General features: G+C 40.7%; 5 protein-coding genes and 1 non-coding gene across 10 annotated transcripts; 3 read left to right on the top strand and 3 right to left on the bottom strand.

Moving 5' to 3' along the window:
• Positions 1-9,984: 9,984 nt before the first annotated feature.
• Positions 9,985-24,553, bottom strand: LOC101170043 (proto-oncogene c-Rel). Its single transcript, XM_004076931.4, has 11 exons — positions 24,248-24,553; positions 23,920-23,958; positions 22,520-22,659; positions 22,295-22,443; positions 20,998-21,089; positions 13,752-13,892; positions 13,173-13,277; positions 12,856-13,074; positions 12,704-12,769; positions 12,021-12,086; positions 9,985-11,942 (listed from the first exon to the last, which is right to left on the bottom strand). Exons 1-11 carry the CDS (start codon positions 24,252-24,254, stop codon positions 11,095-11,097), a joined length of 1,872 nt encoding a protein of 623 aa, XP_004076979.1. The 5' UTR covers positions 24,255-24,553; the 3' UTR covers positions 9,985-11,094.
• A 2,203-nt stretch (positions 24,554-26,756) lies between these two features.
• papolg (poly(A) polymerase gamma) lies at positions 26,757-49,546 on the bottom strand. 3 transcript variants are annotated; one of them, XM_011484091.3, is made up of 24 exons: positions 49,447-49,546; positions 48,270-48,434; positions 45,024-45,090; positions 44,835-44,916; positions 43,829-43,938; positions 43,691-43,744; positions 43,034-43,145; positions 42,864-42,953; positions 42,650-42,788; positions 37,768-37,840; positions 36,714-36,834; positions 35,913-35,997; positions 35,270-35,323; positions 35,080-35,199; positions 34,897-35,006; positions 33,294-33,415; positions 33,067-33,224; positions 32,879-32,976; positions 32,595-32,797; positions 32,447-32,530; positions 32,317-32,376; positions 32,141-32,244; positions 31,950-32,050; positions 26,757-28,642 (listed from the first exon to the last, which is right to left on the bottom strand). In XM_011484091.3, the coding sequence occupies exons 1-24, from the start codon at positions 49,485-49,487 to the stop codon at positions 28,467-28,469; spliced, it is 2,529 nt and encodes an 842-aa protein (XP_011482393.1). In that variant the 5' UTR covers positions 49,488-49,546; the 3' UTR covers positions 26,757-28,466. The 3 variants fall into 3 exon arrangements, with proteins under 3 accessions (XP_011482393.1, XP_011482394.1, XP_004077012.1); XM_011484092.3 differs by having other exon boundaries at positions 32,906-32,976; XM_004076964.4 differs by having other exon boundaries at positions 49,113-49,464.
• Positions 49,547-52,067: 2,521 nt separating this feature from the next.
• On the top strand, positions 52,068-63,721 carry haao (3-hydroxyanthranilate 3,4-dioxygenase). The gene is made up of 10 exons (XM_023962998.1): positions 52,068-52,242; positions 52,454-52,532; positions 55,145-55,228; positions 55,375-55,481; positions 57,452-57,541; positions 57,621-57,664; positions 57,750-57,895; positions 62,636-62,704; positions 63,213-63,295; positions 63,425-63,721. Exons 1-10 carry the CDS (start codon positions 52,154-52,156, stop codon positions 63,495-63,497), a joined length of 864 nt encoding a protein of 287 aa, XP_023818766.1. The 5' UTR covers positions 52,068-52,153; the 3' UTR covers positions 63,498-63,721.
• A 34-nt stretch (positions 63,722-63,755) lies between these two features.
• On the bottom strand, positions 63,756-65,718 carry LOC101157000 (transmembrane protein 229B). Its single transcript, XM_004076962.4, has 2 exons — positions 65,495-65,718; positions 63,756-64,527 (listed from the first exon to the last, which is right to left on the bottom strand). The coding sequence occupies exons 1-2, from the start codon at positions 65,541-65,543 to the stop codon at positions 64,055-64,057; spliced, it is 522 nt and encodes a 173-aa protein (XP_004077010.1). The 5' UTR covers positions 65,544-65,718; the 3' UTR covers positions 63,756-64,054.
• A 5,101-nt stretch (positions 65,719-70,819) lies between these two features.
• On the top strand, positions 70,820-84,520 carry LOC101156521 (hydroxycarboxylic acid receptor 2). 3 transcript variants are annotated; one of them, XM_011484090.3, is made up of 3 exons: positions 70,820-70,927; positions 73,227-74,149; positions 83,911-84,520. In XM_011484090.3, the coding sequence occupies exons 2-3, from the start codon at positions 73,287-73,289 to the stop codon at positions 83,990-83,992; spliced, it is 945 nt and encodes a 314-aa protein (XP_011482392.1). In that variant the 5' UTR covers positions 70,820-70,927; positions 73,227-73,286; the 3' UTR covers positions 83,993-84,520. The 3 variants fall into 3 exon arrangements, with proteins under 3 accessions (XP_011482392.1, XP_020564954.1, XP_004077008.1); XM_020709295.2 differs by lacking the exon at positions 73,227-74,149 and having other exon boundaries at positions 70,835-70,927; positions 83,017-84,520; XM_004076960.4 differs by lacking the exons at positions 70,820-70,927; positions 73,227-74,149 and adding an exon at positions 78,657-78,762 and having other exon boundaries at positions 83,017-84,520.
• Positions 84,521-88,147: 3,627 nt separating this feature from the next.
• Positions 88,148-88,241, top strand: trnai-uau. The gene is made up of 2 exons: positions 88,148-88,185; positions 88,206-88,241. It is a non-coding gene; the product is annotated as a tRNA-Ile (tRNA).
• Positions 88,242-110,765: the final 22,524 nt, after the last annotated feature.

Genomic DNA, 110,765 nt, shown 5'->3' with positions numbered 1-110,765 from the left:
TGAAACTGGCAGCCAATATGGAGCTGAACACAGATCCGCTCTGAAAATCAACTTATAATTGCTCTTTAACAGATCAGAAAAATAGTTTTCAATTCAAATTCATTTAAATATTGCTTCCCCTTCTGGTGACCTCTGTCTGGTGGCGCTTGGTCCGCAGGGCCAACATGAAATGCAACCTCCCTGCACGGCCCTCTGGAAATCCTGGCTTCCTGCTGTGTTTTTTGGCGGATTGGCCTGAAAGTGCTGTAGGTACTTTCTGATGCACTGGGGGTGGTTGTGTGTTTGTGCGTGTGTGTACGTGTGTAACACAGAGAGGGAGACAGCATTGCATAAAATCTGCGTATCAAACAGGGAAGTTTGAGGCATTTACAAAAGTGGAACTGACAACAAAATATTGTTGGAACGTACAGAAGCAGCTTTATGGCTTTGACATCACTAGTTAGTGATGAAAAAAAAAGTCAAACAAAACAGGAAGTTGTTTTAAAAATAAATACATCCAGACCAGGAAAGGCTTGTTGGTTTGTAGAATAAGGGCTACAGGACTACTTTTTTGGTAAATAAATATAAACAAACAAGCAACAAAACACAGGTTTAATTGACATTTTGTAAAATCTGCAGCTTTACCTCAAGAATATTCTATTTAGTGCTAGCTAAATTAATATTTGCTAACCAGATAATCTTGCAAATTATTTACTATTTATGCTTGGAAATGTTTTCATTTCCCTATTTAACATTTTAAATGCCACCAACCCGACATGTATGACTACCACTCAAGTCAGGAAACACGCAGCATAAGGCTGGAAGTGGCTTAAAATGTCGTTTTAAATGAAAGATTTGTGTTTTATAAAAAAATTAATTTTCACAGTGAAACATTGATTCATCACGTTCAATAAGTGATTTTCTTCTAAAAGGTTTCTTTTTTTTCCAACCAACCCTTAGCAGAAAGTAGTCTATTTAAGTGTACTACAAGTGTACTTAGTCTACAAGGGAGGCAGTGTACTTGAAGTGTACTTTTTAAAATATGTTTCGACTTTCTCTGAAAAAGTACTCAGTTAAGATACTTCCTATATGTACAAGGTCTGTAGTATACTTGCTATACTTATACTTGAGTATATAAAAAAAACTTCAAGTGTAATATTTTTTGCTAAGGGAAATTCTTCAGTGTAAAATTCAACATTTTACTGATAAAAGTTACATTTTTGTTCAGTTTAAGTTACTAAAATGAGAGAGAAAAAGTTCTATTATCCAACAGGATTGGTTTTAAATGATGAATAAATTGAATGAAGCATGTGAAAGCAGTCAGCAGTGACATCTCCAGATCACTCCAGACATCCAAGGTAAATAGAACGCAGCTTAACTTGGTTTCCACACTAGGATAGCTGAAGCCCATGACATGATAAGTGATCGGTCTGCTTTGTATTGTCAGAGAAATGTGGTGAGTAACCGGCTGCATTATTAGGTTTCAGTGGATGCACAACGTTCATCATCTAACTTTGAGGCATGTTTTAGTTAACAGTTTGAGAAACTGCCTGACTTCTGAAAGTAAGAAAATGACTTTCATTCTGCTGGAAGTCAGGTCTGTTTAGGAAGAAACAGAAAGTTTTTCTCCACAGACTTTTATTCACGCTTTACTTCTGAATAACACGCAGCTCTGAGGCCGGTCAGACAGAACCCAGCGAGGGCTTCGGAGGGATTTTCCCAGCTCTCAAACATGAGTTAGGTCTTGCAGAAGGAGCCATTTTTGCAGTGCATAAAGTGTAAAACCTGTAATTAAAATGTGCTGGAGGAAGCTTGCAAATTGCAGGAGAAGATCAGAACCTTTTTTTTTCTTTCTTATTTTATTGGGAGGTTTTGGTTCAGTGGAAAAAGAGCAACTGTGAGTCACACAATCAGAGGGAATTGTGTTGACAATGATTCTGAGCCGCCTTGAGTAGACCGAAAATTGGTCAAATGTCACAATTATACCCCCTGTGCTGTCTTGTGAGGTCCAGATGACCCCACTCCCAACGTTGGGAGTGGGGTCATCTGGACCCCACAAGACAGCACAAGGGATATTATGAGCAGGTAGTCACATGATGCACCTTTTGACAAATATGCGTAAAAATGAGTATTGCTTCAGGTGCTTGTACAGAGTTTAGTGATCTCCAATAACTTATTAGTAATTTGGAGGTTTCTATGACGACAGAGCCGCTGCGTGACGTCTCCTCCTCTGCTACAGGGACGATCAGGTGGAGAGTGACAGAACAGACGAGGAGGAGGTGGAGGCGGCGGGGTGAGAGGGAGGGCTTACAGCCGCAGAGGAGGAGCTTTACTGGAAACAGGTGGTTAAGCAGGTTCAGCTCGCCTTTTTCCAGGACATGGGTAGGAAACATCAAATGAAACTGACACAGTGGCAGTGAGCATGAAGGCACGCTCCGGCACGTGCAAAACACAGACGTGCAGCACTTTCATTCTGAAGAAGCTCTAGTCGGGTCCTGCAGGAGTGAGAGCAGTGATGCACAAAGTGACTCGACGCTGATCCTCCACGCCAGGAAAGCTTGAATGTTGTCCTTGGTTTCAGAGGCAGTTGGAGGATTTATTCATTCATTCGACACTAAAGTATCTTTAAAAAACTCATTTAGTAATATTTGTGTGCATCCATTGGATTCAATAAAAACAACACATTGAAACTTTGGGGAACTTTAACAGCTTTTTCTTCTTTTTTTATGATTTCCCACCATTTGTGAGTCACCTTTGCTGTTAACCCTTGTGTTGTCCAATGGGGTCAAGATGACCATTGACGTGCTTTTCCTACCATGACAAAGGTGGATAAAGGTGGACAGGATTTCATGTGATCCATGGACACCAGTGAGATTCAAAAATCATTGAAGAAAAAAGGTTCAGAGCACTGTCTAGTGGGTCTAGATGACCCATCTCCCAACGTTAAAGTGCCTAGGATAGCACAAAGGTTAAATGGGGATGGAATTTTATTTGGCTTTTAAAACACAGAATCCAAAGTCAATTATGCAAAAGGATGAGATAAACAATTACTTGACTATATAGGAAGACTTGCATTCAAACACAATTTTGATCAAAGTGGGTCTTTAAAAAAACAACAAAGACCTGAGACTTCTCTGCTTCAGTCCAATAGATTTCTTTGGGGGGTAATATTTAAAATTTTTTTGTTTTATTATCAGTATTGTTGTCAGGAAGCGTGTGTGACAGTGACATGAGGACCATTCAAAAATTAAATAAATAAAAAACATCACCACACCTGACCCGATTAAACAAACCAACACACACCGGAAGGTTGGTGCAGGCGTCAGAATCTCCTCATTAAGTATTACAGCTAAATGACAGCAACGTTATAAGGACAAGTGCAGCTGTGAAGCCATCAAAGCGAAAGCAAAAACTGCTGTAACCTGTGCAGTGAGGTTAAATCAGGGTTCACTGTGGTTCTTCACACTGAGGCAGGAAGGAAGCTACACGCAGCATTTCTCCCCAATCTGCTGCTACTAGAGAAACAAACAGCGTAGTACATCCTTGCTTCTTGGGTAATGACGCCCGAGGACAACATTGATGGGAATTCTCAGATCGCTTTTAGGAAACTAGATTGCAATCAAATATTGTGTTGGGAAGAGTTCACTTTTCTCAAACAGTGCAGGTGCCTGAACATCACAGAAGACAGATCTCTGAGAAAAGCAGCAGCTTCAAACGCGTCTGTACTGTAAGGAAGAGTCGCTGCACTGAGGAAAACGCGGTCCTTGAACCCCTGTGAATTCCCCCCAACATTCGAGGAAAGTCTGTCAAAATCAGAAAGTTGCATCCGTGCACATAGACAGAGGTGAGCTGTGAGAGACAAATATATATATAAAAAAAGCTTTAATAGAAAATGAGTCAGCGAGAGCTTCATCATGTAGAGAAACACGACGCCTCAAAGGTTTTGGCCTCTGCGCCTCATCCTAGACTGATGTTGCCCAACAGCAGCGGCAGGATTTCCTTTATTATGCAAGGGAAGACTTCTCATTTTGATCATGTGAAAAGGTTGACATTTTAAAGGAAAACTGAAAACACACCAGTCATTACACAGACGTTTCACATTTATTAACCAAATCATTGATTTAAAGTCACAGAGTGGAGCTTCTGACATCAGCTGAAGCAATTTCTGTTGATTTTACAACAAACTGTAAAAACCTCAGACTCCTATCTAGTAAAAGTGTCTCATTTGTGGTCAGATGAACAACTTACACGCAATGAAGAAACACAATAACTTCAATGGAAATATTTCAGTCAGACAGAATGACATTTAAAAAAAATGTATTTAACAAAATATTTATTTGTTTTGTTGTTTGTTTTATATTAAAAATATATTTGTATAAAATGTATTTTTCTTAGGTGTAACAGTGTTTGAGTCAATGTTTCTTACATTAAGAGCAGTAAGTTAAAAACAAATAAAAACACTTTGCACAAGTCTTTTAATCTCTGAGGAAAAGCAAAGGGAAAAACATTTATAATGAATCTTAATTCCACACTTAACCCACTCTGATGAAAATATTGTGCTTGTGGTCTATTTAAAATGTTCTTTGGGCATTTTTCTGTTGATGACATATGGTGACATATAGATGAAGAAAATTCAGATTAAAATGGCATTTCTGAGTATTTCTTTATTCATACCGTTCTAAATCAGGAGCAGATGAAAAAAAAGGCAGATTGTTTTTGTGATGTAGAAAATACTCTGGCTGAGCCACAAGCCCCCTGCTCTGCTCCATTCTGATGCATCCTGCAGACAGAGACACCCATCAACGTCTTTGTTTTCCTCGTCTGAGCTGGAATCTGGATCAGAACTGTACGACTGGATGGCTCCAATGTTGCTCGTCGTTTTTGTTGTGCTGGTAATGTTAGGTTGGGGGTGTGAGGGCTATAAGCTAGCAGGAGAGAGTGTAAACAGAGAGCTCTCAGTAATGGGGAGGGGAAGGGGGCAAGGTTACTCCGCCTCAACAGCCCTGCCCACAATTTAGAGGTGAATTTCTAATGAACTACTGCTGCTTTGCTGTAATTATGCCCTGGAAAACATCAGTTTTTTTTTTTTATTTGGGATAAAAAATGGGTTAACGATAGTTTAAAGTCCAATGGGAACGCTTTTACAATAGATCAAAAGATGATTTTTACCTCAAAGAAAAATTAAGCATTTTCTCTCAAAAACAAAATGGTGCAGCCATTAACTGCCTTTGCAGAGAATACAGACCCTGTTCAAAATTCACTGCTGCCCTTAAAAATATGACGGGAGATTCCAGAACACAATGGATTCGATTCCTAATTTCCTTCTTGGAGTTGCAGCATATTGAGTTTCTTCAAGGGTTTCAAATCATCCAAGATGTGTCAAACATTCCTGAAGGTCAGAAGTGAGAAGTTCCTGAAACACTGTGAACCCCGGCTTCAGCTCAGCCATAACCTTATTTTTCATCAGTATTTTACATTTCTTTAAAAAAAAAGGGGTTACAAAGATACAGACTTCTTTAGACTTCAAACCACAAACATAATAATAGTAAACTGTACATTTTCAAAATAAAATAAATCTATCAATTGCAAATTTCCAAAGGTGCATACAGTAGGGGGTCCGTAACGGAATCATTCAACAGTTGTGACGTCTGACTATATATGATGTAAGAAGGAATTCTTTCTAAGTAGCGTAAAAATCTTGTCTACAACTCTTCACGCAAAAACCACCAAGTAGTGTAAAGGCGCATTGATCCACATCCTAAAGGTTGGAGGAAACGGCAGTGAGGTTCACAAATCATGGAAGAAAAAAGGTTCAGTACACTGTCTAGTGGGTCTAGATGACCCAACTCCCAACGTTAAAGTGCCTAGGATAGCACAAGGGTTAAGAACTCTTTCTCGGCCTTCAGAAAGCATCCGATTTTCTGCTCTGTGCTTCAGATTCAGATTCAGATGTGACATTGCACCAAATACAGCAGGATTTACGGAAGGTTTCAGACCTTTGTGGAACATCTGAAAATACTCTCCACAGATGTTCTGAGGCTCAACCCTGCTGTGATTTTGGGGGGGAGGAGCTTAAAACTGCAGTGCAGCCGCAGACAGACGGATTTGAGCTTCGCAAAAAATACAGAAGAAGCTGCTTCCTGGTAGCTCTTTGACGTTCACACCAGTACTCAGGAATTAAGTTTTGACAACAGGAAACCACACAGGCTGTCGACGACCGGCCTTTTTTTTTAAACTGCCCAAACAACTATCAGTCCTGGGATCTACAAGTCATTTCCTTTAATAGTGCCGAACCTCTTAGAGGAAGAAATAGTCATGTCAGAAATAGTCTGTCAAAATTCTTAGATTAGACACCAAACTCCCTCATGGACGTTGAGAAGACAGAGAAGGTAGTATTAGAAGTTTGCACCATTGCACACACGTCATTCTCTTTTTGTTTTAACTACATAAGCAAACTTTTTTTTATTCCATGCATGCCAGTTGATAAACAGATCGGCATTTCTGCCATAAAAGACCAAACTCTCAGTTTCAAACATGTCATAGTCTAATGATGGGACCAAAGAGGATGATCAGAAAACTATTTTGAAGTGGAGCTTGTGATTGATTGATTGATTGATTGATTGATTGATTCGAATAAATCTAAACATTTAAACTCTGTATATATGTATGATGAATGCACATCTTTCTATAACCTAAATAAACATTTGTATTGGATTTAAAGCAGCTACATTGAGATTCACGGTGTTCCACAGGGTTCTCTGTTTGGCAATGTGTCATTTTGTGTTGCTTTTTTTTTAATGAAGCCAGTTGAGCTCAGTCTGGTCTGCCTGCAGCGTAGGTGTCAGACTCCAGCTGCTGAGAGCTGGCGGGATGCTGTTTCTGGTTCTTTCAGCTTCCTCGTAGATTTGATCCAGGTAACCGGCAGCAGGCAGAGGAACAGCAGCAGGACACCAGAGTCGCCTCACAAACTCAAGGCCTGGATAACCCGCAACAGCTAATCCTGGTTCTGGAGATCCACCCCTGTCTAGTTACCCCGGTAACCCTGCTGAACTTACTGCTAAATACCAGAATCAGGGGTGTCAAGGTAAACAGAATTTCCAACCAAACGAGATAGATTCAGAATGGGTGGGTGTCTCAAAGAAAGCCATAGATCTCCAAAATCAGGGCGGGGCAGCTTTGACTAAGGCTCCTGTGTTTAGGAACCAAACCTAAAAATGTTGGTCAGCACATAAAGGTTTGTGGGATGGCCTCCTTTCACTTGTAACTAATATTAGGAAGACAGTCAGTAACTTTATATGCACGTTTTGGTTTTAGTTCCCTCTGTTTTCTTTTGTTTGGATTTTGGTTTAGTTCTAGAGTTTAGTATTGACTGTTTGTTCTGTTCCTCCTGGTTCTTCGTTCTACTCTCTCAGTTGAGCCTCACACTCATGAAGCTCTGCCCTCCGTCGATGTAAAGGATCTGGGGCTGTGGTTTCTATCTTCTTCTTCCCTCCTGTTGTAACCATTTTGGAACTCAGTTCACCTCTGACTTACCATTGGCCTTGAGCAACCCCGCCCCCCTTTCCTTTCCCTGTTGCTAACAGCTCTTGGGTAAGACACTCAACCCTGCTAGCCCTTCACAACCCCAACTTAGACGTCACTGGTGCAACAAAAATGGCGAGCAATATTGGAGCCTTGGGTCAATGAACACACTCGTGCGCTCAGACGCTCCTGCCGTCACACGGAATGGAAATGGAAAAAAGGACAGGCTTCACTAGAGATTTTCAAAAACGCCTTGACTTAATATCAGACCAGAGCCAGTTCAGGTCAAATGTGTCTGAGAACATCAGCAAGCCGAAGATCCTTCTCAACTCTTTAACGACTGTTTCATGTCTTGGGATTTCTAGATTTCAAGAAAACAGTTTCTTATTAACTAAGTCAGTGCTGTCAGCTTTTTACCCTCTCCTTGACCCTTGACCCCTCTGTTTTAACGTCACGACATGCTATTTTAGATTATTTTGAAACCTCTCTCAGATTCATGAGATAGTTTAGCACCCGAGTTCAGCTATGAGTTCAGCTATGTCATTCACATTTGAGTTTATGTTCAGCACAAAAGTGCTGAACATAAAGAGAACTGAAAGAGACGCACGGATCTTGGTGAAAAGAGATTTATTTGTAAAGAGTTTGTGATGACTTCACCGGAGATTAGGCAAGACGTGGTTGAGCAGGTAAGTCTCTTTGCTTTTGAGCGGCGGATGTGGAAGTCGTAGCTTGGCTTTGTAATGACTTAGGCTGGAATCTTGGCTCGGCTGGTGTCGTGTTTTGGCAGGAGTCGTGACTCGGCAGGAGTAAAGAACCCAGGTCAGCAGTGGTGTATGGATCATGCAGGCAGATCGAAAACTTGGATGAATAGCTAGTTACAAAACAAGATACTTTTGTCGTAGGTAAGACAACGATTGACCAGGTGTTGCACCGTTGAGGGCAACGAACTGGCGATGAATTCTAGAAAGCAGCCACCTTAAATATTGGTGCAGGGGATGAGGTGATAGCTGACAGCTGGGTTCAATCTGTGAATGAAGGATAGAATGGAGGGGGGAGGAGAGGACCCCCTTTGATACCATGATACTTTGGTTTCCTTTCATCAGTGCTCTACAATAATAAATTGACTGATATCCAGCTGTACAGTTTTGATCCAGATTCCAGCTCAGACGAGGAAAACAAAGACGTTCGTGGATCTATTGGTCTACAGGGGGATGGATCAGAAAAGAGCGGAGCAGGGAGCGTATTTTCTACGTCACAAATGGAATCTTTCTAAATCTGCATTTTTGTCATCTACTCCTTATTCACAACCATTTGAATAAAGAAATACTCAGAAACATCTGTTACAGGATCAGAGAGAAACGCGTTAATCAACAACTACATTTAAAACAGAGAGAAGAGGAAAGGGGAACTGTAGAGAAAGCGGGGAAGTTTGTTCTGAAATGAAAGAAGCCTAAAGCAGCTTCAGTGGTTCAGGTCACTCAGAGAATGAGAGGAGATAAAGAGCGGAGGAGCAGGGCCCTGCAGGAGCGGCAGATTGTTTTCACTGACATCTGTTCCTGTGGGCTTGAATGAAAGCATTTCTCTTTCTGCCCAATGTAACTGTGTTCTACTGTCTCAGACCAATGTATGAACCAATTCACCGATTTGCAACTTTGCATGACCATAAAAAAAGACCTTTATCCCGTTTGAACTTACAGACCTGAATCAGAATTTAAATCCTGATTGTTACTTCTGGAAAATCAAACTTTAGTCAATATTTTTGTTTTGCTGACAGTTCATTCAGGCTCCTCCCTTTCAGGTTTCTCATAAACCTTCTGTTTTTTTTTTTTTAATGTGTTGTTTGGGAAACCTTAAGAAACCTTTAGATTTGCTGTGGTGGTCTTGGTGTCCTGAGGATTTCCCCAAACGAACTTCTCATTTTGTCCCCCATGTATGTCCACCGCAATCTTTTTCCTCTTCTCTCACTTCAATATTTTTGATTAATAAAAGTAATGCAAGTAATTAAATATTATGTCATTTTTCAGATTGATGGTAATGCCTACGTGTTAACGCCTATGGAGTTTTAAACATGTTTTTATGGCATTTTTCTGAGCATGGAGGACATGTATAAAGAACATTAGGACTAAAATTGCATTTATTTATTTAACCCTTGTGCTATCCTAGGCACTTTAACATTGGGAGTTGGGTCATCTAGACCCACTAGACAGTGCTCTGAACCTTTTTTCTTCAATGCTTTGTGATCTTCACTGGTGTCCATGGATTACATGAAATCTTTCCACCTTTACCCACCTTTGTCATGGTAGGAAGAACACGTCAATGTAAGGGTGGGGTCATAGGATAGCACAAGGGTTAAATTCAAATTGGGCCTTCTAGAACAGCAAAACTAGATGTTACAGCTCGACTGCCAACGTGCCCCTGAGCTGGAATACCTGCCAAACGACTGATGTTGCAGAGTTTGCATAAATGATGACAGATAGACAAGAAGAGCTTTAGAAACAGTTTTTTTTTTTTTTATTGAAGATTGATTCATAAAAAGTTTGTAAAAACTTGTAAATTAGAAAATTGTACAAAAGGTGCATCAAAACAGACACTTTCAGTTCAGGCCTGAGTAAGGCATCAAGGAAGAAAACAAAAATCAGTAGAAAGTAGCAACGTTGTCTTACTAAAGTCCGTCATCAGAAGTGGGTCACTATTCATCTATGCACAAACGATTTCATAAGAACAGAACTGAAAAAAAACAATAATTGAACGCGAGTTAAGAAAGCTGTCAAAAATAGCAGACGAGATCACTGGTATGACATAGTCATTACGAAGGACAGACGCCCCAGCATCCGTCCTTCCCACTTCCTCAATGGAAATTTCCGTACTTTGGCAGTTTTTGAGAGTTTAAGCATGGATGCTGCCTTCACTCCAACTGCAGCTAACATGTTTGTACAGAGTGCACTTAACAACAAATGCACTAATAAAAAACACACACTTTACCTGACATCTTTAGCAGGTTCACAAAAACAAAGACCTTTGATGCAATGAACAACACAAAAATCAAATAAATCAACATTTATTTGTAAAAAAAAATAAAAATCCTCGCTCTTGAGAAACCTTTCCTCCTCGCACCACCTACACAAAACATTTACCTCAAAATCTGTAAGTACATTCAGGCGACTGTACCTCTGAAGCCTTTAGCTTGAGGTCTGGTCTCGGTTGTTCCAGAGCTGAATTGGACCTGCTGAGTCAACTCGACCAAACTAACCGCTTAACTGCAGCAGAGGCGGCAGCAGGCAACAAACCACCAATAGAAACATTTTTTGTCTCTAGATACAATTTGCTTTGGTAAAAATTCCTGAGAAACATCAAAAACCTCCCGACGTGACTCGGATTAGGCGAAGCGGATGCTCTCCTCTGCAAGTTCCTCCTTAAATTCAGAAAAATAAAGCTTGAACCACCTTAACACAGTGTGGGCTGTGGGTCCATCTGACTGCCAACAGCAGGTCCACGCGCCAATGGTTGCCTGGGGCAACAGTGCTGGCATGGACCAAGGCACATTTTTTGCTTTGGAGGGTTAAACTGATTTGACTCGATTCCCAAAAGTCCCATCTAGTCATTTTGCCGAGCGGCTTTGAACCAATCTCCTAAAGTGCGGTAGTGGCCTTGAGAGGCCACGCCATTGTTTGCGTAGGGATTCTGCAGGTTTTTGACATCGTCTCGCCTCCTTGGATCCATGATGGCGCCATTGCTGGTGGCGCGGGGGAGCAGGTTGATGTAGGTGTTCTCCTGATTCTCCCTGGGATTCTGCATTGTGGGGCAGTTGACGTCTTGTCCGACTGCGATTTGGGGCTCCTGCTTCAGCTGGAAGCCCGTCTGCGACATCCCCCCAACCAGGCCCTTCAGGAAATCATCCCCCTCCATGCCTTGGAGGAACGGAAAACCGCCTGAAGGTCCCGACCCGTTGAAGTTGCTCTGAGCTGCGCTGAAGTTGGGCCACATAACCGGCAGACCCTGGTTTTGGTTGCTCATGTGGTTTTGTGGCGGAGTCTCAGACGAGAGCTCCTCCCTCAGAAGCTGCTGCTGCTGCTGGTACAGCAGTTGGGACTCGGACTGGCTCATCGCCGACTGCTGGGGGGCTGTGTCTAAGCACTGCAGGTCCCCCACCGACAACTGAGGGAGGGTGCTGCCCTCGCAGCCGCCGTGCTCCAGTCTTTGGCGGTAACCAGACTCGCAGTTTGGTGGCTGCTGACCTCTGTTGGCATGGAGACCCATGGACGATGAGGGATTTATGGTGACCGTGTCTACCGACGGTCTCGGGCTGGGATTCATCCATGGGTTGCCCATTTGGATGTTGGAGGGCATCATCTTAGTTGAAGGGGTTTGCTGATACGGCTGGTTGAACATGTTGGGCTGCTGCTGCATTGGAACTGCACTCTGCCTGTACATGCCGCCTGCATCTAAAAACGACAGATCAGAGTTTGGCAGTGCTCTCTAGACCTTTCATTAACATCCAAACCATTAGAGAAACTAGTTACCTTTATGCATAACACTCTGCGGCACGGCCTTTGGTCTCTTCATCACCAGATCAGCAAAAGGATCTCCTACAGGGAGGAAAGACTGTTAGTGACATACACACTGGGCATGGTGGAGCACTTTGTGTTACAATGAATAAAGATAGATTGCTGTGAAGTGCGTTCCAGAACCCGCATTCTTGAACGCACTTTTAGCATACACTGTTCACGCTGGACAACCCACAGCTGGAAGAGGCTTGGTGAAAAACGTTGAAGTGGTGCAAATCTCATGAGTCTTGCTCCAGACGTTTTCTTTCACAGCTCTACTCCGATGAATGAAAGACTTTGTGCTGCATAACTCCGGCAGGGCAAAAACCAGATTCATTCATTTTCCCCTCCATGATTAGTTTTCAAACGGTTGGCACTTCTGTTCAGTTAAAGAAACGCAACCAAATGAGAGCTCCTGATTGGTTGAAGTTTGACTTTCAAAGGGCGTTCAATGGCCGTGTGTTTTGCACATGGAGCCCAAAAACTTACGTAGCGATGCGTGAACGCAGGAGTTGTAACATGGAAGCCTGAAACGCCTGTTTACATGGACTTTTCATTGGAAGGGGCCGCTTGAACTCATGTTTCTGAACCCGGTGTGAATGTAGCTTTAGGATGGGCCCAAAGCAGATGGGGTAAACATACTGCGACCTCGCTCTTACCTGTCAACCCTGATATCTTCATCAAGTACTCTCGTTTGCGTTTCTTCTCGTTGTAGCCATAGGGGTCTATAGGGAACACAGAAGACTGTCTTCAGTCACTGGGAGGTTACCATCTCATTTTTTAACCACAAAGAGGGGGGTTCCTCCTTTACCTTTGTTGTCAGGCAGATATCTGAAGTCCATGGGTTCACTGACTTCCTGATCAGAGGGTCTGCGCAGCTGCATCTGCACTGTGACCGACTCGGTTATGGAGGTGTTGTGGTACGGCGGCGTCTTGAAGACGATGGCCACCTGCCGATGGACGTCAGCCTGGGAGAAGGAGCCTCTGGCCTCCCAGCCATCGCTAGAGAAGAAACGCACCTCTATGTCGTCTGCAAGACAGGGAGGATAGGATATTAGGGGCATGAAAGAATTAATATTTGGAAGTTAACAAGATCCAAAAAGCATGCAGGGAAATGTTGCTTTGTACCTTTCTGTACTTTGTCACACAGCAGGAAGATCTCATCCCCTCCTTTAACACTTCCACTGTTCTGGTTGACCCGGCAAATCCTCAGCTCCGCCGTGTTTGGGGCGCCTGAAGAACGGAAAAAAAAAACGTCAGAGCTCATCCTGCAGCAGAGATGCAATCTGGATGTGCCTTTTCTCCATTTTAATGTTGACATGCTTCACATTAAACGAAACTGCTTTTCCAAAAAAAACAAAAAAAAAACATCACATGTGTGATGCGTGCTGTCAGAAGAGGATGTGCCCCATGGCAACAGTGTTGTTTGAAGGCTGGTGAGTGCTTTATAAAGCACTTCCTCTTTCTGCCTGTGAAACTGTGCGAGTATTACTAGTGAACCCAGACGTACGCGTCTTGCAAAACAGATCTTTTGGTACGGACTGTGCCTTCTAACACAACCAGACGTGCTGGTTCTGAGTCCAGCACTTTATTATTACGACCATCCGAGTTGGGAAATCAAAGGACCATTATTTTGAAAGCCGTCAGCGTTGCCCTGCTTGCAGCGGTACTATCATTCAGACAGAGGACAGGGCTCCGGTTACTCACGGTTGTCGTAGATGGGGTTTGTGACGATGGGGTTGAGAGGCTGGGTGTATTGGCCGCTGTCATCCTGCAGGTACACCTGGATGCAGAGGCGCACCACGTTCAGGTCGTACTCCTCGGTCTGCAGCAGCTGCTCCCGCGGCACTGAGGGGCAACACAAGCATGAGCGGATCAGCCAAACGGTTGTAAATGTTCCTAAGCCTTCTTCAGGCTGGAGACCGCTTTGATGTCAGACAACATTTTCATGGACCGGTCTGTACAAAGGCCGAAAGGTTTCAGTTTGTTTTAACTTTTGAGGGAAAAGTTTATCTTCATCTGTAAAACATCTGCAGCTGCTTCAAACTATTTGTATGATAGATTTCATGTAGGAACTATTACAATGTGATTTTTTCCTTAATGCACAACTGTCAAAGTGGAAGCTAGAAAAAAGAAGCCAACTTCAATCTCATCGGATTTTTTTTGCAGCTAAAAGCACAAAAAACACAGAAAAAGTGATTAAAACTGGTGTTTTAAAAAAAATCATAAATGTGAATCCACTGTTTGAGCAACTTTATTAGCAACAATCAATCTATCAATCAGTCAGTAAACAGCTGGTTGTTGAATATTACGCATTATTATGTTGTGTGGGAACTACTGTCATGATAAATAGTCATATTTGGAGTATAGACTCATGCATATTTCTTTTATCTTGAAGTCAAAAGCACTTCGTCGGTTTCCTTTCTGGATCTTTTCCTGTGTAAAGAAACTTTTCCAAATTTGTCTGTTCTTTGCTCTCTTTACTAGCTCGGGGGTTTCAATGTGGTGGTTAGCCGTTTAGGAGAGTAGCGGATGGATTTACGATACGTGACCGAGCGACTTGACTGACGTCCGTTCATGTGGTGGAGAAGATCCAGTTGTTATTTTTCAAAATAAAAGCTCCTTCAGAATCAGATAACTATAAAAAAAAATGTAGGTCGTGTTTTTAGTCATGTTTTCCCCCCCTGTGTCCCGGTATCGCTTGTCCCACGGATCAGTACCAGTTCACAGCCTGGCGGTTGGGAGCCATTGTTCTAGGCTGTTCTAGTGTTTGTTTGGTAGAACAGAATTTGGAAATAAACTATAGTTGACATCACATCTACTGCGTCCACCATGTGCATGAGGTCAGTGTGTGCTGACTGATCAGTAGGCAAAACCTCATCTTTGGATTCATTAAACAGAACACAACTGCACGCAAGCACATGCATATCTACATGCGAGCGTCACACCTCCCACCCTCACGTTTGAGTCTGGAACACGCACACACACCCTTGCAGGGACGGTTCTCACTGAGAGACGCCCACGCCCCGACAGACACCAGGCTTTCACATCTGCCTACTTTCTCTTCCTCCACCTCTCAGTCTCTGCCTCATGCGCTCACAGCTAGGCGACCCCGCCTACGCCGTGTCGCCATGGTGACGCGGCACCGTATCACCTCAGAGTGGAAAGAGTCGTCTGTGTGACATGGAAGCAAAAGACGAGGCTCCCTGCACGAGTGACCACGGTGTGTGCTGACGTCTGTGAAAGTGGTGGGACATGAAAGTGTCTGTGTGTGTGCTTTTTGTCTTTTGGAGGGTATTTTACAGCAATAACTTGTAACGGTTCAACGCACACAAACCCATGTACACATCCGCCACAGAAACAAGGACTAAATCAAAGAAATCTGCAGCTAGAATGCCACACCTGGGGTAAAAGAATCCTCATCCCAGCGGACATGTTCAACACCAGGAGTGATTTGGATCTGGTTTCAGGTCTGTCCCTGCAGGTCTGTACGGCTGATGAGGTAGAAAGCGGCTGGCATGTCTGCATCTGTATCTGAACTTCCCCAAATGGCACCATTTGCCGTTTTCACCAGCGGTGCAGCGGTCGACGCCAGGCTCCATAACACTCCAGCAAAAAAATATTAGAATTGTGTTGTGTTGTGTTGTGTTGCACGGGAGGCCTCAGCAGATCGAAGAGTGTGAAAGTGAACTGATGGGTTCTCCTCCACATGTTTGCACACAGCAACACAACATGACGGCCCTCCCCGGTGACCCACATGACAGCACACACCAGCAAAGCAAGAACGAAGGCGCCAACGATTCCAAATTCTGCCAAGTCAGCAGTTTATCTGAGGGAGGGGGGAACTGGGGAGGGGTGTGGAACCCCCACAGTAAACTCTGGTGGAACATGCTCGCTGCTGGACGCTCAGGTGCAGGAAGGTGGGCTGCTGTGGGAGCACGAACCGAAACCAGGGCAAGGGGTGAAGCTGGCAGGTTCAGTGATGGGCATGCCAGCGGCGCAGCGGCAGCGAGTGAGCGAGCGGCGAGGATGGGGGACGGGGTAGTGACTGAGGGGGCCCAAGTCTGAGAGTGAGAACGAAGAGGAGGCAGGTGCAAAGCCTCACCACCAAAAGATTCTCCATGACTCACGCTCTGGCTGGGTTTCAGGGCGCGGCGGCTGATTCTCTGTGAGCCTCCAGGGGGCGTTACTGAGTTTAGACATCTGTTCTGTAAAGACCCACTCCGATTAGAATGATGTTTTGGATGTTTTTAACATGTTTCTGATGATATAGAACATATTTAAGGAAAATTAAGCTAAAGAATGTGTTTGTTACGTAAAAAATACACAAGCTCCCCGCTTCACTTGAACAGATAACTCTCAGTGACGGGTGATGGGAAGAGGGGCGGGCTTGCCAGTGGTTTTGTCCACAACTCAAAGGTGAATTTCTATTGAACTTCTGCTGCTCTGTAGAAACTATGTCCTAGAAGACGAGACAGTGTGTTTTTTTTCCCTTTTCATTTGAGCTAAAAACGGCATCATCCTAATTAAAAGAGCGCTGGGAACGCAAAGACGACCTGAGTGGGTCTTTACAGCCAAAGTCCTAAACCTTCTTGTACCGTTTGTTACGTTCCGTTCTTTAACGGCTAATCCAGACGGGAACAAAGACAGATGACTGCTCAGCATCCGTCCAGTTTGTAACTTCACTTGATGTCATCAGACTTTCAACATTTCCTCTGGTTTTCATCAACAACCCACAACATGGTTGTCGTACGACAACATGGTTGAAGTAGAGTGTGTTTGGTAACACAGATGTTCCCAACCGACCGACCCCCACTCCCAATGTCAACGTGCCTCCAAGGCACGTTAACATTGGGAGTGGGGTCATCTAGACCCACTAGACAGTGCGCTGAACCTTTTTTCTTCAATGATTTGTGATCTTCACTGGTGTCCATGGATTACATGAAATCCTTCCACCTTTGTCATGGTAGGTAAAACACGTCAATGTAGGGGTGGGGTCATCTGGACCCCACAAGACAGCACAAGGGTAAAAGAGGGAATCTTTGTTTTCTAGCATAGTTAATTGACAAACTCTGTCACACATGAACTGCAGCTCAGAAACTTTCATGGCCTGGACTAAACGTCTGTCAGGATTCATACATGGTGGCTCCACCCTCTGGATTTGCTCCAGTTTGTCTCAATGAAACATTAAAAACACATTCAAAGACCCACTTCGATCATCTTTTGATCTATTGTAAAAGCGTTCCCAGTGGGCTTTTCTTTACTATTAGGCCGGTTTTAGAATACTTTTAAAAAACATTGTGTTGTTTTCTAGGACATGGTTTCTGAAGAGGGGCAGGAGTTCTTTAGAAAAACACATCTCTGCACCCCCCACCCCCCCCCGGTCGCCCCTGTGGCCTGTGGGCGACCTGTGGCCCCGCCCAGTGAGTTTTCTACGTCACAGATTGTGTTCCCTTTTTCCAAACGACGTCGTTTCATCTGCTCCTGATTCACGACAATTTGAATAAAGAAATACTTTGAAATGCAGTTGTAGGCTTGATTTTGTTTATATATGATCCCTTTCGTCAGAAAAATAGCATAAGAACACGTTAAAAACACTAGAAACACAATTTTTTCATCAGAGTGGGTCTTCAGGACAGTTTGCTCTCATCATAAAACATGGTCTGATTTAAATTTATATACATTTTAGTGAAATAAATTGGATTTTAACAATTTAAAACAGCTTCCTCTGAAAAAGGTAGAAACTTTTAATTTGTTTCAATATACTTTTAGTGTGTTTACACGAGTAATATTTCAATAAATTGGTAGCTGCCAAGTTTGCTTCAGGTCATGTCTCTCGTAGCCAAAAAGGTTCATGTTTCCAGCAAAAAGAGAAGCAACGCCTAATGGTTCTCATCAAAACCTCAACCACCTGGAAAACCTGGAAAAAACCTGGACTGCAGAGGTGAAGGTCTGCTTCCCAATGCTGAGGAGCAGGAGGGCACAAAGGTGGAGGCTTCCTTTTGAGAGAACGCGGCTGCGCAGGTGAGTTCAGCGTGCAGACACCTGCGTGCGCAGCTGCAGGCGGAGGAGGCCAGCAGGTTGGTGTGTCTGTGCGTGGTTGTGTGTGAAGCTGGTGGAGCAAACGAGTGGAAGGTGAAGCAGTCATCACCCACCCCCACAGGAAGCAGCTGAGTGTCATCACACTACAGCGCGCTGCATGCAGCAGCGGCGCTCCAACCTCCGGCCGGCTGACCACTGCGCTCGCTCTGTGGTCACACCAGGCGCCGCTGCGTTCCATACGACCCACAACACGCAGGAGGCAGCTGCACACCTGAGACCGAACAGGTGAGACAAATGCTTCCCCCCTCCGCGCTGGTCGCACCTTCAAGCTTCAACCCAATACCAAATCCTGGAACATCTCCACGTGTCCGTTAGAAACACCAGAAGCGTGCACGGACGCTCCTCCACTGTTACACAGCGACGCAGAGCTCCTCTTATCACCTCAGAGAGGCGGGGAACCCCCACCTCCTGGCTTCAGCCCTCCCTCTTTCATGAATCCTGCAGTCCCGGCTGTCACGTGGCCTTCTCTGCACGCCGCTCAAGAATGGGGAAGTAGTTCGGCGCCCGTTGGTACACGAGAGCTGCAGCGGCCCGTGTGCGTGTGTGGACGGCAGAGCGACCCCCCCCCCCCCCCCCCCCAAAAGGAAACGGCTCTACTCTAGATAGCGTGGCGGCAAGAGGAGCGGATTTTCTTCTCGATGGGAGGAAAATCTGCTGCGCTGCCTGAGAAGTGGGTCAACCACGGCTTCAAAACAGTTCTGGTGAATTGTTTTGAAGCTGCGTTTGCAGTAAGAGCATCATGATGGTTTGTGTTAGCGTTCAGACATGTTGGCATGATGTTAAACAGGACACATTACTTAAAAGTGCAACTGCACTGTTTGCCCTTATTTCCTAAATATTACGAAGAAAGAAACAAATAAATACTAAATTTTTATATCTCTCAAGTGAACTAAAGGAGAAGGCAACAAATGCTTGGTAGTGATTTTCAACTTTGTTGTGTTTTGCGTTTTTTTTTATTGGGGTGTCTGGATTTAAAAGGATTGAAAGGTTTATTTTTCTATTTTTATTTATTTTCCCTAATCACTAAATTATTATTATTTTTTTTTTACATTTCTTCTCTTAGTTCGTAAGACTTACTTTGTTTGATGTCATGTATATTTGTGTTATATCATGTTTAAAAAATGAAAAATAAAACTTAGGTTAAAAAAAAAAAAAATCCAGTGCCCAAGACATGTTTTCAGAAATCTCAGCAAAAAACTAGTGTGCATCCATGCAAACTATTGACTGTATATAAGAGGTGGACTGAGTGAGAAGCCAAAATCCCATAGACTTCTATAGAGGAATAAACAGCTGTTACTCAGTCAGTCTATTGGTCAGAAGAACTATTCTTGCTCTGATACTTATCAAGAATTGAGTCTATTATCAAGAAATCTTGATAATCCTTACATATTTTTTTCTTTATTGCAAGTTATTGAAGTTATAAACTGACCAATCAGATGCCTCATTAAAACTATGTGGTCTCACATCAAAAATTCAAAATGTTTGATTGACACACTGCCCATTTTCAAATGGAAGGGTTGTGGCCCTTCAACAAGGTCACTCCTGATTCTGGTTCCCGTAGAAACGTTGCCTCAGACTGACTGGAGAGTTTTCTATGGGCAACGTCACACTCGCTCAGTCCAGTTCTCTAATACGGTCGATAATATAATATATATAGACCACAACGCACTACGTTTGAATTCATTAAATGTCTTTTTGTGAAATGTTTAAATTGATTAGGTTTTCGTTTTGACAAAATGAGTGACGTCATATTTGCCACACAAAAAAAAGAAAGAATCGCATTCAAATCTATGGCGATGATAGTCCTGCACTCTACAGTCATTGAGGGGTTAGTTAGGGAGCGTTGAGGGAATTCAGACAAAACCTTTGTGTTCTGAACTGAGATTTAAGGGAGAGATAAGAAGTAATTGAGCCGACCCGTTCGCTGCCTTTCATCTGGAGCTGGAAACCTCCGCTTTAGATCCAAATCGTCATGTTCTTCCTACACAACAAATGTCCAAACCCATCAAGAAGAACTGCTGCAAAGCTGCCTGTCTCGGTGGACGACCACCACAGCGGTTCCTCTGGTGCTTTGCCTCAGTGAGGGGCTTTTTCCCCACCACTCTCTTCACAGGAAAGAAAACCACAGGCTAGCCTACTTTAAGTGCAGCGCTTCTACACAACAAACGAGCTGTCAACCCCAAACTCTTGCTTTTATATATGGAGAACTTTTATAGTGAAAGGTTAGAATAGAGGTTAGGTGTCACACACCCTGATAGTTAGCACATTTAGGCCCAAGCTGGCCTAGTTTTGGTCAGGATTTAACTAGTCCAGATGTGGGCGTGATGGAGATGTCTGATTTGGACATTGATAAGTGTGTGGGGGCCAGGGGTGGCCCAAAGGTCCAAAAATCAGTAGAATGTCACGGATTTTGTCTTCGGGATCAACTTTGTGCCAGGTCATCGTTTATTACAACCATTTAGGTCCCTGTATAAAGAATGCAAGTACACAGCTATGGTAATTATACATCACTGTACTGAAATATTTAAACGTTTTAAAGTACTTTTATTTTGTAATTTTATGAGTTTTATCCTGTTTGGAGGACTACAAAGGGAAACGAGCTCAAAGAGCAATATCATGGTTCCCTTGTGATCGCTGCTGTTCAGTAAATCCATCGTCATGCTCACAAAATCAAATATGGAGCACATCTAAGTGTTCTCGTCTCATTAATAATAATACTGTAGCAGGCAGATGAGGAAAGTCAGGAGTTGGAATCTAAAAAAAAAAATTGTAGCTAAAAAACCACCACCAGTGTGTTCGACCAATGACGGCGCAGCACCAAAGCGTGGAAAAAGCAGGTGGGAGGACTAACCGTTAAAGGGGTTGATCCCTCTGGTGATCCTCTGATTGATGGCGTCTCTCACTTCCCGCCTCCTCACACACTGGATGCCCAGATTCTGGAATCTGTGTCAACACAAGCGCCAGAGAAAGTGACTTTACTGCTGTGTCCCGGCGGATGAAGACTGCAGCACACGGGGGCCACGTGATGAAGATGAAAACAAGGACACCAGGCGTTCAAGATCACCTAGTCTGTTACCAACTGGTTCTCAATGAGGGATTTGGAGATCCATAGGGGGACAGATATTTGTGTTTACAGAAGACAAAACATGACGGAGTACGGTGCAGGAGTCTGTGAAAGATTTGTAAACTTTACAACAAAAGATAATGACTCATTCATAATCCGGCGCACGCTGCAGCGCTCACACACAAATGTTGTTTTCTCCAACACAAAGCAAACACGAGTGATGTCACTCGGGGAATTCCCATGTTGCTGTCCTCATCACAGACTCGCTTTGACAAATGCTCTTTGTGTGTGAGAGACCTCATCGCTGCAGAGGTCCTCTGCACTCGCCGCATTCCAAAACCTCGCAAAGGAAAGTCGCTCAGAAATCTGATCGTCAACCCTAACAGCTAATATTTTCTCCGACGATAAGTCTCTCTGGAGAGTCAGACGCCAAGAAATTCATTGTAAAGAAGATATCTTATATCTGGAGTATAAGTCGCACTTTTGGCGGATGTTTATTTGACAAAATATGGTAACAAGAACAGACATTTCATTTTGAAAGACAAATCATAATAAAGGAATAGATAGTAATAGACTGAATACCTACACGCTTCACTAGCATTACCATATTTAGCTTCACGTGACACAGAAGGAATCCTTTATGTTAGTGCAACATATGAACAATTATTTCAATACTCTTAGCATAAACAACAAGCTAACAAGTCAACTAAGCTCTTCATATCACTTTAAAAATCACTAAATCCGTAGAAATTCTTCATCTCTGTTGTTTGGAACAACTCTGTCGAAGGCTGCGCTTCTTCTTCTGTGTTGCTGTCGGTAGCAAATACTGATTCATACACCTACAGCGCCCTCTAGCGGTAGTTAGTGGGAAAATAACAAACATGTAAACTTGAAAAAAACAAAAAATCACATGTAAGTCGCACCTGCGTATAAGTCTACCCCTAGCCAAACTATCCAAAAAAAGAGAAAAGAAAATGGTGACTTATACTCTAAAAAGTACGGCACTTACTCTAACACTTGCATACAGATACTGGAGCTTTGACTCCTCCCATCTACTTGATTAGCGCCAACAGGGAGAACTCACGCTATCACTTTGCGGTCCGGTCCAAACTCTGCCTCGTAGAAACCGTCTCTGCAGTCTCGCCCCACCAGGTCGTGCGGATGTGGTCGGTAAGGCTCGTTTTTCGTAACCAGGTAAACCCGCACCATTCCTTTACCTCTGTAATTCAGGATCTGGGGGAGAAGGTTCACAAACATTAACACTAGAACGTTCAAATGGGTCTCGAGGAAGCAAGAGAAGCTGACCCACCTGCAGGCTGGGGTAGGTCCTGTTGTTGTCAGTGCTCCTCTCGCCGGGGATGCTCCCGGCGGAGCGACCCTCGCACTTGTACCTGAAGCGCATTCCCCTCTGCTTGGGCTGCTCGAAGATCCGGATGGCCGGCAAAGCCACTGTGGAAAGAGGCGGATGTGCGAATGAGAAAAGGTTGAAAAGCAGAAGGAAGCTTCAAGAAATACTGAAAGAGAAATGCGACCAAAGCTTTTACGACATTTGAGTCATGCTGGGGTCGCACCATGTACTGCTTTGTGACCTTTTGCTTAAGATCCTTCAGACAAGATCTTATTTGTCCAATGTTAAAGTAAAAATGAAGTGTTTTCTTTATGAAAATGACACTTCAGTTCTGGACCAAGACAGTTGAAGCTGATTAAAATCACGACACTAATCCATTGTCACAACTTCCCTTCTCTGCTGGTCTGACAGACGCCAATCAAAAGCTAAGCAGCATCACTAGGTGAAGCTGGGTGGAACTGAAGAGGGGGATCTCGACAACCCTGCCTGTAACGCGGGTCTGATGTCACCCAACCTGACTCATCCCCTGCATGACGAGCTCTCGGACTCATCAGGTGAACGGGTTTCTTTCAGAGCTCCCTTTGACGCCAAAAATGAAAGTTAATTTCCATCCTGGGATTCTAGCGTCAATAATAGCTGGACATGGAAAGCAGAAGCGGGCTGTGAGCTCCTGCTCGCCGATGTATACAAGCTCAATGGAAATTGGACATTTGCATTTTGAAAATACAAAAACAAAATTTTACATAAAAGGATTCTAGGAAAACAGTGAAAAGTAAACTTTTATGTTTAAGTAAAAACCACAGGATTGGAGCAAATAAACAGTTGTGGGTTTTGAGTTGAACAGAAAGCGTGATGGCGTTCTGCGTCGACCCCTCTGCAGGAAACTAAAGCAGACGCACATGACGGTTGTGTGAGAGAGGAACTAAAACTCCTCTGAGAGGCATTTCTCTCTGCAAGTGTGCAGAAGCCATCTCGGCCGATCCGCCGGCAGCTGAACCAGGGATGTCTGAGAACCCCTGCAGAGACTATTCTAACGTGGAGGGAAAAAAATGGGCTGGATGGACTTTGGACCTCCTTAAATCTGCAGGTCCTTCAGCTGAAGATGCCTCAAACACATGACGAAGACTTTCCCCCCCAACATCTAAATATGGATTACCAATGGTAAAGATAAGGAGCTGCTCGACACCGTTCAGTGGAGCTTCTAAAAAAAAAAAAAAGAGCTGAGTAAAACTAAAAAGAGGAAGTGAAATGGCTCAGTGAAGGGCAGTTATTTCTTCTTTTTCTTGAACGGTGACTTTTGACGGCACAAAACAGCAAGAAGCACACAGGAGCAGCAGCAGAACAGATAGAGGTGGACTCACTGAGTTGTGGATCATCCCCAAGTATTGAGGGCAAAAGAGCTGAGGAGGAAAACATTACAGGATTAGAAATCTGAATAATGCGTAGGAAAATATACCGTCAACAACAACTTTTCTAGTATATATGTCGCCCAGACTTTAAGAAACAAACCTCCAATCTGTAAATCATTGCAATAAGAAGGAAGTTGACAGAAACAAAGCACATCTCTGACACAACACGGATGTATAAATATGCCTCCAGTCTAACCTTCATCACACTTGAGGTTTTGTTTCTTTATGATTGTCTTGAATTGTTTAAAACGAAGATGAACATGAATAAAAAGTAACTTACGATCCATGATGCCGTCCCGGTGGCAGCTCTTTCCGTCTTGACGAGGTGAATGAGTGCTTGATCCGAGCGCAGGGAAGAGTATGTGAAATCTGCCCGGGGAATTCCCCCACGCCTGAACTGACCAATCAGCAGGCTCGGCAAGATGGCGACTGACTAGCACTCCTCCTCCTCCTTTCCCTCTACGAGGCCACACCCAGCAGCTCCGGTCCACCTACGACTGTCCTTGCACCGTGCTGTGCTTCGCCGTCATTCACCGGCTACGAGCCCGGTTATATTCGGTCAACGTGATCGTTATTGTTCCCTTTCTATGTGCCTGCTTTGAATTTGAGCGGGGTTTGGTTGAGGGATATGCTGCCTTCTGATTGGCTGATATTCACGGCTGCGTGCCTGATCAGGTGCAAATAACGTGGTTACGTCACACTTTGGTTTTAAAACGTATGAACATCAGTAATACTTTTTTAAATTCTACCGTGAATTTAGGAACAAATTAGAATTTTTTGTGAACATCAAATTTAATTAAGGAAAACAACTCACAATTTTACTGTATTGAAGGTAGAAATATTTCAGTTTTATAAATACATAAATAAGATTAACACACCCAAGGCAAGTAACACAGGAACAATGTGTGCTTTTTTGTTTGATAATTAATATCCCCCTCTAAGAAAACTTCGTAAATATTTTATTTATTTTTTGTATTCTCTTTTATATATTTTAAGATCATTAATTTTCTTATCAGCAAGCTCTATTTTTGATATGTTTCTGCTATGTTTATTACTTACTATAACATTAGTTATTGCGGCTGATGTTCTAGTTGATCCCTGATGTTGTTTTGTACCTTAGTATTATGTTCAATAAAGCTGACATCACTGTAATAAAAAATTAATAAAACGCATCAGTGTTATAAAGTGGGGCCGTTTTTAGTGTGGTTTTACATTTCAGCAATTAGACGGACCCTTTTAGCAAAGGACAACAGTACTTAAAACAGTTTGAAGTTGTGTTTGCTTCAATAAACTAATAATTTATGATTACTAATCTCTACCTGAAGTAACATTTTATTTTTTTAAATTTACATTACCAAGAAAAGGTTCATTCCACTAACAAAAACACAGATTGAAAGACTTTCCTTAGTATCTCTTTTACAGTTTTCCACTTAATTTTGTTGTAAACAATATTTAAAAACAAAAACTGAGGTAATAAATTAGATGCTTTTACCTGTTTTAGGGGTGTAGATTTAAATGCACAAATTTTCAGCACACAATAAGGCCAAAATATATTTGATTAATTAAATTTCTGATGCCATGGGCAGACATTTGGGACTGTTTATAATAGATGCTTAAAGGTCACAGTTTCAAAAATATTTTGTCCAAGAACAATATTTGTCAAAGGAAGCCCTACAGCACGTGTCAAACCCAAAGCCTGGGGGCCAAATGTGGCCCTCCATGTCATTTTATGTGGCCCGCAAGAGCATAAAAGGTTTTAATTTCTTAAAATGGAAATAAGAAATTGGTGTGTATTTATTCATATCTAGGGGTAATCGGATTTGGCTACTATCCATTAGGACTTAAACTCTGTCCATATAACCTAACCTGACAGAATCAAATTTAAAAGGATTTATGCTAAAGGAACAAGCAAACACATGGTTTCTTTGCAACTGGAATTGTCACTTTAAAAAGTTATAATAAATAAATAATTAGTTAGTTATATAACATTAAGGAGCAGTTACATTTAATTTTTCCATTTACATTTAGTTACCTGTATAAGTTACATCTGTCCCTTTGAGGACAACCACTATGCTGATGTGGCCCTTGGTGAAAATGACTGACACCCCTGCTCTACAGTATCAGTTTTTTGTTGCTGAAGGGCGCCCTCTACTGACGAAAAGTTATTAGACATCTCTTAAAAGACGAACATTAAGTGTTTAACAAGTTCTTGTGTTTTTCTGGTGGAGAATATATATATATAAAAAAACATTAAGCTTAAAATTGCAGTTTGAGTATTTTTTTATTCAAATTGTTGTGAATCAGCAGCAGATGAAAATATGCTGTTTATTTGTGATGTAGAAAAGACGTCCACAAGCTCCCTGCTCCGCTCTGATGCATCAGAATGGATCCATGAACATCAGTTTTTCTCCCCTGAGCTGGAATCTGGGTCAAAACTATACGGCGGGATAGCTTTTTTTGCTGTTAAGTTATGGGTGTGAGGGGCGGCAAGCCAGCGGGAGAGTTTAAACTGAGAGCTCTCAGCAACGGGAAGGGGGTACGGGGTTGCTACATGCCAACAGTCCCTGCCCACAATTCAGAGGCAAATTTCGAATGACCTGCTGCCACTCTGCAGAAACAGTCATGGCAAATTACAGGTTTTTATTTACTATTTTGACTAAAAACAGCATACTCATAATTAAATGGGGACACTTCCAATAGATCAGAAGATGACTGGAGTTTACTATAAAGTTTAATAAAGTGAAAATACCCCCCCCCCCCCCCCAATAAAAAACAAAACAGGCATGGTGTAGTTTTTAGGGGTTTAATAGGTGTGTGAATTGATTTAAAGGAAGTGAAACACATACAAAAATACCCTTTCAATACATTTTAGAAACAAACATCTAAACAACCTGTTTTGTTAAATGTTTCTGAAGAGCAAAACATGTTGGAACAGAATGGAGCAGATCGATTTCAAAAGACCTACCTGCTATGAATGCGATAAAAAAAAAAAAAAAAAAAAAAATCACATGGTACAAATATGCAAATATAAATAAAGTGATAAGAAAACCCCTAATTCTGAAGAGTATGCATTTTGAAAAAGAAATGGCCCTCTTTACGTTTAGTTTGGGATGCAGAAGAAAAACAAGAGAAAATCTAAAGAGGCCTGCACCCCCAACTCACTGCCTGCTCCACTGAGGGGGGGCTTCACTCACACTAAGAAGTATGCATGTATCTCCTGTGCAGACACCCAGCTTCAGCGTGGAGAGGCGGGGCCAAAGGCAGACAAGGAGGAGGCATCCCCCCCCACCCACCAGAGAGTCGTCCGCCCAGAAGATGCCTTTTAAGAACCTCCACAGGAGGCGCAGAGCACCCGAAACCAAGTGAGATCTCCCTCCGAGGCGCCAACGCATCCAGCGAGCTCGCACACACAAACGCACAACTCCTCTCATTCGACACCGCAGACTCTCAAACAGACCCGCTGCCCCGGAAGGGAGATGAGTGAGGGTGGACAGGTGTGTGTGGCGGGGGAGAAGGTAAGGTGTGTGATCCTGCAGGTCGCGGTCAGACTTTAGTGATGGCGGCTCCAACATGCCATGAAGGAAACCACCAGCTGCTCAATCTGACATATTCTGGTACACGTCATTCTGCTATGATTCTTCACATTAAACATCAATCATTCTTTAAAAAAAAAGGAACAGCACTCCCAGAAAACACAGATGTTGCTGTTGACATGAGGATGTTTTTTTGTCATTTTTAACCGGCACCTGAGAAGCTCCAATCATCTACTCACTGCAAACCCACGGCTGACCTGGAGTCCTCCTTGGGGAGGTCTGCTCCCTCCCACTGCTTCCACACAATCCAGCGTCTTCACAAGTCTCCAGGGCTGGACGCATTTTTGTTGTTTTTTGTTGTTTTTTCTTTTTTTTTTTAAACAAGTAGTCGAGAGAGGAAAATTTTTTTTTTTACAATTTTTTTAAACTATTTTTTCATTTTTAGATAAAACTACAATATAATGATCAAAAGACTTCTCAGAGATCTTTTGCTCTTCTTAAGACAAAAAGTTATGCACATCAACATTTACTGTACAGATTTCTGCTGAGGACCAAAGGAAACCAAGAAAAGAAACCGGCTTACTCCAGACGGGAGAGCAGCAAGCATCAGGAACTGATCTTTTTAAACGCAAGGACTGAAAAAAGGAGGAAAATGAAAGGAACAGCTCGTTTTCCGTGTGTTTACACAGAGGGAGAGGAGGCTGTTGCTGCTTTAGTTCTCTGCCTCGTCTCCAGAGCTCGAGGGTTCAACGCCCAAAAGCTGAGAGCATGGCAGCACTGAACAAACCCGCGATCAAACCTGGAATCTGAAGGATCTGAGCTGAGGTGCCGGTCCTGCGGTGTCAGGAGGCAGACCGAACCGACCCGGAAACGCTCCCAACCGTGTGTCCTCCTCTTCCTCCTGCTGCCGTTTGGCCAGCGAAGCCCCGCCTCCACGTGAGAAAGAATCCTGTCCGTTTGGTTTCTTCAAGCTATGTGGATTCTGGCTTTCTCTGTTTCCTTCAGCCGCTTGGCCTGCTCCTCCAGAGAGGGTGAGTGGGGTCTTTTTGATCCCGCCCCGTTTAGGGGGTCCACGACTCGACTCACTAAAGTGGGGATGGAGCTGCCGACGGGGGGCGCCACGCTTTTGGGAGCAACATGTTCTGCAGCAGCAGCAGACATAAAAATGAGGGGGGGAAAAAATTCCATTTAGTACGTTGGTTTAAAAATATAAAAATAAAGAGTATTGTTTGGATCTGTTTATTCTTGAGGTTTGATTTTCTAAAATCTGTTTTTGGTTTGTACAGTGGTTCATTTTTTAGACATAACTGCTTATAAAACAACTTTTCACAATTAACAGCGTTTTTAAGGGGGACTATAAACACTATAATGACGAATTCTTAAATTAAAATTAAAGAGAAAAGCAGTTTTTTTCACAATAAAATAATCAGGAAATGCATCAAAAGTTTGTTTAACCCTTCACCAAAACAGTCCTCGCTCTTTGATTTACCAGAACTCGTCATCCGTTTATGTGATTAACGTAAATCCTACAATTGATTAACATAACTTCATATCAGCTTTGCAGCTTTTTTCCACGACAGCATCAGCTGGATATCGTTGATGGGATATACAGACTGCCGACTGCTATAGCTCCATGTTTGCTTACCGTAATTTCCGGACTATAAGCCGCTACTTTTGTCACAAACTTTCGACCCTGCAGTTTATTCAATGATGTGGGTAATTTATGCTTCTATTTAACGGCCACCAGGGGCGCTCCAGCAGTCTCAGAGTGGAGACTGCCTGCATAATTCTACGTCCAGCAACAAGCGCGATTGCTTTAATACACACTCAAGCAGCATGGACCTAGCTTCAGCTCTTAGACACCTCAGTCATGGTGCAATAAAAGAAACACCCATGCTCAGCCGCGTCCCACAATCCTTTGGTGCCATTAGACCCAACGTGCACGTGACCGCCACTACAATATTTCGCGGCTTTCAGGGTAAAAGCAATCGTTAAAAGCAGTGTGAAAAAAATCCACCATCACCAATGGGTTTGGAAAAGCCAGTCTGCTGCGTGCCAGAAGTTTCCTTCACTGTTGTGGAAGGAAACTTCTCGGCACAGCGCGCCGCGCAGAGCCTGGTAGGCCGTGCATAGGCGCGTGCCGCGCACGCTTATAAGTCACTGCTGCTCTCTTTTACTGGTATGTTTTTTTAACCAGCCCTGTTATTTCCACATTGCTGCTGTGTTACTGCCGGAAGGAGGGGAGAGCTGCTCTCGCGTTCCGCTGCAGCTCCCTGCTCCTTCTTAAACACACACGCGGTTTCAACACATCCTCAATCTACAACACAGTGTGGCGAACCGGGGGTTAGCCCCGCCTTAAACCCCTAAGACTCATGGGAAGGGGGGAATCTGAGTGTGAATTTCCACAGCATAACTGAGGGAGCTGTTAGCTGAAGTGAGGTCCATGCTGTTTGGCAGATGTGGGTGTGTTCAAATAAATAGGCTAAACTACAATGTCCTCCTCCCTCTGAGACTAACGTGGTCTCTCAGTAATTGGGTCAAAATAATCAGTGACGTGCCAACTGAGTTGCCATAGCACGCGGCTTGTGTACATAAATAGTGAATAATCCTCATTAAATTGGGTGGGTGCGGCTTGTAAATAGGTGCGCTCTATAGCCCGGAAATTACGGTACTTGTATTTGTGTTTTTCATTTGTGTTATTCTCTCTTTGTTGGCCTGTTTTTGAAAGACATGGACTTTTCTCCCCACTCGTAGTGAATGCGATGGCATTTCCACCAAGTCTGGGTCTGCGGGTGCATCGTTTACATCACTGGTCTCCAGTCTTTTTCAGGCCACCGACCGGTTTAATGTCAGACAATATTTTCACGGACCGGTGCAAACTGGGCCGAAGTTTGCGTTTATTATTTTTAAGCTTCCGGTTTCTGAAAATACAATTTTTCAAATTAAAATGTTGCAAGAAATTTAGTTTTTAAAAATCTGAAAACATTAGTCAACTGTTTTACTTTTTACAGATGACAAAGATTCAATGAAACAAAGCTTCCGATTTGTAAAAAAGTTGAAAAAAAGCAACATTACAGACATTTGTTTTTAAATAGATGACCATTATAACATTGAGAACTCAACTCTGTCAGATCATCTTTCAGAGCAAAAAGATTGATCATATTTTGCTGTTACATAAATCATGATTTATTGTGTATTTTGTGCCAAAGTTTCTGCCTAGATCACTCTTGCTGTAGGAAAATTCAGAATTGTTCAGTTTTCACAAATCTGCAACTTTATTTGATTGATTCTTTATTCTATGTAAAATGTTTGCGGCTGGTTTAAACTTAGACTTTGGGATGAAGAATTTCCAAAGTGGTTGCAAACCACCGGACGCCAACTTAAACCGCAAAAGCAAAATAAAATGACAACATTCAAGTCAGTTGCTGCATTTATATGCAAAGCGGCTGTCTCAATAAGACTCCTGGTTTTGTCTGTAAATAGCAGCTTTATGTTTCTTTAAGGTTGAAAGCTTTTCTTTGGGTTCCTCAGACTCTTTTCTCCCCAAAGAAACTTTCTAAATACGTAAAAATTTTTGTTTTTTAATGAGCTTTTTCTTAGCCTTTAATTAGCATGAGGATCTAATGAGGACTATCCAGGAATTCTGAACTGATGAATGAAATGTTGCGTCTCTATGTTTGAGGAGAAGGCAGACCTGTTCAACAGCCACAGCTGCTCATTTTCCTTCAGAACGATCAAATCTGGTTTTGCTGACAAACATCAGGATTTAATGGTGTTCTACACACAGGTCATCACTGATGTGGGGTTAAAGTCCTTCATTTAGCCCAGAGCTCCTCAAACCTTTAATGTCAAACATTTTCACAGATCTGTATGAAGGAGGACGGAGTTGACATTTTTTTAAAATATTAAAACTGTCTGTAGAAATTTGACAGAGGATGAACATTCAATGAAACAAAGTTGTGGATTTCTTGAGGTTTCTGGTTTGTGACAGTAGAGTCAGGTCCCGCATTTTAATTAATTTAATTTATCCGTCGCAGCAGCCGCTTTAAGAAGGTAGCAGATGTTTTTCGGACACGTGACCGAGAAACGACTTGACATGCGACAGGAGAAAGTCGGTCGGATGTGGTGGACGACAGACTCCGGCGGTTTTCCAAAAGAAAACGGCTTTCAGAATCAGAAAATAAACAGAAAGTTACAGTGTGTATTTGTCTGGTATAAAGCGATCGTTCCCCTTCACCCTGTCACACTGCTTCATCGCACTTCTACGTTTATTGAAAAAACTGGTGTGTTTTTTTCACGGTTTGAGCACTGTTCAGTTACCTGAACCCTTTTAAAAGTACAGATGGCATTTCATAAAATCCAAACGGTACATTAAAATAATGCGCCTTAGTATTTCTTCACTCTTTTTTGCTAAGGTTTTCTTGTCACGGCGAACGAACTGATACTCACTGGATCCGATGACGGGGATGGACATTCCCTTCTCCTCGCTGGCAGGAGCAGGATCGCTGGAGAGGCTGTCATCAAACATCGGGGGCTTCGGGGGTGTGATGCTGTTTGTGTTGAGATAGACAATGACACATCGGACAACCCCCCCCCTCCCATCTGTCGCCAAAATGTATTGGAGAAAAGGCGCGGCTCACCTGTGGCGGTTGAGCGCCAGCTTAATGGAGTTTTTCACGACCCGACAGCTGTTGCTGGCGGGGAGAGGAGACGAGGCGTCTGGCAGCTCCATGCTGGGAAGTCTCTGAGATACGAAACATGCAGAGTTTAACCACGAAACAACTGAAAAGTGATGAGGGCTGGAGTTCAGGCGCACCTGTGTTCTTGAGGTATCGATGGTTGGAATGGGCTTTTCCTTGGAACCAGAGTGAGGAGGCTGTGAGGGGACAGAGGCGTCATCCTGGAAGCTTTTCTTTCTGCTAACAGAACCGGCATGAAACACTCACGGTGCTCGGTGCGTCTCCGGCTGGATGGGAGTCAGAGGATGGTGGATATGGCTCTTTAAATGCAGCATCATCACTGGACACAACCTGCAGCAGAACACCACGTCAGTCATCTGAGATCCATTCCAAATTTCCCACAATCCTCTCTTACATCTGTGCTTCTGGGCTTTTTGGCCAGGTCCTCTTGTGTGGGGGAGTGCGGCCTCTTGGTGGCGCCTCCGTTGACGGGTTCCTCCAGGCCGTTGGGCTCCTCTTTGGGGCTGCTGGTGGCGCTGGGGTTCACGTCCGCGCTCGGCACTGTGTTGATGGCGCCGCTGGCGGGTGGAGAAGGAGGCTTCGTCTTGGAAGGAGGCTCTGAGGAGGAGAGTTTGCACATTTCTCAACTATCCTGCGAAGTCCATTCCTTTCTTTTTGAATCAAATGTTTTCGTCTCACTTGAGCCGATAGCCGGCAATGACATGCCTGGGTCTCCAGCAGCAGCTGCGGCTGCGCTGGGTGTGGGGGGGCTCTCCACAACCAGCTGCTTTGGGGGACTGACGCAGCAACATGCAGAGAAAAACGGCTCAGCGTTACGGCATCATCACCCAACTGGGAAACTTAAAGAGGTGATATCAAACTCTTACCCGTCGTCTGGATCTGATGGAGGTTTGAGGGCCTTGCTGGTTGGAGAACTGAAGGGAGTCCCTGAGTCTGTGTCTCTGGAGCTGTCCAGGTGACTGTTGTCCAAAGACAAGCGCTTCGGGTTTCCACCGTTGGAGCCACGGTTCACCTCTGCTATGCTCTGCAGGAAACCAGAGAGGTTTGGAAAAACGGCACAGAGACGAAGAAAGAGAAGAAAAACCCGTCTAACCCTTTTCTTCCTCTGGACCAGCTCAGGAGGCAGATACTGGTGGAGCTGCTTCTTCTTCACATGCGTGGCTTCAATCTTCATGCCGTCCTTCAGCATGTTGATGTTGTTGGCTTGTCTGTAAACTGTAGAGAAGAGGGTTAAAAGAGGAGGTCCCATCTTGACAGGTGTTAGATTTGAGGTTTGTGTTGTGTATGTGTGAATGCCATCACACAAGAGAAATGAAACCTCTTCTAGTTTAATTATTGACTGCATATGAGAACTGGACCGAGCGATTATGCCGTGCCCCAAATTAAGTCAATTCAGTTATTGTTTCGCGATACAGACGTTGCCATGTTGGAATCAGATGACGGCAGCAAGCAGGGATTGGTCTGAGTCATTGTTTCTATGGCAACCACTCTCGCCAATGCAGGAGTGAGCTTATTAAAGGTTTACACCAGGGGTCGACGGTGCAGGTGTCTGTTATTTTGACAAATATTGGCATCTGACGGTCTGATTGTCAGCTGGTTATTCTGGCTCAGATGCAGTCATACTGCGCTGTCTCCGGCATTGTCTCGCAAAAAAAAAAAAAAAAAAAACACAGCACAAGCACCTCATTTGCTCTGGGCGTGAGTATAACTACAGCCCTGAAAGAAAGTGTCTTTGTTCACCATTCTCACATGTTTGGAGAAAATGCATATTTAGCGAGGTCTCTGCAATTTACAAGCCCAGGAGAAGTCGTTTCGTTGGAAAATACAGAACAACTTTGCTTCCTGCAACACAATCTCATGCTGCTTACCAGGGATTACTGACGATTTAAAAACATACATGCTGTGTTTTATTTACTTGATAAAAGTTCATGGAGCTTTTTAATTTACATTTACAAGAAACCTCCGGCACATTTCAAGTTTTCTTTCTCAACTCTTCACAAAGCTAAGTGATCTAATTTATATTGAAGGTGCATTTACTATAAAAACTTTCAGGCAACTGACTGTTACTCCCTGCACTTTTGGGAGCTATTCATTTGCTTTTTTTTTTTTAATGTACCCCATTTTTAAATAAACTGAGTTCATTTTGGTTTTGGTATTATTCTAAACTTTGGTGCTAATATGTTAACTTTTTTCTGCAATGAGCATCGGCTCTAAATATCAATTATTGGAATTCTTGACCACCAATATTCATCAGTCGATCTCTAGTCCACATCCCTACCACTTGAAAGTGGGCTTCATCAAATCTGTCAAATAGTGGACATGGGGGCCAGCAGGCACTACATATGTTTATTCAGGCATCTGATTGGACAGTTTATAACTTGAATTACTTGCAATAAAGAAAAAATATAAAAATATATTAAAAAATTTTTTTTTAAGTATCTATTAGGAATGGTTATACTGAACAATAAAATGACTATTAGCTGTTTATTTCTCTATAGAAGTCTACGGGATTTTGGCTTTGTGGAACCAGCGGGTACTTCCTGTTTGGAAGGCGAGAGGGCAGGGGTCACTCAGTCAATGGGTTTAGGTAGCTGGGAGTAAAGTTTACCGTGTAGTAAAAAGAAGACTACAATCTTTAAACTATTTCACATTTCCTGGAAACAATCTAACCAACTCTGGCCCATTTCCTGACCTACCAGTGTCTGTGAAGCTCTGGATGTCGTACGTCAGGTCGATGTTCACGCTCTCTGCATTTTCCACCTTTTTGAAGATGATTCCAATGAACCACATGCAGACAAAGTCATTCCTGTGACCACAGAGGTGAAGGGTTAACATCAGCAGGACAAGGGAAGTTCTGCTGCCGCAGCTTCTGAACGTACTCGCTGCGGTTTTCTTTGGAACCCGGAAAGGACTGAGGGTTGACATGAGCCAAAGTTATGTACTCGTTCCGTTCCAGGTTCCCCACCAGGACCCGGATCTTTGACTCCACGAGGCCGACCCTGCAGAGGAGTCACCAAGAGTAAGCTTTGAGACTAAAAGGCACGAGACGGATGGAGCTCCAACACTCACCATTCTAGGTGGTTTTCCTCTGTTGATGCACTTGCAGTCAGAACAATGTAATGCCTGCAGACAGAAAGCAGAACCAGACACCGTGTCAAACATCTTATTCTATGGAAGAATAACGCCTCCTATTGTCTGTCAACTCTTTAACACTGAAGCTGTTGGTGCACATTAAATTACTGCAGCTCTTCAAGCATTAATGCGATAAGTGTCATTCTAACAGATTCTGAGGCTGAGAAGTGCAAAGAGTTACGGTCATTCAAAGGAGGATGTTCGTTATCCCTAGTGCTATCTTGTGGGGTCCAGATGACCCCACCCTTACATTGACGTGTTCTCCCTACCATGACAAAGGTGGATAAAGGTGGAGAGGATTTCAAGTAATCCATGGACACCAGTGAAGATCACAAATCATTGAAGAAAAAAGGTCCAGCACACTGTCTTGTGGGTCTAGATGACCCCACTCCCAACGTTAACGTTGGGAGTGGGGTCATCTGGACCCCACAAGACAGCACAAGGGTTAAAGGCTCAACCAAGGTTCTTTTTAGTTTTTAAATTTTGGATAAGCGACTTCCCACCTGCCAGAAAAAACAAACGGAGCCTAGCTATGACATCATCTCACATCTTTCAGTAACTCCCGGGAACCAACACGTACTTGTATTTCTGGAAGAAGCTCGGAGGCTCGAAGAGCTTGGGCCACTCTGCTTTGCCTTGAAGGATCTCATCTGTGACGCTGAGACCTGACGGAAACATGTCGTTAGTCCTCAGAAACATCTGCATGCACGCTGGGCTGCACAATATAAGGAAAACTTCCATGTGCAATATTAGCGAATAATGCACATTTGAATTTCACTGCGATCATTTTATTGATTTATTATTCAAGGACACACACACTAAAGAATTATCTAACTTTCTGGTGGTACTGGCCAAAACTAATATCAACGAATGAAGAACAATGTAGGTAGTGTGCGCTTGGACTTTTATGAAATTATAATGGTGTCTCTGTCTATGTATCCTTCCTGTGTGAATGTTAAACTATAGTCAGTTCTTGGTAAGGAAAAACATGTTTACTCTGCAAAGTTTAAAAGACACACACTAAAGACAATTGTAACGTCTTTGTGTGGCATTTTCATGTGGTATTTCTTAAATTGCAATTCTGTGTATTTCTTTATTCAAATCATTGTGAATCAAGAGCAGATGAAAAAATACCATTTAAAGAAAAGAGCTTATTTGTTACATAAAAAAATACAGGGGGCGGGCCACAAGCTCCTCTGCTCCATTCTGATGCATCCACTGACAGACAAATGGATCCATGTACGTCTTTGTTCTCCTCGTCTGAGCTGGAATCGCGCTTCAGGGGAGCAGTGGGTGTTAAGTTGAACCATTTATTGCAGTTTACACCGTATTGCGGTGATGATACATTTTAGATTATTTGTGCAGGCCGGATGAGGTTTACCGTATTTGAACTCTTCGCTCATGATGGTGCGCGTTGATGTGGAGACGTTGTAGGTGGAGTTCTGCTGAGGGTAGGCAGGTGTGATGATGGGCATCAGGTGATATCGGTCAGACGGGTTCACCTGCAAGACAGAGCAGCAATAATGAGAGGACCAGCAAAAAACCAGAGACATGACGGCCGGCACTGAGCTGCTCTATCGTTTGTAAACTTCTACAACAACCGGTGAAGTGACGCTCTCTTAGCAAAACGCCGTGCAGTGTGGATCAAACAAGAAGCTAAATAACAGCTAAAACACAAGTGATGAACAGTTTCTTTGTGGGATTTTTAATTTAAAAAAAAGTAAGTTTATGATGGAGATGACATCTAAAATTTAAACATTTATATTGTAGAATTTAAGTATCAGAGCTGCTTACACTCTGGAAACCATCTGCTACACAGTAAAAGTAAAAAAAAAAAGAAATTTCCATTTTTAGTATAAGAAATTAAAAATACGACAGAAGTTCCAAAGAATTCAGAAATCCTTAGATTTATTTTTAAAAAGCCAAACATTTACATTACAGTTGTGCTCAGGGGTAGAAAGTGTTGACTCATAGCATTGCACTGCAGTGCCCCCTTGTGGTATGTTAAGCTGCAGCAGTACATGGTCCCTGTACAAAGGGCTTCCAGAAAATCAAAACATGCAGTAAATAAGCACCATCTCGGCTAAAAGTCCTTCAATGTTTAGACAAAAACATATTTTTTATGCTTCAAAAACAGGTGAAAAATGTATTTCATCATTCTGTGCTCACCATCTTTCTATATGGTGCAGATAAAATCCTTTAATGTTTGTCACCTTCATCAGTTAAACATTTCCTTCGAATGCAATTATGCATTAAAATGAAGCTGCATTTACAAAGTGGGGGCCATGATAAAAAAGGCTTCAAGTAAAAAAAGTGCTTTGGTAATGTCCACCTTCCTGCTTCAATCTGCTCTGGAAAACCTTCCTCCCACCAGAGTTGAGCGACCATCACAAGAAGACAGTTTTGTTTAGATGTGAGCTGCGGCCCATACTCACTCTGGGATCCCACACAGGTAAATTCAGATTACTGTCTTCAGGTTGTTTCAATAGCACCGGATTAGGCCATTCCCTGCAGACGAGAATGGAGAAGCGTGTTGGATACATGTGTCCCTAACATCTGAGACGTTCAATATGCCAACCAATGAAAGGAAAACAAGCAGAGAATTTACATTTGACCTTTTGTTTTCACCGATCCTTTACACAATCACAACAACAAACAACAATCACTATTCAATGTTATATGAACTGTGGAAGCAAACCATCATCTGGGCTGGCATTGAAGGATTTCACCCCTAACCGTTGGAACAAAACAAAAACATAAAAGGAATTTGAATTTTACTTTTTTTAACTGGGATCTCCTTGATGTGAGAACTGAACCCAAAAAGCTGAACCACTGACAGCATAAGAGAACTGGACTAAGTGTGTCGTCACCCATAGAAAATGCCTTACTGCAATAACCTGACAGTAATGATTCTAAACATCCAGAAACATGTTGCTTTATGCTGCTTCATGGTTGTACCCCCCCCCCCCCCCTTATATATTCACCCTCCTACCCCTTCTTCAACATGCCTCTCTCTCTTCTTCCCTCCTTTTCTTTTCCATCCCGCCAACAAAAAACAGTAACAAATAAAACCAATATAAATAAAGTTTAGCCTAAATTACAAAGGGGGTTTATTCAAATAAACACCTACTGTGTCAAAGATTCATAACCCCTTTTGTTAAAGTAAAATATGTCCAACACAGGAGGCCTTCAGCTCTCATCTGTTTGCTAAGCTGTTTGATTGGGGGCTTTTGGGCAGCACATGCTTTTACTGAGTTATCCATCCATCCATCCGTCCATCCATCCGTGTGTAAATCTTTTGGGACTTGTCTCAAAAGTAGCTCGCATGCCAAAAAAGTGTGAGCCCCCCTGGTCTGGAGTAACACAGAAAAAAGATGGGCGTTTGTCGTTTCTAGGTTTGCAGCACAGGTTTCTCACATATTCTTTCTGCATGGTTAGATGCATGACTTTATAGACACGCAAATACCTGGAGTCATTTATTTGAAGGGGTGAGTCTAGCCCAGAGGTGGGCAAACGTTTTGACTGGTGGCCCACATAGGGTTCTATAACTGGATAGAAGCACTGGACCAGGAGCAGATGTGTGGAGTCAGAAAGAGATAACATGGAATCTGGATGAAAACATTTGGATTGAAAATTATATTTTAAAACAGAGCATTTTAGAGTTTCTTGTTAAAAACTTTTGTTCTCATTTTAAAGCCAATCGCACCAACGGCTTGATGTACCTCGTGTAAAACTTCATGTGGTTTTTGAATGATAGAAAGAAAGAATGAAAAACAACAAATCCTCCAGCACCACATGGATGCTAGAGCAGGTCCCCCAGGCTTTTTCTTGTGAGGACCACAATAATTCTTTCTTTAAAACTTTAAACTTATTTTGTCTTTCTTTTATTGTGAAGCCCTTTAGGGGAAATGTAAAGTGAAATATGAATAAAGTTTCATTTATTCAATCATGATCCTTTTAATAAAATAAATAACACTATTTATGAAATTAAAAAATGACCAAATAACTCAAACTTTCAAAGACAAAAAGTCAGGAAAAACAATACTGATACAATAAAAATAAAACAATAAATAGTGGATCCTCTCCGTCATTTTCCTGCTGAGACTTTAAAGCTGCAGCACCTCACACGTCTCACGGTTTGTGCTAAAACTGAGCAGCTGTGTCCTGTTCGTCCGTTTCTCATCCAGTAATAATGAAAACAAGCAAATGTCTTTGGCCGCATTTACACTGCATGGTTCAAGTGACCCAATTCCGATTGGTTCCTCTCATGTGGCACAGATCGGATATGACGGTGAACGTGTAAGCAGGAAAAAAGCGCATGGATTCCGATTTTCTCAGATCGGATTCAGGCCTCATTCATATGTGGAAATAAATCGGATACGAATCGGATTTGTGCATTTGCGTGTGCCATGTAAGCAGACAAATCGGATATTAACCCAGTAAATGAGAGTCGTACATCAGTGACGTCAACTCAGGACACCACCAACTGAGATCACATGACTTATTCAGGTGCTTTTGTGTGCTGATTTTGCTGTTCGAGAACAGCTGAAGCCCCATCAGCGTGTTACCTTTCAGCCTCAGGCTTCAGACCGTAGTCGGAAACCGCTGTTATTTCCAGTCCGGTCCCGGTCGGGACGCAAACGGTAACTAATCAAGCGGGACACTATTGCTCTGGAACAGTCTATAAGCCGTTTATTTCTTTGCTTGGATCAAACTGCAAACACTTCTTCATTCAAAACTCAGAGAGAACACATAAGCCGGCCGAGCAGCCCTCCTTTTTCATCTCCCGTGCATCCCCTCAGGAGCGCCCAAGGCAACGCCTTCAAAGTCCAAAGGAGGTCCGCGGAAGGCGGAAATGCTGCTACGTACTCCTCAGAACGTCTGTTTGATAGTTTCAGCATTGTATAGTGTAAATGCAAAAATCGAATACGGGTCACTTTTAAAAGGTGATGTAAGCGGGTCATCAAAGTAAATTGGATATACCGTAGTTTCCGGGTTATAGAGCGCACCCGATTACAAGCCCCACTCACTCATTTTCACGTGTTAAGCTTACTTCTTACATACATAAGCTGCGTCAGTGTACAAGCCGCATGCACTATGCAACGCCGTCAGCACGACATAGCAAGTCCTGACTCCCATGTTGGGTGAAAATGTGGGAGGAGACAGCCTTGCATCAGATCATGAAATTACATCTGCCAAACAGCATGCATGTCACTTCTGTTCACAAGTTCCTCAGTTATGGGTTTTTAAAAAATTTTTTTTACTTATTGACACTTGAGGTATCATACATAAAATTACAAACAGTAACCATATAATCAACATTACATCCCTCAGTTATGATGAGGAAATTTACCTCAGCGATTCCCCATTTCCCATGAGTCTTAGGGGCTAAAGGCGGGGCCAACGCCCGGGTCGCCACACTGTTGTCAGTGTTTAAGAATGAGCAAGGAGCAGCAGTGGATGGAGGGGCGAACGGGAACAGCTCTCCTTCCGCTTGTGTCGCGGCAGCATTATGGTACCAACAGGTCTGGTCAAAAAACACACCAGTAAAATAAAGCAGCGGCGATTGAAAAGCGCGCGCCTCAGCGCGGCGCGTGCGTCAGAAGTTTCCTTCCACAACAAACACTGTTGCTCCGTGCTTGCCCCGCGCGCTCCTTGTCTCCCCTTCCTATCTTCTCCGACACCCCTGGCCAGGGCGGCTACAGGGAGGAGCGCTTCGTCCCCATTGCACCGGTGGACGGAGCGTATCGTGTCTGTGCGGAGCAATCGGACTTAATACTGTATGTTTTGTGTATGAGGGGAGGATGTGTTGTTACGTGTGGGAGCCTTCAGACTGCCATCGGTCCCGCAGCTCAATGTGAACGAGCAGCAGGAGAACATGTCTCCAGCTCACACAGCGGCTGTGGTCGGTGTGAGCTTTTCAAAGTAAAATTCCGCTCAGTCTTTAGAAACCATTAAAAAGATCACGTCAATTTGCGTTTCCAATCGTGTCCTGACAAAATAAAGGCTGATGTTATTCCCACATATTTACATGCAGCCCAGCTGCAGATTGCTGCATTTCCCGCATAGATTCATGTTCATCCAGCCTAAATGTTGTTAGCTTCTGTTAGCCTTCACCTAACCGTACTTCCGGCTTCGTTCTGCCAGAAAAAAGCACTCACCACACAGATTAAAAATAAAATGAGCGAACAGACGCTTCATAATATATTATTATATTATATAATATAACGGAGCTGCTAATAGATGGGCTAATAAATAGATGGGCTAGTGTCACTATGACTCTGAGGTAAACTCACTCCTGAGCATGCGCTGTTCTCTCCGTCACGCAGCTGACCGGCTTTTCCAAACCCGTTGGTGATGGTGGATTTTTTCACACTGCTTTTAACGATTGCTTTTAACTTGAAAGCTGCGTCATATTGTAGTGGCGATTACGTGCACGTTGGGTCTAATAGCACCAAAGGATTCTGGGATGCGGCTGGGCATGTGTGTTTCTTTTTGTTGAACCATGACTGAAGTGTCTAAGACCAAAAGTGAGGTCCATGCTGTTTGGCTGCTTAAAGGTGTGTTCAAAAACAGATGACTTGTTGCTTGGAGTTGGATTAAGCATCCAACCCGTGCTCTGAAACTGAAAATATGTTCATGGCGGCCACCAAATAAATCCGTAAATAAGCCACGTCACTGAATAAGCCGCAGGGCTGTGAGCGCAGGACTAAAGTAGCGGCTTATGGTCCGGAAATTACGGTGGTCAGAAAATCAGATTTGGGCATCAAGAACGCAGCCCAAGTCTTCTGCTGCAGCTAGCTGTACCAGTACAGAGTTCCCTCGTTTATTCCAGGAGTTATAAGTTACGTTCTAAAAATAACCCGTGATCGGTGAAATCCACGGAGTCCGATTACAGACGTTAATGGCAGTAAAACTCCTCACTGCTGCACACTTTCTACACTTTTCTCACACGACATAAATATTTTCACCCTTATCTCTTGTTTAAATTCTCAAAGATCAAACTTTCATAGAAATGAAGTCCAGGATCTTAGAATGAAAACAAAGATCTGATGGCGATCAAAGATTTCTGCAGATCTGAAGAGCTTCTGTACAGGAGACACGGCACAGAGGAGACTGATTGACAAGCTTTTCAGCCAATCAGCCACGGGCCGTAGTTTGCCCACCCCTGGTCTGGCCCTAAAGTGCACCCCAAAAGAAAACAATCCAAAATCCACTTATGTGTTTACTCAAATTCAAATCAGCACTAAGGGTAGTGCTGCCCTCCCCCCCACCGTTTCTTTTCCTACTGTGAATCCTAGAAAAGGATGTTTTTACCATTTGGAGAAGACCAAGAAGAACTTGTGAACAAGCGTGGCAGCCACAGCATTGGGGTAGAGCTGGCATGTCCTGGCCACCAACATGGCCCACGATACTCCCCCGAGAAAGCCCAGCATGTTGGAGTAGATTCCTCGACCTGGAGGGAGGCGTTACCACAGAGTTTTAGGACAGGAGGATCGAACATTGGGAAAGATGTATGAACCTTGCTTACGTTTCGCCCACAGTTTGATGGCCCTTAACGTCAGTCTAAAGTTCTCTTTGTTTGGCACCAGGTACAAAATTTCATCTGTAACTCGACAACCTGTATAGGAAACATTATTTAGTTGCTTTTCCTCCGACTTGCTTTTGATAATATAGCCCAATCTGCTTAAAGTGAAGTACCGTTCAGGCTGCGGATACAGCGGATGTCCAGGTTCTTCAGGATGGAGTCTCCTCTCAAATCCAGGTTATCTGGAATGGACTGTAAGGCCAGTCTGGCAAATAGCAAGTCAATCTGCCCAGATGGAGACAAAAGTCTCATTACAACAGTAACAAGCCATTAAATGACCCAGTGATGCTTATGACATCTAACTGCACAAAAAAGCCATTAAAACTCATTCACTCATCTAAAAAAACTAAAAAAGCAGCACAAACTGACTGTTAAACCCCATTATTATCAACCCGTCATGTTTACAGGACCAATGTTTCTCATTCTTTCCTTAATAACATCAACTCCACTCAACTGAAACAGGGGAGTCTATTAGCAGGAGTATGATGTAAAGATAGCAGCAGAAAAATACAGAAATGATTCAATATGGAAAATGTTTTGGACTTTTGTGATAATAATGCCCTACTTTACATCAAAATATTCACTTGTCTTTTCTGATTTAAATATTCTGTAGGGAGAAAATCTAAACCGGCACATTCATAGAACTCTGTTCAGATGAAAAGCCAGGATTTCCTCATCATAACAGTCACCCTACAGCTTAAGTACGAGTATGAAGTCAAAAAGGTGTTTTTATTTAAACGCACACACGTCTGCATGCGGTCTCTGCTCACCTCAATCCCATCAAACTTGAATTTTATCACCGGTACAAACGCGTCCTCAACAGCCTAAAGAAGAAACCAGAGAGAAAGCATAATCAGAAAGCATCCATCAAATAAAACAGTGAAAGTTGCTGGAAGGCTGAAATTTACCCTGAGATCTTTAATCTCTTCATGTTGTTTTAACTTCTCAAAGAAAGACTGGAAAAAGTCGCTTCTGTCTACGTGGCGTGGAGCAACACATAAGGCGTCGATGTCGGCTCCTGCAAGCAGGACGGATCAGAAGAAATCCACAACATTGAGTCGGTTTACCACATGGGATTTAATGAAGCACAAAAACTTTACAGTTCCAACCCACACCCCCAAAAGGAGAGACAATGTAAAAGAATCTTGGAAAAGTGTTGTTCAACACTTTCCTACAAGGAAGTCTGTCTGTTTTCAGACTAAATTGCAGGAGAGGGGCAGAATGGGGAAGTGTTGAGAGTTAACGCAGAGTGCTGCAGGTTTCAAACCCAGAACTCGTTCCGTCTTTCTTCTGATTTTTGAACCAAGTTTCTGTTCAAGACGTTTCCAGAAAGAAAAAAGAAAAAAATAGCACACATTCTGCAGATTCCATTGCATCTTTTCTCCCAGCATGCCACTGTAGCCCCAGTTTCCCTCCATAAAGTTCAGCATAACAATGTTTACACGTTGTACAGAAAATCTAAACTTTACCTTACAAGATCCAAATTTAAGAATGAGTCAAAATTGAATGTAAACTAAGAAATCCGCATTTGTTGGCATTTGCCATTTATTTTATTATTTTCTTTTTGTTTTGAGAGAAGGAAAAACTGTAAAAATGACCATTCATTAGAGGAAAAGGGGTGAAACCATCCGTTTTCTTCTTTTTGTTTCCATTTCCTTGTCACATGAAACGGTTTGTGCGTTGTGTTGTTTTGGTTTCGTAAATATTTTGTGGGAAACAAACGTTTGTTAACAACTGCTCCTTGTAAGAATCTGATTGCGATGTGTTGGTGCCTCAAACATAAAAAGAATAAACTCATCTGGTTGGACAATCATGACCTGTGGAGTAGTTTCTCTTTCTTTGTTTAACTCAATGTAAAGGTGATCCTGCTGTTTTCCTGCTCGTCCTAAAAACATCTCAGAAGTGAGTGTGTACCTTTTGTGTGCACTCCGAGTCTGTAGGAGCCAAATGTGAATATTTTGCCTCCGACGCAGCTGATAGCCGATGGAGGAAGGTTCTAGAGGGAAAAAAAGAATTAGAAAAAGATGACAGGATTTCTGTTTGAAAAAGAGATGATTTAAAGAATGAAAAATAAATATAAAGAAAGCTATCAGACAAATTTACCTTTAATTCACTGATCTCTGCGATCCATTCCTTTACAAAGTTGTTCAGTTTCCCAAGAACAGCAAGTCTGGAAGAAAGAGCAACTTTTAACATGCGACTCCTTTAAACCTGCTCCCACGCTGTCATAACAGGCTTTAAGCTGAGTTTTTAAGAAGCTGATAATAGTTTAACATATAGAAAATCAGGTCAACTCGCTAAACATGAAGGACTAAACTTCAAAAATCAAAGTGGACACCAGGAGACAGAGGGAAACTGACAGAATGAGAACAGAGTCACCAGAAAGTGTCTGTTCTAATTAAAGCAGGACTATTTTCAAGTGAGAAACAAACGTTTGTGGCAGGAATAAAACTTAAACTGTACGTAGTGGAGGGAACTATGGAATTGTGAATTTTCTGGGACTTGAGTAACAAATTTTAGCTTCAAAAGGAGCAACCGAAGAAATGAAAAAAGAGAAAAAGAGACGACAAAAAGAAAACCTGAAAAGGATCTTCTAACGTGCTTGTATAATGAGTACTGTAAAGCAGTTTTACATTAAATCATTTTCAAATGACAAAAAAAAAAGACAAGCACCAACCAGACGTCCCAGCAGCATGTTTACCAGCACAATGAAACCGGAAGGCTATTATTAGATGCATTTACATGAACTGATGCAGCTCTGTTAAAGCAGAACAGCTGAAAAACAAAGTGAAGGGTTTGTTTTTAAGTGGTCAACACCAGAACTGCAGGGGAGAGTTGACAACCAAAGATGAATGATGAAACTGATAGATGATGTGTTTTTCATGATGAAAAAAGGAGAAATGTCTTTAGAAATGGGTCCTTTCAATGGAAAAATTGTATTTAACAATTTAATATCACATCAGGGAAACACATTCACATCATTTCAATATTTTTTGGGGTATTTAATAAGAAAATCTCTATAGTGACTCACAGCAGTTATAGAAATACTAATTGTATTATAATTTTGGTTTTGGATTATTTAAATCTATTCAATACACCAAACTAAAGACAAAAACACCAAACATGTTGAAGGTCGGTAACAGGTTGATAAAAGCAAAACCATCAGAGAAATTGAACAGGAAAATGTGATATAGATTTTCCAGACGTTAAAAAATAATTGCACGCCAACTTTATCCTCGTGTGACTTTTAAGATCCAAAGGATAGGATAAACACACAGAAATGGTCACTAAAACTGGTATCATCTAAATACAATAATAAACATGAATCCAAAGTTGAGCAACTTTATTAGCAGCATCCTCTTAACATTTGACAGCCAGTTGCTGAATTATATCCATTATTATTATGGTGTTTGGGAACAACTGTTGTAATAAATCCATATTTGGAGTAAAGACTCCTGGTTTTTATCTGTTAAATGCAGATGTATATTTTCTTTAAACTCAAAAGCTCTTCTTCCGTTTCCTCACTGGCTCTTTTCTACCTGAGAAACTCTGCGACCTGGCAGATTTCAGTTAGCGGTTGGTTCAGCCGATTTAATAAAGTAGTGGATTTATTTTCAACACGAGACAGAGAGACCGTCAAAAATAAGTAGGATGTGGTGGAGAGAATCAAGAAGTTTTCTAAAATAAAACTTCTAAAAATGAAGGTTGTGTTTTTTTTCCTCTGCAGGCCAATACCAACTTTTTTACGAACTGGTACCGGTCGGCGGCCCGGGGATCGGGGACGACTGAGTTACAGCGTATGAAATGGTTTTCTTAGTAGGGAGAATAAAAATAATTTGAGAAGAGTTTTTCTTTTTTTAAAAGCTTCACTTTACATATAGCTTGTTTACTTTAAACTACTGTGACTACACAGTCACATGGTTTTGTGTGTACTTGGAGGTAAAAACTTTTGCAACAGCACCAAGAAAAACAAAACAAAAAAAAGAACAAGCAAATCTTTTGTCGGTTCATTTTCAATTGCTATCTAAACCACATTTTTACTTTTTAGACCTTGAAAGCTCTGGACTGGCTGTACAACATAAAATAAACACTTGTGTTATCTACAAATGCATTATAAGGAACTCAATAAATTAGCTTGCAGAAATTATTTTTTAAATGACAGCGAAGAGACCAGACAAGAAGAGGAACAGACACAGTTTGAAGAGTTTGTTCCCAGTATAATCCCTTCTTTGGTGATAGAGTAGGGTAAGCACTTTCTCAGAGGACATCAACTCGATCTATCAGGCAACCAATTTAGTGACTTTCACCACACAGATTTTTAGCAGAATCAGAACCTGAAAATCCCAGATCATCTTTTCAGAGGATAAACCAAAAAGTGCAGCGTAAATAGAAATCCTGTGGCATTATTGTGATAACGAAAACCATGTTTTACCCAATGCACACCAAGTTAAAACGCTAAAAGTTGTTTAAAAATGGGGAATGTATTAATGACAAACTTTTATCCAACTATTGAAATGGAGACTTCTGCAATTTTAAGACATATACACGGATATTCACCATCTTTTCCAGAAAATTTGGGTACGGGTGTAAAAAAACACTTTAGGCAATGCAATTATCAGTCTAAAATGGAAAACAGTATTAGATTTTAGGTACTTAAATTAAATAAACCAAAAGCACTACTGTCACAGGAAGTATAAAAGTTCAAAATAAAGAGTCAGTGAAGCTTCTCATTTTCAAAGTAAAACTATTTAGTGTTTTAAGTAAATAAAATAAAAAAGAGACTGAAGTTTAGTTTACTGTAATTGATTAACTCTAAAGACGAAAAAAGTGTTTGTAAAACGTGTTTATAGGCAACACTGTTGTCAGTTTACAAGAATGGACTGCAAGTGTTTTCTAGGTGTCAATTTGAAGTAGATGTAGCTCTTTTACAATCTTATTGTCATCTATCTTCTGGAACAGCAAAGTCTTGAGGATGGAAAAACTATGGAGAACATTTACGGGATTTTTTTAGGTGATAGAAAGGAGCTGTAATGTTTATGTTTTATTTACTGCTCAGGTTAACTATAGAGTTGGCAGAAAAACTTGCTTAAAGTGGTAAATAATGTTTCTTTGAGACATTTAGTTTAAATAGTGAGAATTGTGGTTCAATGTGTGAATCATCGATCTTGATTCATGAATCAGATTAACAACCCACAGCCATGGCAAATTCTGTGCAACTTTCACGCAGTCAAATGCCACATTCAGCTGTAAATAATGATCTTTACAATTTAACTGTGAGATGTTCAGGCAGGATTATACCCAGCACACATTGTTGGAGTCTTGAATGGTGGCGTTCAGGTGAGTCCTCACCTGTGGTTCAGCTCCTCCTCATCTTCAAAAACCCCAAATGGTTGCATGGCCTCACAGAGCTTTCTGGTGTACTCGTGGTCAATTTCTCGTGGGGGCGCGAGACTAATGGCAGAGGTGATCCCATAGTGTTTCTGGGGCGGCTGCTGCTGCCCACTAGGCATGGCGCTGCAGGAGAAACAAGTTGAAATGACAGCCTCTGTAAACCAGGACAGCTAACGTGCCATTATAATCAACACATCGCGGGTCGATTTTTTTATTTCTTAAACACTAGAATGAATGAATGAAAGGTGGCATAAACACGTTGAGGGAACACCGGTTGTTGTTGCGTGTCTAAGCAGTACGGTCAGTGTGTGTAAACACTCCACTGTGACAGCAACAAACCCCGCGTGTCAACACGCTTTCAAATTCAATGTTTTCACTAATGCAACTCCAGAAACAAACAAGATAACCCAAACATATTTAAACCTCAACGATATCAAACATCAGCCGGAGCGCAGAGAGCCTTAGCACAACTCATAAACAGGTTGGTGCCGCTAACAAATGAGCTAATTTAGCAAGTTAGCAGATGCTAGCAATTAGCTTCGGAAGAATCCGTTTAATGTTTTTTCCCGGTGACATATAATGATAAAGGACACAATAAAACGTAAAATTATCAAACAAACATGTTTATTATGAGAAGGAATAAACGGTGTGTGTTCACAACAACCTGTATGCCAGCCAACATCCGGAGGCTGCAGGCCTTGTTGTGACAGTTGGCTAGCATTAGCCTTTAGCCTATTCTTCAGAAGCAGCTAAAAGCAAACGAAAACCACAAGTTGAAAAGTTGCCAGGCGCAGAACTCACCTTGACATTTCTTTCATGACACTAAAAAAAACTTGTGTTGGTTCTATATGGTGTTACTACGTTAAAAAAACTAAGAAAAGTCAGTAGGTGGGAATGATAACAGCTTCGACCTGATTACAACAATGGTCACTTTCCAAAAAGCAGTTCAAACCTTCCCAATGAACCGGAATCACTACTTGGAAGACAACGAATCAGCTTAAACAACACCGTTCGTGTCACTCTTAACGTCAAAAACGCGACATTTCTTCAGTGTTGGCGGTGAAACGGTCGTTTAATGCCGGCTTTGGGTTCTTATTTGTCATTTTGTGGAGCAAATAATAAAACACAAAGTAACCTGTTTGTTAGATGTCTGCTAGCACCACGCTGAACGACCATCGTCACAGGCACCGCCTTGCCAAGGACGTGCGTCACGTGACCAGCCGGGCCTTTAGCTGTTTACTACAACACCTTAGCTGCACAACCCGCGCCTGTTAGCAAAACCGCATTTACACGTGTTTATGGTCAAAACACCGACCTTTTTAACCAAAAAAAAAGAACCAAAACTTACAGTTTAACCAGTAACGATGACGAAACGGGGGAACATGGAGCTATATGTGTCTTTATTTTGAAAATATGTCTAGTTTAGCAAAAATAAAATATATGAGCATAGAGTGATGTCAGATAACCCTAACCCTAAAGAAAGTTGAAACAGTTTTAAAGAGGTTTTTTAATACGGATAAAAATCAAAATTAAGACGTGTACACAGGAAAAGTTCAATTTTTACTAAATATATGTTCTTCAAGACTGATCTGCTTTGAGTAGCACAATCCAATTGCCTAAAAAAACACCATAAGTGCTATTTTGAATAATTAATATTTCAGGTAAAAACAGAAATTAAATAATTTATAGCGACTTTTCAATTTTTATAGTCTTTCTTACAAATCCTTCTTGGTAATACACTGAGGACAGATGGAATTTAGTAGATTTTGAGTCTTTTTAAGGCATGACATTAGTTTATTTAAAGTTTAAAAAACACTAAGGAGTAATATTGTTTGCAAACTGAGGAGAATTAGTATAGAAAAGATTCTAAAATTTAAAATGAGTTTATTAATAATAAATGCAGAAAATTTGATTTAATTAAGAAAAAAATGCAAAAAAAGATGCATAAGTAAACCAAGACTTCATGCTTTCTGATACCACTCTGGTCACTGCAGGAACATTTCAAATCGAATGTAATCTGTGATAAAGATAGACAGGATGCCCATATTTTTTAAGGTTTGTAACCTAGTTTTTTAGGCTAAAAATATATGGAAAACAAGGAAGCATTTGGAGATTACTACTTGACTTATACATATCACATATTTGTTAACAAAAGCTTTAACAATTTTTTTTAAGGAAAACAAATACGATTGAAGACAACTTTAATTGTTAGTTCTGTTGTGTTTTTTTGTATTGATCTGGCACTGAAGAAGTCATTCTTTAACAAGATTAATCCATTTTAAGTTTCCATTCCTTCTGTCCAAATCAGACATTTTACTGTTCATTCAGGAGCCAAATTTGAGTTGCAATGCATTAGTATTCTGACCTAACCATCAATAAATGGAAGTACTTTATAAGCATTTCTTAACCATGGTTAATCATTTTTGAATGCTTTTTGGACCTTTATTGTGAAGTTTAAACATAAATCCTTTGGGCAACTCTTAAGAAATGCTTGATAGTCATATAATCGGTACTTAACTGTAGTTAGTTATTATGCTGTCCCTATCATAAATTGCAAACATTCATCAATTAAAAAATTAGTAAGAAATAATTTTTAATTATTTATGATCAGTTTAAGCACTAACATATCAGGCATTTTACACATGTTTTGATGCTCAAAACAGATATATAATAATAATAATAATGTAATATTTAAAAAACCCTCATTATTAAAGATACACTAAAATAATAATAAGCATGTTAATTGATGCATAGATAAGACTAAATAATTTAAAATAATTTTTTTTTTTTTAAATAGGTTTTATTATGGAAGGTTGGTAAATGGTGTACACTTGTATTTTTCTACCCTTTTTCAAGGCAAAAGGGCTTTATAGTCACAAACCCATTCACACACACACATTCACGTGCTGGTGGCGACTCTGCTGCCGAACACTGGCACCAACCTTCCACCATTGGCAAGGTGAGGTTCAGCGTCTTGCCCACGGACACTTCGATACATTGGCAAGCAAGGCAGGAATCGAACCCCTAATCTTACAATTAGGGAAACCTGTGATCAGAATATTAAAGCTTCGGTTCTGTCTGAAGTGTCCTTGGGCTAGACACTGAGCCCCACATTTCTCCAGTAATGCTTGCTAAAGCAAAAGTAACGGTAAGTAATGCATTCAAGCAATTGTTAATACTTGATTTAAAATATAATTAATAATTAATATTACAGTTGCTAACAATAATGAAAGCAGGATTGTTATAAAGTGTTATCATGGGTTTTTCCAGATTTGGTTTTACAAAAGCAATATTAGTTTTTTCTTTTTTTTTAAACACTCAAGAATCTAATTGCAGGAACAGTTACATTTACAAACTTCTCAAGTACGGAGGGGAGTGGTGATGATTTTGGCTCACCACTTGCAAAACAGTGTCTCAGATGCACAAAAGAGACCTAACTCTTCTCAGACAGTTCAAACAAGGATGCTCAACAAGACATTTATTCGGCAAACAACTGCAGATCTATAATGAAATCAATTATTTGTTATTGTACAAAAGACGCTTCATCTCCATATTATATGACACTGACAGTCATGCAATTTTGACTGTATTTTGCTGCTTCTTTTTTTTTTTACAAACTCTGTAAGTGTGGAACAAGATTTGACTGGATCTGTGGAGTTACTGCAGCACAATCAGTAACACTGTAACTGATTACACCAGTAAAGGCAACCTTTCCCCTGTGAGGCAAAAGACAACTCCCCCCTTCAGAGGCACTTCCGCTTTTTCACTTTCTGCATCAGCACATTTAAAAGGCAGGAGGAGAACAACGTGTAGGACTCGAATCTGTCTTATTTGTGAGAATCATGAGTGATCAACCTCTTTTGGTGAATGTGGAAACATGGATTACAGAGAACCAGAAAGCTTTTTTACCACCGGTATGCAACAAGCTCATGTGAGTGGAATGTTTTTCTTTCAGTATGTTATAAGTAGGTCATGCTTTGCCTCTGCAGACAATAAATATCAGTGTACAATGATCAATTCATAAGACTATAAACACAGTTTGAAATACAAACAAAAAACGTTTTTATCTGTTTAAAAAATGAATATCAGTCTTTTGACACAAACTGACTGTGTAATGTTTTGTTAATTCCTCTTTTTTTCAGGCACTTTTCTCAGCTTCAAATTATGTTTGTTGGAGGTCCTAATACCAGGAAGGATTACCACATAGAGGAAGGAGAAGAGGTGAATGGGTTCTACCTGAAATGTGCAATTTGATCATTTGAATGAGTTGTTTCAGAAAAACTCCTTTGCAATGCTGATCACTTCATGTCATGAATTACATTGAAAAGTTCTTTCTTTTGATTTGTTTCCTCCCTGATGTTGACATGACCTTTGAAGTTTACTGAGACAGAGAATCTGATTTCAAATGGAAATGACATGGAAATGGTTCAAAGTTCGACTAAGTTTCTCTAGTTCTACCACAGTTTGTGTTGGATTGCTAAATATTTACCATATTAACTTTATTTTGGTGGGAGGGCTAGTAAACAAAGAACAAATACTGTTGTAAATGACAACTATATATATATGCATGGAGTGTTTAAGAAGGACTAATAGGCATCTCGTGTATTTAAACAAAATCCTCTAAAAATAAAAGTATTTATCAGTCACTGATTCTGCAAATTGTCTTATTTAAAAAGATGCAAGATGTCAGTATTGTTCATCATAGATACACATTGACGGAGAAACACAATGTAGGAATGAATCCAGGAAATCACATTGTACGATTTTTAAAGAATTTAATTTTATAATGATGCAGAAAATAGGTATCGATCTACTACAAATAAGCCAGAATTCTGTCCTAACAGACCTGTTACTTCTTCAAGAATCTCTTCTATCCTCCGCTTTTTACCTGTATTAATGACACCTGTTTGAACTGGTTATCTGTATAAAAGACACATTTTCATGCCCTTAAACAGTCTGATTGCAATTATTAGACAATGAAAGAAATAAGAGGTCACTTACACCTCCACTAGCCCAGAACTACACAGGGGAACTGGTCTATGACCTGGTGACATCTAGGACCGCAGTATCAAAGATTGTTGTAACCCTAACAAATTCAAATCCTACACAGCTTTAAAGGTTCCCCCCCTTAAACCAGCACATGTCCCGGTTTGTTTAAAGTTCTCCAGAGACCATCTGGATGACCTGGAAGTGGATGAAGATTCATGTGATCAGATTAGACCAAATTGGAACTTTTTGGTATAAAAACCACTCGCTGTGTTTGGAGGGAAGGTGCATTCCAAAAAACAGTATACACTGTGAAGCACGAGGGTGGAAACATCATGCTTTGGAGATGCTTTTCTGCAAAGGGGACTAGATGATGGATCTGTATTAAGTAAAGAACAAATGGAGCTGTGTATGGTGAGCTTTGGCGCAAAAAACTATTTCCATCAAAGCCCTGAGGATGAAACATGGCTAGAACCTCCAGCATGACAATTATTCCAAAAAACATGGCTAAATAACAAGGATTCCAAGGTTCTGGAGTGTTCCAGCCAGTCTAGTCCTCAATCTATTAGAGAATCAGTGGAAGGAGGTGAAAGTTCTTTTTGCTCAGTCACAGCCTCAAAACATCACAGCTCTTGAGAAGATCTGCATGGAAAAATGGGCCAAAATAGCAGCTACAGTTTGTGAATGCCTGCTGAAGACCTAAAGGAAACCTTTGACCTCTGTCATTGACGACCAGGGTTAAATTGCAAAGTATTGTGGTGAACTTTCGTCATTGACTAAAGATTTATTTTCTGAGCCATTATGCAAATAGACTCTTTAAAAATCCCACAATGTGATTTCCTGTATTATTCTTTTACATTCTGTCTTTCACAGCTGAAGTGTGTCTTTGATAAACATTACAGACCAAACTCATCTTTAAGCAGAACAACTTGCACAATCTTGAAACTGACAATCATTTATTACCCCACTGTGAGTTACTTGCAAATAATCGGCAATGCAGTCATGAACTGTCCTTTTAAAAGCATGAACTTACACATTTTCAACAAACAGGTTCACATATCATTTTCTATTGTATTAAACATCAATATTTTACATAAATTAAATTTGTTTTCAATGAGTGAATGAAATACTTGATTGCATGTTTGGTTAAATTTTTGCTTCTGTCCAAACCAGTATTTTATATTTACAAAAAGGCTTGTATGATAAGTGCTATATAAATAAATATGATTCATTTTTTCAAAAGTTTTAAGTAATGTCCAATAGAATTCAGTAGTTTTTTTTTTTTTTTTACTGGAATCTTTTGGTAATTTAAGTGTTTACTCTCAACTTTGTGTCTCTGAACTGCTTGTTTTGGCTTGTTAATCAGCAAGCCTACAATGTTGGGGGCGAAAGCTCTGCTGGGAATAACGTGGAGCAAACATTTTAGGACATGATTGGACTTGGTTTTTTATAGCTTCATATGTAAGAAGAACTTTAACTTCATTCTGGTTTCAACAGGAAGCCAATGAGATGAAACTGTATTCAGGGATGTAAGATCTTTTCAGATCTCTAACTGCAGCCTTTTTTTATAAGCTGAAAACTTTTGAACAAAGTTTAGGGACCGCCTGATAAGAACCACTGAGATCATGTGCTGTTTCACACAATGATCAACTCATCAACTCAGTGAGGAGCTAAACTGACCTAAATCAATCAGTGGGTAAAATAGGCAGAAGCTACATCAGCTCAGTCACCTCCCAAACTAAACTGCAGCGGATTTCTTGATTAAGTCCAATAAAGTGAAATTTTGTGTGCATTTTTAAAGCATGCAGTCTCAACATTTTTCATTTTTGACTTTTCCTTTACATTAGTTATTCTACCAGCTGAAAGGTGATATGTGTCTGAAGATAATTGAAAACGGCAAGCACAAGGACGTCCACATCAAAGAAGGAGAGGTCGGCCACTATTCTTGTTCACTTACAGTGTTGTAGCTTGTTTTATAACAGTAGTTTGTTTAAGAAACTGTTGGGACATGGTAGTTTGATTAGCTATGTCTAAACAGCATGATTCTTACCCACAATCCACCTGTGAACATTTTCAGATATTTCTGCTTCCAGCTAGGATCCCACACTCTCCTCAGAGGCAGGCCAACACGGTTGGTCTGGTGGTGGAAAGGAGACGCCTGCTGAACGAGACCGACTGTCTGAGGTACGCATCCGCTCCTGCAACACCCCCCCCCCATCTCTTCTTGTAAATAAAGGATGGCGTTCCTTCATTGGTAAAACAACTATCTTTCTAAAACTTTATTCCAAAACTTTCCGGACGAAAATATTTTAAAAATGTAGAAAAAATATTCTTAAAATAAACTGTGATGAAGTTGAGATTCAAATAAAATAAAATATTGCAATTTTATCAGTTGTAAAAGCCCTCCGAGTGGTCTTCTAATTATGATTACACATTTTTCTTTGGCCAAAATAAAAATAAAAAACCCTGTGTTGTTATTTAGGACATAGTTTCTGCAGAGCAGCAGAAAAGTTGTGGGCGGCACAGATGGCGTTGAAGTGACCCTCCGCTTATATCCCATGATCCCTGTGTTTACACTCTCGACCACTAGCTTACAGCCCCTCACTACCCCAAGGTACATTAGAGGTGAAGCAAAAATGGCGAGCAATATCGGAGCAATCCAGTGGTACAGTTTTGAGTCAAATGCCAGCTCAGATGAGGAAAACGTACCTATACGTATTTGTCTGGATGCATCAGAGGAATTTCAGTTGTTGTGTCACAACTAAACGCTTTTTCAAACAGCATTTTTAACATAATACTGATTCACCATGAAAAAACAAATACCCAGAAATGCAGTTATGAGCTTAAATTGTTTATTTATTTATTTTAAGGTATCGTATTCAGCAGCTGAGCAAACAGATGAGAGCGGAAGGCCTTTTGTTTTGAACAGATTTTCTGCTGCAATACTGGGTTGTGAATCTCCAAACACACACAACAAGGTGTATATTTGAATAAACCTCTTTTGTATTTGAGGCTAAACTTTATTTACATTAGTTATGTTTGTATACATTTTGTTTGTTGTACTGGAAGGACACGACGGAGAAAAGAAGAGAAGAGATGCTAGAGATGGAGGATAAGGGTACAAAAGAAAGGGGGAACGAAAAAAATGGGAGGTTAAAGAAGTGTGTGTGTGTGCGTGTGTGTGTGTGTGTGAGGGGGGGCTAGAAATAAAAAGCAAAAAGTTGCTGGCGATTTATCATTATTACTGTGGACATGAGGTGTACATGTTAGTCAAAGGGCGGTCCTCCATCTTGAGATAAATGGTACAAGAACATGTTAAAAACACCCAAAACAAGATTTTAATTGTGGTGGGTCTTTAATGTAAGAATTTTTAAAGTAAATCAAATTTTTGTCATTTTCAGGATTTGTCATATAGATTACATTCAAGGACCCCTACTTTGTTTTAAAATAGAATACATTTAATTCTTGCACACAGATATATATACATATTAAGTTAGGCATATTATTGAGCCATAATGAAAAATCCTCAGCATCTACAAAGTGAAACAGTCTTTTTGTGTTGCATTTTGGTGTGGAGGATTTTTTTCTGATGTTTGCCAATTATTCTCCAGGATCCTTGTTGACACTTTAAACTCCTTGGCATTGATTAAAAAACTCACAGTAAAGACCAATACATCCAGTCTTCTCAGAGTCACAGTTCATGCCACTTAGCCTCCAGCTGCCAGCACACTATTGACTATTGTATGAAGAAACTCGTTAATTTAATGTTTCTTCTGGCACTCTCACTAAAAATTGGGCTTGAATCCAGCTCATTGGCTTGGTGGAGGAGTGTCTGCCTTGGGAATTGGAATTGGTTTAAAACCCTTGTCAGGTCACACCAGAAACCTCAAGAAATGGGACGCAATGAGACACTAGGCATTAAGCGCTGGACTGGACGTTCCATCGCCTGACAGCATCTTGACTTTCTCATCTTCAAAAAATCAAACACGCTTTTGAAAAACAGGGAGGCCTCTTGATTACGAGACTTCAGAAGCAAAAACATAGGCTTCAAATGATTGAACTAGCTCTGCTATTGAACAGATTCTTCTGTGCAACATAATGTGAAAAGATGTCCAAAGCCTCTCATGTAGAGAAGCGTGTGCTGCTTGTTCCAGGTACTTTGTGGACAACACCACTGACATTCTGTTTGAGAGATGGTTCTACTGTGAGAATCTGGGAACTCAACTGGTGCCAATCATCAAAGAGTACGACAACCTTTCTTTTATCCCGCACAGCAATTTCTCAATGCAATCACCTGAGCGGGTGTTTTGTTCTGCCCTGCAGATTTATGGCATCAAAGCAGTTCAAAACGGGAAAACCTGATCCAAGTGAGTTTTGACGTTGGTGAGAGAAATTCTGCCTGTTGGGGGAGCTGGTGTTTTAACTGCTGAACGACTGTCTTTGTGTGACTAGATGAGGTCTTCAGAGAACCTCCTTTTCAGCTGAGCACCATGAACGTGATGACACCTTTCTCCTTCAAAGACTGGCTGGAGAGGCAGCGGCCGTCCCTCTGCAACGGCCATCCCATCGACATGTTTGGAGCTCAGTTTGAGACAGAGGTGCAAAAGAACAAAAGGAAAAGTTCAGTTTATGCTCGTTGAAGGCACAAACCAGAGGAAACAAATAATCTGTTCTTCAATAACACATCAGTCAGATCATCAGTTTTCCAACCTTTTTCTGAGCCACTGCAGAGTGGGAGTGCTGATGCATTAGGATCAATGTCTGCGTGTGTTACAAGTTCTTGGATTACAAAAAGGGACACACAAATCAGAATCAGAAGTACTTTATTGATCCCACACGTGGGAAATTTGTGCGTTACCGTAGCAGTTAACATAAGAGAAAATAGAATAAAATAAAAACAATCATTAAAAAAAAAATGTAGCAGAAATGTAAACAAATAAGGCGGTAGAGTTTAAAGACTATTTACAAACAGGTAACAATGTGCAAAATGTGCAAAATTTGCAACAGTCATCTGTCACAATGTGAGTTATTGTAGAGTTGAATTCCTGTATCGGGCAGTTTTGGAGCGCGAATGGAATGAAAGTCCTAAGAAATGGGGAAGTCAATCCTACAGATATGTGAAAGACTCACAGGTTTGCGCAAACACCCAATACCAGATGTTGCTGCCAAGTGTTAAAAACAAAACCATTTTTTTAAGAAAACAGCCTTGTTCTGGGGAAAGCAAGTTCAGACTTTTTTATAACCCTCTGACAAGGAAATAAAACTCCAAAAACAGCACATTTTGTAAGTTCAGGTTATCCCCAAATGTAAATTTGGTTAGGACGTTTTCAGTAAACAACTCTAGAATGATTCCAGAGACTTTGGAAAGAGAAGAGTAAAAAACGGTTGACCTAAAAGTTTTGACGGCACACAAAAACACTAGATCTCTAGATCAACAATGTCTCATTTCATGTAACCAATCCCTCTAGTAATGATCATTAGTGACACATTGTTGCTTAACTTCCAGTCAAAGCAGAACATTATTTCCTCTTGAACAAATATTCATTATCTAAATATTTATTTTCTTTTAGGCTTTTAGGCTTTCATAATTTTGTTTGTTCTTATGCACAGAGCTTTTTTCCCCGCGTCACTGAAGAAGTTTGATGTAACGTCAAATCTTTCACACCAAACGGTCCTCTGGACTGGATTTGAATAGCCTGAGAATGGTTTGATCTGATTTGTTTTTCTCTCATGGTACGCTTAGAGCAAAGCAGAGACTACAGACTGGAACAACCACCCAAGTCAAAATGCTGTTTATTCAGGGAATAAAGCACAACGATGAAAACCGTCCCTTTAATTGTCTGATTGTCAAGCAGTACTAAACGGGGGCTGTGGTGCAGAGGTAGACCGGCTGATAGGTCAAGGATTGCATGTTCGGTTTCTGACTTGACCACCAATGTGTCAAAGTGTCCTTGGGCAAGTAACTGAACCCCACATTGAACCTGGTGGTTGACACTGGCACCATTTTGAGCCAGCATCAATTCTACACTGTTTTTGCGATATCAAAAAAGAATACGCTGGGGGGGCACGAGCTCCCTTCTCCACTCCATTCTGATGCATCCATTGGCAGTCAGATAGATCCATGTACGTCTTTGTTTTCCTCGTCTGAGCTGTTATCCTGCTGAAAACTGTAGGGCTGGATAGCTCCAATATTTCTCGCCATTTTTGTTGCACCATGTAATGTTAGGTTGGCGGCATGAGAGGCTGTAAGCCAGCAAGAAAGCGTCTAAACAGAGACCTCTAAACAACAGGACGGGGGACGGGCTTGCTCCACAGTTCTCACCAACAGTCCCACAGTCAATTTCTAATTAACTACAGCCACTCTGAAGAAACTATGTCCTAGAAAACAACAGTTTAAAAAAAATGGCTAAAAACAGCTAATGAGCCACTGGGAACGCTTTTACAATAGCTCAAAAGATGATTGGAGTGGGTCTTGAAATAAAAAAAGAAAAGAGCTATATAAATATACGTCATTTGCCAAATGTACCTATGTCTTCTCTCTAAATCCCATTGACTCTGTTTCCAACTTCTGAATGTTACGCTTCTTCAGTTTTTATGCTGTGGAATGGTTGTTGCTTCTCAAAATTCAGTGCATTCACATAATTTACTCCCTTTAGCTCACTTTCACATACCGTGAGTTCGTATTGTCCATCTGCATGTACAGCCACCGAGCAAACCGAATGGAGGCGTGAACAGTGTTGTATTCACTCCAAGACCAAGAAATTATTGTGATGTGAAGGCACCTCAAAGGTGGTCTTATAAAAGTGTTCCAGAGAGCTTCACTTAGAAGTACAGATGTAAATATTCTGCAGGAGTAGCGTCAGTGAGGAGAGAACAGGATGTACAGTGGTCAAATAAAGTATTTAGTTAGCCACCAATTGTGGTAGTTCTCCCATTTAAAACGATTCAGATTTTGAATGAAAACCTCCTTTCATCAGCAAAAGCATTGATGATGAAATGTGGCTGGGTCTTTCAGCATGACAATCAACCCAAAACATTACTGCTCTAGAGGAGATCTGCATGAAGGAATGGGCCAAAATACCGGCTACAGTTTGGGAAAACCTGGTGAAGACTTACAGAAAACGGTTGACTGCTGACATTGTCAACAAAGGGTATACAGTAAACCCTTGTTTTTCGCGAGGGTTACGTTCCAAAAAGAACCCCTGATAGGCAAAATCCGTGAAGTAGAAACCTTTATTTTTTTAACTATTATTATACAATTAAATACTCCATTATAAATTGAATAGAAAGAACAAAACATTTTACAGGCTCAAGCATTTGTTTCACAAATAAAATTACTTTAGAAGCGTTTTTTTCAACAAGTAACTTCTGTACTGTACTGTCAAATAATAATTTGAATCATTCATGTGAACAGAAGGCTTCAAATTGCGGAGATTAGCCCCACCCACCGCGACCCGCGTATTGGATTAAACGGGAGAAAATTTAAAATGATTATGAAAAAAAATACAAAGTATAGTCGGACAAACAGTGACTCAGGTGTATTTCACTGCTCTTCAGACTGAGCCGCTGCATCCTGACTCCGCTCTGCAGTGTTTTCTTTTTCTTTGTTCGGGAGAAGAACATAGTGATAGGCAGTTGTTGTTTTTCTGCTTTGCAAAAAGATCCTTATACACCGACATGCCACCATCAAGAGAATTTGCGCGAACGTGATGTAAATTTGGTAAGCTGTTTTACGTACGTTTACATATTAAACTGCAACATTATTGACGCGCAGGTAGAGAAGAAGCGGAGGGACTTTTTAGCCAACCAGAATGCAGAACACAATGCACGATGCAAATCCGTGAAGTAGCGAAACCGTGAAAAGTAAACCGCGTTATAACAAGGGATCACTGTATAACAATATCGAGTTGGACTTATGTTAATTTTCCAAATACCGTATTTTCCGGACTATAAGTCGCCCTTTTTTTAATAGTTTGGCAAGGGGTGCGACTTATACTCCGCAGCGACTTATATTAGAAATAAATTGAAATAAATACATTGTTAACTAGGGCTGCACGATATGAGGAAAACTTGCGATATGCGATATTAGTGATCAATATTGCGATAACGATAAATTTGCGGTAAATAAACAAATAGAAAAATAAACAAAAACATCATTCCCATTTCATTGCAACAGTTTAAAAATTATACTCCAAATGACCCTCATCGACATGGGGGACAAACGTCAGGGTGGCTAACCCTGGTCCTCAAGAGCCTCAACCCTGTCTGTTTTCCAATTCTCCCTAGACTGCTCGATAATGATAACCAAAATCAGGTGTGGTCAGTCAATCAGGATGTGAAATCACTTGAGTCAGCCAATCAACAGCAAGCTGGTTAAGGAGAGCTGGAAAACAGGCAGGGTTGAGGCTCTTCAGGACCAGGGTTAACATAATAGGCCTCCATCTGATTGGTCAACAATGGGAAGGCGTCCATCTGATTGGTCAAAGCATAAAGGGATTTATTTGATTCGTTAAATGCTTCAAGCTGCTAGAAGATTGTTTTAACACATTTTGGGTTTGCGATTTATTGCGATATTCGCCGTCTTTTGCGATATGCATATTGCAGAGCTGGATATTGCGATAACGATAAATTTGCGGTATATTGTGCAGGCCTATTGTTAACCCTCCTGTTATGTTCATTTGTGAGGAACAGAGATTATGTTCCTGGGTCAATTTGATGTATGAGGTATGTTAAGTGTTAAGAGTATGTTAAGTGACTCAGAGAATCAGCAAACTTTTTTTACAGTAAGATCTTGAAGGCTAACAACATAATATTCTATTTTCCAATGATTTCATAGATTCAGAAATGCAATAAAAATGACAACTGTTTCTACAAAAACAGGATGAAAACAGAGTATTAGTTGGCCAATGATGCTTCATGAAAGGAATAAATAAATAAGTTTGAGAAAAAATTACTGTGAAATTATTAGATAAACAGTCTGCTATGATTGTGTCATATAAGGTTGTGAAAGTTAAAATGCGACTTATAGTCCAGTGCGACTTATCTGTGTTTTTTTCTACTTTATAATGCATTTTTGGGCTGGTGCGACTTATACTCCGGTGCGACTTATAGTCCGGAAAATACGGTACTTATTTTCCACCATATTTTACAAATAGATCCTTCTAAAAATCCGACCACATGATTTTCTGTTTTTTCTCTAATAGTTTAGGTATACCTGTGAAAATGACATGCCTCTCATCTTTTCAAGTGGGAGAATTGCACAATTGGTGGCTGACTAAACACTTTTTTGCCCCGCTGGTTATGGTAACAGATAAAGATTACTTTTATTATTCTGACAGGTGATGGTGTTTGGACCTGGACTGACTGAGACATCAGTGCGGCTAACTGACGTTTGGATTTGGCAACTGGTACGTGGGAAGCTTTGGACACACCGGGCACGGGACACGCGTTTAATCTCATGAACCTTTTTCCAGGCTTTTTCTTTCACAGTTCCTTTCGGAAATATGAAAGACCTGGTACCATATAATAATGTCTGGGCAAAAACTGCAATTATTAATCAATTTTTGAACAGTTGGTACTTCCATGAATTAAAAGGGATGCCATCCATGAGTCATTACTGAATCCAGATTGGTCAAAGTTCGACCTGATTAAGCTTTCAATGCGCATTCAATGGCTGAATGTTTTGTCCGTAGAGCCCGAAAACATTTGTAGTAATTTGCATAGCGATGCGTAAACAAAAGAGTTTTGCATTTATGCTTGTTTACATAGACTTTTCATTGGAGAAGGGTGCTTGAATGTGTGTTGCTGAGGACTACTGTATGTGAAAAAGGTAGCTTCAGGGATGCTCCTGTCTGTGTTCTGAATGCTACACATTTTTGCTTCAGCTAATCTTCCATCTTCCTCTTCTTCTCTCAGGAGGGACAGTCAAGAGTAACTGTGGCTGAACAGGAGTTTAGCCTGTCTGCTGGAGATAGCGTACTCATTCCCGAGCAGAGCAAGTGAGTATACATGAAGCAATAGATTCTTCAGGATCTCCAAGATTAGATTATTAGGCAGAAATCACTGAATTTTTCTGATCCCAAAGTTTGGAGAAAAAACAAACATACTTAAGGCTTGTTGTTTTGCAGATACCAGTGGCAGAGAGAAGATGGGACAGTTGCTTTGTTTGTCGTCCAAAATCCAGAGCGGAAGAGATCCTAAAAAATACCTTTGAAGACAGTCTTTAAAGAGGCATCAATCATTCATTAAATGGATGTTAAAGCTCCATACTTCCTGAAAATATGTCCTAATCCTGCTATCTATTCACCTTTGTTGATTATTAATGGCAAATAATCCTTTTTCAGAAATATTAGCACATTCTTTTAAAGTGACTGGATGTATGAAGTATTTTGGGGAAACAAATAAAGATGTTTGTGTATGTCTCATTCCCTCCATGGCCCGACATCTGTGAGACTCAGGTTAGAACATGCAACACGTTTTTTATTGTCAAAATAGACATGCCATGATCCAACTGTCCTTCTGCATATCCTGCATGATCGAGAGATTGTTTTCCTGAGAAACAGAAAAATGAAATATGAGACAGTTTTTTTTTGCCTTGAAGGCATCATAAGACATACATTTATATCCCCAGTGAGAGCCACATTCCTCCCCCCCAGTCACAGACACTTCGCTGAAAAAGATTTAGGGAGGCAAATAGATAGATGGATGTTATAAAAACAAACTGATATGAATGTGAATGAGTTTCAGGTTTTCATAGCTTAGTTGAGCAGCCTTATCCTTAAAGTGTTCTTGATCACATGCTGCTCAGCTATAAATGCTGCCACAGCCCAGGGTAGGGCGTACTCCAGAGTCACCAGCCCTATGAGGTTGAATCGGTAACCCGAATAGTCCCAAGGACAGGCCCCCAACAGCCGAAGCCCCGCTCCCCAGGTGAACTCCCACATATAGATGAACGAGGTGTAGACCATCAGTCGCACAGGCAGCGCGTGTCCTAGCAGCCGGCCCCTGAGGACCTCCATGAGGTAGATCGCTGTGGCGTACATGGGCAGCGCCCACAGGCTGCTGTGTCCTGTCAGCCTCCTGTCCTGGGTGGAGGACCAGTCAAGCACAGCAGTGAAGGCCACTTCGCAGAGGCAGCCGTGCAGAGCGTACACATAGAGACGAACGAGGGAGGAGACGGGAGAGGCGTCTCTGCCGTTGGGACACTGATCTGCAGCCACAGCAACAATTTCTGCCAGAGAAAGAATAATGAGCTTAAAAAAATAAGAAGATTTATAATGGAATGTTTACATCCATCTGAAACTCTTTTATCAGATTTCAGTCTACCTTACTTTTTCTCCTATTATGGTGCATTTTTTGTAGTTAATTTAGCTAATTATCCATCTAAATAAGTCAGTTTAGACTAAGGACAAGCTGCCAGATATAAGCCTCAAGTTCCTAATAATTAATAAGCTCAAATTTGACACAAACCCCCCCAGATATTCAAACTTCCTTTCACAGCCACATGAAACTCAGTGATTATTAAGGCAAAAATCTAAGAAGTAGGTATACGTACTGGATTAAGCTAAAAACCAAACTTGAATTTTTTTGTTAGTAGTTTTGTCTCATTTTTCAAGTAATGCAAGGTGAAGCAGGAAGTCACAAGGTCTGACTTTATGTCATTGTTTTTTACATAAATTTAAAAGAAAATTCATTTCAACATTTCCCTATCAACACAACTAAAAGTATAATTTTGCTAATTTATTTGTAAATAAATAAATAATTTAGATGAATTATTTACAGTCTGAAATATAAAATGTTGTTCATTTTAGCCAAAAACTACTTAGTTAGATCTGATTGTATAGATTGTTTAGTTCTTTGTTGCAGTGTTTCTGCGTTATAAGACGCTCTTGTCCTGTATCCAGAGGAGCCTTAGTTTAGTCTTAAATAGGGATTTAAAGGCTAATCTACCAGCTTAACAAATTAAAGGCTTTGGAAAATCCCTGTGGTAGAATACTGCCTCCCAATTCATCCTAGATATTACGGCCATGATTTTTTTCCTTGTTTGACTACAGAACTACAAAGGACATTGGCAAAACTCTCAACTCAATTCCATTTTTTTAAATGATCAACTTTATGCAACTGACATTCAAATAGGAATAATGGAAAAGTTGGCCTAAAGTTTTGATGTTGCAGAGATCAAAGGTTGCAGCTCTCACCTGGTTCATTTCTCCTTTGCTTCCTCACTGTTAGTTTGCCCCCCGTCATCCCTGGTCAGTGTATGAGTCTGTATGCCACTGTAATCCCGCTGCTTCCCTATGTGCGTAAAGGGGTGTGTGTGTGGGTGCCTGTCGATCTTCGGCTAAACATTAAGCCGCTCCGTGTTATCAGAGAGAGAGAGACAGTGAAGGCTGAAGCCCAGAATTGAAGAACCTGCGGCCAAACCTGGACCAATGTTGCCAAAAAAAAAAAAAAATCTAAAATAAAGACACAGACACGATCAAACTAAAACTTTCTTCACATGATCTACATGGATTTTGTCAAGAGTTTGTGAATGAGCTCATTTATACATTTTATAGGTCATATTGCGCAGCAGAATGGGGATTATCAGTTATCAGCTGCTGTAATGGGGTGTGTCAAAGGAGCTGGTCAAACATCTACATGCCCTGATAATGTGGCACTCCCTCTTATGCTTCAAATCCAGACTTCCTATGGTTATTGTTCCCCATTGTGAAATAACCGTTAAGATCGGAAAAAAAATAATTAAGGCTTAAACAAAAACATCTTCTTTGGAATAAATCTCATCCGGTAGTAAGCTCAAATCTAATATCTATTTTTTTTTTTCATTCCAGTGATATGGTTGTGAATAGGAGGCCATTCAGGTCACCATTGTCTTCAAAGACCCACCACGATTAAAATAGTTTTTTGGTGTTTTTTACATGCTCTTGTGGCATTCTTTCATGATGGAGGACATAAATGAAGAAAACCAAGATTAAAACTGCATTTCTTTATTCAAATCATTGTGAATCAGGAGCAGACAAAAAAAAATGCAGTTTGAAAAAGCCTGTAGTTGTGACGTGAAACTACAGTCAGCGAAGCTTCCTGCTCTGCTTCATTCTGATCCACTGCAAATAGATCCATGTACGTCTTTGTTTTTCTCATCTAAGCTGGAATCTGGACCAAAACTGCTCACCATTTTTGTTGTATGGGCAATGTTAGTTTGGAGGTCTGAGGGACTGTAAGCTAGCACGGGAGTGTCTAAACAGATGGATGACAGGAAGTGGGGGCGGGCTTACTTTGCGCCAACAGTCCCACCTGCAACTCAGAGGTCAACTTCTGATGAAAGCCAACAGCTCTGCAAAAACTATGTCCTAGAAAACTACAGTTGAAAAAAAATGGCATAATCATAATTAAAAGTCCACTGGTAACGCGATTGCAATAGATGAAAAGATGTTCGGAGTGGGTCTTTAATACAAAACACACCTGTAATTTTAGAGGGTGCATTAAATACTTTCAGCAACTTTGACATCAACCTTGACCCTAAAATCTTTGCTCTTGTTTTCAATGGAAACAAGTTGACAAAGATCAACAGCAGTATCACAATCTGCACGTAGACTCAAACAACAAAATTCAAAAATGCTGTCAGACAACTTAAGGGACTACTTTGCTCCAGGGTGTTACCTGTAAACCACTTTAAGACTTCTGAAGTTCACCACTTTGAAACTCAAGACTTTTAGAGTGCAATCACAGCATCTGTGTGAAAACAGCTGACAGTGTCTGCAGAAAGTAAAACATATCAGTAGCTCCTTCTGAAACTCTTCAAATTCAAACTTTTTTTTACTAGCCAACTATGCAAAGATAAACACGGATGTCAATTTCAGTACACTTGATAATCCAGTTATGAACACAAAGACTAATTTGAAAACAAAGTATAGTTTGAAAAAATAAAGTTAAATATAAGGTAAAAATAAAGGTTAAGTCTGAAGATATTGGTTGGTGCAAAGAATCAAAAAAGGAGTGCAAAAAAGATATCTACTGAACAAATTTAGCTCTGACATGTATGACAAATTCATAGAAAAACCTCAGAAGAAACAATAGAAGATGATCTGCAGGTTCTGGCTGTTAGACCAATTGATTGTACCGTCTAACAGCCATGGGAGTAGATGATCAGGGGTCCTTGTTGGATCAATCTACCACTGAAGAAGCTGCATAGAGCCTTCATAGACTGAAGCTACCGGTGCATCCTACCACCCTCAGCAACTTGAATTCAAGCGACCACTTCCAATGAAAAGTCTATGCAAACGTGCGCTTCGGCCTTCCATGTCCGAAACTCTCACATTTACGGGTGGCCATTAAATGCGCATTGAACTTTGAACAATCAGTGACTCCGATTTGGTAGAGACATATGGATGTTGTCCTTTTTACTCCAAGGAATTACGTATCGTTTGAAAATTGATCGTGGAGGAGAAATGAATAATTGTGATAATTTGTGACCGGGCTGAATTGTATGACACCAAGTCGTAATGGAGCTGTGAAAGAAGCTTCAACATTTTTGCACCAAGCCATAGCCAACTGGTTGGGGGAGGGGGGTAGTGGCACAGAGGCAGAGGCGGTTGATCTCCAAACAGAAGATTGCAGGCTCGCCTCCAGCCTTACCTGGCCATGTGCCAAAGTGCCTCTGGGCAAGACACCGAACACCACATTGCCTTTGGTGGTTCTAGGTTGGCACCAGTGCTCAGCAGCAGAGCTGCAATCAGTGTGTGAATCAGTGTGTGCGTGTGTACGACTGTCGCACAGTTCTTTTCTAAACTGACAGAAAAGATGAAGGAGGTCAGAAATAGAGGAACTAAATAGCACAAAGTGCTATATAAGTATACCGCTTTTCCCATTTTACTTTAGGTGTTGTGTAGGACATATGCTGGTAAGCAGTTGTAATAGAAAAAGAAGAGAATGAGCAGCAGCCCATACTTGTCCACCCTTGTGTGCCCATTCTCAGTGCCATGCCGTTGGAGATCCGGCCAAAAGAAGAGAAACTGGAAACTAAAAAACTAGGTCAGACTGTCTATAAATCTGCACCACTGTGAAACTATTTTTTGTTTTTGACGTTTCTGATAAGACAGCACAATAGATGCACACACATGACTGAGTAAAGTGACAGGAGACTCATTAGTTTACTGTTTCATATAGATTTTATGAAGAAGTTTTAGGATAAAGGATATGTGCTGTTCAAAGCATGTTTATTTTGGCAATAGAAACCAACATTTGGTAACATAAAGTGATGACAGCATCATCTGTCCCCGTCTTACCTTTTGTTCCACCTCTTACCCACCTCTAAGACTACCACTGGAGTGCATCAGAGATGAAATGAAAGAGGTTTCAGTTCAGGGCTGCCCAACCCTAACGTAGATCTTTCTGAAGTCTTAAAATAGGTCTAAGAAAACAATAAGACCAGTCCACAAACAAGTCTAATAACTTTAAAGCAGGGTGGTGCAGGGTTAATGATGAGGGTTTGATTAGCTACAGAGACGTTACAGTTATTGAACGGGTGTTACGCCCCCTTTGTGTCTAGGGGCACCGAGGCGGCATAACATAAAAAAAGTAAAGTTTTCGGCTAATAAGTTGGCTGCAACACCAAACGAATGTCTCCATGAAAATATGACAAATTTATTTACAAATCAACAGGAACTAAAAGTGAAGCTAAAAGGCTTCAGGGGGAACCCAGGCCAAAATAACAAACAAAACCCCAACTAACTGAAACATGTAATCTTACCTGTACAAAGGAAAAGGAAATAAGGACAAAAACTAACCTCCTTAACCTAACAAAAACAGGAGAAAACATGTACTAAAGAAAATGGCAGTTCACCCCTACAGCTTCACTTAACAAATAACTATAAACCAAAAGATTAATCAGAGTGGGCACAGACAAAACTACGAAGGATTACAAATACAAAATACTAAAGTGCAACACACAACTAAACAAGAGGTGAAATCAAAAACAAAATGGAGAAGCGGACCAAGCTGCAGTGGAGACTGTTGCAGCAAGGCTCCCTTCCCACCTGCTGGAGGTCCAAGTGGTGGCTTTAAAGGCTGCCTCCGCCAGCTTGTTCAAATGGAGGCCTCGCCAGCACACCTGAAAATAATCAGAGATACAAACAAAGATCCACAAAAACACAAGTCCCACTCTGATACAGAAATAATACACAAAACACAGAGCAAACAGAACCAAACAAAACCAAATAAAACCAGATACGGCCACAGCCGTAACAACGGGGCTTAGTAAGTTTTTATACTTGAATCAACTGGATTTCAAATGATATCAAAAACCAAAACACTGCACTTGATTTACATAGGATTGACACAATGGACCTGAATGAAAACCTTCATTGATCAGTGAACCGAAGAAAGAGATGGAGGTGCATTTTTGTCCTCAAGAAATTCTATCTAATTTGTTAAAAAATATGACAAGAACCTAATAATTTTTTAAACCTGACACTGGAACTGAAAATCCAACTTTCTTTCTGAGTCCATGATGTCAGTTTTAACGCTTTGAGCAGTGTTATCGTCCAGCATCTCTGAAGGCAGGTGTCAGTCCTAAAGCTGCCACAGCTGTGTGTTTATTTAGCGCGCACAATCATAAAACAGTTGGTCTAATAGCAGACTTCTGGATCAGAGTCCAGCGATTCAGGCAAACAGATCTGCAGGTTTTTCTGAGGGGACTGAACCGTTGTCAGAGAGTCAGTGACCATAAAGTTATCTTCATGACAGAGGTCGGATAACCCAGGTACCGTGTTCTGTGTACTCAGCAAGAGAGGGTTTGACAGGGACTGTTCTCTGTACTATTTACAATAGTTAAACTGAAGTGAGACTCGCTCTGCTGACCTAACAGAAAAGATGCAAGGACAGCAGATAAAGGAGATGCTAAGAGGTCAGAAGCACAAGAACTAAATGGCACAAAACCTTGTTGTTTTCACAGGAAGGATGGAGATTCACCTGAAAGTACAAAAGACGGTCAGCAGATGGTCGGCAAAAACGCTTGGGAAGATTAAATGAGTGGATAAGGGATACACTGAAATCATTTTAGTGAGAAGACATAATATATGAAGAAATAACATTCAAAACAAAGGAAAGAAGTAGAGCAGAGATGAGAGATTTGGATGACACAAAACAACAAAAAAATGCATAAAATGATAAGTTTTAAAAGAACAAATGCAGATATGATGATATAACGCAAGAGTTGAAACAAGGAAGAGGAAATTCTAATTTGCTGCAAATGCAACAAACATACATTATGTAAAATACAATGTTTAATCCTTGTTTGACAACTTATTCATACAATTGTTTAATTTAGTCATTTCTTTGCACAGTTAGAAAACTTCTAACTTGCACCATAACATGAAAAAACCCATTGTTTTCCTTTACATAACAAGCATTTGTCATATGGTAGAAAAAGAAATAGCATGCGGGCCAAGAGTGTCTTAAGAGATAAACATCTTTTTTTTCTTTTTCTGAACCGTCCATGTCATCGTGTTAAAACAAGCCTTCACAAAGACATTCAAAGCAGTCTCAAACAGTTTCACACCAGAATACTTTCACTCTTGAAGAGGCGCACACCTTCATTTCCATGACATGAAAACACTTGCCACTTACTCTTGGTGAGTATTTAAACTTAAAAAAAACATTGAAAAAAATCGCTAAAACTTTTAGCTTGAAAGCAGACAGACAGTAACCGATGAATGGTGCAACATGAGGATGACAGAATGTGAGATAAAGGTAGTAGTGGACAGTGAAACACTGGAAAGTGCTTTGAAATTTATTTTTAAATGTATTTCCGGTGAATTGTTGCCGTATCATTATTATTATTACTGTGCACATTTTAAATGAAAGTCATTGTTTTCCCATCCATCTTTACAAAAAAACATACATACAAACCATATATTTGATTTTTATTTTGACATTCTCATGAGAATGTTTTAACCCTTTAACACTAGAGCTTTGACTTTTACTTTCTTTTGACTACCATAACACTTCAATCGTTGACGCAATTAACGTAATTCCAGCAGATTTTGAAGTGGAGGAAGGCTGACGCAGAGAAAAAAAGCAACATTTTATGTTTGTAAAGTTTTGCATAACAGCGCAAAGCCAATGTGAAATGCCTTTTTCCTCCAAATTAGTATCTGGTGATTCACGTTGCTTGCATAAACGGTTGAGGATTTATGGTATATTAAAGAGCGTGTGTTATTAGCTGTCGCTATCCCGACATCTCCGGTGTTAAAAGGTTAATCGAAACTTGAGATTAGATTTGAGTAAGGGATAATGACCGATGAAGTGTGCATTTTCAGAAATGAACGCACAAAATGGAAGCCTGAACCGTCCGATTGCGGTTGCTTCCGCAAAGTGCGTTAATTTCTGTTATAACATGGTCCGGGTGAATACTCGATTCTGATTGGCTGCTGGGTGTGCGTTAAAAAGTGATAAACCACAGGATAACCGCACGGTGAGAAAAGAAGAAAAAGCGATCCAAATTGGAAAAAAACAAGAATTAAGGACTAAAAACTGGTTGCTATTTATTTCTTTTGCAAGTGACCATGGTATAAGCGGGTTAATGGCCTTCGAAGTGTGCATTATCACTTTTTAACCGTCCATGTCGTGGACGGGTCAGGCTTCCACGGTGTGCGTTAAAATGTGATAATGCAGACTTCGAAGGCCATTATCCCGCTTATACCATGGTCACTTACAAAAGAACTAAATATTCAGTTTTTAGTAGTTTATTATTGTTATTTTTTCGGTTTATATCGCTTTTTTCCACAAAAAGCGGACTATTCGATAATTGGTGTAGCACGTTGTCAAGGTAACATGACAACGCACTGAGCCGGTGCTCAAGTGGCAAATAAAAGTGATATATATGCTGATGATCATGATGGGTTAAATAAAGCATCAGTTCACCTCTTACCGCTTGTTTTTGTCCAGATGATGAAGAAAGTTTGTTTTAAAGAAGCCAGTATCAATTATTCACCCAGACTATGGTGTAAAGAAAGTAAAAAATGAAACGGATAAAATGGAAACGTTTTGTTTACTGTAGATTTTTTTTTGACATTGATCATAAAAGCGATTGATTCTCTACAGCATAGATACTGATTAAAATATGCAACTTCCTGTAGGGTATTTTCCCTGTCTCAGTGCCTCAGTCAATCCTTTTGACAGTTTACGGGCAGAAGACAGCATAATTAACCGGAGATGTTATTGCATGCTCAATTTGGCTCTTGTTAATGCATTGGTTCGCAGAAACCTCCCTCACTTGTGACAGAAGGATTACCTCGTCTCATTTGACTATAATTAGATCAACATTTGAGAAAAAAAAATTGGCACTCTCACTTTACTTTTAATTTTATCATTAACTTTTGACATAAAGGATAATAATTTTTTTACGCCAGCTCATGCAGCATGATCCGCAAGGCATACATTCTTTGCCCAGGGGAATAGTCACAAAGGCAGTTAAATAGGTGCACGATAAACAACTCCTGGTTTCACAACTTGAAAAACTAACCTTATGATTGATAACGTTAACCATGTGGATTGTATATTAATGTAAAAACATTTAGAAATGATGCTTGAACAAACAATAACGATGGCCGTATTCTGACAGCCCTAAAGGTGTTTATTCTGATATAATCTTGAAATATTTTTTAAGCATTGACACAGTCCATGATAAATAATTAGATAAAACATTATAGTCATCCTTCTTACATTAGCTGATATCTTAAAATTCCTTAATTTATCCTGTTGGTGTTTATTCATGAATGTTTTCCCATTTTTTCGTTTCTTTAACAGTCTTTTTGACAAACTTTTTCTTAGTTTCTAATGCTATGTTGCTCATTAACCTCAGGCAACACGTGGTTCTATTTTAAAACCATTTCCTCCTTATTGTAATGACAACAATTTTTGCTTCCTCAGTCTTCTGTAATGTTCCGCAGAACAGGACTCAACTAACAGTTGAGAGGGTCCATTGAGAGGATGGAGAACCAAACTTGCAGTAAAAGTCAAGCAGCGGACTCATTCCTGCAGTTTGTGATGATCCTTGACCTACTTGTTGGACTTCCAGGGATCATTATGGCTTTGTGGATCTTTTGCAAGATGAAGGACTGGAAACCTCACGTTATTTTTCTCTTCAACCTTGTTTTGGCGGATTTCCTGCTCCTCGTCAGTGTGCCGTTCCGGATTGATGCCCACGTCCAAGGAGGTAACTGGAGATTTGGATCCCTCTGGTGCCGTGTCAACCTCTACACGCTATCTGTCACTCGCTCTGCCAGTATAGCCTTCATGACAACAGTGGCCCTGAACCGCTGTGTGAAAGTGGTCTATCCACATCACTGGATCAGCAAATTATCCTCAGTTGCCGCAATGAGAATTTCAGCTTTGATCTGGGTTGTTGTGACTGCTCTTCGGATTCCTCTATTGACCACAAACCTCTTTCGCCAAAACGAAGCAAAAGTCAACGTGTGTCGCAGCTTCGACAGCTACAAAGTAATCCCTAAACCTTTATACCTGCACTACGTGCTCTACATCTTTGAGTTCATCCTGCCGTGGTTGTTGTTGCTGTTCTGCTCCATCCGGATCACCTATCACCTTCACAAACTGAAAATTGGAAACCAGGAGATATTCCACAATGCCATACGAGCAGTAATGGTGATCACCACAGTGTTCACTCTGTGCTTCATGCCAAGCGTTGTCATTGGCCTTGGGTCAGTTTACATCAAGTTTTTCAGCTATGAAAAGTGCAAATACAACTCATGGAATCAGGCTTTTATGATCGGCATTGGGTTCACGTACCTGCACAGTGCTTTGGATCCCATCATCTACTTTTTCTCCAGTTCCACATTTACCAATATCTTTTTTAACTCTGTAAAACTCAAACGAAAAAGACTGGATCTTCTGTAACTCATAACCCTGGAGAGACAATGGTAATGTTTGTTTCAGTATCCCCAATACTGTAAAACAGGGTTGATGAAGAGAATGTAGATTATAAACTACGGGAATGAACTGATGACCAGGGACTTTGATTTATTTGATTGTCCTTAAAGCTTCATGATTGATAATAGCTGATGACAAGAAAATAGAAAAACAAATGTGTCTTATAGTTGTTTTACTACCATTCATTTTTTTAAATTAATGAATCAAGCACTCTATTTTAGTAATCGGTGTGTGATATGTAATAAATATACATGGAATGTTGTCTTACAATAATCAATAAGCACTTCATCGTTATTGTTCGACATTACAATAGTTATGGATTTACATAAAATTTGCACTTGGACTGGAAAAGTATGAATAACTGTAAACGGAGGTTAAGCACACGAATGAGGAAACTGTGAAAAAAGTATGTAAATATTATGTAACATATAATATGTAAATATTATATTAAAATGCAATTTCTTGTTACCCTTACAAAATTAAATAAAATAACTGTTCAAACTGTAACTTATTTTTACGTTTTTTTATGCTTGTGTAAAAGTAATTTTCGAACAAATACAAAAATTTGACACATTTTTTACAAAAAAGACCAACACTTTATTCAAGTTTTATAAGTTCAAATATAACCAATTTTGCTATTGCTTATATTTAAACTTAACGTTTAGTTTTTTTAAAGTATATAAAGTTTGAAATTGAATTTGTCCTATATAACAGACATCATTAGAAAGCAGTCCTTTTTTTTATGTAGATGACTTGGACCAAACACTGGAATCTCTGACTGTAAATCTTTTGTTCTCCAACACAAACATGGAAGGAGAAATAAACGATTTCCTGATTTCATCAAGAAGCTTGGCAAACTGTTAAAACAGATGTTCTTGTTTATGGAGTCCTATACTGTTCATAATTAAATAAATAAATATTTAATTAAACAAATAAATATAACCTCATGCAAATACACAATCAACCAATAAATTTCTCATAAATATATGAGGTGAAAAACCTGCACACAGATTTTAAATTAGCCATTATATCATTCAATATATTTCATTTTGCTTTAAAAACCTGTTCATTATTTTAAAACAGCATTTTAAAATATTCATTTTAATCATGTGGAATATTATTATAATTCTACGCCTTTTTTCAGAACCTTGGATTTCAAAATCAATATTTTCCAAAGTAGCTTTGTTTTTATTTCATGTTGCTGTTTTTCACAATGGCTGATTTATTTCATGAAGAGCTTTCTCAGGACTGTGTCTGTCTGTCAATCAAACTAGACAAGGCGGAGACACTTTTGGGATTGGCTACTCCTTAACTCAGACATGAGCAGCAGCACCCTGACTACATCGATCGAGGATGCTTCACCAAACTTGACGGCGCAATGCACTCTCCTCAACACTAGGGGGAGTATGCACCTCAACACATCCACAGTGTTACACGAAATTGGGCAGTTTTTGTGGCTTTGGGCGAGTGTGCATAATTCGGGTGATTTTGTGGTCGGTTCGGCAATTTTCATCTTCTCATGAACATCTAGTAGTGGTCTAAGTTAGGCTGGGTGGTTGTTGGAGTTCCACAAAACTTCTATGAACTGGAGTTCCATGAACGCAACATGCCGCGTATGGGAGGGGCTACCACCTAATGTTTTTAGCCTATCTCAGTAACAATTCATGGATGCACAATGCACATGGAGTGTAACAATGTTTCCATGTTTGAGTTCATGAGATCAACCCAGAGAGTCTCTGCTTCAGGTCCTGCAGTCAAACTACGTCTTAAATCACGTGTAAATCAGAGCGCCCAGGCAGCGCGAGAGTGAGTGTGTGAGCGCAAGTTAAGGGTCTGTTGCCCTGTCCCCTGGAAAAGTAATAGTAAAAAAAGGTTTCCTCCAAAGTACAGAGCCTGATTCTTGGAGTAAGCCCTGGCTGCAGAATTGCTCAATCAATCCCAGATCTCCGCTGCGTTTTCCGACCACGGTCAGAAACGTCATCGCAGGAAAGGTTCAACATATTCCCGGGAGCGAAAAATAAAATCAGAGGACCTGATTATAATCATTGTCTCAATGAAAATAGAAAAATATAAGGTTCAGGAGGCCAGAACAGGCTTGTTCGGCTTTGCGCAGCTCACCTCCTGCGAGCCGACACAGTGTGAGGCACGATGTGAGCTCTGAGTGAATGGCGTAAAGGCCCGTACACACCGGTACGAATATTCGCCAGCCATTATTCGCCAGCGTTTTTCGTCACGTTTTTTGTGTTCACACCCAGGCGATTTTCGCTGACAATGAGCCGAGCGAACATGCAATTTCATTCCCTGACATTAGATGGCGCTTAATGTAAACAGAAATACTCCTGTACACAAGGTGGCGATGCGCAACTTTACGCTTCTTAAAGTCGCTTTTCACTCAGAAGAAGAGAGCAAGTTTTAACGCGCTTGTCAGAATCAAACAAAGAAAACATGAATATTTCAAGCACCAGTAGCTCTAACTGGTGCTTGGTTCGGGGATGTTTTAGAATGTCCGTCATTATTTCTTCGCGGCAGTGTAGACACTACTTGGCGTCTATCTTCTTCGCTGGTATGTGTGCTCAGAAAGGCAGTTTTGTGTTTGAGCGCCCCCAAGTTGTGTTTTACTGTAACTTCAGAAGCTCCAGACACGTGTGCAAAAGCGCCATTCTCATTGGTCGAATAGATTTCGACGCGACGCGTCAAACCAAAAAAACGAACCCGAGGCGTTTTTTAAAAAGTGACGCTTTGACGCTTGGCGTTTTTTCGCGTCGGTGTGCACACTCTCATTGGTGCCCTTTGTTTTGTCACGAGGCGTTAAACGTCGGCGAAAATCGCCGGCGAAATTCGCGGGCGAATTTCGTCCCGGTGTGTACGGGCCTTAAGAATGAGGAGTGTTTCAAAGGGGGACTTATAGACGTGGACGACTGGAGCTCCTCTGTGGTTTGGTCCACACAAACCCTCAAACTACAAAAATAGAGTTGTCAATGTTTGGTGCAGCAGACAGATTGTTTGTCTCTATTTGATCTATAATGTCAAAAGCCGTGCGGATATCGCTGAAATATGTAATCTCTCTGACTGGCACACCGCTGAGCGGGTATCGAGGAATAAGAGTAGATTTCCATGGATGAGCCAATGAGCGTTTAGATCCCGCCCACTTTCACTGATTGACAGATAGACTCATTCTCCTGAAAAAGCTCTTCATGAAATAAATACGCCATTCTGAAAAACACCAACATGAAATAAAAACAAAGCTACTTTGGAAAATATTGATTTTGAAATACGAGCTTCTGAAAAAAGACAGAATTATAATAATATTCCACATGATTAAAAATGAATATTTTAAAATGCTGTTTTAAAATAATGAACAGGGTTTTTAAAGCAAAATGAAATATATTGAATGATATAATGGCTAATTTAAAATCAGTGTGCAGGTTTTTCACAATTTCATGATCTTTTTATATATTTATGAGAGATTTATTGGTTGATTGTGTATTTGCATGAGGTTATATTTATTTGTTTAATTAAATATTTATTTATTTATATATGAACAGTATAGGACTCCATACTTGTTTGTTGGCCTTTGTGACAGTTAACAGCAGTGCAGTAAGAGATGCTGTCCCAATGCATTGTAGGAGATGTAGTGAAGAGCAGTGGGGCCTCTGAGCTTCAGTATTTTATTTACCTTTTACATGGTCTGATACACTGTATAAGGATCTCTAGCCCCGGTTCTGCACCATTAATTGCATGCATCAATTGTCTGATCACATCAAACGCAATTCGCGCATCAAACTCGCGTCCTCTGATTTTGTTTTAACCTGGGTCAAAGTCGCTGTTCGACGTTTGTCCAAACGTGTGTTTAGAAACCTGACGCTTCTGCCACGTGTGGGAGGAGCTAAAAAAGTTATATTCGCCCTCCTTATGAAAGGCACAGAAGATGCTGTGAGATTCGGTGCATTTAAGTTGAAGAGGTCCACAAAGGTGTAAACAAACTATATAGTGAGAAACCTGTGCCTTTTTTGATGAACACAGAGCTGATGTTCTGGTGATGGTTAATGTTTTATATCAGTAAAATTAATAATTACCCTTCACACCTGACCATCTCTCATGGCACAGTAGTGTGCCGCGGAAAATTATTAATTTTCACACTTGTTGAAAAACACTGCATAGCCAGTATACTGGTATTTGGCATAAACCAATAGTTTCTTTTTATCGTTTTTTTTATTACCTGCACAAGGAAACATTCTCTCCAAAATAACATGCAGAAAAAACAAAACAAAGGAATCACATTTGTGAACAGATCAGGTATCTCTGACACGATGGGTTGTGATTAGCCAGGTGTTTGAGTGATGAGCGCGCTTTTTTTTCTTTTCTGGAGTCACGGCTACCAACCTGTTGGGACTTGCCCCCACTAAGACATTATTTACCAAAGTCCCATACTTTTCACACCAGACTACTTTCACTGTTGGACCAGCACGCACACCTTTGTTTCCACGAAGCCAACATATTAGTTTGATGCCAAATTCCGGTGAGTATTGGAACTTTAAGTTATATACTTTCTATCAAATGAATAAAGAAGCTTTAAGGACTAAGAAAAACAAAGCAGTTTTTCGCGTTGGGGGACCTAAGGGTAGCTTAAATCCAGTCTGATACAGTAATCGATTGTCAACAGTTTAATGTTGCAGTTTTTTAAATTCTTTAATTGGACTTTTTAATTGTTGTTGCAAAAAAATGTATATAACAGTGAAAATGCTCTCATCTGTCCTTATATGTAAAATTCCAATATTTTCCTTTTTTGTTTAGTTTCTAAACTAGATGGGTACATGCATTTGAATCAAGCTGAAAATGTTTTGGATACATTTATATATATATATATATATATATATATATATATATATATATATATATATATATATATATATATATATATATATATATATATATATATATATATATATAAAAATGTATGGATCAGAATGATTGTTTTTACGGTTACACTTTGGTTCAGTGACAGACAAAAATTCACTGCTTCCTGCAGCACGTTTTCACTTGTCTACATCTAGACGGGCTTTTAAATCAAGTTCTCCAAATCCCAAGGGTGTGCCAATTAAAACAGAGTTTTATGAGCAAAACATACCATTTTACTTTCATCCTTTGGCACAAAATATAAAAAAGCAAGTTAGTTGGCAATAAGAGTCGCTTGTGGAATGTGTTAAACTGTAACGTACCTTTTTTTGAAACACTTGCACACTCTCTGATTTTAAATAATAACCCGTATTTATCAGAAATGGTAGAATGATGTTGAAATGAGTTCCAGATAAGTCACAAAATGTTGTAAAATGATTCAGGGAAGTCTAGTCTAGTCCTTGCTCATGTGAAACTAGTCATTAGTCATAGCAAAATATCATGATTTTAACCGTCTCCACACTTAAACAACAACCTGGAAGTTGGGGCTTAATAGTAACGAGACCTAAAAAATAAGTCAGCTAAAAACACACCTCGTGTGAACAGGCACACACACACAGGTGATGGCCAAGCCGGAATACACAGCACACAGGAACCACCACCAGTCTGCTACTTTTTGGCCAATTTATACTACAAAAGACAAAAAGAAAAAAATTAATTACTAAGCAATGGAAACAAACAAAAAAAAATAAAAAAAAAAGAAAATACTTGTTTCCAACTCTCGTGGAGCCCCTGCAGAATCCAAACGGATTGTTATGATGTGATGATGAGCTCCACAACACAAGAACAAATCCACAGAAAACAAATAAATAAAAAATATTAGAAGTCCATTCAAAATTAGGTGGTGAAACACCATTCTAAAATCTGGCAAATGAGATCAGTTGAAGTTTTCAGCAGAAGAAGAAATTTGCCAAAATGACACCAGAAGAACAGTTTAAGGCAAAACAGTAGCTTTCATCACTGATTAGATGAGTCCTGCAATAGCGAGCTCAAGCCACAATTTTCTAAGGTCCTGACACAAAAGTTGGTGACCACAAATGATAAAGCTTCCAATTCTGAAAACAGAAATCAAATTAGCCCAATGGACCTTAAATTAGGCGAGTTATTAATATTTTACGTTTTGCTGTCCGCCTTTGTTATGTCTTTTGAGATACCACATCTTCCCTATCTGTGCTCTAAACACCATCAATTTGTCACAGGACATTATTCAAACATTTGGGCATAAATAATTTTCATGAAAGGATCAAATAAATAAATGAAAAATGAAATGAAATGAAAAGTGATTAGAAGATAGCTCATTTGATGTTATTAACATCAAATTAACATCATTGGGTTCATTGGTGGGAACGTAGCATAACACAGGACTGTTCAGGATCTCAAAGCCCCACTTCTTCACCGTTTTATTTAACATGGAAAGAACTGTTTCTTTCTGTGTTTTCTCTGACAGCAGTGTTATGTTTGCTTCAGCCCAAATACCAAAGAAGAGCTGTATCTCCTGTTCCCAGAGATTTAGTTCGGAAAGGGATTCTGCCGTTGAAAGTTGGGCTGGTTCAAATCGAAGTTTGGCCGGATTAAGGCTGGTTCACTTTCACACTTTTGGCAAAACAAAGTGAACTGAATTAGGGTTCATTTGGAAGCGGACCAAGATCACCTGTTTACACAGGTCTTGGTCCGCTTGTCCGGTCTGGAATTCATTTGAGTTTATTCACACTTGCATACTTGTTTTAGACTAATGTGGGGAAATGAACTCAGGTCTCCTTTTCATTTGACCAAATGAGGCACATGTGAATACACCCTCAATTAATTACAGTGTGCTCATAAGTTACCTAACTTGCTTAAATGGTTATTTCCTCATTCAGAAGGGTAATTCCCTTTCCTTCTGGTACTTAACTGTAAGATTGTTCACCTTTCAGCATATCCCTTCAGGGGTCGCTACAGTGAATTAGCTTTCACTGATTCAAGAAGGTGGTTTGGCAGAGATTTTTACACTGTTCACTGTGTTTCGGAAAGGTTGGATGAATGTTTCATTTTGCTGTAGCTTCTCAGCTTCTCGTTTAGGCTTTTTTTTAAAACCTTCATCTACCAACTCCATGTGGTTCTTCCCTATTATTTAATTTGAATATTGTTGTTAATATCTGTTATTGATTGACCAAACATTCTTCAGCAGCCAAATCATAAACAAACAGCATGTGCAACGTAATTGCTCACACATGCAATTTGGTATTATTCCTTAAAGTTCCAGTTAAATAATGCCCTAAGAGTTGTTTACGTTGTTCAACTTTAGAGCTGCTTAAGGTATTGTCTTTGTTAGCGACAGAACAGGCTATTTCTGTAACAGCCTAAAACACCATGCTCAGCTGACATTTACTTTGGTATTTTTTAGTGTCTTTCTAGAGTTCTAATTTACAAATACATCTGCCCTTCGTTAATTGCGGGGGGTTTTGTTTTAACATTTTGATAATTATTTTGAGAAAACAAACAGCAACAGCACGGAGGCAGACACATCAGCTAGTTACATACATGTAGTACATTACATAGATTATGTCATGGGGAACCAGATTATCATTAGTTCAATCAGAGGACAAGGTTTGGACTGCCTTTATAAAGACTGTTGACCAGTTCACCAGCAAGATAATCAAGTAGAGGTTTCCATAGTTTATAAAAAGCATCAGAGTTGCCCTTTATGAGGGCACCGAGGCGCTCCATAGGAATAACTTTGAATGCCTCTCTGTACCACTGTGTGACAGAAGGAGGTTGTCCCTGAATCCATAGCAGCAGTCTACATCATCTTGCCAGGTGTACAAGCTTACGTAATAAAACGATCTCCTGACCAGATAGAGGTGGTCTCTCCACAGACACGCCAAGAAGAAACAACGCTGGGCTCAGAAGGATTGTTTTGTGAAAAATACAACTGAGTTCTGTTACAATATTTTCCAGAATCTAGTGATCAAAGGACATTTCCAGTCTGTGATAATAGGTTCCTAAACCAGTTTTACATTTTATACAAAGAGGGGAACATTGAGGATGAAGTCTATGCAGAAGCTGTGGAGTATATTGAAGTCTGTGCAGGATTCTATTTGGATTTTCTCCGAGTCTGTTGCAGGTGAACACTGTCTTGGCAGATACAAAAGCTTTAGACCAAGAATCCTGGTCCCTCCAGGTGAAAGGTGGTTTAGTAGCATTAGTTGTCCATAAAAAAGTGAAATAAATATCCTTTCGGTTGTGGCATCGTCATTAAGTTTAAAATCGCGGGGTTTTGTTCTCTAACTTCTCGTGACCCTTTTGGACATTATCATCACATCTTGGCATAATCTGTGCAGCTGCTCACAAAGGAATTTGTATTGTTGTCTGTTTTTATGGTTAAATACCACTGAAATAATAAAAAGAAAATATTTTGAACATGAAAGTAACAAAAAAAAGAAGTAAATTATACAGTACCTTTCTGTTGATAATCTAAGTTACAAATCATTTTATTTCCTCATCACAGATTTGTGGTAAACAAGTTAAAAGCATGAACTTAAAAAACCATGTGTTCCAACCGTTATTTTCACTATGGATCATAATTTCACTTCTTTTAATGAGAGGCTCACACATAAAAGAGGTGTGAAAGAGTTCATTTATCTTGTTGATTCTTGTCAGTCTAATGTTTTTACTCTTTTTATTTTTTAAATAATTTAACATTCTTTCTGACCTTTCCCTAAATGAAAGTCATAGAAAGTGATGCTATTTCAGTCAGAAAAGATTTATCTAAAAACAATTTCCTCTTTATGACCTTAGATAAAAATTGATTTCCTCTTTTTTCTCTAATCTTCTGCAGAACAGGGCTTAACTGACAGTTGAGAGGAGCCATTGAGAGGATGGAGAACCAAAATTGCAGTAAAAGTCAAGCAGCGGACTCATTCCTGCAGTTTGTGATGATCCTTGACCTACTTGTTGGACTTCCAGGGATCATTATGGCCTTGTGGATCTTTTGCAAGATGAAGGACTGGAAACCTCACATTATTTTCCTCTTCAACCTTGTTATGGCGGATTTCCTGCTCCTCATCAGTGTGCCGTTCCGGATTGATGCCCACGTCCAAGGAGGTAGCTGGAGATTTGGATCCCTCTGGTGCCGTGTCAACATCTACACGCTAACTGTCACTCGCTCTGCCAGTATAGCCTTCATGACAACAGTGGCTCTGAATCGCTATGTGAAAGTGGTCTATCCACATCACTGGATCAGCAAATTATCCTCAGTTGCCGCAATGAGAATTTCAGCTTTGATCTGGGTTGTTGTGACTGCTCTTCGGATTCCCCTGTTGACCACAAATGTCCTACACGAAAGTGAAGCAAAAGTCAACGTGTGTCGCAGCTTCGACAACTACAAAGTAATCCCTAAACCTTTATACCTGCACTACGTGCTCTACATCTTTGAGTTCATCCTGCCGTGGTTGGTTCTGCTATCCTGCTCCATCCAGATCCCCTACCACCTTCGTAAACGGCGAATTGGAAACCGGGAGATTGTCCGCAATGCCATACGAGCAGTAATGGTGATCACCACAGTGTTCACTCTGTGCTTCATGCCAAGCGTTGTCACCGGCCTTGGGTCAGTTTACTTCCAGTCTTCCAGCTATGAAAAGTGCAAGTGGAATCAGGCTTTTATGATCGGCATTGGGTTCACGTACCTGCACAGTGCTTTGGATCCCGTTATCTACTTTTTCTCCAGTTCCACATTTACCCAAACTTTCAAGAAATCTGTTGGGAAAAAAAAGAAAGCGCAACGGTCTGTACCTGGCAAATTGCCAAAAGAATAGGATTGTTTCCATCAGCATGTCACAGCATGCTTTGTTAAAGAGAAGGCATATTTAACCCTCCTGCAGCAAATGATTCAAAAGAGCAAAGAGGAAAATGACTTTGATGACTGATGGCTCAAGAGTTTTTGAAAGGATGTCACTTCATTACAAGCTAATAAAATAGTTGCATTCGTTATTTTCTCCAAAAGTCTGTATCCCCAGAAAAGCAACTGTGCTATACATTTAATTTACTTTACTAATTCTTTTAACTATAATCACTAAGATTTTTCAAAGTATCAAAGGGGTTGGCTTTGCATTTATTTAAATGTGAATCTGGTAAGAAGTAGGATTGGGGGTTAAATTGCCTAATGGAGCTAATGGGCTCAGTACTCCCCCAGAGTTTGGGGAGAAAAAATTGCCCCCCGTGTGTGTCCATTGATGCTGATTTTAACTTTGTTTTAATAAGTGGCTGTCTTTTTTTATTGTTGTTTGTAACTCAGACTGTTCTGACATTTTTTACTGAATAAGAATAAAACCTGTACCTTTGTACATTGGTGTGTCTTTCACATATTTTTTTTTTAAATGAAATTTACAATCATGTTAAATCAGGAAAACCAACACTCTAAATCCAGATGATCAAATTATAAAATAAGAACAAGAATGTGGGATTATTTTTTGATAAAATACTCAAAAAAGTCATTTATGAATGCAGTTTGTTCTTGAAAAGGCTTTTTTCCCTGTAAAAACATGTTTTAGTCTTGTCTTCACAATGAAGAACCCAGAAAAGACTTGAAGTATGTCTGAATTCCTTCCCTACTCCCTAACAACTAAAAAACCATATAGTGCGGAACTATCAAGTGCTGTGGATTTTAAAAGCAATTCTGACACCATGCTCACTTTTTTTTCTGAACAGCAAATAGGATGTCACAGATTTCTCAAAGAGAAAACCTAATCAATTTTATCACAACTATTAATGAATCCACTGGGTTCTGATGATAGAAACATTTATTAAAAAATACATTTAAATGCATTGTTTTTGCAAAAATTGTTCAGACGCAATGCATTGTGGTCGCAATGGATTGTGGTCTATATTCAACATTCTAGTCAGCATCTATGCACACTGGTTTTTCGCAGATGCTTCTGGGAAATTTCTAGGGCACTCGATTTTGGAATTGTAGATTCGGACAACACTGCAAAATGGCGAACGCACTTCATAGTGTACTATGTAGGGAAGTTCAAAGTTATAACTAATCTCTGATGACTGGGCTGGGAGATGGCAGCATGGAGCGTGTGTAGACCAGGATTGGCTGAGGATGGATCATATTTCTGGTGAAAACAGATTACTTCATTTCTTCTGAATATGAAACTTGAACTGACGTGTTAGACTGATGACTACTGGCAGACAACACGTCACTGAGAAAATAACAGTCTGAATAAGTATAGAATGAACTGAATTAATTTATAAGTACAATACACAGGAATAATTGAGATGACAGCCAGGAGAGGTGAAGAACGTGGAGGATTTTAAACTTGGAGTCAATAGTCCAGAGTAGGTTAACCCAACCCAGGTCTTTAAGATCTACCACTCTACCTGTTCTCTTTTCACCTTTTCCTGATTAACTGAGCCATGTGACCCTTCATTCTGATTGACTGAAAACACTGGATCCACGTAATCAGGAGTATAATATTTGTGATGAGAGCAAGTGTAATCTGTGAGATGAATTCCAGCAAAACAAAAGAGCTTGACACAAGGTCAAAAGGCAGAAATGTATTTGAAAAGCAAACAAGCCTTTGACTTGTCTTGAAGTGAAGGTTGGAATTTGCGGACAAACTACTATAAACTGGTGGTGGCGTGAAGTCTGACAGAACCACTAATAGTACGAGACAGCATGAATAGAGCGATTAAACTTATAACAAAAATAAGTGATGTATAGCCTAAAATATGTTTTTATTCAAATTACATTTTAATATTTATATTAAATTTGGGAAACAATGCTGTATGTACAGGGAAACACATTGCGTTTTTTTTATGGTAGATTTGAATAACAACCAACTTTTATATCACAAAGTACCGTAATTTTCTCACAATAAGATGGACTTAAAAGCTTTATATTTTTTCAAAAAACAACAGAGCGCCTTATATACACAAAAACAACCCAAATTCAAGGACCAAAGCTTCTTACAGAGATGGAGATTAATGCTAGCTGGGTCAAGCATTCATTGGTAATATTTGACATTACCTCATAATATTTAATATTATGAGGTTCAGTTTACTAAAGGACCTCTGAGCAGATGCCACCGTTAGAGGCACGGTCAGGAATACTCTCAGAGCTACTGTTAGAATTGGGAAGACCAAGTCAAGATTTTCACGTATGAAGAATTTCAACTCCTCGGGAGCCTTGTAACCCCTAAGTAGACGACTTGCTGGGTAAATTTCTTGAATTATATCTCTTGAAACATCACTGGTCGTCCGGGCATTCCTCTAGTTCACCTTGTGTCATGTGGTCCATTTCTCTGACACAAGATCAAGATTAGAAAACCTGTCAGACAACTCCTGCAAGACTGTGTTTATTAATCAATTACCGGTAATCTACTGGCGGTGTCTATTGAGAGTTCCATTGCTTATAATACCTTGCTTACAGAGTTGATCTCTGACAAAAAGTTATACCACACTAAAAGACACACAAGGAACACCATATTCACAATTTCTTCAGAGAAGGACTTTGCCTCTGAAACTATTTTCCTGTCTCCCGCCACTTCTTCAAGCTTTTCTAGTTTATCTAGAATGCCACCCAAATGGAAATGCACAGCTTTGACAGAGTCTTTGTGTGGCATAGGTAGATTCTGGTACATCAGATTCTGTGTAAGGAGCAGAACAACCAGGTACAAGTTTCCAAAAGGTTTACTGTTCAAGTGTTCAAAAGTGTCCAGCCTCCGGCTGTCCAAATGCTCCTAAATGATTGGGGAGTACAAACCCCAATCTAATAAATAAAAAAAGTACAAAACCAAATAAAACCCAGTATCAAACAGTAAAAATAGTTAAAAAAAAACATGCAGTAAAATCCATTAGAAGGGGTTCAAAAAATGCCTCCTTGTCGCGAGCTACAATGCTGTTGTCCGTCGCGCCCCCTCTCCACTTTTCGGTTTCATCGTCCACTGGGTTCAACTTTGCTGTCTCAGCCATGTGGCCGAGCCCAGACTCTACAACGTTCAATTCCTGGGGCTGGTATGCCTCAAGCACCACCACTGCATGCAGCCTCCCTCTCTGTTGCTCCAACACTGCTTATGCAGTTCCTGTGGTGTGCCTTTTTTCCTGTCCCACGTCCAGCTGTCCAACTTTGCATGGATCCATTTGTTCTTGTTTATGCGTTTGATGCGTGTGCTCTGTCACGAAATCCAGGAGGTTTGATCACCTCAGGCCCAATTTCTCTGAAGCTTAAAGCGACGGTATTTAGGAATCATTTCTCAGTATATATTACTGTTTAGGCATTGCTTTGTTAGTTGATGAGAATGCACTCAGAACACGGAGGCCATGCCTGAATATGTCCCGTGTGGCATTCCATACACATGCGGACAGTAAAGGAGCATAAAAACAATTCACCAAAAGGAGTGGAATATTTTAAGTGAACATGAATTTATTATTACATGGATTATTTGCTGCAAAATGTAGGTGCTTCACTCATAGGCGGTGGATTTTCACCTAGTATAGACTACTTTTTAGGCCCCTGATATGGTTTGTGATAAATCTAGCAGTTTGATTTTTGACATTTCAAAACATGTGTTTACATAAAATATGATGCTTGGGTACTAAATGCATACAGTCTAAAACGGTTCACTTCGATTGTTCTATAAAAGCACCCAGAAATTTACATAGTTATTTTTATTATAGGTCTATCCATTTTACAACAGGTGCATCAGGTGTATCCATTTCATTTATTCTACTATCTATATTTCTATTTTTCCCCCAACAAAAAGTAAAAATAATTTTATTGTTGTCTATGTTTAAACGTTTCCTTAAAAATGTATGTGATATTCCATTTATTATGTTGAAATGTGATTCCACAAAAGAATAATCCCTGTGAGCGAACTTCGAAACACATTCCATCTACAACCAATTTCCTCACAGATGCAGGTTGTTTTACCATCATAAATCAATTTGCAGTGCGGGGCCGCTGAGCTCCAGTGGCGCAATCGGTTAGCGCGCGGTACTTATAAGACAGTACAATGCTGAGCAATGCCGAGGTTGTGAGTTCGAGCCTCACCTGGAGCAGTATTTTTTACTCACACCGTTTGTACTACATATTTGCAATATTAGGCACGACATTTAAAAATAACAATTCTTGCGCCCCTGATACTCAAACATAAAATGTTAGCCACTATTTTTACCCTGGCTGATGATTGTTTAATGTATACAAAAAATACCAAAATGGCTTTTTTCTACTGTTAACCAGTGCAGTGGTCACCAACATTTTTCAGGCCAAGGACCGCTGTAACCCTTGCACAAGGGTTACTATTTTACGCATCATTACCACGTTATACAAGCAGTGTCAGACTTTAATAAAAAAGATTTTTATAAAAATTAAACACTATCTGAACACTAGATGGCAGAAGAACTCCATCTCCAGAAAGTATCACTTTTCCATGAAAGTTGCATTTAAAATCCTAAAACCTTCAGGAAAAAAGTTAATTCAATTAGCTGTTCCGCTGTAAGCTCCTTGTGTTGTTAACACTAAAGTCAAATTTAAGAAAAGGTTATGGGATTTGAAAATAAGAGGAATTGTGACTTCGTGTAATTGCACTATATTTTCCTGACACTAGAGGTCAGTGTTGACCACAGTTTTGAGCTGTAGTGCTGTGTCGTTTCATACCTTTGAATCTTACTGGCTGCTTCTTTGGTTTAAAACAAAACAATTTTGTTATTAAATATTGGGCATTTCTGCCAAAATTTTTTTGTAAAATTAAAGTTTTACATATAAAATAGGAAGCTCAGAAAAACTGCTGAATATATATCTCAAACTGCTGCTTTTATATTTTTATTGTCTTTCAAGTTAAATCAACAACATTTTTTGACTGCTGTTTATTTTTGCTCCCTCAGTTCATAACCAACCTACATCTGTTGTCTTTTTTGTCAGAACATTCACACACATTGAAAAATGGGTGATGTATCACGGCTACAGTTTAGGCTCCTGTTTCATGGCGTAGAGTAAGCCCACTCCCACTTCCCATCATTCATCTGTTTACCTGCTCTCCTGCTTGCTTACAGCCCCTCAAAACCCAACCTCAAACCCCGACCTGGAAAAAATGGCAAGCCGTACAATTATGATGTCAGATGTCATTAATTATGAGTCAGATTCCAGCTCAGGTGAGGAAAACAGAGACGTACATGGATCTATTTGTCTGCAAGCAGATGCTTTTTCAACCTGCATTTTTTTCCACGATGATTCGAGTGAAGAAATACTCAGAAATGCAATTTTAATCTTGATCTTCTTTGTGCCTGTCCTCCATCATCATAAAAATGCCACAAGATCATGTTAAAAACATCAGAAACACCACTTTAACTAGTAGTAGCATAAACACCCCCCAAAAAAGTTTTGAGACTTTTCACTTAGCATCACACAGAAATCACATCCCACGAGTCAGCACATTGCATGTCATGTGACATTCCCATAACTGGAGTTTAATTTCACTCATTCTCACTGGTTACCAACTCCTAACAAAGCTGTTGAAGGCCTTGGAGGCCAACATCATGTTAAAAAATTGTTGCATTTTCTGATGTTGCCAACATTTTTTTTTTTTTTTTTGCACTTTGAGACAAATGAGAGACAACGTTTTTCCTGCAACTCTTTGGAACTTTTGTATGTTTTAGCAACGTGAGAGCATGACCCAAACCAAAAATCCCACAAAACAACTTGGCAACTTTCTTGCAAGCCTTGCTGCCTTTTTTTTATTTCATCTTCTCCAAGGTTGACCTCAAATCAGTTGAGACGGCCAGTTAAATTCAAGCATACTTCTGATCAGAGGTAAATGACCTAACACAGACTGTTAGCATTCAAACACATCTTTAACAGATTACTGCAAAGGGAGTGGGAACACCTCAAGGGTGTGAATTTGACACACTGTAATTTAATGGAATCTCAAGATGTAAAGGAATGCCTTTAGTCTGTAAAATGTACTGTTTTTTGTCTTTAAATATGGTTCAGGCTAAAGTTTTACTCACCTCACACCCCCAACCTCAACATGACTGGTGCAACAAAATTGGCGAGCATACTTTCCACGTCACAAATACACTCTTTTTGCAACAGCATTTCTTTCATCTGCTTTTGATTGCAGCTGACAACTATTTGAATATAGAAATAGTCAAAAAATGCAGTTTTGAGCTCAATTTTCTTTATAAATGTCCTCCATCCTGAAAAAATGCTAAAAGAACAAATGAAAACCACCCAAAACACCATATAAATCAGTTATTTTAATGGCTATGGGGGTCTTTAAATAAACCCAACACTCAAAACACCTAGTTTTTGTCTCCCATCTTCCTTTGGGCTTTAAAGGAACATTTCTCTGCTCTAATTCCCGTGAAGAGTTTGACAAGACTTGTATGCATTTAAGTGATTCATAAGGAATAAAAGCAAGCGGGCTGATGGGACAGGAAGAGTGTTTGCTGATAAGAGCGTGGGATGAATCAGAGCCATGAGTGTAAACACCACGGCTGCACGTCTGTATACGCTGCAGCAGCAGCAGGACCTGTTCTCTTATCTCTGCACTGATCTGGACTGCAGCTTGATTTGCTGCTGCCAGAATCGCACATCTCTCCGGCTGACCCAGATTTAATCGCCACAGCAGTCAACAAGGCCTTTGTATCATACATAGATAATACGAATGCAATTTGTTCACACGCTCAGACTGACAGGTCTCGGGGCTGGAAAACCTTTCAAAATTCCCTGCAGTAATTGCAAGACAGTCCTTGGTGCAGCTCTGCACATCAGAAAAAGTCGTGTAACAGTATCACCGTCTTCAGATCCAAGGCCGCCCCCGGCCTGTTACTAACCACACAGCTATGTGTCACAAGCTGTAATTCACATCTGTGTTTGCTTAGCTCTGAGTGCACACACCACCTCGCTGTCTGACAGCTCCCAGGCCCAGCTGTTATGTATTGTGACCTGCGGGCTCTGCTGCTCATTACATGTGAAGGTATAATTATTATCATCATTGTTTTTTTATTCTCTCTCGAGCCCGGAGCAACTCCACTGATGAAGCGGCATTAGCCAGAAGGAAGTGATGTCACTGGCCGGCCTCGCTGCAGGGAAACATTCAGGTCAAAGGTGCCAGAGCCTGCAGCCAGGAAGGAGGAACCCGTCTGCAGGCCGGCGTGAGATAATGTTTTGTTCCTGGGAAGTTAATTATGTGCGCTGCCGCTTTTTCAAGGGCAAAGTGAGAATTTTAAGGGGATTTCTGGAGGAGAATTCCCAGATGTGCCGTTTGCATTTTTTAACCTCCACTTTCACTCAGGCTTTATCATCATCATCATGATCTTTGGTGGGAGCTGACTGCTCTCAGTGTGAGTCTGAACGGGACACTGCTGAAGGAACCTGCAGGCTGAAAGCAGTACTGCAGCTGAAGAGCACATTTCTGTTTCAATCCCTCAGTAAAGGAGGAACATCATCATCATCATCATCATCATCACACTTCCTCTTCTGCTTTCATCTGGCTCACAGTCAGATTAAATCATTGGAAAACTAACTAAACTAGCTATTTTTTGTCTTTAAATACATCTTAAAGCCTCTATTCTTTAGTCATTTGGATAAAAAAAAAGGAAAAAATGTTGCAGCATTTTGACTCAGACTGAACTCTAATGATCCAGAGGGAAACAAAACGTAACAAAAAGTAAGACAAACACTCAGGAAAATGCAAGTAAACTAAAAGAAATATAAAACTGAAACACCAACAAAAATAAGACATTTCTGTACATGATTTCCTTCAATATAAATACTTATGTAACTGTATGTGATCCTGTTTGTCCAATGAAAAGTAAAGGGAGAACAAACTCCCTCCCAACTTTACGCGGTATGGCCAAATGAGCGACCACAACTTCTGTGATGCTCCAGTTTTATTCATGTCACAAGTATAGAGCGAGGGGGGGCATGTCTGTTATTTATGTTTGGAAAAGGAGAGTGGAGTTTGTGGCCCAGCAGAGAGCCAGGATTTTAAAAACCTTTCTGCCTGAAAAATCTCAGCTCAGTCCCATCGGAAGGACCGACCTGAGCGAACGTGGAAACTTTGCCTTCTCACGTCGTCTCTGGCCATTTTTTTTCATGCACAGCTTTATTGCGTGCACACACTCAAACATCTGCCTCACTTTCACACACATGTGTCTTTCCTGCCACTCCTCTGTCTTGTTGTCCATCATTTTCATGATCAGAACTCTGCATTGTGTTGAAAGATTTCTCCAAATCAGTGACACAGTTCATGAGCAGCCATTATGTCTGCTGTTTCTGTCTAACACTGGGAGTCAGAAATGGGTCATAGTGTGTGTTTTACCTGAACGTCTCACTATACTCACTAAAAAAATCCCGATAGGGAACTATAACCTAATCACAAAACTTGATTTCTATTTTTTGAAGTGTTTTATTGTTCCCATCATGCTCTCTGTGGGGTCATCTAATATAGCACAAGGGTTAAACGTTTGGACAATCACCTTGAGTTGCTTCCTAAAGCTATGTTCACAAGTGCCCACTTCCTGGAAAAAATCTGTGTAAATGTGCTTAAATGCAGGGTTTCTTTTTTGGGTTCTGTGTTCAAAACGTTCACATTGATGCATAGCTATGTTAGTATCTTTGACCATACAAAACGTGCGGCCATTGAACACGCATTGAATGTCAAACCAGGTCAGAGTTTGACCAATCCGGGACTCTGATCTGGTAGTGATGTGTGGATGGCGTCCCCTTTGGCACGGTTCTGGAGCAAGATTCAAGAGCAAGAGCAAGAGCAAGATCTGGAGCAAGCCTGGAGCAAGATTGAAATCGCTTCGACATTTCACACTTATCTCAGCAATCGTCTTAAAAGAAGTAGACGTCTCCTTTTTGAAGTATTCCTTACATTTTTCCTTATTTCTTTTGCTCTTTTCATGTTTTCAAAGAAACAAAATAATGCTAAGTGAGACTGTTCACTCTTTATCAGACATTCCTTTACCTCAGCGTTCAGTTTTGTCTTTGTTGATGTATGTTTTGCACACAGCACTCTATTTCATGTCTTCTATCTAAAATCAGCAGTTCCATGCGATGATTCGCCTGCAGTTAGTCCAGGCCTTTTCTGATTGGTCTAACTTTGTCTACCGTAAACTCTCTCATTGGTCACTGCACACTTCTTTAATGCACAGAAACACAGAGGGGAGGGGAAACTTGTAAACCCACTTGGGTGATGACATTCTTCTGTTAGCTCCTTTCACACGTCAACATAAAGTTATCGGAATTTCCCTTTAGTCTAATGTAAATATAGTGAACACATAAAACAACACTCTTATAAATGCAGATGTCACACAGTTTGACCTCTTTTCGGTAGACTGCAGCTATACCAGCCCTTTGATTTAAAAGGCAGTTTTGTGGCAAATCATAGGTGTATTTTTTTTTTTATAAGCAGCCCTGCAGGAATTTGACCAGGTGAGTTTTAAGTCTACCAAGCAGACTGCTGCCTGCTCAGTCTGACATTTAGTCTGATTTAAAGGTTAAAAAATTCCACCTAAAACTAAGAATTTTTTTTAAAACAAAGGTGTTTCAGTTTAGCGGTGGGAGGCTGTTTTTGCAAAGTCATCACTAATAATTAAAGGACTTTGATTTTGACCTTTAAAACATAGAAATTGTTCATGTTGATGTTAATTATCCTTGTAAACAGCTGAATTTATTAAACTTCTCTTTGGTTAGATTAATACAGATTCATTTGTCCAATTTCTTTTCTAAAACAAATTTCATTTGGTAGTAAAATGTGTGAAGGGGAAACCTTTATTCATAAAAATGTATTTTCCTATATCAAAAAAACAACAGAAAACCATTCTTTGCCTAAAAATAATACCTAACCTTAGAAATGACAATAAAATAAAATGCATCCAAAAGTTTGATATATCAGTGAACCTACTGCATCTTAAATTTCAGATCAGTTTGATTGGATAGATCCATTTTGTGTAATGATCCCAATATGGCAAAAATATTAGATTACAAAAGAAGCACAAATTGACAACTTCTAACTGAATTTATTGTGAAATGCCACATTGTAGTTTCCAGGTATTGTGTTGCACAGCCATAAAAGAATCCTGGCAATTAGTAAATGACATATTCAAAAATCGATATAACTTTGTTTAAGAAAAAGTTGTTTGCTATTTTCTTACTTATTTGCGGTAGTTTCCAAAAAAACGCTTTCCTTTCCTTAATTAAAAATTGATCCAGAGTCCTTAAATTTTTGTTCTGGATACTGACTGGATAATGTAGAAATTCAAAACATTCATAACATCCCCTACGCCTAAAAAGAGTAAAAACACTAAAATGTGTCGTCTGTGAACCTTTGAGTGTTAAAAAGTTTTGTTTTTTGGTAGAATCTTCAGCTAAAGCAGCCCTGACTCACTTTAATTAAAGGTATAGTGCTGCTTGATTTCTCTTCTGTTATTTGATCTGATAAGATCATAATGTTTTCACTCCATTTCACTACAGTTTGGAAAAAGAAACTCTGGATGTTTATGTTATGATGCTAAGAAAGGAGCATTATAGTTTCTAAGGAAATGTTTTCTGAGTCTTTGGTCGTGCTTGCAAAACAAGCAAACATTCCCCCCTACTTTTCCTTCCAACATGTGAGTCTGTGCACGCATCAGAGTTGTATGTTTGGATCTGTCGGCGCCCTGCCTATCACTCCCCGTGGGCGCATGAAGGGCGCTATGGTGGCTGGGGGCTGGGAGCTGCTGACATGACCGCCCGGTTCAAAGAGATCGCGCAGGAGATGCAGTGAGAAGGGGAACACTGCAGCCTTTATCCCCGCCACGGCCGAGCCTGGGAAAAGTCTGCGCCCCCCCCTAGCCCACATCACCGCCTGCGGTTCCAGGCAGGGAGGCAAGTGGACTTGCAGGTGCTGCAGCGCACCGCTCCCGCTCTGTAATATGCCAAACCTGTGATCCGAGGAAGAAAAAAGTACAATATCCCACACATTTCAATGAGAGCTGAGTGCTGATAGAAAACAGAGTCCTGAATGATGTGAGAAAGTTCAAGACATCCACGAAAATACTGTCAAGGTGGTTTGGATTTTCACAGAAAGACGGACTTAAAGCTCTGTTGGTGCAGAAAAAAGGGACATTCCAACAATAGTTTTGTTATTAAACTTAAATTCAGTGGCAGATTATTACATATTTCTATAAAACACCACATTTATTGTTATTTAGAGTATTAATTGAGTTTCACCAAGAATAGTATGAAGGGTCATGAAAACACCAAGAGGCTCCTGAGCTGCAGCAGCTGCAGGTCAATCAACCAGAGATCAGGTATGGCACATTCAGGGGTTTAAATGTGATAAATACTTCCTAAATAGGGCAACATCAGCATAGTGGCTGTCCTCAAAGGGCCAGATATAACTCATACATGTAACTAAATGTAAATGAAAATAAATGTAACGACTCCTTCGTGTTAAATAACTCATTTATAATTTTTGTCATAACTTTTTAAAGTGACAATTACAGTTGCATAGATAACATATGTTTGCTAGCTACTCTAGCATAAATCCTTTTAAATGTTGTCGGCTTATTAAAACCCACAGAACTACATTAATAAAGGATTAAACTGTCCAAGTGAATAAAGAGAAATAACATAAATCTGAGCTGCAAAAAACATGTATTATACATGAAACATTTTACAAAAAAAGGCTGCACACAGATTCGGGGTTAAAGTAAATACACTAACGTGTAGCGCTGTCAGACTGTATTTAATGTGTTAGTAACAAGGTTAGGAGTTAGCATTGTCACAGTAAAGCGACTGCAAACAAGTCTGCATTACAGCGGATAACGCTTAACGTGACTAACGTGTAGCATGTTACAAACAAGTTCTAGAGTTACTGTGAAAGTAGTTAATAAAGTCTAACTGACTGACATCTCCTTTCATTCAGCTTAATTTTGTGCACTTTATATAAGTTTGAAAAAATACACTCAAGCATCACCTAGCTATGCATTTATCAACCTCTAATCTGTCCTGAACAGACATATTTAGGAAAAACTGGGTATAGAAGGTACAGAAAAACTGTCCTTAAAAAAAATTCTCCCTTTTTCACTTTTCTGCCTGTCCTCATGCATGGCAGAGCTCTATTTTCCGCTGGCTTCGTGTTGCGCTGGCATATTCAGAGTGATCCCACTGGTATGATTAACCTACATTTTTTTTATTTTTTGCAGCGCCATTCTTCTCTGCCCTTTGAAAAGCCGGACACCGCCTCCTCGCCGGGCCGTTTAAAGCCCCTGCCCTCACACCTGGCATTAAATGCTCCACTGCTCACCGCCTCGAAGTTGCAGTTTAACCATCCACCTCGTGTTTATTTTTCCTCCATTTCTCTCAACTGTTGCCTTTTATGACACAAGTCTCCGTCTGATAGCACTTGCTGCTGGAGCAGGCCGGAGTGTACCTTGGCAGGGCTGGGCAGGTGGCACTTAGCAGGCATTTACTGTTTTATTAATAGTGTTTTATGTGTGGATGCAGACAGCTATGAATGCAGCCATTCAGCGGGGGAAAGGCCGGGGTGCAGGAAAGTGAAGGAAGCGGTGTGCTTCGTGAGGACTGGCGGAGGCGGGCTTGCAGCCCGCGCCAGTGTCTGATGTGAAGGACCTGGGGGGGGGGGGGCTTGGTCGGTTGTTTGTGTATGTGTTAGGAGAGGCTGACATCAGTCCTTCCACTGATGAGGGGGTTTGTTGGTGCTGCCGCTCAATCACAGGAGCTCTGTCCTTTCTACTGTACACACACATTCTATCACTTACGTAATTATGAAAGGAGATGAACGCGCTTTACACCAACAGATAGTTTCCAGTGTAATTAAAGAGCGAAGGGCTGACAGAGCCACATTATCACCTGTGGCGAAACCACCAATTACAGGCCAGCTTTAGCTGTAAATCTGCCCGCCTTAATAAATCGAGTGTATGCGTGTGTGTGTGTGTGTGTGTGTATGTGTGTGTAAAGGCAGCTCGCACATGTTACCCAGACTTAACACATTAGGCTGCATGCAAAGAACATGCTTTCAGGAAAGATTTATGAGGTCTGACGGCACAGTGCGAGTGAAGCGGTCATTTTGGCAGAGCGGAGTTTAAAGGTGCAATCTGGTATTTATTTGTCTCACCACACTCTCATATGGATTTGAAAGTATTGCACTTTGGGAAGGGCTGATGGGAAATGAGCCCTCCTCCAAACTTGATTCGGCAACTGTAACTCAATACAAATGTTGACCGGACGGTACCATCAGGTCCTCGCTGTGCTCACTGTTATTTCTTGGCCCGGTCAAAGTCCGGTTAATAATAGCAGGAAAAACAGTGTAATAAAATTAATGTGACGGTTATTAATTAAGAGAACAAAAGGTTAATGTGAATATTTCTAACATAAGCAATCCGGGGTGGGAAGGGGTTCAGGAGTTGATGAGATTCAGGATGTGGAAGTTTGAAGGTTTACATCAAATCAATGCTAATTTTTGAATATTTTTGCCTGGAGAGTTTATTTATGTTTTTTTTTTCTTTTTTCAGTTTCTCCTACTCTTCCAGGAAGCTCTACATAAAAAAGTCTTCCAGCAAGGATGCAGTGTGATGCTACATATGTGGGACCCACTGTTACAGAAATGTATGTACCGGTACAATTAAATTTGTGAATGTTTACAAGAGTTACCAAAGCTTTGGGCTGTGGTTCTTTGAAGATACACGGACGAAAACAGTTTTTTTTGGTGTTTTTAACATTCTTCTGATGTTGGAGGACATAATAGCATTTCTGAGTGTTTCTTTATTCACATTGTTGGGATTCAGGAACAGATGAAAAAAGGGCTAAAATAAATGCTAGATTGCTCTGCGCCAATGGTTCCGCCCACAATTCAGAGGTTAATTTCTAATGAGGTACTGCCGCTTTGCAGAAACTAAAACTATGACGTGTTTTTGATTTAGTCTAAAAACGCATAATCATATGTAAGAGACGATTGGGAAGACTTTTACAACAGATCAAAAAGATGATCCAAGCAGGACTTTATGTTTTCCTTTTTGTTCCTACAGTACTCATAACACTGTCGACTCTTGTGTTTCTTAAGTGTGTTTTCAAATTGTGTATGTATCAGACTTTTATTTTGAAGGTGACAAATTGTGCAAATTACTCTGAAAATTTGGTCCTAAAAACGTTCAGTTTGGTGGTTTCGGGAGAACAAACTTGTAAGATCAGATGTTCCCTGTTGTTGTCCCAGGACAGTTGAGAATCGCTCCAGCAACCCGTCATAAGGATGAAGCTGGAAGATTGTTCTTAAAAGCAAATGTTTTTAAAAAGTTTAACCCCATCATGAATAACTTTATTTACAATTATTGTACATAAAAAAATATTCTAAATAGGGTCCTGGAGAAAATGGTACTATGTGAATCAAGGGGTCAAGACCATTTCTTATGAAGATCAGACACACTGATCAGTTGCTTCTCTTAATATCTGTAAGTAAGTGTCTTTATATGTTTCCTAGAATGCAAATTTTTCTCTTATGCAGAAAATGAGGACAGAATTGCGCATCCAATACCCTCCACCTTCTGTGTCTGTCTATATACTTAGTGCCTAGGGTGGAGATTAGTTTTGGTATTAAAGGGATGCCGCTTGTTGCATGTCCCCCCTCTCCTCCCTCGCATTCCACTGACCCAAACATACACACTCTCATACATGGCCTAGTGTGACCCCTCTCCATCCTGGTCGACTTGAGCGCACGAGTGTGCACAATCCCACACACACTCCCCTCTGGCGTTGCTTTACTCTACATTCAGGCCCTCACCCTCTCAGGCCTCTGGACATCAGAGCAGGCCTCCACAATCCCCCTTTAGCAACACGCCGACCTGTTAAACCAACGGACTGCCAGGTCTTTTGTCCTGCTGCTTGATCTGGAGTGTGTGTGTTGTTTTGGCTTGGATGGTAGGTTAGGACAAGGTTTGGACGGCGCTGAATCCCCTCTAATCCCTGAGGGGAGGAGGTAAACCGAGACCAGGGGGACCTCCGGCTTTTTGCACTCCACCCTTTATAACCTGCATGTGTGCACACAGTGTTGGGATTGCCACAGCAGACCCTGGGAGATTAGCAGTTATGCCCTCCATTATTAAAACATATCATCATCCCAGCAGTAAGAGAGACAGCAAAGGTTCCGCTGTGGTCCTGCGTGTGGATCCAATAAAGCAACAGTGCACCTTATAATCCAGACAGCCTTATATATGGAAGTATTCTGGTTGTGCTTCCTGATTTTGAGGTGATTTTGAGGGGTACACGGTGCTCTGTCAATATGTTGTGAATGCACTAACACGTAACACGTGACATAACATGCAGCTGTGTTGGACTGTATGTGTTTCTAACATGGTGGCTGTTTGCGTAGTCACAGTAATGTTTGTTTTAGCGGGATCAGTCTGTTTAGTGTTGCAAACAAGGTTGGGAGTTACAGGTAGTGTATTGTGAATACACTGACATGGCAAACATGTAGTGTGGTCCAAATAAGTTCTAGAGTGACTGTGAACAGATTTAATAAAGTCTGACTGACTGATGGACTTATCTGTGACTCTTTTGTCAGTGTGCATCATAGTTCGGTACGCCTTACATATGATATAAGTTCAAAAATAGGCCGTTCATTGACGGTGTGCCTTTTAAAGCTAATGACGCACTGGGCATTTGATGAACATTTAGCCATTCACACTGGACAAGCAGGGAGGGGCTTCTTTTTCTCCTTCTTATCTTTTTCTACTGTCAAATAGCGCAGTGGTCCCCAACATTTTTCCGGCCAAGGACCGCTTTAATGTCAAACAGTATTTTCACAGACCGGTCTGAATGGGGCCGACAAACAGACGTGGTGAACAGAATCTGGTAGTTTTCCAAAATAAAACGTCGTTCAGTATCAGAAAATAAACGAAACAGAAATAATCAAAGTTAGTTTATGCATTTTTTTCTGGTACCGGTCCGCGGCCCGGGGGTTGGGGGACCACTGAACAGTTGGAAAAGGGTTTGGTGCGAAATGTTGAAGAGCTGCAAAAATCTTGCAAATCTTGCTCCAGACTTTTTCTTGCACATCTCTGTTCTGACATTTGAAAGACTTGGAGTCATATAATTTGGGTACAAACCGCAAATATTAGCACTTTTATGAATTAAAAGGGACTCCATCCATATGTCACTATCAAATCCAAGTCCCTGATTGGTCAGAGTTCAACCTGGTTAAACTTTCAATGGCTGCACGTTTTGTATGCAGAGCCCCAAAGTGGTCATAGAAACTTACATAACAATGTGTGAACATAATAGTTTTGAAGGCGAAAGCCCGACACGCGCATATACACACGTATACATAGACTTCTTTGGAAGTGGTTGCTTGAACGCACGTTGGCAAGGGCGGCTATGTTCCGGCGCGCCTTATAGGGTGGAAAATCCAGTAAGCGAAACACACTTTGTGTTTGTGAAGAAGCAAAGGACCCAGAAAAATGTTTAATGTTTTGTCTTTTTTTATTCGTGTTTTAATGAGTCATATATTACATACTAAAGACATTCAAACAGGTGAATTAACAAGTCAGTGCCTTCACATTCTCCCTTGCATCTTTTGAAGGTCCAGCTCTGGAGCTCCGCTCTGAAACCTTTGGAGGGAAGATGCTGGCTATGGGCTGTTAGTGTAATGCAAACTGCTTGACTTTAAACGGAGGAAAAAAAAGTCAGAGCACAGCAAACGGTTTTGATTTATGGGAGCAGAAACACATTTGATATTCATTTCCGCAGCTGTGGCCAGCTAAAAAAACAGCCGGCGAAAAGACTCACACTGACAATGGTGCAGTGTGGCCCTTCGGTGTGTGTGTGTGTGTGTGTGCGAGACACAGTGTGTGTCTCACAGCCTGCGTGCGTCACTCCTATTTTAGGAATGTTTTGGGGGCTCTTTCAGTCAAATTTGCTGCAGATGTTTCTGATTCTCCAAACACACATAATAAGTAATTATTGAAAACACCTTTTGGTTGCCCGGGGTTGTGCGGTGCTCCATTTTGTACAATCGAAGCTGTGGTTTATCAGAGAGATCCAAGGCTTTGAAAGCCAACAAAGTCCGTTTTTCAGGGAGAAGTAGAGAGAAAAAAAGAACACGAGGACTGAAATTCATGCCTCTGTTATGAAAAAGAAAGAAAGAAGGTAGGTGAGTTAGGAGATGAGGGGGGGGGGGTTCCCAACCAAGTGGACAGAATTGGAGATTTAGATGTGACAGATTAAAGAAGAAAGATAAATTGGTTCTCTGGGAAACAAATAACTTAACATATTCAGTCCAGGGCGTAACCCACCTTTGCCCAACAATAACCTGGACAGGCTCAGGCAACCCTGTGACCCCGAAAGGGATATAGCGGGTAAAGAAAATGGATGCATAAACAAACAGGACATAATTTCTCAAAATGTTAACAGAAATTCATTAAACAAGCTCACAAAACATCTTAATTTAGGAGATTCAGGAATGTACTTCCTATCCTAATTCACAATTCTGCTGCTCGTTCACAAACACAATTCAGCAAATAAAATATAACACAATTTTCTGAGTATAGCAAATAAAGGAAAAATAGGAACAGATTTGTTATAAAATGAATTTGCTGCCATTTGTGAAGGACAACTCTTTTCGATGTTTATTTTAAAAATGTTTTTGCACTGCAGTAAGTCAAACGTTCTTACCTCATCTGCACATTTTCTTAAAATACGCAAACTATCTTCCAATAGGTTAAGAAAAATGGTCTTACCAAAAAAATTTTAGTCACAAAGACTTTTTTATCTAGATTTTTTGCTTAAAAAAAACCCCTTCTTAATAAACTATTTTAATAAGATTATTATACTTGCAAGACAGAAAATCTGACATTTTTTCTCAAAAATAGGGTCTTTTTACTTTCTTTTGCTGTGTGTAGAGTCTGCAGGTGTCCAAATGATGTCCTACTTTCACAAATTCAGTTTTTATGTTTGTTTTTGTTGCTCTTTCGCTGAAAAACTGCTCTCTCACCAGGAAAAGCTGCAGTCATCTTTTGATGGGCAGAAATGGTATTTATTTTCTGGTCATAGTGTTTGAAGATCCTGCAGGGCTGCAACACTCTCAGGTATTCATCCTTCAAATCCACTCCTTGGAGGGTGGAGCTGTTAAATTTGGAACAAACCTTTGAACAATATGCATTTATAAAAGATAATTCATGTTCACAGATAAAATCCATTTAACTGACAAGAGCAACCAAATTCTCACTTGTTTGACAGTTTGTCTGTCGGCTGACGTTGCCAACCAGTTTGGCTTCGTCAACTCTAATCCAATGTGTCAGGAATTTTGTGAATATTTAGAATATTTTTACAAAATGAGAGGATTGTGCTTCTCTTTGGCTTTAAATCACTCGTGTGACAAACATGTTTTCACAAGTCTGTAAACTTGTGCCTGCGACTTTGTGGGTGTCTGTCGGCCTGTGCGATCATGTCGTTTTGACACTGCAGGATTGATGAGAGAAGACTGGAGAAGGGATGCAGGGACGACAGGCTGGATCTGATTACGGGTTGGAATTGCTAGAAGGCTTGACAGTGCAGATCTTTCTCAATAGTGCATTCCTTTGTGCAAGCTGGGGCAGGACCTGCACATGCAGGCCTGCGTTTGCCAGGAGGATGGGGCTGACAACGAGAAAGGCACGTCATTAACAGGAGTTCGGCTCTCACGTTTAGTATTCCCTCGTTAGAAAGCAGGATAGAAGATGAGTCATGTGCACATCCTCCACTGGCCTCCATGACTGGAACATTTTAATGGGTCTCCTGTTGGATGAGTGCAGCCGTTATTTTCTGGAGCACTGAGGTCTGAAGCAGGGCCTTATTGTTTCTGGATGCTCTGTGGCAGGTAAACTTACATGCCCTCTCAAAGTGCCTGCACTGGACTGACCTTTAAAAAGGGAAGCTGGCTCTTTCAGAGGTCTGCTGCTATGTGTGTGTGAGGGCTTTGGCTGTGTGTTTGCCAAGGTGCCTGCAGGAAACCTCTGACAACGGAACAAATCAGCCTTTTCAGAAGCCAGCAGATGTATGCGTGACTCCTCAACCCTGGAAAACGAACCTGTTCTCTGCGGAAAACACTAAATGTCACCGCCAGGTGCTTACCGTCATACACTTCTATCAGAAGTGATGACAATAAATCATCTGTTTTTCCATTTTCCGCCTGTTTATTGGGCGAACTCTCTGACTGGCTGTTTATTCCTGTGTCGTTTCCCTTCCTGTCCCATCAGATCTGAAACTTTCTTTTGCCTCCTTTTTTTGCACAGGAACAACCCCCCCCCCCACCCCCCACCACCTCTCCTTCTTCAAGTTCAGGCCAGGATTTTGACAGGAGCCAGTGAGTAACACAAAGGTTCCCATGCTGAAAACTGATAAGGAGGCCTTCCTCCCTTTGCCAGCTTCTCGGCTCTCCCTGCGCCGTGCCAGGCGATGTGGATGTTTGTGCGTCTGCGTTTCAGCAGCTGGGAAAGTTCGGCCTGAGGTTCATAATGGAATGTACTCAGACTTTTGTCAACTGTACTCCTGCCACCGCTGGTAAACATTTCCATCAACTGAAAGAAAGTCGGCCTCTCTTCTTTAGGCTGCAGTTTGATTACCAACATGACGAAAAAGACATGAACTTATTTAGGTGTCTCTGCCAGCAGCCCATCTCACAGTTACTGGGGTTGTTGACTATACTTTGTATGGAAAATCCTTCAGGAATGTGGAGGAAGTGGGCGTTCCCTTGAGGAGCTTGGGTTTGTTGGCGGGGTTGGGTGGAGGGGAATCAGAGAATTGGGAATGCTTCAGGTGGTCGGGCAGGCAATAAGGCGGGCTGGGCGTGCACAGCTTCGGGTTACCTGAGACACTGGCTCCTATATCCCATCAGTCTCCAGGCTGTACTAATTAGAGGAGGGGGTCTGTTAAGTGAAGCTTTGGTCCACACCTGCAGGACTAAAGAAAGATAAACCCTCTTCTGGATTTCATGGCTAACTTTATGAGAAAGGATTTCCGTCCCTTCAGCAGTTAACCACAGTCACCAATTCTCAGGTCTGTTTGAAGATGTGTGAAACAGTCTCACCACAAGAACAGGATCAAACTGGAACTGACAATTGAACACTACAAATATTAAAACCAGATAGAAGCCTTGATTATTTTCCATATCACACATATTTTTTTAAAACTCGGATAATTAAAGACTAACTGAAACGATGTGGAACATTTATTGGTACAATTTCTTGGTTATGAGCATGTCTCTGCACTGCCTCCACTAATGCAAAAATGTGCATATTTGAATTAAAATGTCTTATCCCCTTCTTAAAACTCAATTCTAACAAAAAAAAAGAGCATCCCTCCAAGGTTAGAGCACCTGTATCCTCAATGACTTCATCAATTTCAAGCTGTTAAAGTCTTGTGGGTGTATTTCACTCTGCTGCTCCGTCTCCTAACTAGTCTGAGACACAAATTTGTAGAAAAGTTATAAAAAAATAGCAACAATTTTCATCAGGAAATAAGCTAAATTGTTGCTGCATAAATGCAGGACAGACTCACAATGAATTTTGACTCAACATTCAGGTACCATCCATCCAATTTTCCGAACCCTCTGAATCCCTTTTGGGGGTCACCCGGTTGCTGGAGCCTATAACCAGTTATCGTTGGGTGAAGGTGGAGTACACCCTGAGCAGGTTGCAAGTCTGTTGCAGGTCCACACACTCACACACCCAGGAACAATTTAGAGTCACCAATCAACATATAAAGCCTATCTTTGGACTGTGGAAGAAAGCTGGAGTGTCTGGAGAAAACACACAAGGTGAACTTGCAAACTTCAAACAGAAAGGACCCCTGTCAGGATTTGAACCAGAGCCTTCTCACTGTGAAGCAAGAGCACAAACCACTACACTGCAGCCCCAACATTCAGGTATACTTCAAAATAGTTGATGTTATATTAATTGTCTTTAATCATTATTGTTTATATGTATGGATCACAAAACTTTTGTTTTTAGAACTTTGGGATTTAGAAGATAAAAATGAGAACAGTTGAAGGCACTGGGGGTAAGAAACTGTATGCAGCAAATTATGGTTTTAATTTTTTTCCATCCATCTTCAGAAACTGCTTTAACACATTCGGGGTCATGGGGTTGCTGGAGCCTATCCTGGCCACTGTTGGGCAAATGTGGGGTACACCCTGGACAGGTCACCAGTCTATTGCAGGACTACACAACCATTAATAAGGGAAAAGTAATAACATATCAAGAAAATTTTGGGCAGTGGGAGGAAACCGGAGTGCCCGTAAAAAAACGTGCGCATGCATGAAGAGAACACGCAAACTCCACACAGAATGAACCCAGCCGGGATTGGAACCAGGACCTTCTCACTGTGAGAAGTGATTATGTAAATTCAATCCAACTAGTGTGATTGGCCCTTAGAGAAACAACATTGATTAGTATCTTCACTCCTGTTACACACCAGGTTCACTGAAAGAAAGTTTCACCTTATCGCGGTTTGTGCTTCTTCAGATTCATCCTTTTTTTTCTACTTGAAATGTAGTTTTGACTCCAAAGACCCATTAACACTATTCACATGAGAATGATTTTCTATAATTTACCTCCATAATCATCTACTTTATCCAACAAGAGTAAAAACCACTTTGAGGTCTTTTCCCATACGATCTAATGAACTGTGGTCCACTCAAGAGTCAGAGGTTGTTGAGGTAATGATGAACTCTGTGGTTTTCTTCAGGCTCGATGCTGCATGCAGAAGACAAAAGAGTTGCAGAAAACTATTGAATCTAAAAATGTAAACTTGCATTGCATTATGGGAGTAAAACAAGCACCCTACAGCATGAAAAGGCCAAAAACACTCAAAATTGAGCAATGCTCAGTTTATGAGTTTTAGAAGATGAATTTATCAAGGAAAGGCAAGAAATTGGTTTTTATACTTTAAGCCTTCTTGTTCAGAACTTGTTTTGGACAAAACCCCCCAACTTTTGGCAGGTTGTTCCAGTTTTCTTTGAGAATCGTGTCTGAAAGCAAGAAAACCCCCAAAACAAATAAAAAGGTGTAAAACTGATCTGCTTTGGCGTTCACACCAACTTGAGCCGCAACAAGTTTCACTTGCAAGTGTGTTGAGATCCTCATTTTTAGTTTTATTTCAAAGTTCAGGTGATTTGTTATGAACTTTATACCAGAGAGCTTAGAGTTAAAGCCAGGCTCAGTGTAAATAGGCTAGCAAACCCTTAGAATATAGTTTTGATTTGATTTGAAATAGTTGATTTCAAGCAATCAAAATAATGCACAAAACAATACAATCAGCAGTTATATATTCATACAATGACATATCAAACTTAGGATAAGTGAGTGAAAGGAAAAGAAACTTATATAATCCCACCCTTGTTAAGGTTTTCATCTTCCCTCAACTGAAACATAACCAGTAGGTCAAAGAATAAGTTAGATATTAAGAGAATTGTCACTTTCCGTGTTGCTAAAAGCCGTTCTGCTAGTTATTGTCTATAATTAACTGCTGGTGTTGTACGGCGGCCCTTCTGTTGGCCTTTGGCCCGCCGTGCCAGTAAAACACTGCTCTGTCTCAAGCTCTCACATCTGTGGTCAGCAGCATCCCTTCTCCCTGACCTCTGACCTCCAGCTCTTCGGAGGCCACGTATACATTTCAACCTGTGTTTAAAGCTGTTTATGTTCCAGTGATTACACCGGAGCGGCCCAGATGGGGAAAACATGACGGTGGAGGTAGCAGTGTAATAATATCATTAACTGCTGGCTCTTTTTCAGGAAACAAATTAACTTTAAGGACTACTTGAAAGTATGGGGTTCACAACCTTTCCCTGCCGTGGATGCTGCTCTGGTGTCTGGCCTCATCCCCCCTTAATGCCTCCACACTCATATAGTCCTGTGAAAAGTGGCTGAATCATCTGTGCTAATGAGGGCCTCGGCTTTCCATTCAGCTCTCGTTCTGACGATGTCTGCGTCTGCTTTGACCACTGAAGAGCATCAGCTGCCCACAGACACCCCCCCAAGGGAGATGTCCGCCTCTAGCCTGTATGTACTGGACTGTGCTCATTTGGGGCAGTAAAAACAACTTTTTTTGTTTGTGTCTCTCAGCCAAAAGCAGCAGGAATCCTGTGTTAAAGCATTTTAAATGAAACTGACTTGAAAATGTTGGTTTTTTAGAAACGACTCGAAGGAATAAATTAGCTAATCCCACAATCGTCACAGTCCCTTCGTGTGATGCTCCTGTTTATCTGAAGGGGCCCACCCCTCAGTGCCATGAAACAATGCTTTAAAAACAGTCTGGTTTGCATCTGTAGACTGGTTTCACAGTGAGAATGTGGAATCACGTCTTTGCATTTGATTCTGACTGTGTGCAGACAAGTGGCAGTGATTGTGTGCACATCTTTCCGGGCGATGACCTGATCTCAGGCCATAATTGTGTGATTGTGTCTGAAGAATGTGGCCATTGATCTTCAAATCTGTCCATCTCTCAGCGGTCTTGTAGGAGCAGATGGGAGTTCAGGTAGAAGGTGATCACAGGACTCTTGTACTGTTTTATGGAAGCATGCCTGTCCTTCTGGTATGTGGCTCATCTGTTAGCACTCAGCATAAAAGCACAGCTACTCCATATATTTTATGGTGCTAGTTCTTGTTTTTGCGGTTTAAAAAAAAAAAGTATTATTATTTACCCAAAGAACTTAATTTACCAAGCGAGAAAACTAACTTGTTTGATGACAGAAGCTAATGTTTTTATTCAGTAGTTATGTCTATGAGATGCTGGAAAGAGATTTGATTTATTTTAAAGCTACGTTCACACCGGCTTTGGGAACACATGTTCAAGGGACAACTTTAAATCAAAAGTCTAGGTAAACATGCGTAAATGTGCAATTCGGGGATTTGCGATCATAACACTTGCGTTTACGCATCGCTACTCAAGTTTGGGGTCTAAATACAAAAGGCCTGCCCACTGAACACACGTTGCAAGGTAACCCTTGTGCTATCCTAGGCACTTTAACATTGGGAGTTGGGTCATCTAGACCCACTAGACAGTGCTCTGAACCTTTTTTCTTCAATGATTTGTGATCTTCACTGGTGTCCATGGATTACATGAAATCTTTCTACCTTTATCCACCTTTGTCATGGTAGGAATAACACGTCAATGTTAGGGTGGGGTCATCTAAGATAGCACAAGGGTTAAACCAGGTAACACTTTCACCAGTCAGGGGCTCGGATTTGGTAGTGATGTATGGATGGCGCCCCATTTAATTCATGGAAGTGCATATAGGAGAAATGAATAATTCTGGTTGGATTTCTATGACACCAAGTCTTTCATATATTGAAATAAAGCTGTGAAAGAAAAAGCCTGGAGCAAGATTCATGAAATTTGCACCGCTTTGACATTTCACACCAAGCCTTTTTTTAACTTTAGCCAGTGGACAGTCGCAGTGGACATATCAGCAGCAGACCAGAGTAAACACCATGGGCTAAACGCATGTTCTTGAACGCATTCCCAGTTTGCAAGTAGCATTACTCAGTTGTTTGCTTGACATGTGCCTCATTTGCATGTTACTCTGGAGAAAGCTGTCCTCTTCCATGATTTCAGATATAGTTATTGCACAATTTGCATTTTCCACATTAAAATACGGTCCTGCTTTGGAAGATGAGAGGAACTATTACAGCATTCATATCAAACAAAGACTATTTTGTGCTTTATGTAGCATTTAGCAAATGTGATTGGTCTGGAGATGTGAACTGGGGAAAACTTGATGGGGAAAGTTTAAGGCAATAAAATGCATGAATCCTTTTTTTCTTCATCTTAAAAGAACGTGCTCCAGAATTCTGCAATATCATACAGGAGGAAAAAAAATTCCGCATGAAAGTAAACTAAAAAAAACAGAGCTTGAGCAATCACGGGCTTCGCCGATGCAGTTGTGTGTCGTCAGTGTGGCAAAGAAAATAAATGCTATAAAATTTTGTTAGAGAAAAATTGATTAAGAACATGTCTAGTGTTTTTAAACAACAGGGCTGTTTAAATGGCAGTTGGTGCACTGCATCCAACCAACTTCAGTGACCCAGAACCGTCACTTAAAACAAACGCTAAGACAAAACTTGAAAGGGTTGTTTAAAATCTGTGGAGAACTTTATTCACATGTTTAGTCCATGAATGCAGAACATTCCTACTACTGTTGTTTTTTACATTATCACTGTGGATAATCCGCTCTGAATGTGCATCCTGGAGCCAGTAAGAATGGGGAATCCACCCAGACCATGGTATAAACAGAAGTAATCCCAGTTCAGAACCCTGTGGAATACCATGACGGATAGTGACACACTAGCAGACAAATAGGTCTACAGTATTAAAATTAATCTTGACCATGACCAAGTCTATTTGTGTTTAGATATTGGTACCAATTTGAGGTGTACCAGGTGTACAAAATGTTTATTAAATTTTCCCAGCAAATGAGAAACTATCATAAAGTCTGTTTTGGTGAAACATCACCCACAGACAGGTTTAAGTCAGTAAGAAGCCAGTGTAGGTGAAATTCCTCAGAAGACATAGTCAGAAGAACTCTGTTCTGGATAATTGATGGCTTTTGCGGTGAAGACTGCTCCATTTTGACTATGCGACCAGCATGTAAACATAAATCAGGCTCGCCTGAGCAGCATACACAACCACAGCGACACATGAAAGCCTCTGCGCCTCGAAGAGGCTCCAGAGGAATGTGTGAACTGGATGGGAGGGGGGTGTCATCTCTAATCAGTATCAAAAGCTGCTGGGAAAGATGATTGATGGTCGCATACGGCAAAAGCTGCCTCGCCATTAGCGGTTGATCCTGGAGATAATATGTAATGGTGGGTTTAGGTGTGTGCTTTGGATTAATAGGATTACTGTAATTGGCCGGCTCAATTGCAGAGTTTGAATGGTCTGGATGTCACGGCTGAACAGACTGTGACCTAACAGAAGACAGACTTAAACACACAGGCCAGACCACATGCACAACTGCAAATTGAATTTAGGAGAAGGGGAAAACAAAACAGCCTATAATCTGCTTAAAAACACAAACAGGCTTGTGATTGTGTGTGTGTATGTTTGTGTACATCTGTGTCATAGCTTGTCGATCTTAATAGCTTGGTTAAAGGAACTTCTTGTTGTACACGTTCACACACGTATAAATTTAAAAGGCCTGGTCCAGCTTCAAATCTGTGTTTACTATCATCAGATGGGCCAGTAATCTGATCGGAGAGATCTTTGCCAGAGGAAAAGGCTGAAGAGATACTGGACCAAGATAGCTGGGTCACGGTCAGGGGAGAGAAGTTTAGGGGGATGTGTGTGTGAAGATTTGGAGTGGGTGGCGGCTGTAATTGCTACCTGTAGAGTCCCTCCTCAGGTGATCTCATGGCATGTGCAGTAAATGGGTGCTGCTACTGAGCTTGAGGGGGGTTTCTGTAAATGACCTAAAACCATGCGCAATCAACCTCTTAACTCCAGGTTTTTTATGAAAAATGACTTTGGAGGTATCTCTAAATGCTCATAAATGCTCCTGTTCTGTTGGTGTTTTTGTGATAGGTACCTGCAGGATAAATCTAAAT

Source organism: Oryzias latipes, chromosome 15, assembly GCF_002234675.1.
Source record: "Oryzias latipes chromosome 15, ASM223467v1".
Taxonomy (NCBI): domain Eukaryota; kingdom Metazoa; phylum Chordata; class Actinopteri; order Beloniformes; family Adrianichthyidae; genus Oryzias; species Oryzias latipes.
Note: the sequence above shows the minus strand (reverse complement) of the source record. Positions and strands in the feature narration are given on the sequence as shown.

Coding starts and splice junctions, on each gene's coding strand:
- LOC101170043 (XM_004076931.4), bottom strand. Junction 21,090..22,294: donor CCGGACCGCAAAGTGATAGC/GTGAGTTCTCCC, acceptor GTGTTGACACAG/ATTCCAGAATCTGGGCATCC. Junction 13,075..13,172: donor GTGTGACAAAGTACAGAAAG/GTACAAAGCAAC, acceptor CCTGTCTTGCAG/ACGACATAGAGGTGCGTTTC.
- papolg (XM_011484091.3), bottom strand. CDS start 49,487: ATGGTCGTTCAGCGTGGTGCTAGCAGACATCTAACAAACAG. Junction 32,798..32,878: donor ATTGCCGGCTATCGGCTCAA/GTGAGACGAAAA, acceptor TCTCCTCCTCAG/AGCCTCCTTCCAAGACGAAG. Junction 32,377..32,446: donor CCGGAGACGCACCGAGCACC/GTGAGTGTTTCA, acceptor GTCCCCTCACAG/CCTCCTCACTCTGGTTCCAA.
- haao (XM_023962998.1), top strand. CDS start 52,154: ATGAGTGATCAACCTCTTTTGGTGAATGTGGAAACATGGATTACAGAG. Junction 52,533..55,144: donor ACATAGAGGAAGGAGAAGAG/GTGAATGGGTTC, acceptor CCTTTACATTAG/TTATTCTACCAGCTGAAAGG. Junction 63,296..63,424: donor CTCATTCCCGAGCAGAGCAA/GTGAGTATACAT, acceptor GTTGTTTTGCAG/ATACCAGTGGCAGAGAGAAG.
- LOC101157000 (XM_004076962.4), bottom strand. CDS start 65,543: ATGACGGGGGGCAAACTAACAGTGAGGAAGCAAAGGAGAAATGAACCA. Junction 64,528..65,494: donor GCAAAGGAGAAATGAACCAG/GTGAGAGCTGCA, acceptor TTTCTCTGGCAG/AAATTGTTGCTGTGGCTGCA.
- LOC101156521 (XM_011484090.3), top strand. CDS start 73,287: ATGGAGAACCAAACTTGCAGTAAAAGTCAAGCAGCGGACTCATTCCTG. Junction 74,150..83,910: donor TACTTTTTCTCCAGTTCCAC/ATTTACCAATAT, acceptor CTCCAGTTCCAC/ATTTACCCAAACTTTCAAGA.